We start from the raw sequence: 121,447 nt of genomic DNA on the forward strand, positions 1-121,447 counted from the left end.
CCACCACCACCGCCCCATTACACTCTTGCAAGGTTTACACAGGCTGAAAAGCCATGAAAACAGAAGCTAGTAAAATGGGGGAGGGGACGCCCACATGCACAAGACAAGGAGAGAGCGTGATGGGAAGAGGCGTCTGACCTCAAAGTTAGCCTGATTCTGTTTCCATTCGAATGGCTGCGTTTGCTCTCAAGATCAATAACAAAGCCGGTGCGCCAAGATTTCTGATGTGAAAAAACACTAGAGGTTTACAGGGAACATTTAAGACGATGACCTGATCCCAGACTGTTCATACAAGAAAGTAGAGGAACACCAGTGAGACCAATCAGGTGCAGATTAAAAAGTTGGCTCACTTCATTCTACTGCCATGTCTGTTTTTCTCTGCATCAGTGTGAGTGCAATGCATGATGGGACATATTGTTGGGTTAGTGCCCATTGGTTGCACACTACTTTTAGAGATGAATAGTGGGATAGTTGGAGTCCACTATATAGGGTAGAATATTTTTCACTAAACATTCGGCCAGCGTGCAGTACACTATATAACATGTAGGAAGTTGTTTTGGAAACTGTCCATGACCATCAAAGTTAAGCAGGAAATCTAGTCCAATCATGACACTTCTCCACAGATCAAGACAAGATGTCTAGTCACAGGGAGGCATCACACGTTGAGCAATCTGCCTGGGCCGAGCACTCAGATCAAGGCCCATCATTCATCTTACCGAGGCAACTGGCAAGTGAGAGCACCTGTGTGACTGGGCCAATCACTGGGGTGGCAGGCAGCAGCTGTCCACGCATGGAAAGACCAATTACAAATGGCTGTGAAAATTTCAAGACATTTGTTGGTTTGTTTTTTAAAGCAACGATCCACGTGCTTCTTAGGTGAAAAACGTAACTTTAAAGATTCAGTTTTTGGCATCAACTCTAATTTTTCACATGAAAGCACGATGCTGTCAAAAATTATGTTTAGGCGACGAAAGCCCAAAAAACATCTCCTACCATGACTCCAAAATGTTTTTCATGAAGATTGAAAATTTACTTTGCAAGAATATCGCCACAGCATCATTTATAAGGATTTTGGTTGGTGCACATTGGGCTTAACTTTAAGAAGGAGTAAGACGGAGAGACAAACTAGAGGGTCCTGGCAACTAAGACTGCCAGGAGACATTACCGTGACGTTGAAGACTGGAAACTATGACACACTTCCTTGCAGCGCATCTGTTTTTCTGTTTGGATTCCTACACAAGTGTTGACTATTTGTTTCTAAATTCTGATCTTTCACAATGTCGACCTTTTAAGAGTTGGACAAAAAAGGAAGAAAAAAAAATGCTGTGTGGTTAAGATGTTATGTAATAAGCTGGAAGTGAGAAGACCTGAGTTCATGGCCGCACTACATCAACAACACCCCCCACATGTCAGAAATCCAGCTTCCCAACACACAGGATGAGGGAAGGAAGCTCAACCACCCCGAATTCAGAGAATCATGCAAAAGAATCAAGTGAAGTCTTTTTAATTACACCAATCTGTCTTTTTTTGTCATTGAATGTTGCTTTCGTAACAAAGGATGCATCGCCTGATTTACTTTTCTTGTACATTAAGCGTCATGTCAAATGGAATGTAATTCCTCGCTCCACTTTTTTTTCCCCCCAATTGTAACATTACTACTGCACAGGACAGTTGAGTGGTTTCAAGTACAGGGACTTTGAGACAGCCTCCACCCAATCGGCCAAACATCCATCACAGTGAGTGTTCTGTCTTGACATATAAAATTACAGCTTTATCAATCGCAGACAAACCAAGTCAACTACTACTAGCAATCGGATCTGATGCATAGCTGAAGAGTTTCTGGAAATCAGCTAAGACTTTCCGCTCGCAGCATCCACTGTCCAAGATGTACAAATGACAAATGGTTGGCCTGCAGTCCCCTTTCCTAATCGCCGTATTCAAGCTTTTTCTACAGTCTATACAAAAGCCCCTTTGACTGTTGTCTCCACGACCATGGCAACGGTGCAAACAGCAACAGCGATCACCCACCACTTAGGCCTGAATGTAAACACATACTTGTAGGCGGGAACCAACGCCACTGTGGCCCCTAAGAATAAGGACAACGTATGTACTGCATAAATGGAAATTGTCCCAAGCACAACTTCAACGTTACATCGAAACAGATTTATTTTTAACATACGGACTGAGGCAGCTGGTCTGAGGCAAAAATGCTGACCGATGTTTACCGACAGGATCTTACGCAACTCTGTTGTTGTTCCAAAGCTGCCAGATGTGGTTGGTACCAGTGGAAAATGCAGCTATGGTGCGTCTGGGTAGGTATGCCATTAAAACTTTATACTGCAGATTTATAATTTGCAACTTTGTGCATGAGACACTGTCAAACTCTTTTCACGTATCCATATCACAGGTTACGTGCGCGGTCCGGCTTGCAAGCCAGCTGTAGCTGATGTTGGTTGCTTGGTGGCCGGCCAGCTGTAAAAGTCAGCATCGCTGGTGTGTCACATGATTTAAGCTGCAATAATTTTAACGACCCGAAGGATGACCGAACTCTGTAATGGGCTGTGGCTCCACACATTAACCTGAGCACATTCACCGCAGGGCTCGGAAAGTGCTCTTATAAGATGAGGGATAATTTTTTGCCTTGTCATTGTGACTTTTTTTTCGTACACAAGAAACACTCCAGCATATAGGAAGCAGTGGGTTAAGAAATTACTAAATACTAAACAATTTATTTGCGTTCAAAATGTATTACCGTAAGTAGGTAATGGGTAAAAGTACCATGATAGTCGTTCTTATCTTTTACTACCCTAGTTTTATAACACTCAACACTTTGGACCTTGACCTTTAATGAAGCCACTGCATGATGTGACCCACACAGCTTTTTTTCTTTTCTTTTTTTTTTTTTTAAACTATGTTTTGCTCTTGCAAAATGCTGCTTGACTGAATGAAGCAGTGACAAAAAGCAACAACAAGAAGGTCCGGGCTCTGCTTCTGTGAGGTGCTACAAGACGTCAAGAGCAAATGTCAGACTTTCAAAGAGCCACATAGAAAATGTCCCCACTTGGTGTCTTTGCTGTGTAGTGCATGTGGCTTGCAGCAACCTCCGGTGTAGCCAGCGCTGAGTCTCCACTGAGCAAACAAGGGCTGCAGTGCCATCACCATTTTGTGGACAATGTCAAGAGAAGAAGTTATTAGAAAATACTATAAGCAAGACGGTATTAATCTTGCATCCTAATATTTTGTGTCCCCATACGTTCTGATGTTGGTGACTGTTTCAGCAAGCTATATTATCTTCAACATATCTAGTCCTGCTTCATGTTCTTTCTTGACACAAGAGCCAGAAGAAGGAGGAAGACAGGCGCAGGGGATTTACACAGACGGCAGGCACACGTAAGTAAAGACAAAGCTGGTTCAGTAGAAAGCAAAACCGTCCCAAACTTAAATAAGTCGATTAGTTCCAAGTACCTCGCAAACAGGTCTTACAACAGAAGGAATGAAGTTGGCTTGAATTCGCCACCAGCACACCCAAACAGATTAAAACACAAAAGAGTGACGCTCTAAAGCTGGATCTAACTGTGAGTAAAATAAAAATAAAATGGTGTATTTTCACAAACTGGCATCCCCAGAATTGCAAAATGACCTGAGAAATCCTAATCAAATGTCGACGTCTTGTTGTGACATGGAGAGGTTACTGGTACGAGGACAAACACGGTTGATTGCCAGAAAGTTGGAAGGCGTGGGAAGAACAGCACGAAGAGGAAGCTACACACAAAAGAAAGGTAGTTGGGCAACAAGTCCGGTTAAACGTCGGTATGACACAGAACCCGCAGAGTCTTGAATATTTCCTGATTATTTGAAGCATAAGGAGAGCCGCTTTAAGACCCAGGGGGGGTTGAAAGTAGCCAGGTATCGAAGGAACAATGGAAAGACTTCCGAAAGGTAGTTATTAGAGGGTGCACATGCGAAAGAACAGTCAAAACAAAAATGAGGATAAATACTGTTCATGCACGTCCTTTGAAGACGTAGAGCTTGACGGAAAAAAACTAAACTAAACCCGTTGATGTTTGAACTTGCGTTACAATAGCCCAGTTTCTGATGTTCACTTTGGACTAGCCTCGCTTCCTGAAGCCCAACAATAAGTGCCAATAACTGTGGCTAAATAAGTCAATTAAATAAAGGAATTAATTTAATTACCAGCTGAACAGCGGCTGGTTCCAACTCCTTCATGGCAAGAATTTGCTACATTGGTTCCGGTGACCCTCAATATTTTTCGGATTGCGATTATACAATAGGTGAATGTTCGATGAGCAAGATTCTTGGCAATGTAATAATAATAAAGGTTTTGTCTTTATTTTCCTCAAAAAAAGACTCAAAAAACTCCTCAAAAAGAGATCTTTTGGTAATTTTCATAATTTGGAATTTCTCACGTTTCGATACATCTTCTCAAGGAGAGATAATGGCATCAAATCCACGTCAGGAGGAAATCCTCGGTGACCCAGTCATCATTGTCACTGTTTACCAGCCCACGCTGCCGTTGATGAGAAGCAGCTGGCGAGGGCTCTCGTTTCATGAATCACAAATGATTTGTATTCCATTTTAGGCTTATTCTCTGTCTCGCATCAACAGGATGTTGCTGCTGTGCGTGATTGGTCACCATTCACTTAACTCCATTTTGTATCAATGACATCACCGCTCCGATGCCCCGCAGATCCCCAACCACTCCCTTATATAGCTTATAAAAAGCTAAAAAATAAAATGTCATGCGCCTGTAAATGTTTGCCTAGAGCTCGGCTCTTGCGTATGGTTGTTGACTAATGCTGACCCTTCCTTTTGATCTATCTATCTATCTATCTATCTATCACATGATAAACAGGTGTGTCATGATAGTTCAAAGTCTTGGTGCAGGATACTTGCGCAATCCATTGTTCTACATCTCCGAGATCTCAAAAGCAGTGAGGAATTAGTGCACGCAGTCATAACTTTTGACGTAATCCCTTATAAATCGCTTTACTCCCCTGATACCTTACTCTTTAATGGCACACTATTTGCTAAAGTCTGTAGACAAAATGGATCTTTGTGAATCAGACTCACTGTGATGGAGTAGATGAGAGCAGCAACTCCAAGGGGCAGGCAGCAGCACAGCAAGGTGAAGATGGAGTAGCCCAGGTAGTCGTTGACTGGAGGATTCAACGGCCCTTGAGTCACATACACAGTTGGCTGGGCAATGATGGCACCAGGCTGTGGTAGGTACTGCTGCTGTCCATACGCAGGGGTTCCATATCCTGGCTACAGAAAGATTCCACTTTTAACACACTGTTTTATGTGGAAGTTGATCAATGAAAGAGGCGAGTGAAATTGGCAGATAGGGTGGAGGCACGATTGAGCATGAAAGGCGAAGCGAAGAAAGGGGAAGGTTTCAAGGGAACTGAAACCTAATAAGACCCAAGACCTGGCAAATGTCCATGTTCTGACTTATGAATCTTGATTAGAGGTGCAGTTCAGGGAAAATGAAAGAATTCTGTGTGGGTGGCAAGGACGATAACGAAAATATGAAAAATATAATTTTATATAATATGAACTTAACACATATTAACTTTTTGAACTTTCTTAATCAAAATTACACTGAAAGAGACATTCTTTTCAGGAATTCAAACGCCATATACTGTATAAAGAAAAAACATGAAAACCCCATGCTGTGTCGTCGTTAACTTCCTCATAGGTAGCAGACTATCAGGCAATAATAACATATAGGCAATCAGTGCAAACCACATATTGCCTATATGCGTTTGTGTGTGTGTGTATATACATACATACACACAAGTAAATGAGGTCCACAAAAAACGTTCAATGGAAATAATTCTACTCTAGAGATGAAGATGGGAGGGGGACTATTTGCTCTTTTTCTTCCACGGCATGCTGCTTACCTGGGGTGCGTAGCCTTGGTTGTACCCCGGACCGGCTGCAGGGTTGTACCCCGGACCAGCTCCAGGGTTGTACCCAGGACCGGCTCCAGGGTTGTCATAGTAGGGCGGAGGGGCAGTCTGTCCCATGGATGACTTCTCACCGCCGTGAAAATCAGTTGGGGGACCGGCCGCAGACTTACTGGGGTCCATAATTCAACTGTTGGATGATCGAGAAAAAAATAAAATCAAAAAATGGTAATCAAAAAATTATCACAATCACAAAAAAATATCCTGTTTAACGTCGGGCTCCTGTATGTGTTGAATGCTTCCGAATGATAACTGACCAAGACCGCCACCTGTTTTAGTACTGCATGAACTCCTGCTGCTAACCACTAGAGTATTCTAAGTAAGGGAGTTTTACTATATTTCGTCCTTGGTAAATGACGCAGAGAAAACAGCTTCCTTCACAGGTTTCAAAATAAAAGTAAATTCTGAGTACTAAAACTGGAGGGCAAAATAATCAGGACGGGTCTTACAAACATCGTGTAGCTTTATTAGGTTCCACAACCATTGGGAAATTAGCAGATGAACTCACTTTGTTTCAAAAATGAATAGAGCATGATCGCAATGATACAGCAGATATATCAAAAACTGGCTGAGGATTAATTTGTCATTTTTACACAATACATGTCCATGCACATCAACTTTAATTTGTTTATGTGATGTACACTTAATCTGTATTCTTTCACTCGTGCAATTACGATTCAATTCGTTGGTGACACTAATCAAATAAAAAAAACAATACAGTTGAACAAGTCAGGAAATACTTCTGTTTGGTATGGCAGGTCCACAGGACACCTTGCGTGAAAAAAGTGTGAAGATTAAGCAAATTAAGTTTCAATAATGTCAGATTGTCAAAATTAGTACAACAGTTTAATATAGTTGAACACAGCATAAACCTATTACAGAATGGTAGTTGATTGGTTGTTAATGAGTTTGATATAATTGATAATTGTATTACTACTACTACTACTACTACTAAAAACATTTTTCCAGTATTTCCAGCAAAGCTTTTCAAGCACTAAAAAACAAAACAAAAAAACAAACCTAAACGTGTCATATACCGAACATTTCTTTTAATCTATCACTTTTATTTTGATAGAACCTTGAATCTATTTCGGTTTCAAATCGTCCGCTAGTGGTTAACTTGACGCTCCCGTTGCAGTGAGTCTTAAGAGATGGGAGGGCACAAGAGGGGTGGAGTCGAGGGAAAGCCAAGAAGTCGCGGAATGAACGCCAACAGTTCAATAAACACCAAAGAATAAGTTTGGCTGCTGTTGGTAAAGTCGCGTATAGACGAACGTGCAGTCATGATTTCCGCATACTTTGAGTGGTGCAGCTGAAATGACGGGATCACAATTTGCATTCGGTAGCATTCTCTCTATTCTTAGCGTTTTCAGATGTTTTCGTCCATTAACACAACATCCATCTTGTGTCCGTCACGGTTCATCCTGGCTGAGGGCCGACGGGGTGCAGGAGCTTGATCGGGTAACTCAGGGTGGGGCACACCCTGGACAAGTACAGATGCCAACACGGAAACGCATTGGCACCGACACACCCCTTAGGATTCGAAAACGTGCCGATCGAACATTTATTTGGGTTGGAGAATGAAGAAAACATGCACTAATAGACTGGATCGTGCAAACGCCACACAGAAAGGCCTAAATCGCACACAAATACACAACGTTGAGCGAAGTCCCTGTAGAAGAATATGGAGGAAATAAATAGTGGCCACTAGATGGTGCCAAAAGACAAAAACCTTTTCCAACTAACTAGTTCCACTTGGTTCCAGTTTCTTACGTGTAACAATTTGCTGTATTGCGTATAATAGCAAGTTTGATGATAAACAAACTACAGCGCGCGCGCGCGCACACACACACAGAGTCTGAACTTACTTCTAGTTAAAGTGACTGTTGTACTCACTGCTGAAACATATCTTAGAAATGTATCCGTTTTGAAAACATTTATTTGAAGTACATCACTAGGCACACAGCTACATCTCCAGGTGGCATCCAGGGAATGAGGAGAGTAATAATAAAAACGACACCTGGTAATGAGGAAAACTGTTTTACCAAACAGTTCGGCAATTTTATTCAGAGGGAGTGTCTCCCCAAACCAAAATATCAAACGGCTAAACACAAAGAGAGCTCTCCCAATAGAAACCAATCCAATAACTCAAAGCACACTTTACCACAAGATAATATATATAATGAAAAAAAACTCACACCAACGCTGGTCACCAAATAAGAGAGTATTATTCCTCAAAAGAAGAAGAAAAACTAAGAGAGACCCTGAAGGAAAGCAGCTAACAAAGTTACTGCACAAAACTCAGCGAGGAGGCCTTTGGCTGCAGGGTGCTACTGCACGATTGCTGCTCTCCACTTCTCCGGCGCTGACACACACAACACTGCAGCTCCCCTGCTTATATCCAGGCCTTGATTGTCAGTAACCACACCTGTGGGCTGGGCTCTTGCAGCAGGTGTGGTGGAAGACACACACACACACACACACACGCACACACACACAAACGCGCGCACACATACTAGGCTCACAGGCCGCAACAGTAACTTTATGAACAAAAGAAAAAAAAAGATAAACAAAAACAAATGAAAAATACACAGGCATGAAAGAGTAGATAGAACCGGTATTTTCTGCTAGTGAACTACATCAATATTAATGGTTATGAGGATATGAAAGTAGCAGGTATTGTATGTGTATAACATCCAAACAGTTTTTGCTTTTTCTCTGCTTTTTTAAAAAAATGTATTTGCTCTTACATGTTTTTCTGCTGTTTTTCCTTCTATTTATTATTTGCCAGACCTAAGGGATGAATTGCTGCCGTTAACTGCAGTTGTTCTTTCTGCAGCTAATGGGGTTCCTGTAAAAACTAAAAACTAAATAAATAAATAAACTAAAAAATGAAAAATGTTTGTCGGTCAGATCCCCCAGCTTCAATATTACAGTTTTCACAATGCGGCTGGCCTGCCAAGGTCTAAAGTTATATTTACTCTCCAACTGTTTCTCCATAGCAAGGTTCATGCCACACACACACACACACACACAGGCTGACACACATTCTGACACAGTATGGAAAACCCACTGACGGACCTGGATGCCGTTGACACCAGTGGTCAACAGGTGGTGGAGCTCGACACGCACACGAGATCAGTAGCTTCTTCCACTTCATGTTATGATTCATCTTCAGCCTTAACTTTATTAGAAAAAGTTGGTCTAAAATTAAAGATTGTATCAAGTGTAAAAAAAACAAAAAACTTTATGAAGCACAGTGAAGATTAACTATATTAGTAGTATGAGCAAAAATATTGCTGCTTGGGTGTAGGTGGTTTTTCTACTTCTAAACACATCTAAAAGAGTATAGTTGATGAGCAGAAGTAGTCCAGAAGTTTGAGTTGCGGCTTACTTTAAACAAAATCCCACAACAGCTCATGACCAACAGCAGACTACAGATTGTTGGCCAATGGATGTTGTGTACCGCTACCACAGTGTGTCTTTTTTTTTCTGCACATACAGCATCTTTTCAGCCAAGATTTCACCCATATTATTGCCCATGACCACCCTTTTCATCATCAAACACTGGCAGTTTGATGAAGTTTGATTTGATCTTACAAATATCTGTGAAATTTCAGAAACCAACAGTAGGACTGCGGTTTTGTTCTGGTCAAACCTTCCATTGTGTGAATTCTGAGGATTACATTGTTTTTTTGTTTGCTGACACAATCCTCTGTTTGTTCCTACTAAAATACATCAGTACTCACCAGGTGCAACGACTACTTCATGTGCCCCAATTAAGCAGGTGAAATTCATTCATGCGTAACAGTTGTCTGGTGCCATTAAAGACAAGTGAGATAAACATTTTATTATGAGTTTAAGGGAATCAGTGATGTTTTCGAGGAAAAAAAAAGACAGAGGTGGCTTGCTTCAGAAAAACAATAATCACAAAAACAACGGGGGGGCGAATAGAATCGCCACAGAGTAGAGAAGGGCAAAAACTAAGGCAAGAATGCCAGTTCCAAAGGCCAGATTGTTCAGCATCCTGGCTGTCCTGCTGGCCTGCTCTGCCTGTGGACGGTTCCCACTAAGGTTGGCTTGACGGGCCTAAAGAGGAAATAAAACCAACATCAAGTTCAACAGGTTGCATTCTTTTCACTCAAATAATGTAACAGCATCTATAATGGTCAAACGATTAAGTGCATCACAGACAGACAGATGGACAGACAGACAGATAGATAGATATATAGATAGATAGATGTGTCATGGTCTTGGTGTTTTCATGCTGTCGTAGTTTTGTGTTTAAACTTGTTTCGAGTACTATTGTGGGTTTAGATTTTTGTGCATGTGTTTTTCCTTGTGTCACTCGCTCCTCATGCGTCTCCCCTTTGTTGGTTGCCTTCGCTGCTCTGATTGGCTTCACCTGCCTCTCGTCTGCCCGCCCTGCCCTCGCACACCTGCACCTCATGAGTCCAATCTGCCTCGTTATGCACACCTGCAAATGCTTTTGCTCATCACCAGTTCAGTTTGTATTTAAGGCCTTGTCCACATGTAGCAGGGTTTTTGTAAAACCGAATATCCTTCCCTCTCCGTCTAGAAAATAACTAGCGTCCACACCACCTCGTTTTTAGAAAGAAAAAAAAAAAACATCCACACCTAACTGCATAAGTGTGTTTTTAAGCACATTCATAAGCATGCCAGACCGTTAGGTGGCAGTAGTTCCCCAAATCCTATCCAATCAGAGTAAGCTTCCGTCTGTCGACGTCACTTCCGCCAAACATGGTAATTATTGGATTATATGGTGGAAAATAACCGTCCTTAACATCGTCCTTCGTCTCTGTTCTTGTATGTGGAGCAGAATCTGGGCTTGTAAAAACAAGCGACAAGAAATTGCGCCAAAACGCTTGCGACTGCATCCATACTGTTTCCAATGTAAATACAGGTCGCATATGTGACGCAAGAATATATTTTGTCGCAGGCAGTGACGTTTGGAAACGCAAAACCCTGGTTATCAATGTCCACATGCAACCGCATAAACGGAGAATTCGCAAATCTTCACTTTGGCCGGAGTTTTTAAAAACCATCGTTTTTAATGCCGTAAATCTGCGTTTTCGTGTGGATGACAGGCCAAATCGTACAAAAATATCTTTGTTTTGTGAGATACCTGGCTACGTGTGGACAAGGCCTAAGCCTTACCATTTTGTTTCATTCACTGTGATGTCTGCACATCTATGTGTGCAAATATGTATATATTTGCACACATGGATGTATAATATAAAATTGTACATAAATTATATATACATTTTTTTTTTTTTAGAATTTTGTATATTTCTAAATAATCCCTCTCAGCCCCGTCCGTATTACCATTGTGCGTCCATCTACACTTCCTTGCTCTTTCATCTCATTAACTGTCTCTGCTGCATCAATGTTATACTTTATTGTTCAGTAGCCAATGTGGCAAATTGCTCTGTGGGTTTTATCTACTGCAAATACAACTGCAACATACAAAGCATTGTGTGCTAAAAACTCAAGATGCTTCATGAATTGTCAAAAGTGGCCAATATTTTATAAACACTTACACAGCATAGTGGTACTGCAGTACATTGAACAATCCGTTATGGGCATTTGTACTTACTAACTAGTGAAAAAAACAAGAAACACTGAAAAATACTTGGAACAGTATGATGAATTGTGCATCTCTCTACAGATGCAATATTTACCATTATTCCTCCTATTTTACTCACTGAAGTTGAATAGATGAGGGCAATAATTCCAAGCGGCAGGCAGCAGCACATCAAGGTGAAGATGGAGTAGCCAATATAGTCGTTGACTGGAGGATTCAACGGCCCTTGACTCACATACACATTGGGCTGGGCCATGATGACACTTGGCTGCGCTTGGTACTGCTGCTGTCCATAAGCAACAGGTCCAGTCTGCAGCTGGTCTCCATAGCCCTGCTGCAGATAGTCACAATTACAATTCATGGTTTCAAGAGGATAAGGAGGCAGACCTGAAGTGAAATCAACATTCTTTGATGAATGTTATTGTTCACAGTGTGAAATGCATCCAACAAAACCCATAGTATCATTAAAATCAACGACTGCATTGTGATTTGATTCTGTCTAAGCGCTGCTTACCTGCATCTGAGGCGGGTATACCTGAGAGAACTGGTTGTACCCTTGTCCGGACCCCAGGTTGTCGTAGTAGGGTGGAGGTGCAGACTGTGCCATGGTAGACACTAAAAATCTGTTGGAAGAGCACTAAGGTCTATGATGTTGTCCCTAACAATTTGGTCTCTTTGTCTGTGCTCTGGTTTCTCGCTGGTTTATGCCCAACACCACCATATTGCTTCTCAATTAAAATCTCTCCCAGTAATAAGAATATTTCTCTAAGTGAGGGAGACATATCTCACTTTCCCATTACTGTGTGACAACTGGCAGAGCTTTAAAACTAAAAGCAATGCTTAATGCTTGGTATGAATATAGCGGACACCTCATGTCATGTATTCACTCAAATCAGTTGGAATTGAGAATAAAAAGAGAGGTAATCACTAAGTCATTTAAAAATAATTAATTTCTCCAAACAATAATGCTGTGATCATAAATTACATGTTTTGTACTTTACCTGCTCAGAGGAAAACCTGTCAAGCAACACAAGATCTGGGAAAATTGTTTGGGATTTACATATCAAAAGTAAGTAAGCTCAGTTGGTTTTAATTATTACATAATGTTGCTTTGATAATTGTATTATCAATACAATAAACGTTTGCGAAATATGTGTTCAAAGCAACGGTTCAAAGACGGTCAAAAATAAAAGCACAATTATTAAAGGCTACAAAGCCTCCAAAGGCCACCGGCTCCTTGTCCACTCAATCGGTGGGTCCAATAGAAGACATGTGTTGATGGCTGAAGACCCGATCAATGAGTTCCTATGCAAACCTTTGGCTTTTCTGGATCTGTCCACTGACAAGTTATCTGACCCAATGATCCTAGCGGAGTCACAGCTGTGCACCATACAGGAAGGTGGCAAACATAGAGGGGAAATGGAGGGCAAAAAGGTTGGAAAACTATCTGTAGTTTAGGCCAGTCAAACAGCCAATGAAAAAATAACCAAGTTTTTTTTTTTTTTTTATGTATTTATGATCAATTATTGTGAAACATGCAGGTTACAATATGCACCAAGGTTAAGAGCTCCACAAAGTTTACTCCTGCTTGTTTTCCTCGTACACAGCTTTCACCATATTCTTTCTCTTTGCTCAAATTAGTTGGTGTTTAAGAATATTATCTTAAAAACCTGACTTTTTTCTTCTAATGCTGTGAAAAGCCTTTAATTGTATGCTAGACACACAACTGGTTGACCAGCATATTGCTTTTATTTGTATTTTCCCCATGTCATTAATACAATAACTTTCTTGTATAGATGGTTTAGGGACCAAATCAATTTACAACCACACGCACACACACACACACACACACACACAAGTAAAGAAACCAATGGGTGTTTTCAACAATTTTATAGAAATATGACAGTCTTTTGCAACTTTGAAGAGGGCAATCTACAACTCTTCTGCAGAACTAACGGGGGTTAACAGATTATTGTGACTCATTAGCACCACCCAATATACAACATCAATTATGTGAATTTCCTATGTTTTCCATCAAGGCGAGAACAGCAGGTTAGGCTGGTCACAGGAAGCAACTATCTACATCAAACAGACTCAAACATGCAGTGCAGACAATATAGAGGGGGACACTGACACAACTTACACTAGTGTTGAAACTCTGAGGAAGTGTCTTTTTTTTTTGGTAAAATATTTGTGAAACTATTTAAACAAAATTACTGGTAAATTAGAAATCAATAATTATAGTTTTTTCCTATTAGATCCTTTTTAAAAATTCATAATACCAAATCCATAATTAATTCCAATTCTTAATTAAAAGAAATATTATATAGGTTGTTTTTTTTGTTTTTGTAGACAAATGAAAGTGATTTAATGGAAGGGTAGCAGGGGGATGTCACAGGTGCACATAGGTGCACACAAGCTGCAGGTGGATAGCTTCGTTATCAGGCATTGAGTAGCACACCTCAACATCTGTCTAACTATTACACAAAAGCCTCTTGTAGGAAATCCTGCGGCTGCTCCTCTGCATCTTTGCTGGTTGCAGGTTTTGGGGATTCAGTGTTTGTTCTGATGTCTAGCAGTCGCAGGAACGGCCTGAAGACAGAGACAGACGTGATGACGTTACACAATTGAAGGGGTAAACTTCTGCTTTAACATTGGGCTGGGTTAATCACAGACAGAAGCCACAGAACCCTTTAAGATGCCTCATTAGAAATGTCTACCATCAGCCACAAAGGAGACATTCCCCTTTTACTTCCATGTATTTTCAAACCTACATTTTGTGTATGCTTTGAATTCTGTTAAATGTCAATGTCAACATGGCATTTCCACAAAAGAGACAACTGAATTTCAGATGGCCATGAGCAGGAGAAAGTAAGTATGCGTGTGTATGCGTGTGTACCATCAGAAATTCAGTTCTCTCTCTACATATACATGTATATATACTGTATGTGTGTGTGTGTGTATACATATGTGTATATATATATATATATACATATGTATGTATGTATGTATGTATGTATGTATGTCATGTTGGCAGGAATCGCATTGGGACATACTGCTGATATTCACTTGCCTCAGCACACAGGCACACGTCTGTGTTCAATACCCACTGTGTGTTTGTATGGGTTACATAATGTGCCGTACACTCTCCACATGTCTTTTCATATAGCTGTACCGTTTATTATGGTTGTTACATTCAGAATTATTTTTTTTTTTATAAATGTCAGCAGGCAATATGAGGAGCTGCCTGTTAATTATTTTTTTCTTAATCTGCTGCCAAACACACCACCTGTTGACCAGCAAGGCCAACGGCATCCTTGTCCACCAGTATGTGAGTCCATACTGTGTCAGAATGTGTGCCAGTGTGTTTGTGTGGTCCTGGTCGTGGTGAAACAGATGGACAGAGTAAATATAACTCCAGACCTTTGCAGGACGTAAACTGCGTTTTGAAATCTGGAATACTGAACCTGGGAGACTGGCTGACAATAAAGAAAGTCTCCCTGTCGCACATACTGTATGTCCTTTGTGGCAAGTACTGTAAATTTTAGTCATGCATCACATATTAACTGTTTTTTATTTACTTTGAAGGGGATTTGACACTGATACTGGTGATTGATATTACCTTGGTCTGAGAGCATCTGCTGAGCATTGCTTCCTGTCCTCCTCCTGCAAAGAGACATCAGGCAGCGTGAGAGATGACTTGAAAGAGACTTTCTCCATTTTTATTCACTTTGCAGGATTGTTGAAGGCTTCAGCTTTCATGTCTAAACGTCTAAAGACTGCAATGCAAACTACGTAAGTGCTTTACGTGTTAGGATTACCTCTTGTGCTGGTTGTACTTGCACCTGCAGCGGCCGCCTGCAACACGAGAAAAGAAGCTTAATGACTGAAGTGTTGTTGGAAGCTCTGTTTTCCCCCCGTCAGTCCATAGTTTCACATTACATACAGTACATACTAATATAGAACGTATTAGTAGTTTTATATAAAACTAGTTATGTAATGTGATTAAGCTATACTTAATAATACTTAGTAATAAAGTGTGGTTGAGTAGATAATGGTGAATGTGAAACACAATCACGTTTTGGCATGACACTTCCTAACTTAAACATTAAGTTTCACCTCATGACATGATTGTGACATGATTGTGACTGTGAGTGCCAGATTGCACTCACAGATCACTTTATCGTTTTGTTTAATTCTACTAAAGTATTTACACTTACAATTACCTGAAAATACGACTTACCAACTACTACTACAAGTTTTCTTTTATTCCTGCCTGCTTTTGGCATTACGATGTTGCTATTCAGGTTGCTGTAAAGCCACCTGGACTCGAGATTATGTATCCATTCACAGGTGTGTGAGTGTATGACATTTTGGTCTTACTGAGCAGGATGGTGATGCCAATGAGACAGAGGACAGCAGCGAGAATCAGGCCTCCGACACGCAGTCTGTAGTAGTCTGCACGAAGGTTGTGGTTGGAATTAAGTTGCATGAACAACAAAAATGTCAATGGCATTCAAAAAGTGCATTTTAGACCTATAGAGCAACCTTTAAAAGTAACCAAAAAATACTGAAGATAAAAAAAACATGATGTTATAGAAAATAAAACATCTCTCACAGAGCTAATCCAAGCTTACTTAGGCAAAACAAGATTAAAGACATGTCATTACCAAAGTGAAATGGGTCCTCCTCCACTGCGGGCACACACGAGAAGTAGGACAGTCCAAGCAGGCAAACGATGATTGACAGGCACGACCGCATGTCAAACAGTGACATAATAAAGTCAAAAGAACAAAATGAGAAGATGAGCAAATATGATGGCCTAGTTTGATCCGTGCTAATGATTAACGTAGCTGACGCTCAGATCAATACAGCGCAAACAAAACACAGAACTTGAAAATGCAGACAATGAAGGAACTTTGAGAAAAAAAACGAAAAAGAATTCCCTGCACTGTCATTTGGTCTGTCACAGGTTGTTTGAAATGTACTGTCTTGTACTCACAATTCTGTTCCTCTGCGAACACCAGCGACACAACTGTAAGAGTTTAGAAAAAAATGATCTTGTTTTAACACTTGATTACAAGTATCAATCTCAAGACATGAATTATTCTAAGCAGCTTTATGTTGGTAAAATAAACAGAGCAAAGTATAGCCAATCGCTTTATTTTGCGAGCCGTACTCACGTGTCATTAGCACCAAAGCGCAGATCTTCGACATCTTTGCACTTGATAGATGTGTACCTGTAGCAAAAACACAAGACAGTGATCTTTAGCAATGGTAAGTACGAAGTACTCTTCGTACCAAGTACGAAGAGGGTTGGTCTGTTTTTACAGAAGCTTCTAAACTAGCCCTACTTGCACACATGGACGCAACATCATTGCATCCAGTCGCAGTGACACAAATAATCAATTGACAAATAGGAGTGTGCATGTTAACCGAGGTTGTGCTTTAAGCCAACTCAGAGGATGTTCTTTTGTTAAAAAGAGAAATACTGCACGTGAAGGACTTTCAATCTCGCTTCGAGCGTCGTTATCGCCACACATGAAGAAATCTGATCGCGACCGGGGATGACGTGCTCTCTGCTGCTTCCTCTCGCACATACAGACGCTCGCACAGAAACTCGATCTGATGTTGATGGGTACAAAGTGCTCTGATGGGGCTGTAAGAGAGGCCAAGTCACTCAGGGCTAAACCATCACACCAATTCCACGTAAACACGTTCACGCGCTTGGCTCTTTTCTTTCCGAGTTCAAATAATTTCAGGTTTATTCAAACGTGCTGCACACATGCTTGTACATTTAAAAAAACAAAGATGCTGTATGTGAAAGGCTTATCAAACTCTCCCCAAATCTTGCTTTTTACTGCTGAAAATTTCATTAAGCTGCACTCAGCCTTTCCAACATGTTCTCACTTGGATCATTTTTGACAGGAATAGAAATTTTTAAGAATAGAAATTTAGAATACATTCTTTACAGATCCACAACCTCTCCCAGTTCAATTTCCCTTTCCTATACTAAAAACTTTCCTGCTGTCGGAGTCATAACTTACAACGATCTAAGTTTCCACATCACCAGTGTGTCTGTACATTTCCTCAAAGCACCGTTAGTCTGCGTACCCGCTGTGTTTGCCGGCCTGATGGAGCAGCAGCAGAGGCAGCATGCGCGCTGGGAGCAGACACACCTTCAGCGCAGCGGTAATTTTCCACTAAGGGCACGTTTTCCGCCCTGACTGTTTCACGGTGAGGAACAAACAAGAAAGCACTTGTTTTAAAGGCAACCATATGTTCACAAGGTACAGTTATTGACAGTTTGGTAATATAAAGCCAGGATGAGATGATTTAGTCAAGCCAATTGTCTTTATTTTTAATCTTTAATATTTCTTATAAAGCTACAAGTCAAAGGTTAAACCGATTTCCCAGTCTATCATTTACTTTTTTTTTATATGTTATAAATAAAAAAATATTTGGAAAAACGAACTTGATTGAAGTTCATGACCATCCCATTTACAAGGGATTTGCCTCTCATTAGTTTAAATTCAATGCGTAAGTGATTAGATCAGCTCTTTGCAAACTGCGTTGCAGAAGACTGAGCTAAAAGCATCAAAAGCTTTTCGGCAATGGAGACCGTCAAACTGTCGCGCGGCAGATAAAAATGTAACCTTTGCGACTGAGAGATCAGACAATGCCTCTCCCTCCTCTGCTCGCTGGTATTTGGAGTTGGGCAGGAAGGGGAGAAGAAGAGAAGAGCAGGACAAGTGCTGCTCTCCCGGTGCCTCACCACAGCAACCCGAGGTGCGGCGGGGGAATGCCGTGGACGGGAAGCTGGCCAATGACCGCGAGAGGAGCGCTGGCCCCCAGCGTCGAGTGTGGAGAGGGAGGATGACGAGATGAAGGGCAGGGACGGAAAGAGAGACGGGGACGGACGAGGAGACACTGAGACCAGGACGTTACTGGAGAGGGAAGGAAAGAGGAGGGAAGGGTAGACGGTCCGAACGAGGCTTAAAAAAAAAAAGGTTCCTCTGTACCTGAATTCACATGAGCGGGCACCGAGGGAACGTGTGTAATCTTGGTAGCATTCCGATTGGACGTGTTGATGAATTTGCTACAATTTTCCCTCAGAACAGGAGACTAAAGTGGGTGTTGCTTCCCTTTTTCTATTTGTTGATCCCACTCATTGTAAAGCGAATGTTGGTGTAAGGCGGAGCCCAGAGGTAACATTCTAACGTCCTCAGGTCTTTTCAGGCAGCTCGACTTCGTTACGAGCTACTTGAAGATGTCTCACATTTTCATCCAAAAAGCTTCTCCAGTTCAACGAGAAACAATGTCAGGATCAACCAGAGTTAACGTTTAGAGGGGAATCTCTTGAGAATCTGCCTCTTCTTACATCTTTTGTTAGGTCTGGCTTTACTTGCTGCTTATCTGATGCTATGAAAGTGGAGGTAATACATCGGTTTGAGAAATTACAACAACTGCCTCACTAACCAGGTGATCTCTGGGATGTGAAACATCACCAGTGTATCCACAGAGACGTTTTGGAAATACATCATTCCAGTTCCCACAATAAAGACACTGATATTATAATGACACTTGACCATAACGGTCACGTCAGTGCCTGTACTCGAAGTTCAGTACATTTCAAATGTGTCCAGTAAAGTGGCAAACTCACAAACTGGCCTGGTTCAACTATGTTCTGTCTCCTCGGCTTCGCTGCGGAGACGTTCAATAAAATGTTGGTTGCTAAGCGTTGAAGTGGCTTTTTATTGTCAACACAGCCCAAAATGGATCACACGGTTGCTGAGGTGCCCTAGGGCAGACTGACATTCCCCTCTGTCATAACGTGGAGCTCTGGTTTCATTTTGCACAAACCATTCTATTTCTTTCAGCCAACTCGCTCATTTCCCCCCCGAGCCTCGCCATGTCTCCTTGATTTGTGCATTTCAACGTTAAGTGGTTCATAAGAGAGCGTCAGAGTCAAACTTACAAGGATTTCATCAAGCCATCCCTGTTACGAATAGGGCTGGGCGATTTTGGTAAAAAATAAAATCCCATTTTTTTTCTCTGAAAACTCGATTTTCGATTTTGATTTTTTTTTTTTTAGAGGGGAGGAAATTTTAATTAAATATGCTACAAAAACGGGACAAGTGCGTGTTGTATGCGACTTGGGAAAAATAATTTACCAGGTAGTGGTGAGGACAGCAAACGGAATCACTTCCTGGTTTTAACAGCTGCTGTGGCTAGTCCAGATGCGAGCAAACCTATGTTTACTCGCCAGTTAACAGCTTCTCGAGGGGGGACCTGATTTCGATTTAAAATCGATTAATCGCACAGCCCTACTTACGAGGTCCGTCGGTGTGTGAAAATGGAGGGTGACTACAAGTTAACGCAGTGAATTTGAGAACAGCCGTTTGACAAATACAGCAAAAAATATTCTTGGCTTTAGTGAAAACAGAATGAATTCAAATTGCTTGTGGAGCCGCTTTTCCTTACTCAGCTCTGCCTTGTCTCCAGATAAAGAGTTCACTGTTCCTCCTCTCGCTTGCCAAGCTGCCTGTCTCCGGCATGCTCTCGTCTCTTGTCTGTTGCCCTTGCGCTGCATCCTGTTTTCATTTTTAAGTTGTTTTTAATATAGTCATATATTACATGTCTTGTAGGAGCTGATTAAAGGAGTGCTGCCTTCTAAACTTTCATTGAGACACTTCAGTGCATCCAACTTCCTTCATCTCTCTCCTATATTCAGTTTGTTTGTTTATCAAACACATTCATCCAGTCCTTTGCTAACTCCTCAAAGATCAGGCTTTATGTGCTCCATCTATGCCACAACACTCTCAGTGTTTGGTTCCCATTCCACTTCTCTTCTGTCAAACTTTATGGATACAAATTATACATGCGGTATGTCACTGTCAGAGTACTAAAAATGTAGCCAATCGCACTGTTTTCCCCCCTACAAAAACTAAGTAAATTTTTCCAAATGACAAAAACCCTTTCAGCAATTCTGAATGAATATTTCAAATTGTGAAACTACTACTGGTTAAGAAAAACCCTTTGAGTAATGTTGAAGGGTCAGAAGACAATGAGTGACCAAAACACCTCCATGTTTGGTTCTAACAGCAATACAACTCCTCTTCAACAGTCCAGGCAGCACAAGGCAGAAGGTTGACTGGTTGCTTTTAAATCTGAGACAAGTGTTTATATTTCCCTCTGACTAGTTTGGCTGACAACACATATATAGACATAGCTGTGTGCCGAGCCACACACAGAGAAGTTCCTTCAACATCTTAAACATTGAACCGTCTGTCGTTTAAAACTGCTGTCACTTTTAATTGTTACTATTGAAGCCTGAATAGGTCACACACTTTCAAAATAAAACAACAGCATTGTTACTGAAAACACATGCAACGGATCAAGGAAATACAACAAGCACATGGCCCTCAGCAACACATGTGACGATGACCTACCAACACATACTTGCAAATTCACACGGCGCACGCAAACTGTCACAACACAACAGAGGAGGAGGCACAAAACGAAGGAAACATCACGACTACTAGACTCGCAGAACATTAACATATACATTACATTTAGTTCAAATACTTTTATTATCCTTGTTCATCAGGAAAGCCCAGAGTGTGGCTATGTTTCTTTCGGGTTGTAAAGGTTTCAGGTGTGGTCTGGCTTTGCTCCCAGTATGCGGTGGCAATTTGCATGGTGGTGCGTGCGTTGTGTTCATTTGTGAGCTATGCACCATTATATCAACTTTTCTAGTGCTTTCACATCAAGTACAATTCTAACTGTATTATTCACAGAATCGCATGTCATCAGAGTGTAATTCGTTTGGTTGTATGACTGAGCACCAAAAACCTACAAGTTGTGCTTCCTTCTATTTCGTGCAGGCGGTCAGCACTCCTAGTTGGTTCCCATCCTGGACTTGAGGACACGTGCTTTGAGGGAGGTGCGACTAAGCACGATCCTCCTTGAAATGAGGAACAGACTCATGACAGCCAATTGCAATGAAGCTCTGTGGTCGCTGCCTAGACCATTTAAGCCTAAATCGCAGTGCAGTCGAGCTGAGCCTGAGGACAGGGACGTGGTACATCCTACAAGTCAATAGCCGCTCACAACTGGATTTCACTCTATCAGCGTAACAAATGAGGTGGGACAACTCTCAGGACCACCTGGAACTCCCCAACCATTTCTAAAACTGAAGAATGGATGAACAGTGAAACATCTTCAAGCAGTCGAGACCGAAGTCTGGTTGCCCGGAAGTCAGAACTCAAACACAGACCATGATCTGGCTGATTTAAAACCAGACATCAGTGCAAATGGTTGTTTATGTCACCTTTATAAGAAATAAACACAACGCAACCCTGGTGAATTCTGAGTGCTTGTGTGCGTGCGTTCCTGTAGTGCACTTCAAAGACAGCTGCCTATTCTTTACTGCCATTTTTTTCAGTCCTAAATTAGCAACACTAGATTCCAGTGGGCAGCACCTCCCCCCCACACCCCTCACCAAAATGAGACACGCAGGCACACACAAAAGAACAAATGGAAACGTCCAAGACACAGTAACGTTTAACATTTTAAAAAAAGCGTAAACCTGGTTCCAGGTTTACAGGCCTGGTTTAACGCATTCCTCCCCGCGAGTTGTCAGTGCATGCTGTAATTTGACATTTTATGATCCTAAAATGCCAATCGTGAAGTTTCTCTGGAGTATCAACAGAGGAGTGTGGAGAAATAAATGGAGGAAGTTTCATCCTAACAACATTAGAAAAGGCAGTTGGAGTAAAATTGGCTCTAACTGCACTTGGGGGAAATAATTGCAAATTACTGTGAGAAGAATTCAAGCTTTGGAGAATGACTGAGGCAGGAAGGCGGTAGTGAGCGGAGTTTGGAAACAGAGCAAATAAGATGGGGCACAAACAGCGCGGAGGGAGTGGAACATACTCGAGCCATGACTCACATGTGGGAACCACAAGAGTAGCAACGAACTGCGAGCGGCAGACAGCTCGCTCCACACTCTTCAGGCAGGAGACTGGACGAAAACAATGGAGATTCTCCTCTCCTTCTTATGCCAATACTTTCGTACATAATGCCGTCAGCGTGCTCATATCCACTGAGAACCACTCTCACAGTCTTTGTCTTTGTCACAGACTTTGTCACGGACTTGGTAGCCCTTTTATTTACTTAACATCTGATAATATCACAGGTGTGTAATGACCAGTTGTAACATGTGTTAAAGGTCTTATATAATACAAAATTCCCTTTTACTAAAGTTTTCTGACTATAATTAATGGTTTCTTTCTTGTTAACCCCTCAAAAAATAAAACAGCCAACCCTTACGTCCTTTACCCTTTAAAAAACGTCTGCTAAAACATACTACTGTAAAAGCCGCCTGTGATGTCAAAGAAGGTATGATGTCTCGACCAGGCAAGTGAACGCACCTCCAGCCAGGTGCTTCAGAGATTCTGAGATCCCCTTTCAAACAAGCATAAGAGAATGGAAAAAATTGGAATAGTAGGTAACTAATCACATAAGGCTGCATCATCCGAATTTGAGAGGTGGGAATTTTGAAAAAAAATAAAAATAAATCTGAATATGGGTTTAATGTGGAACAGCTAAACATGTATTTGTCCATGTTATCTGTGAAGTTGATGAATGTCACAGCTGAGTAGTAGGTCAGGCAGCAGACTCTCCAAAGGTCACAGCTACCACGGCAGAGCAAAATCAATGTCTTCTTGTTGAGGTTTCTAAATTTGTGTTCGTGAGCCGCCAAAGTGATTTGAGGAAAGGTGAAGAGACAATGACCCCCCCCCCCCTCTCTCTCTGTCCTTCTCCCTTCCACCTCTCTTGCTTGCGCTCACTTTCTTTTTTTTTTCATGGAGCCAAGGTCATGTGAGCAGAGGTTAGGACAGCAAGCCAAGTCGGTTCACCAGGGGAAGGAAAGACAACTCCTCTCACCTCAGTCTCTCACCCTGTAACCTCACTACATGCCTGTCTGTTCAGTCTCTGAGAGGACTGAGGTCTGCAGAGGAGAATATGGATTCATTGATCCCTCCTTTGGTGTTTGTGCTTGGCTGTCAATCAATTATGCTGTGCAAGTAGCAGCTAATGTCATTTGGTATTGGCTAAGTTTGTGAGAAAAGTCTGTTTGTCCCCCCGCCTCATTTCTTCTCAATGCCTGCTTTGAGAAGGCTTTGAAGTTTAAATGAATGAGAAGTAGGGACCAACAGATGGATAAAATCCACAATTATCACTATTCACCTTAAAAAACACAGCGTGTTTCTCTCAGTCTAACAACCAAATAGAAAGTGGTGAATTTACTGTGTTAACACTGTTCTGTGGTTCTGAGGAGTAGAGGCTGGTGTTTGTGTATCGGGCCACACCAACACATGGATGCAAGAAAAAAGCAAAAGAAAATAGCCAAATCAATTAACCGCCATCAGTTTCCCAATCAATTTGAAAGTTAAGAGGGTTTTTTAAAATATATTGTGACCCTGAATAAAATAGAATAATAGAATTTAGGAAACGAACTTCTTTCCACCTGATGAAAACAGCTCAAATCACATCTGTGAGAGGACAGGTTGAATGCAAACCTGAACATTTATCTCAACTGATCCTTATGTCTCATTTATTTAGCAGCAATATCTGACAGTTGCTGTCAGCTGCCTGTTCTTGTCGCAATCTGTCCGAATACCACCTAGTAGCAAACTGTTATCGCCACTGTTCTTATCAGTGGGCCTTTTTGCACACACACACACACACACACACACACACACACACACACACACACACACACACACACACACACACACACACACACACACACACACACACACACACAGTATGAGCGCAACAACCGAGCACGTTCCCTCCTTTGTGCCTGTTTGAGAGGCAACAGGTCTCCACACGCAAATGTGTGTGTCTGGATAATAGAGTGCTTTTATATCTCATTTGATGCGTCTCCGTATCAGAGATAGAGACTTTAAACGACGGGCTGAAGGTGTCTAAGAGTCACATTAGAATCTGCTTAAAACTACGTGTATAAGAGATTTTTGCGCAAAGAGATCCATCAGCAAGTAACACAGCTGGCAGGAAGACGGCAGGGCGCGTGGACCTCTATCCGGGTGCAGTTACGCACGCGGGTCTCTTGGGCGCGTGCCGTTCCATTGTCCCAGTACTGATGGACTCCGGGGGGAAGCGCGAGAGCGGACAACAGTGTGGGCTTGTGACAAATTGTTCAGAAATGTCACGGCTACGACACACAACAATGAAGAAGAATTACACCAGTTAATTGTTTTGTTTTTTTGTTAAATTAGTTTTCCTCGGTTGGAAACTTGTTACATGCACTCTTTTGGATGTCCGACGACGAATAAACGGGTTCATTTGCACAAAAAAGATGCACACACAAGATAATTCTACCTCTTAAACTCCTTCTCCATTATTTCCTGCAAAGAGCGAAAACTCTTGTGACGTCTCTGAAGTGTGACTCGTCCTACCTTTTAACTCGTCTCTCCCCAAAAAAGGCGGAAATGTAGTGAGTGAGAAGCTGCGGATGTTTCCCCTTGAAGTGCGCCAACACCCTGCCTTTCTGCCTGCCTTCCTCACTCCGTCTGACGCTCAACAGGTTGGCTCGGTTTTTTTTTTCCTCGAAAAGGGGGGGGCGTCGGAGTGGAAAGGCTGGACTTCTTGCCCGGGAAACGCTGCTCCCAGGTCGGTTTCAAGAGTCAGGGGGCTCGGAGGAGCGGGGTGTGGAAGCCGATCCAGAGTCAGGACAAATAGGCGGGAGGAGGAGGAGTGGGAGGAGGAGGAGTGGGAGCGTCAACCGGGACAAGATGACGAAGGCTGATTTACTTCCTCAGTGGCGAGAATGGGGGGGGGAGGGGGGTGTCAGGCTTAGCAACAGCACACGCACAACAAACGAGGCTTTAATAAAAGCAAACAAAAAAGGAAAAATAAAACATAAAATGCTAATTACTTTATGCTAATAACTGAAGCAGCTAAGTCACATTAGCCAGTGTCGCAGCACTTGTAGCTTTGTCAGCAGTGTATGTCATCTGTAAGATGGAATTGAAAAGACAGCCTTACTTTTCTTTGAAAGTTGTTTTAGGGAAATTGACATTTATTTTGTTTTTGTTTTTTTCAGATTTGCACTCAAAATGTTTTTGGACACTTGAAACGATGAGAATAATCAATCAAGGCAGGCACACATTATTTGATGCATGGCAAGTCCCATGTTCCTAATTATGACATGATAGTAACAACATATAACCATGAGGTGAGGAATGAAGGTGAGAAAAAGCCAACGGAAAAACATTGTATTGCACATGTGTTCTGATGGGAATAATACACTTTTCTGAATAGATCTCACTGATCACATTCCTAGCAGTGTAGACTTTAATCGTGTTGCATAACATCAACAGCATTTCCTTTTAAAACAACCGATGGAATATGTTACCACCTCGATAAAGGTGTTATCACCTGAGCTTCTGCTAACCCTCCTCACGCACCCACCCTTTCCTCCCCCGTCTGTTGACTTTGCCTTCTTGAGGAAACTGGTTTGTCAGGTCTCATATCAGATTTCACTGCTGTCATCGTCCCCTTTTCTGCATGAGCGGAGGGCAGAGCAACAATTAGCACGGCCATTCGAGGGAAAGGTGAAGAGACAAATAAGACAACAATTTGGAAAAGAGTAAAATGGCCATATATTAAAATTTGGACAAATGTGTGGAAGGAAAGAGAAAACCTACCTGTTCCTCCTGTTGCACTTGGTGTCTGTAAAGAAGAATTCAAATATTTTAGTTAGGTTATTATAGCTCTGCCTCATCATAAAATCTATTAAATGGAATGAGTAAGCAAAATCTTGTGACAATTCTTTTGTACTGACTCATTTTGAGTATGTTTTTCAGCACTTACAGACTACAACTCCAATTCCACCAGCCACCAATATGCCGGAAAAGATCAGACCTCCAATTCGTAGCCTTTCATAGTCTATCAGAGAGAAAGAAGTCAGGAGGAAACAAATCAAAACTACACCACTATATCTAAAAACTAACTAAAAACATTACTTTTTTTTTTTTTTTTTAAACAAAACTAACCTTTCACATTAAAATTAATTAACAAGATAGTTTGCTTTCTGTTTTTTCCACATTCCAAATCCAATGTTTTTTTTCCACACACAAAGTAAGTTCTGGTTCTAGTAAGCAGTTAATTTGAGAAGATTTAATTTTTAGAAGTTTAGAGTTAATTTTTAGAAGTGTCTTTACTTACTGTAAACAAATGGATCTGTCAAAATTGGGGATAGGAAACAAAAATATTAGTGACAAACAAACACACTGTTCACACTGTTTTTTGGCAAAAAAGAGCTTTTAGTGAGTTAATTAAGATGGCCTTACTTGCTTCAGCCTCCGTAAAAAGGGCGAAGAGCGCTGTGAGAGCATACAGAAAAAGGGTTCAATTTGTAGTGGTTGCACTCTTGAATATGTCATCATGCTGCCAGCATAGTTTTTTTTAAGTACACGATGAGGAAGTTCATTTGTGCAGGATGTTAAGGTCATTAAAATGATGTTTGTGTTCTCATGAGTCCTTTGGGAAATGGCACACATGAAATATTTTGTTTGCTCCTGCTTGTAACTATTAAGTGCGAGAGCTGTTGTTATGAAATATCTGCAGATACTTTCACTGCAGCTCCTGTTATAAGTTACATACATGTTACTTGTTGCAGACATGTTGTAAACTCAATGGTGAGTTTTAAAGAAGTTTTATAATCCCACGTAGTACATGCATGTAGCGTGTCTGTTTTTGACTTCAGTTACCTGCCAGAAGAACCACAACAGTGAGACGTCCCATCTTGAACACAGCTAAAAGAGACCGATTTAGACAGAAAGAGAGGTGGGGGGGGGGGGGGTTGGTAGAGAGAGAATGATTGTGTGAGAGAAAAAACAACAGAAAGGGAACATAAAGTGCTGGTTCTCACACGCATACATATGCACATATGCACACAAGCAACAAAGCACACCCTTCTTGTCCTCCCCAGGAAGAGTGTCCTTGTTATGAGAGAGGTCAATGTCTCGTCAGCAGGGATGCATTGTGGGGTGTTTGGAGAGTAAACAGCGGATCATTTCTTGTCTTGGGGCAAAACTCAGCAGGTGACCGAGACTCTGCTTAAACTACTCACACGAGCTGCAGGCCAAACACTGTCATGTGCTTTAGTGTATCTCTTTTTAGAAATTCCAGTGCCTGCTTCATATGAATAAATCAATAAATGGACCCTAGGTTATGAATAATTTTTCAAAGTATACATAAAATCCCATTGTGAGAAAAGCCCATATGCTATAATTTATATAGCATCTTAACAGAATTTTAATCCTTTAACAATGTCCTTAAATTTTGAAATTTACTTGTGATCCTTAATGCTGTCACAATCAATTAAAGTATGTAGAATGTAAGAAAAAACAACAACAAAAAAACACCAAATTACATATTGACAATAATGTCAAAGAAGGATCTTGGCAATTACAATCCTTCGGCTCTTCTTTTTGGACACATACTTTTCATCTGAGAATAATTTCAGTTATCATAAACATTCTTGCTTGCATTACTTTTTCAATCATAACAGATTTGTACTGTATTTTATTCAAATATTACCAGCTAATGACAACAAAGATGAAACAGGAATTGCTCATCTAGCAGTTTTAGTTCACTTTATGGTTGTCTTTGCTTGCCCTTAGAAAATTCCGCTGCAACCTTCAGCTCACATGACCTCTGTCAAGGTCTAACCTTGTTTTTAAGGCCTCACAATGACATTTCTCAGTCATTGTGAGACTTCCCAGCACCAAAGATTATGATTACGTTGCTACACAGAATAATATGTAGTATAATATAGTGGGAACAGTAAAGTTCAGTGACAGTCACATTTCTTTTTACCAACAACACAATATTGCAGTTTCATTCTAAATCACTGCAGTACAAGGCAAAAAGTGTTGCAGTAAGTCTAGGATTATGAAATAATGCACTAAACCACAGTTTGCAGATGTGTAACACCTTTCACCTTTCCAGTTGAAAATCTCAACCTGTGGTAAAAATGCCTAATGGCCTCCAGTCACCGCTTCCATCCATTTACATAAAAAAACCTCTCCATCACGAAAAGCTTTCATAATTGTGTTTGTCCAAGAGGCCCTGTGCCACCTGAACTCCCCACCCTGCCCGTCTTCACCCTAAAGTAGCCGTTCTTACCTGCGCTGATGCTTCAGGTGCGGAGGAGCGTGTGAGAGTGTTCCGAGACGCGTCTCAAAGCGTGTATTTCTTTTTCACTAGAATCAAAGGCGCCTGCTCCTCCTCTTTGTTTTGGATGTAAACTCGAGCGTGTGCTCGTGCCCAATGTGAATTTGCTGTTGGCGTAAAGGTGACTGTTTATGAACGCAAAGGAGACCAATGGCAAGTGTTGTTTCATAAACAAAAGGGACTTGATTTCACTGCTTGATGTAATTGGCCTATGTGCACCACAGTAAACCGTGTCCTTAGTAGTGTGTGGTGCAGTGAACACTGAACCTGCACCCAGCAATCGAGGCTACAACTCCACCGCCTCTCTTGTTTTAAAGATCAAAAGTTAACATGATTCAAAGAGAATCTTGTGTTATTTCTTCCAAATTGTTAGTTTTCTTGTAAGTTATAGTTAAGTTATTAGTAGTTTTTAATATTTTTGGCACTGAAGGGTGCCTTTCACCACCTTCATTTATTATTGACTGTTGGAATCAGGAGGGGGGTTGTAGCTTCAAAGGCAGGTAGGGAGATTTGCATGCTTAAACCTGACTGCAGAGAGAAGTTGGAGAACACGTATACAGAGGTTGTGTGATGTCACTTTCTATTTTAGATGACATGACACTGCTAGTTCTCCACAAAGCAGGTTGCTCTTTTCAATCGTATCAATGAAAATTGATACGATACAAATGCAAATCCGTGATAATTACAATATTCATTTTAATTATATTTTGCAATTTCATTTTACATGGGTGCTTAAAAAGTGTGAACCCTGATAGAACGTCGTCCTGGATCTATTTATACCTGTTGTTGCAGTGGCGGAGCTGTGGCATGCATCTGACTCTTAACAAATGATAACAATGTGAGGACACGCATACCTGTGTGCGTGCGCGCAGACACACACACACGGTTGTCACCACCACTTGGCAGACAGATTGGTAGTGGCGACGAGAGGGTAGAGAGAACTTTACGTCACATCTACGTCATTTTAAAGATGTCACGGTATTTTTGGTTGAATTAATATACTTTAGTTAGAGTCTTTGGCTTTTTGTGTATCTATAGATATAATTCTACTAATTTTTATTTACGCTCTTAGCCCAAGGTCAGTGTATGAGATAAAACAACAAAATACAAAAATCAGCGTAGAAACAGAGGTCAGACAAAGGTCACTTGATAACATGCCATGTTACTGAGGGTATGAAAGAGGTCATTAGACACAGGTTTTTTTTTAAGAGTGGCATTTCCTGGTACGCATTTGCAAGAAATGAGAGAGTACAAGTGAAAGCCTAGTTTGCTCCACTTGGTTGAAAATGAGTCAAACTACACAGACCTGAATGAAATCACCAGACCAGATAGGTTTGGAATGTTTTTAAGACTGAAAGTGATGGCGCTATACTCATGTTGATGGTTTAGTATCATAAACGCAAAGTCCTTTTCTCACTAGAGTCTATTTACTGCCTTATTGGCCCGCCATAAATGTAATAACATTTTAGAGGTGAGGCTAAGGTCACTAATATGTGTAATAGTTGCAAAATCTTTTGCCGGCCTTTCTAACTGGCTCGACTGCACTTGTTAGTTTTCTGGTTAAATTGTAATGGGACTGGATTGCCTGTATTTCACCTGGTAATGATAAGAGTGGGGAAATAAACTCGTCCATTGTCTGTTAAAGGTCATCTTAAGAACCCACAGAGAACAATGTAGGTTATCAGCACGGCGCATGCACACACACGGGTCTCTGTTATGACGGTATTCACCGTGTTTGTCCATAAACATTAAACGTGAAGGACTAAGAGAGACTCCCAAAGAATGGTAGAGATCTTCTTTACAGTTTGATTTTTTTTTATTTTTAAAATAGTGTAACACCAGTAAATGATGGCAGGTCTGTGCTACTATTCATCCTTTTTTTGTACATCTAAGATATGACACTGATCATTGTGAGACCTCGGCGCAATGTGGAGATATCAGTCGGACAGAAACCTATCATGGAGTGAACCGAGGTGTAGCCGCACAGCTGAGCAAACACATTGCTCCACATTGCGTTGTGTTGTATCAACTAAAAGACGAGGCAGAATTCTCTCCCGCTGGCTACCCTGTGTGCACGAGAGTGCGTTCATCTAGGCATGTGTAAATTTGTTTGTGCATGTGTGTGGCCAGGAAAGTGGCGGCCACAGTCTAAGTCACTTCAGAGCAAAATGAAACCAAAAATGAAAAGCAAAAAAACAGTTTGTCGACTTGTGTCCGGTTTGTAAAACTGCCTTTTGTTTTACAAACCTGACACGAGTAAGGCCAACATGATTTCCACCACGTTTCCTTGTTCAGTGACGTGCAGTATTTGCATACCAATTTGTGCTCAACTTGTTTGGTAGCAGTTTGTAAGTATTAAATTGAAATGGTTTTGTGCCATCAGCCATAATTTAGTGTTTGCTCATGTTTTGCGCGTTTGCACTGTTAAAAAAACCACAACAGTGTCTGTGTCATGGAGCAGGATCGTGTGAAGCCAGCCTCCTAAGGGAATTTCCCCCCCACCCACTGAGCTTGACTTTCTCTATGCCTCCCAAAATATCCAAGATAAAAACTGATTTGAGGTTGAGGTCACTTTTCACCTCCATTTGCATTAATCTTAGATGTTTCGGGTGCATGTTTCAAGAACAGTGAGAGACTTGAAGGAGATAAACTTAGACTGTGTTAATAATAATAATAATAATAATGATAATAATAATAATAATAATAATAATAATAATAATAATAATAATAAAAAAGAATACCAAATTGTAGGTCCACATGTTTTTTGTAGAGCTAAATAAAACACAGTTAAACAAATGTTTGCATTAATAAGGAACCCTTCAAGAATCTACTCTATGATTCCAGCTGACCCGTGCACAAGCAGCCAAGAATACCACTAGTGTTTACCACTAGGGGGAAGTGTGGGATTCATCAAAGTGGAGACATGTTTCCTCCAAGTTCTCACAAACCTATAAAGCAAAAAAACAAAAAAAACAAACAAAACTGGAACAGCAGGAAACAAACAAATGAGTCGCAATAGGAAAATGCAAGAGGTGGAAGAGGCAAATAGGACTCAAAACCACTTTGGTTTAAACTTAAAGCTGACAAGTAGTGTGTTGTGATTCCATTGAATTATAAAATATAAAAAATATAAAATACATATAAAATGTATAATAAAATGCCAAAAAACGCAAATGTCAGCAAAAGAGAGCATGAGTGAGAAAGAGAAGAATATAAATGATTCCATTTCTTTTGAAACTGTAGAATGAATTACTGTGTATGATCCTGACTCTTCTTTATGAAAGTAGGAACAGCATTGTTATCATTCATTACATTTTAATACATACAAGATATAGACGGTCTATATTTTTGAATTAGGGTTAACTAAATTCAGTAATAGATCGGCAGGCTATGCTCAGTACCTCCCCTTGGTGAATTAGTGCTGAATTTGCGGCTGGGAAGTTCGCACCCTCTTCTTCTTTCCCTTCCTCATATTTACAGACACCACAGGCTGTGGGCTGTGTCGATTCTTACCCAGTGCTTTCATAACAACATGTCACAATGACGCAGCGATGTGATCAAACCATTTCAGAAATTTCAAGTAATCATTTTTATTTCATGTTACTAGAGTGGAAACAATTTTGTGGATCCAAATTGTATGGTCTTAGAGTGAACAATTTAGATTGAAAGTTCTCACAGAACATAGCCGTAACATTATTAACAGTGTTTAGAGTGACAGGCTCATGTTTCACACCACGCACACACATAGCTCACAAACTCATGTAAAAACACGTTGAACACATTTTTTTACATGCTGTCAAACAGACCAGCAGTGTCAACACATGACAAAATGTCACAGATTAAACGAATATATACAGTGCCATGAAAAAGTATTTGCCCCCTTCCTGATTTTAGATTTTTAGATTAGAAATTTCTTGTCATTGTACAAAATACAACGAAATTCAGTAATACCTGGTATAAGGTCGTTTGTACGCCTCACTCAAAAGACAGTTTAGTAAACAGTAAACTGACAATAGAATCCAGTACGAGTCGTGCTGAGCCGCTGCGTGCCGCCATTCTGCTTCCGCTTTCCCGCTTTCTGTGTTCTTTGAATATTTAACACACAAAGGTTTCAGTTCATCAAACCAATTTTTAATATCACACAGAGACAACCCAGGGAAATATAAAATGCAGTTTCTAAATAATGATTTGATTTACCAAGGGGGAAAAAAAATGTAAACCTATCTGGCTCTATGTGAAAAAGTAATTGCCCCCCCCCCCCTTGTTAAATCACAAAGTAACTGTGACTAACCACAGTTTTGAGAAAGCTGAGTTCAATTTCACAGGCCACACCCAAACCTGATTACCGCCACATCTGTTGAATCAAGAAAACACTTTAATGGAATCATCTGTCAGACAAAGTGAAGTAGGCCACAAGATCTCAAGAAACAAACTCATCATGCCACGATCCAAAGAAATTCCAGAAGAAATTAGAAAAAAGTGATTGAAATTTATCAGTCTGGAAAAGGTTACGTAGCCATTTCCATGGTTCTAGGGCTCCAGCGAACCAGTGTCAGAGCCATTATCCACAAATGAAGAAAACTGGGAACAGTGGCAAACATTCCCAGGAGTGGTCCACCAACTAAAATTACTCCAAGAGTGTGACGACTCATCCAGGAGGTCACAAAATAACCTAGAACAACATCCAAAGAACTGCCTGGCCCTGGTCAGTGTTCACGACTCTACCATAAGAAAGACACTGGCCAAAAATGGCATCCATGGGAGAGTTCCCAGGTGAAAACCACTGCTGTCAAAAAAGGACACAAAGGCTTGTCTCACATTTTCCAAAGACATCTTGATGATCCTCAAGATTTTTGGAAAAACATTCTGTGGACTGATGAGTCAAGAATTGAACTTTTTGGAAGGTGTGCGGCCCGTTACATCTGGTGTAAAAATGGCACAGCATTTGATAAAAAGAACATTATGCCAACAATGAAGCATGGTGGTGGCAGTGTGATGGTCTGGGGCTGCTTTGCTGCCTCAGGACCAGGACAAATTGCTATGATGATATGTTGATGGAACAATGAATTCTGCTGTCTACCAGAAAATCCTGAAGGACACTGATCTGAAACACACCAGCAAGTCCACCTCTGAATGGCTCAAGAAAACCCAAACAAAATTAAGGTTTTGGAGTGGCCAAGTCAAAGTCTGGATTTAAATCTACGTGAGATGTGGTGTGACCTTAAACGGGCAGTTGATGCTAGAAAACCCTCCAATATGCCGGAGTTGAAGCAATTCTGCAAAGAAGAGTGGATGATGAGAAGAGAAGCGATGTGACAGACTCATCACCAATTATCACAAACGCTTGATTTCAATTATTGCTGCCAAGGGTGGCACAACTCGTTATTAGGTTCAGGGGGCAATTACTTTTTCACATAGGGGCAGATAGGTTTGGATTTTTTTTGTGCCTTAATAAATTAAATTGGCAGTCTGTGGGGGACCACTGGTTTAAGACACTAAAGGAAAGCGATTGTGCTTTAGCTACAAATAGTAAATGGCGCCATGTGTATCATTCGGGGCAAAGGGTACATGACAAAATGACAAGCAGGGAGGAGAATTTGTTTTGCATATTTATATTCATCGTGACCCAGTTAGTCTAACTTAAAATACTTGAGTTTCTTTCCTTATTTTGCTCTTAATTTGTTGTTGACTTTATCCAACGCTTGGTCAGTTTCCCGAAACGTCAAGAGGCCTCCTTAGCCTTCTGTTCCCGAGTGGTCCTTCGTGACAATCGTGTCCAAATCGTCTTCCACGTCTTCTCCGCCTGCAGAGGCACACAAGCATCATTTTCTACCCGCCCATATTTTGCTTCCAACTCTGCCGAAATGAAGTTTTGGTGGGCTTACTGAAGCACTTCCGGAAGCTCTCGGATCTCTGTAGCGTGACAAAAAACAGAGCAGCCACCAGCAGGGTGCCAAAGAAAGCACCAATGAGGCAACCAACTAGAGTGGCGTAGCTGATGCCATTGTCTTGGGAACAGTGGCAGAGAGAAGAAAAGAAAATGACGGTGAAGATGAAGGCACAATGAATGTGTTTGAAACGTTTTTCTTTTAACTTTGTTATAAAGAGTATTGATAACATTTGATATATTGTGATATTCACTATATTAAATGTGCGTTAATGCTTATCTTGTTTAAACTAACACTTAAAAATGTTAAAATTAACTTATGCTTATTATAAGGACCTTAATATAAAGCATTACCAGAGTATTTACCATAAACGTGTAAAACTGCAGTAGGTGCATCAGTGTTGCCTGCCGTCTGGCACACGACTCTTGTTCCGTTGTCAGAGAGAGAAGTTCCCTTGAGGGTCCACACAGCCAGCGACTCTCCACCCTTCATTGCACAGCTTCCATAGAGAGCCTGAGGACGGAGGCAGGGACGGAGGAAAGAGGCAAATAATGGACACATGATGGGAGAGGAGCTGACTGTGGCTGCTGATAAAGCCAGCAGTAGCAAGTTGAGAACGTTTCAACATTCAGATAAAAATTCAGAAACTAAATACAATACATGAGTGCAAGATGAAATAAAATACAAACTCTTGTACAAGCTCAGGTTGCAGAAACATGATGCACTGGTGGGGGCAGCAAACACACAGAGTCTCAATTGACTCTTTTTGCACATGTGGTGAACCAATCGTTTGATGGCATTCTGACAGTTACCATTCGACATGATGGTGAAACGTGACTCAGAAGTCTAGAGTGAATTGCAGTGAGCAGGGCACTGCCTTACCTGGGTAATGTCTTCCATATGTCCGGATGGGCAGAGTAGGCTGTAGTTGCCGTGACTACCATAAAAGGTGAAGGTAACGTTAGGAGAGCCATCCGGAACGCCACACTTGAACACAGCAGGATCCCCCACAGCTGCTGTGACGTTTGTTGGCCGTGTGAGGTAACCGAGTGCAGGTTGCTTTGTGGCTGAAGTGGTGCTGGTGTCCTGACCTGGAGCAGTGATTGAGAGGCAAGGAGTGAATGAATTAAAACACACTTTTAGAATTTTTTTGTCATGTCATTACAAAATGTCATTAATGATTAAACGAATGTGAGCTGCATGTATGCAGCTCACATTCGTTTAATCATTAATGATATTACTTTTGACATTTTGGATGAACAGTTACCTGAAGCTAAGGCTGGCATGGTGATGTGGAGCACAGCCAACAACAGCAAGCAAATAGAAACATCCTTCTTCCTCCTCATCTCTCCTTTTCTTCCCCTCTCCATTCTTCCTCTTTCTTATTGCCGCACCTTAGTCTGCAAAACTTTAAAAGAAAATGTGCTTTACGATACCTTTGCTGCCATCATCAATGTACAGTTTCCACTCTGTGCAACATGATTCCATGTTAACCACACTGGCAGTATTAAGTAAAAAAACAAAAAACAAACGAAACGATGACTGAAACAAAAATAAACATGGAAAATCAACACTTCTGACGAAATTCATAAGAGCTTAGGACTAATTGAGTAAACATTACAACACCGTAACATTTCCTCAAAAAACATTGTTCAAACGTACATATTACATTTTTCTTAGCACTAACCGCATGTTAAGCATGAAATTCCGGAGCAGGTTCTGCAGGCAGATTCCTTATATGCAGCAACAGGTCACCCCAGGCCACACCGTTTCACGTCAAAAGAGCCCAATGTCGCTGGAACTAGACTGCCAGTTCTTCATATGCCTTTGAGCTCGTCCTCGCAATGCTAAGTCTCACTTTGTCGCTCTTTCTCTTTCCAGACTAACAAGGGAGAAAAACAGCAAGGCACTTGACGGCATGTGAAGGTATTTGCTTCCTGATTTACCAGAAAGATTTCTGGTAACTGGTTAAGCCAGCCCAGCCGGAGACTATAATAGGAGCAAATCCTACTACCACTATGCCCATACACACACACAAACACACACGTTCCTAAAACTGACCTTAACCTCTGTTCAATTCATACATGTAAATGTGAGTGTGCCTGTCAGTGTGTGAAATTTAACAATGAAGATGTAAGAACACACACACACACACACACACACACACACACACACACACCTTATCACCTTTTATTTCTTCTTATTTCTTTTACAAAATGTCATACAATGCATTGATTTCTTGCATTTCTTCCAGCATGATAAACAGAATTCCATGAGAATTCAAATGGATTTATTTGCACTATTTTTCTGCAGTAATGTCTTGCGCCAGTTGCTCATGCTGGGGCGGGCGAAATAAAAAGTGAAGACGATAAAAAGTACAAGGATGAGTTTAACTTCCCAAACAATCTGCTGTTGTCTGTTAGAGTGAAAGAGAAGATCTAACCCAGGGGTCTGCAAACTTTTGGACTGGTGGGTCACAATGGGTTGTAAAATTTGATGGAGGAGCCAGAGCAGGAGCAGATGGATGAAGGGTTTTGGTGGTGGTCGCGTATGGCCCCCGGGCCGTAGTTTGCCCACACATGATCTAACCTATCAACTTTTAAGCCTACTTTTCCTGAATTTTAAAGTTCATCTTCTTGAATTTAAGCACTTGTTTACACTTTTACCCGTCCAAATTTATTTCAGGCCTGTGATTTTCTAATTCTCAGCATGATCCCAAAGCTCATCAGTCATTGATGAACTGAATTGTTTGAATGGAATCGTCGTCTTTGTCAACTCCTTCTGGTGGTTTGTGGCAAAGCAGAACCCGCTCACCCAAAATGAAGAATGAGATGAGAACAAGCATCTGTCGTGTGAAAGTAAGAGATCTGACTCAGCTGCATGCATCATGCTGCTACCCGAACATTTCCTCTAAATCTATTTTAAAAACATTGACACAGTGATCCCCCGCACATCCCCTCTGAGTCGAGGCCACAGTTCATCAGGAGCTGTAGGAGCACCTGCGCTGATCCATCCTGGCCGCAATCAGTTGGGATCTATGTAATGAGGCTGCAGTTCTTCGCTCATTTGGTTGTGTCTTCTGGAGAGTCAACACCATCACACAGCAGTTTTATTGCGTTTGGGGTTTTTTTTGGTCGCCACAAGAGGCCATTTTGTGCTTTGTTTTGTTTTTTTCTTATGTTTTTCATGTGCAGTGTTTAGTTTCCCCAGGTGGGGATGAAAAACCTTTATATGAATTCCAGGAACATTAAGAAATACCTCATATTTCCCTTTTAATGCGGTCCACTGTTTTGTGCTGCTCAGAATGATCAAATTCATCTGTCAGTAACAAGGAACAACGTTGAGAAAATAAATGAAATTAAGTGGCAACACAAAAATGCAAACTTTCTTTTAGTCATCTTATATTAATGAAAATGTTATTCGTTGAAAAGCTAATAAAGGCGCGTCATGTTCTAAGCTAAAGCCACAAGTTCTCTGCAATTTGCACTTTGCATGTGTGAAAGACACCCCAAGAGTGTGAAAAAAAAATAAACGGAACAGAGGCTGAGAAACTAAAGTGTCAAACAAGTTCCCTATTTTCCAAGACAACACTTGCACACGCTAAAGAATAACGTCATTTCCAACCCAAAAAACCCCTTTGTCAAAAAAACTTCAGACTAAGTCTCAACCAAATGATGTAGGAGTTGTTTCAAAGGCCCCTCCCATTCTGCGGGTGAAGTGGAATGAGACAGCAGCAGTTTACGTGGAGGACTACTTTGCTTTCCTGCCGATCACTCTTCATTTCACTCTTGCAAAGTAGCTTAATTAAAAAAAAATCTTTTGGTGGTGCGTATTCTATTGATCCATATTGTTTTTGACCACCACCTACCAGTGAAAAGAAAAGAAACTTGTGTGCATTCATGTGAGGATGATGATCGCGCTGCTGATGCTTCTGGTCGTGAGGCAAGGTGAGACTTTGTTTTCAGTTTTATCAAATTTAAGCAGTCTGTCCAGGCGGTTTGAAATCAAGAGAGAAATCCGATGACTCACCCATTTTAAAATACCGCAACATAATTTTTTCTTTTATTTAAAGTGCAACACGCGGTTTGTAGCTCTAAGCAAGTGCTTTATTCTATGTTATTTCCATATTTTCAGGCATTAAGGAAACAGATGATGTGTTTATGTGGGATATACATTTAGAAAATAGGGTTAAGGTTATATTAGGATATTCATTGTACTAACAATAAGTCAATCATTTTCTCTACCCACAAGTGAAAGCATCTATCACACTGTAGTCATCCTGATGGTTGGTGTCTTTTTGCAGGAGCTGGAAGCAATGTGTGGTCAGTGACTCTTGCCGATCCAGATCTCTGTGTTGCAACGGGATCGTCTGTTGTGCTCCAGTGTTCGTACGACTACCCAGACGGACAAACTGTGCGCAAGGCCACATGGTCCAAAGGGGTACAGACAGATGGCCAGTGGACTCGGGTTGAACTCTCACTCATTCCTACATATCGAAACCGGTCTGAATATCTTGGTGACCTGCAGCACGACTGTCGGCTGGCTCTGAGTGAGCTGGAAGAGAGTGACTCTGGATACTACTACTTCAGGTTTGATACAGACACCTATGGGTGGCGCAGCAGGAAATCGCTTTATCTGATTGTTACAGGTTGATTTTTTATATTTACCATCTTTGTTGTCTTGTTCGGCATTGCGTTGACACCTTTCTCAGTCTCATTCTGCTTGTTCGCCGCCTACAGATGTGAAGGCCAGGGTGCACCCCGCCCAAGTGGAAACAGAAAGCAAAGTGACTCTGGAATGCTTGACGTCGTGCGAGCACCGCAGAGTCGTTTGGTTCAAAGATGGAGAGCCACTATCTCAACCTGAGTTCCAGGCTCGACCACAGGATTCTGGGTATTATGCATGTGCACTTGAAGGTCAGGAGTCGGCGCTGTCGCACCCAGTGGCTCTAGATGTCCAGTGTAAGTCTTTTCTGTGGCATCTTTTTGTCTTTACACCCTCACTGCCTGTTGCGTAGGTCACGCCTAGAGGAGACTCAACCTATTAGCCTATCAGGCTCTGGCTCACACTGGGTTTGCTTTTGTTGTACAAATCTAATTGCACTACAAGGGCACACCTGTCATTATTTGTGCAAGCCATTCAACAGGACAGGTTTAAGAATAATCCTAATTACCACCACCACCTAGCTCTGCATCTATCAAATCCTTTCAAGGGAAATCAGGTGTTGATGGTCATTTTACAATTGTACGGTTGGAGGTTATGATTCCAGCATTTTTGACTGGAGAACTTCTTTCAGATATGCTCCAATAAATTAAAACCCTGTTGTCAGATACAAATCAGCTTTGTTGATGTGATGTTTTATAAAACATATCATGTTTATCTCAAGAAAAACAAATTCTTGTTTGAAATGAAAGAAGAATGATTTGTGAGCCAACATAATTTAAATGGATTACTTATTAGTTGTTTGTTCTCAGACAAACATATGCGCAGTGTAATATTTAAACACAGATGATACTTTTTATGCTTTCTTACATTTCTTTTACACCTTGTAGAGATTTTGAAGGCCCTCAAGTTGTTTTTTTTTCTGCAACTGCAAAGATATTTGTGTATTATTGACATGTGAGGACAATGTGAGGACAATGAAATGTGATTTGTCTTGCAGACCGTCATGTGAATGTCTCCATTTCAACGCACCCCTCACGTGTTATGGCGGGCAGCGGTGTGAACCTGACGTGCAGCAGCGATTCCAACCCCACAGCATACACCTACACCTGGTACAGGAAGACACATCCCACGGGCTCCATGCAGCAGGTGGGCTCAGGGCAGCTGCTGTCCCTCCTCGCTGTGGAGGCGTCCCACTCTGGACTGTACCTGTGTCAGGCCAGGAACCAGCTGGGGGAGGGCAACTCAACTGAGCTGCTGCTAACAGTGGAGGAAGAAACTGACCGTGAGTGACTGAGTGGTCGGAGCCGTAGTTGTGGACAAATTTATGATTAATAATAGTGAATAAAGAAATATATAATTAAGTCAAAAAAGATGGATGGAGGGTTTTAGTGGTGGTCGCGTATGGGCCCCGGGCCATAGTTTGCCCAAGACTCTGCAAATGTTGCAGATGCATGGAACCAAAGATGTTTGTGCATTATTGACATGTGATTTCTCTTGCAGACCGTCCTCTGAATGTCTCCATTTCAATGCACCCTCCAAACGTGACTGCGGGCGGCGGTGTGAACTTGACGTGCAGCAGCGATTCCAACCCCGCAGCAGACAACTACACCTGGTACAGGAAGACACATCCCACGGGCTCCATGCAGCAGGTGGGCTCAGGGCAGCTGCTGTCCCTCCTTGCTGTGGAGGCGTCCCACTCTGGACTGTACCTGTGTCAGGCCAGGAACCAGCTGGGGGAGGGCAACTCAACTGAGCTGCTGCTAACAGTGGAGGAAGAAACTGACCGTGAGTGACTGAGTGGTCGGAGCCGTAGTTGTGGACAAATTTATGATTAATAATAGTGAATAAAGAAATACATAATTAAGTCAAAATCCTTAATGATTGTTATGACCCTCATCAACAAGTTCTAATCAAGTGCAATGCAGTTTATTTTTTATTTTTTATTTTTTTATCAGATCCACTGTTGCATTCCCCAAGATGGCAATAGGCAATAATTTTAGTATAATATCTGACCACTGTTTTGGAATGATTGCAATAATAATCTGTTACACCCACCTCTCCTCCGTTCTCTTCCACTCTCACCTCCACGAGTAGACGGCGGCTTGATCCTTCTGATCAGCTTTGGAGTCAAAATCGTGATTATATTATCACTTACGCTGGCTCTCATCTGGGCCTGGTGAGTTAATTGTAACACAATTTCAGGCTTTATTGTGTGCACGGTTGTTTGTAGAGTTTAACGGACTTTCTTCTGTCGTTCTCGGAGGAGGGGAAATTCTACTGTGGAGGTCAGTGAGGTAAGTAGGATCCAATTTTAAGCAGGCAATGCATAACAAAAAAAGTAACACAGTGAAGTTATGACCTGATTAAAATTCTTATATTATCCTGTCAATACTTCAGGAAATCGGCCCGGACAATGAATACGTGTATGACAGCATTTCCTGCGAGCAGTGACGCCTTTGGCTGGAGGATGTCTGTGTTTCACCGGTTGTCTGGAGCTCAACCAAGCTCAACCAAACAACAACCAACACTCAGTCCCACTCACTTGGTGTGACTGGTGAAAAAAAAAAAATATATATATATATTATAATTATAGCAATTTCCTTTTTTTGATACAGTGATTCACTGCTCCACAACCCCTCCATGGTGGCGATCAAAAGAGGATATGCTGCCCTCTTGAGTTCAAAATAATGTACAATAAAACACTCAGTCTACTACTTAGTCTTTCAAGATTGCCTTTCACCCAGCTGTGTATAACATGGTAACAACAGTCATGCGATAATGATTCTGGTATGTTGCTTGTTCTTGCGGCCACCTGACTGGCATGAAAGGTTCAACGGAAGCGATAATTACGGTAGTTTGACATGATTATTCCCCCAGAGAACTGGGACTGCACGTCACAGTTGATGTGTTCAGGGGGAATCCAAGACTCAAGATAAATACTGGCTGATGATATAATAATCTTGTGTAATGTATATGATTTCGTTGTTTTTGTACTATAAATAATGTAAATATATGCAATTTAACAGAAATATATACAGTAAATGTGTGAACATTTGCTTGCCATAACGTTTTATCTTAACTTTAATAGATTAAAGGGTCTAATAATAGTAACAATAATAATAAAAATGATCATGCTGTTATTATGGGCTTTCTTTTAGCAGGCTGAGTATATGAATTCACTGAGACTCGGATGGCATCAATTGAAGCAGACAGACATCTAGAATTTACTATATTTTAGTAACGCACATTTAATATGTGTGTAAAAAAAAATCTTGTTGATACATAGCAGGCAGTTTATACTGTACAGCATTGTACAAAATGGTATTTTAAATAAAGAAAGATGCATATTTCATGCAGATGTTTCCATATTAACATAACAAAGCCAGTGTGCAAAAACAGCCTAATGAGATGAGGGGTCGATATCTAAGTACATTTTGTAAATGTCCTGGTGTCACTGTCCTCCTGGTTTTCATCCTTCTCCTCGTCTCCGGAGTTTCTGGTCACTGTCGGGTGCAGGCTTATCAGGGCGGAGAGTTTACACAAAACCACACAGAAGAGACCCAGCAGCAGCTGTACACAGTGTATGGAGTGTTTAACTACATCATCATCATCAATATCACCATGTTTTCAGTGTGTTGGATGAATCTTTGATTGTGTACTCAGCCCAGTGCTGTGAGCTCCAGAAGAAGAAACTACACCTGAAACCACAGTCATCCTTTTTTTCTTTTCTTTTTTTTTTATCTTGGTGTGCACTGAACCGTGCATGATGCATTCAAATTCTTAATATCTGTTTCTGCACCTGTGCAAGTCAGGGAAAAACAGCACCGTGGAGTCATTTCAAAGAGAAGCATTCAGTTCTCTGGCAGTTAAACAAATGAGGGAAAGGCTTTCTGTGTTTTGCAGCGTTTGCGCAGACATGTCTAGATCCATAAATATCTTAAGACTGTTTGACTGTATTAGAGGCATCAGGGATGTTAAACAGACTGAAATGCATCAGAGCGATGGGTGTAAGGCCCAAGTGTGCGCTCGAATGATTTGACCTTCAAAGTTTAGTCCTGTGAAGACCATTTGTTGGGTGGTTATTGATTCTTTGTGCACAGTGAGTCCTTGTCTTGCTTGGTCCTCAGGGTTCAGTGGCAGTAGTTTCGGTGAGGACGTATGACTGGTGTCTGGACGACTTCTTTCTCCTGAAAGCATGGACGGATTAATGTGCAAAAGCACCCTCAAACAAACAAACAAAAAGTGTGGGATATGCATATTTAAAGCAACAATATGTAATAGTCTTTTTTAGGCCGATGTAGTACAAGAGGTCATACAACATTTAAAACATGAATTTGCCTGACTGCAAAAACTCACCGTGCCATTAAAAATGCTGTTATGGCTGCAATGGCCAATACAGCAGCGATGGCCACTCCAATAAGCATCAGTTTGTTACCCGAGGGGTCAGACGTAGTTGTGTCTGTGGTGGAGAGGAAAAGAGGTGTACTTTGAATAAACTTGTATTTTAAACTTGAGGTAGTTCAGCTTGCATGCTCAATTTTAGTCATTCTTGCTTTTACAATACAACACAAAAAAATTTAAATTCTCATCCTTCTATTGAAACCCAAGATCTCTAGAAAAAAACATGGTCATGCGATTACACAAGACCTCCACAAATAATACAATCCATTACTTAGAAAATATGAAAAATATAAGAATCTAAATCTGAAATAGAAATCTAAATACATGCACTTTGGGAATATTCATGGAGTAAAACTGAGACCTGACAAGGAGTTTTGGTAAAGTTTTGAGTAGTGAATTTCTACTTTAAATTTCAACATGAAATTTGGCCTCCTTGCGTTCAACCTTTCTGTAAGTTTGCTCTGATGTTGGATTTTTTTCTGCAATAAAATGCATCCCCCCCACTTTTTCAGGAGCTCTGTACCTGTCACATATTTCCCATATTGCCATACCTCTTGAACTCATGACCGTCAGGCTGTAACTCTGAGAACCGTGTCTGTTCCGCGCCACGCAGCAGTGCAGCCCGTTTTCTACTGGGGTGATGCTGGCTGCCGTGTTTGTCCCGCCTGGTCCTCTGACCGTAGCGGGAGAATGCCTCACTGGGTGAAAGCTTTTGTCTGCTGAGGGGAGACATGCTGCGCCCTCGTACCAGGAGTACGTTTGAACGGGTGGGTTAGCGTCGCTGCTGCAGGTCAGAGTTGCGGGCTCCTCTTCGGTGGCCGATAGAAGTGTGTTTCGGGGAGAGTCTGGGTAAGAGGGATGATAAATTGAATGACTTGAATACTGGATAAAAAAAAATCCTGCCAAACTGCACTATTAACATGATGTTTTAACATGAGCTGCATCAAGATTAGACTCGACCTACATTCAACATCAAGGCTGAGGGGTGCAGACTTTTGCACTCTGTCTCCGGTGTGCATCTGACAGTAAAAGGTTCCTGAGTTGTCAGATGTGACCTGGCTAATATTCCACACCTGGCCACTGTGGCTCGGGCTCGTGCTCGTGCTCTTGAACCAACTGTAATGCGCCTGACTTCCAGCTGCAGGGCTGCAGCAGGCTAAACGTAAGGCCCCGCCCTCTGTGACACCACTGGGGGGACTTGCTGACGCTACGACGGCGCTGGATGCACCTGCAGAAGGAAAAGAAAGAGATTGCACACTGTAAATAGACACTACAGAAAAATAATTAGGTTTCTTTGTGATCTGTGCACTGTGATCTGTTATTTTGTGATAGTAAAGATGGGCTCGGATAACAAATTGTTTGTTGGGTAAATAGATGAACTATTATGAGTATTGGAGCAGTGGAAAAATAATGAATAACTAGTATTAGTAACAAGAACTCCATATATACAACAGGTTTTAAGTTAAGTTTGCTTCTTGTTCTTTTATTGTAAGAATGCAACGTTTATATTTTATGTTTGCCCAATTCCCTGCTTTGCCAACAAACAAGACACAGACAACCATTCACACCCCTAACTCTAACACTGATCTAGATGCATTGCATTATTTTATCTATTTATTTTTTGATTTTTAGAAATAATATTTGCAAATATAAGTTGCTCTCTGCTTCCAACCCGTATCCACCTTGCACACAGTTTTTGGTCCGTTTCAGTTCTCCTTCTTAAAAATAGCGCAAGGTTTCAAGTGTAGGATGGCACTGCTGCTGCAGCAAAAGACAATCTCTGCAATCTGTGTGGTTGGCAGCTGCCCAGTGATGTAACATGTCTGGTTTTCGTGAGAATTTATGCAATCAAATCACTAAATAGGTGTAAAGGCAGTCATTTAACACAAGTAGATTTTTGAAACCTTTTATTAAACCTAAGCCACTATAAGCTGATATAAAACCTTTTATTAACTGATGATAAATTTTAAGTGTATCGTCAGTTGTGTAATACCTGCTACCAGCAGCTGCACTCCACTTTGCTCGGGCATTTTCTGCATCGGATGGTTGGTGATGATGTAAAACACATACGTTCCACTGTCCGACTCCCTGACATCAGAAATTTTAAGAGAGCAGTTTTTGGTTCCTGGCGTTCCCAGGTACTCCACCCTGTTGCTGTAGGCCGGGTCCTGGAGAATACCGTCACTGTGGAAGACATATCTGAGGGAAAGAGAGACATGATTAGCTTGCATGGACCATATGAGGTGTAAGCAATAAAGAATCACAGGTGCAGTCCAACAGAATTTAGCGGTACCTTGGTGTGATACAGCGGCTGTTCTCCAGACACCACATCTCAGAAGAAACATTGTACCGTTCTGCTTCTTTACCTCCTTCACCCTAAGAAAAAAGATATTTGACACAAACTATTTGAAACGGGAAGTCTGTGCTTATCGTCATCCAGTTGGAGATTTGGAATTGAAACTGGAACTAATCTGGAACTAAGCCTTCTGTACTCTGTTACCTGAGCAGACAGGCCTTCCTCCTCCTTGAGTCCACTGGGAGTTTGAGGAAAGTCATAGGAACATGGAAGCACCACTGTAGAGCCAATCACAGCGCAGATAGGGCTGGAGGGGAGATCGACTGACCAATCGACAGCTGCAATTCCTTCAGGACACAAGAGAACAAGAGTTACATTTCTTTGGCTTTGAAATAATCGTGCTTAATAAAGTCCCGGTTGTTGCAACTGAGGAAAACATTCGTTAATTGTTTTGCTAATGATCAAGCAAGTTCTTACCATTTAAACAGAGCGCAATCATCAGCCAGCAGCACCTCGTGGCCATCTTCACGTCCTCTCCTGCTCGACCTCCTCCTCCACTGACTGACCCTCCTCCTCTGCTCCTCGGCCGAATCAGAGTGTGGCTCTCTTCTCCTTTTCCACACCAAGTCTTGCCTCAAAAGGTCAGGTGGTTCAACTTCCCCTTTACATGGAACTTCTTAAGCGGGCTTTTTTGTGTCAGCAGAGTGCTGCTACAAATATGGAAAACACATGTACATGCGTGTGTTTGAAGTTGTGTGGAAGTGAAGTGTGTGTGTGTGTGTTTGCTGAGTCACTTATGATGCTGGAAAACCGTGTCGATGCTCAACTCAGCTTGAGTGCTGCTCGTTTTTTTCTTTCCCCCCCCCCCCCAGAGACTGTGACGTCAGCGAGTTCACCTGGAACAGGTGCCTTCGTCCCCCGAAATCCCCCCTCAAGAGCTCGTGACGTCACTCATGCCCCTCTCAAGAGCGCAGCTGAGCGCGCCACTGGCCAGACACGCGCACACCGACGGATTTCAAAGGGGGGGTGGGTGTACAAAAACAAAACAGCCGCAGCAAACTTTGCGCCAGCGCTCCCGGTCTCCCAGATGTTCCCAAATACTCTGTTGGAAACCGGCGCCGGTGGTTTTGGTTGACACGAGCTTCCAGAAGGCGACTTTCTCCCCCCACCACCCCTCCGCTCTTTTCTTCCGCTCCGTGGGGTCAGTAACCTGTGGAGGGAGCAGAGGAAAGGCATTTTTTTTTTTTTTTTTTTTTTTTTTATTTACAGAAAGCCGAGATTCGTCGGCGGTGGAGTTTGAAAAGCGCGTCGCCTGTCTGTTCATGGCTTTACTAAAGTGGATTAAGAAGCGGGAAAACTCATATTAATCGCCGACGGAAAAGAACAGGGCGCACACCTGCCGCGAGCAAAGACAGGTGAGTGACTGTCTGGAAGCTGACTTCAGGCTAACATGTTAGCCCTCTGCCTCTATGAGAAATGCAGTATCCCCTTCTCATAACAGTTTTATGCACCCCACAGCCATAGTTATAGTTTTTTGTTTTTTTTTGTTATTAAGAAAAAAAAAAGAGAAAAAAAAAAGCATGCATATTTGCTAAAAACGTTTATGGCTTTTTGTTGTAATGATTATCATTTTGCCTCTGTGTATGATATCAAAACATACATGTATGTGGAAAAACAAATGTTTAACCTCCTGTATTCATTCCTTTGGCCTCCTCGTTGTGCCTTTAGACTCCATGGCACCCAGTTTGTTTTAATAAGCTGCGGTGCTTAACAAGGACATAAAGTTCACTAAATAACAATAAGTGCTTGAGGCCTGTATACTGAGAATAAATACGAGAATGAAAGAATGAAATCAACATCCCTATTATAAGCTTTATTGAAAATAATTTTTTAATTGCATATCATTTTTATTGCACTACGGCTTATCAATGTAAGCACTAAGTTTAGGCCTGTGTGTGTGTGTGTGTGTGTGTGTGTGTGTGTGTGTGTGTGTGTGTGTGTATTAGTGTTTAATTACTGTTAGACAAACATGGGCAGCTGAAGCTTACCTTCAACTTACAAAAACATCTGTCACAGAAGTTATATTATTGTTTACATACAGTTATTTTTCAAGGCCTCCGATATGTTTTGACACATTTGTGGTGTCAACATTGAGGAGTAGCTGACTCTCAATCTGATGCTGCCCAGACCAAATCGACCGTCAAGGGCTCGAATCACCTTCCCGGAGGAAGAGGAGGCAAGGAGTCCAGAAGCTCGATCACCTGTGCTGCTGCCCCATCGGTCAAGATGTACGCTGAGAAAGTTGTGACGGAGGGGAAGATGGGTATGTGCACGTCAGACATGCAGCGCACACTGTTGTTCTTGTTCTCATTCTGTCCACCCCTCCCCACTTCACCACCACAAACTCAGACACACTGACACAGGCACACACATATTTTCAGATTGAAATGCTGTGCTGGTCGTGCTGCCGCTCACGTTGTCCGTTTTCTGTATTTGGAAACAGACATCAGTCCACTTGAACGTTAATAATTAACTAGTCAGACCAAAGCTGGCCCATCTCAGGTTCAGCGGAGTTATTATTAAAGCGTCACCCACCCGGATTGGCTGTAGCGTCTTTAAAAGGAGTACGAATGAGTCCAAAATGAGATGGATCAAAACTTACCTCACAACGCAGTAGACGACAAGCGTACGCAGCTCGACTTGGCTAACGGGATCGAAGTACCCACCTCTTTTCATGTGTCACTTGGCACTTTGCTCAGCTTCATATTTACAACCTCTAGTTAGTCAGGTGCTGCCTATATATAGCTGTTACATAGAAATAAAGATAAGATACATGATGTTTTTTGTATGGTTGGAAGAGAAAAACTGTGCCATGTGATAACTATGCCAATTACTATTGCTGAGTGAAAAAGTGCATCCATGCCTACCTTGCTTAAGAGGAAGCGGGTGCCTGGAAAAACAAGGATCCAGCAGTGAAGGAACTTCGAAACCAACAATATCTCCGGTTCTTCCGCTGTTCTCCCGTCAACAGGCCCGGATGGCTGCTATTTCCCAGTTGCTCCACAGTTGTTCTGCACTTTACTGTGCGCGCCTTTACAAAGTCAGCTGGAGGTTTTGTAGTTTCTGTTGCCTGACTGAAGGGAGTGTACCCAGATGCAGTGAATCATAGCGGTTCTGCGGTGCTGCTAATTACAGGGCAAATACGGCGTAGTCAAGCGCATATGGCGCACACATATGGTTTGTGCATGTTTGGGCCACGGCCGTCCTTGAATGAGGTGGGATGTTCTGAGGAATGAGTAGTAGCTGCAGTTTACTTTCAGGGGGTACACCCTGACAGTCAGAACATTTCAAATACACAGCACACACTCACTTTGAAATCAGGCCTGTTTTAGGGAGCTAACTTTGCGTCCAACACTATCCTGTTTATTTGGACTTTTGTGTCGTGACAATTACTACAAGTGTGATTCATAGTTCCTGACCCACCCTAACCTGCGAGTTCTTAATCTTTGCTTTATCCCACTCTTACCACATCAGTACCCATCAGTCTGCCTGGGAATGTTCTTCAGGGTACGAGGCCAAAACTCGAATTGGAATCAGTACATGTCGAATCAAGTTTGCCTTTGTTTTTAATGGAGCAGACAAACGACAATGAGACCTTCCTGGTTCTCAGTCTGCTTCCCAACGTCCAACGTTGGTAGTGCTTAGAAGAGGACAAAGGATAACATATTACATGCAGTCAGGTTGTTAGCCAGCTCGCAGGACTTATAGTCTGGATAGTTTTCATGGTCCAAACAGGGCCTTTATGTTAGGCTTCAACACAAGACAAAACAAGGGTTGGAAGGAGATGAGGGAAAAGGTCTGGACAGTAATATGTTTCTACGTGTCTCATATGCTTAGACTTGTGCTCATGAATTCATTAATTAATTTTACCTGTGAAACTTTAGTTGGCTGTAATGAATCATTAACATAACATCCCGACAAAAGGGGGTAATTATGCAGTGAAGCGGTTCCATTGTGTGGCTTCTTGGTGGTCAAATGACACATGCAATAAGATTAAAGTTAGCCCCAAATAAGAGGCTTGTTCCATTGAATGTATTTGTGTGAATGACTCACAGACATTAGGAGATGATTCATTCTTACCTCTCGTGTAGGCCGTATTTATCACAGGGGCTGCAAACCAAGTAACAAACATGCCGGTCAGACAGTGGGACATCCCCAAAAAGTGGGCTGTGACTACAACAAAAGCTGTGTGCTGTGCGAGTTATTAGACGTGCACATATTTCCCGCTGCTGAAATCATTTGCATTGAATTTTATATAAAAAGATCTCTGCAGTATTTATAGAATAGAAAGTTTGCAGCCACATTCTCCGGGTATTCTTTACTTCTGTTACTCTGCTCATATGCAGGTGTAGGGAGGTGGTCTCAGGTAGAGGAGGGCACAATGGAGTGCTTGTTCGGCTCTTTTTTTGGGGGGGACTGTGAAGCAGTGCCGTGTTGGGGGAGGACAGGGTGACAATCAGGAGGAAAGCAACATAGTTTGAATCCAGGTGAATTCAAGCATTATTGGAGTATTACCTGGAAACACCAACTGAAGGATCTGAGATGCCGTTCTGGTTATATTTCCAGTGGCATTCATTAGATACAAGTGGTGTTTTCGTCCTTTATCATCAGGAAAAAGGCTGAAGAAAGTATATAGTTTGATAGCATTAGAAACGTAGAAAGAAGGAGAACAAAGAGGGCAAGAAAACACAGGCGTAACCATAACAAGGGCTCAGGTGAAGCAGTGTGATTGCATGTGTAATTCTGTGTTTTATTTACTCCATGCTAGAGCGCAAAATTGTCACTGACTCGCTGTAGATGAGGAAAAATGACAGTCGGCCTCCGCAGTGAAACCATTGCGACAGGATTCAGTCACGGTTTCTCTGGTAAGGTCTGATCAAATGTGTTTCTTTGTGAGGAACCTGGCGTTGTAACACAGCAGGGAAGAAGTGAGAATGAAAGGGTGACAGGAAGGAAGCGAGGCATGAAGAATGTTCTCTCTGATGCTTAGAGTATCTACAGTTGTTTCCTGCCGCAAAGATGGGAAGTACTGGAATTACAATTAGGACGGTCTCTTACAATGTAACGAGCAGATAATCCATATGAAAACACGTCAAGTATGCAGCTTTTCTCCCACCGAGACAGCAAGTAACTTGAGAGAAACGCTTCCATTTTTACTGTCGTCTGTCTGCCTCAGATTTTTGATGCATAGGCTATTTAATTTTTGATAATAAGCCCGATAGAAATCAGTGTGATTATAGCTCTAACACCGTAGACATCACTCTGGATCGTGATCAAACAGTTTAACATCGCACCTTCTCGCGGCGCCGGAAGCAGGAAAACAGTCCCTGCTCGTCCAGCTGCCGTCGAAGAGATGAGCTCGGACGCTGCAGTGGCAACTCTCTTATCGGAGCAGGATGGCATTTTTGCAATAACGGAAGAATCAAAGACTTTTTCTCAGTGGAAAAGACTTTCTTTTGGCAAGACTTTAGTTAAACACAGAGGTGCCCCGCAGCGAGCAACAGAACGGTTTCGTACATCCCCATGAAGAAGAAGCTTTATCTTCCTGGCCCCTCTTTACTGAAATGAATGGTCTGCTTTGATATGGAAAGCTGGGCTCAATTTTTTCCTCAAATCGTTTTTAAACTATTGACTCGTTCCATATCCAAATCCTTTTCCAAATGCTTTCTGTTCGCTCTTTTCACCATAGATGAAAAACACAACAATATATATTTCAGGGCCAGATATTGTCCATAGTATTGTGTTTTATTCCGCTCGACTTGCCTTATAATTTCTTCACAGTAGCTATAAAAAACTCAATACACTGTTACTGTTTATAGACAGCATCATCTGCTATGTCCGGGGACTTTTCTATTTGTGTACTGTGTTGCCGGAAACCTGATTTTTTTAATAGTCTAGTCATAATCAAATGATATCAACAGAGAACATGGTGTCGCCCTCCTGCTCCTCCGAGGCTGTTGTCTGGTGAAGTGCTTGCTGCCAAGTTTGTATTTTTGCAATATAAATGGTGGTTCAAACAGTAAAACATGGAAGTATTTTTTAATGTTTGACGATATTTACTTTACATAGCCTGAATAAAATGTATGAAATATGAAATCAAGTGGCGAAAGCAGACAACTCAAGGCGTTAATGTTTCAAGACATAAATTAGACCTGAGAAAGGGCCAACTAAAGCTTTTCTTTCATCATACAATACATCGAGACCAGAACTCTGTCACAGCAAAATGGATTTCCCAATAACAACAACAATAACAATAATAATAATAATAATAATGATAATTTTTGTTTCGCATTGCAAAGCTCATACTTGTGAATCCTGCCATCATGCTGCAACAGCAGAGTGCAACAGAGTGCAACAGCAGAGAGGATAACAGGGGCGCACGCAGACCTGACATGACACCACATGTATCCAAGCTGAAAGAGTTTGTACTCGCTCTGCAGGGGAAAAAAAAAAAAAATCAGACTTTAGACTATTGATCAAATCAGTGTCATTTGTACTTTAGAGGCTTTGCCAGGAATTTTGCAGTGTGCCCCTCCACTTTCAGACAGAGAGCCTGAATGGGTCATTTTGTTGATGTTTGTTGTTCCAGAGCAGGTTTAACGTTCACTCAATACATATTTCCTTCAAAAAAGAAAATTAAACACAGAGACATGCATCCACTTGTTCAATTTAGATTTAAACTGAGTACAAAACAACATTTCCAAATTTTACATGGTATTTGTTGAATATTTCCAACAGTGTGCTGTTTTTTTTTTGGGATCATGCATGTAGGTCCGCACCACTGTTTGTTTACAATATAAACCTTCTAATATGTGCACGTGTGTGTGTGTGTGTGTGTGTGTGTGTGTGTGTGTGTGTGTGTGTGTGTGTGTGTGTGCGTCTCTGTAGGGAGTCGAGGAATCTCTCTGACCTGTGTGTTGACCCCCTGCCGTGTGATCGGGGTGTGTGTGGTGCTCATGACCCTGGGAGCCATCGGAGCAGCCGTCTGGGCCGTAGGTCAGACCACACACAAATATACACCTGAACATTATTTGCTCCAATACAATGCCTCGCTGAACATGCCCCCCCCCCTCTCCCCCCGTCTTCTTTGTAGTTTCTTATTGCACAATGGAGGAAGACACGGGTCTATTTGATGGTGAGTGCATCACAATTATGTATTGCTATTGTTGCTCCGTCTTTCCCTCAACAACTGTTGAACTACTGCTCGGCTGGAGCTGTGGAAATAGAGACGCAAGCTGTCTCTGGGCTCAGGAAAATAAATTAAAAGCTTTTCATTGTCAAATCACATTGTGCTGTGCTGTATTTGGCTCAGTTAAATTCTCTTATCAAGTCGATTTAATTGGGTCGAGGATATCTACCCACATATTGTCTGCACGTTGCCTCTGCAGTTCAGGTCAACTCCGCCGATCAACACCTGAGAGTCTATGACTCTGCCCAGAAGAGGTGGCGCCAGGTGTGCTCCTCCTCAGCCAATGAGCTGCTGGCTAGCATCAGCTGTGAAGAAGTGGGCTTTGTTAGGTGAGACTTAGAATGTTGAGTATTTTGTTGCATTTTAAATTATTATATTTTACTGCATACTGCATACTTGTCTTTATTTTTTATTTTCATTTTTTGTTCCCAGTGGAGTTTCACTCTGAGTGTTGTTGTTCTAAAAGTACAGTGACAATAAAGGCTTCCAATTCAATTCAATTCAATTCAATTCAATTCAATTCAATTCAATTCTTTTTGTTTGTTTTAAATGCACAGCCCCATGGCAGCAGGCTAAAGTGTGTTTGTGTGTGTGTGTGTGTGTGTGTGTGTGTGTGTGTGTGTGTGTCTTTTGCTTCAAGCGTGGTGAATTACTCAGTCACTCTGGTACCTGATGCCAGCGGAGACAGCGGCGACTTCTTCTGCGTCAAAGCGGAGGAGCTCACCTACGGCAAGAAAATCAAAGACTCCTTGTTCCCGTGGTACGACCTTCCCGTCTCACGCCGGCCCCCTGTATCTCCTCTCCTCTCGCCTCTGAGTCACAGTAACCCGCTGCCCATGCGTGTCTCCCCTTGTGAGTGTCACTGCCACTAACTGACTGTCTGTCTTTGTTCCAGCGACTGTGAGAGCAGGGAGGTTCTCACACTGCTGTGCCAAGGTAAGACGCCAAATCAGTTCTTCACTCGTTACGTTTGACACACTGCCACAGTTTCCAGCGTCGGCTCTTTATTGTCTGATGTGCAACGGGGATGCACTCGTATGAACTGCAGATAAGTGACATAAACATTGCAGCGACGGCCGACTAAATGGCAGGAGAGCGGCCATAAAAGTGACGATCAGCGCCAAGTTTTAGCCCACTTTTACAACCTGTGGCAATAAATGAGTTGTGCAATTTGGTGTTTTACAGGTCTGTGCTGCAATTATTACTAAAACAAGTTGCACTTGTTCATGCATTCTGCATATGGTTAAAATGAAAACACTGAAAGTCAGGGCCAGAAAGACGTTCACAGCAGGAAATTGTTTGTTCATCTGACCAATGACGATTTATTACAATACACAAACTCACCCTGCAGCGGGTGCTGACAGTAAAACTTCCTGTCCCCTTCTTCCTGTCCCCTCTGCAGACTGCGGCAGGCGTAGTTTTGCAGCAGACCGTCGTATAGTTGGCGGTGTGGATGCTCGACAGGGCAGCTGGCCCTGGCAGGTCAGCCTGCAGTACGACGGAGTTCATCAGTGCGGAGGGTCCATTATCTCCGACCGCTGGATCGTCTCCGCAGCACACTGCTTCCCAGAGTGAGTCAAAGTGCTTTTTTGTTGTTGTTGTTTTTTTTGCTCCAGTGGAAAATGGGGTTATTTTAATTAACATGAGTCAACATTGATTTAAAAAAAAAAAAAAAAAAAGGCTTTTTTGGCGATATCTGATGAACATTTTTCTGGTTGTTTTCTTGTGCATGTGCAAGCAAAGCTTAAAACATGACAAGCTGTTACAAAGGAAACAAGGTTTAGTCGCCTTGTCAGTGCACGTATTACAACAAAGCCGTCTTGAATTTCAGGCGGTATCGCTTCGTGAATCGCTGGCGTGTGCTGCTGGGCTCCATCTACAACAAGCCGGTCAACGCGAACGTGGCCGAGGTGAAGACCATCGTTTACCACAGCAGCTACCTGCCCTTTGTGGATCCCAACATTGACGACAACAGCAGGGACATCGCCGTGCTGGCCCTCACACATCCCCTCACCTTCAACGGTAGGACTCACGTGCATATACTTGAGCCTACATATTCCATACTCTACACTGAACTACCTTGAACCACAAACACTCAGAAAAACTACGACGCGCTGGTCAATCATCAGCTCATTTGTGTTAAATTGTAACAGGCATTATATAACCATCATGGGGGGTCAAATTATCAAACAAACTAATGTCACATCTGCCATCTGGTGGTGAGTATTGAGTATTACAGTCCATTGTAGCGAAGTGGAACAATGTATTTGTCAAAGTGGTTTCAGAGTTTCGACGTTTAATCAAATACACCCCTGAATAATGAAGCATTACATTGTTGCATTGAAGCATGTTTCATTTTAGTCTACAACCTGATTGACTCTTATTAATACTGCTTAACTAATTGCAGCAACATACAGCAATTTGTATCTCTGCTTGCTATTTTTTCACAACCCTTGTGTTATTGTGACCTCTGTTTTTATTTTGTGTATAGCAAAACAATTCTGTTTAATTATTTTTTGCATGCGTGTTTGTGTAGAATACATCCAGCCCATCTGCCTGCCAGCGCTGGGTCAGAGACTGATAGACGGCCAGATTGGAACAGTGACAGGCTGGGGAAACGTCGGCTACCACGGTGAGGCTAGTTTCCACCCTTCCGCACCCTAATGCAGTCAGTGCATCGTAATTGAGTTTGTGCGTCTCTCCCTCCAGGTCACCTTGCAAACGTTCTCCAGGAAGCAAACGTCCCCATCATCAGCGACGCCGTGTGCAACGCTCCCGACTACTACGACAGCCAGATCACCACCAGCATGTTCTGCGCTGGCTACGAGAAAGGGGGCATAGACGCCTGCCAGGTCAGCGAGGCCAGAATTGCCTGTGGATGTCCTCCGTACATCTCAGAACGTGCTGTTGTTATCGGTTAACCAGCTGCCGTGTGACTTGCGCTTGCAGGGAGACAGCGGGGGTCCGTTTGTGGCCGACGACTGCCTGTCTAAGACCAGCCGCCATCGGCTGTTGGGAGTGGTGAGCTGGGGAACGGGCTGCGCCATGGCCAAGAAGCCTGGCGTTTACACCAGGGTGTCCAGATTTCTGCCCTGGATACACACAGCCATGAGGGTGAGGGGCTGTCAATCTAACACCAAACTATGAGTCTCGTTTTTTTTTGTTTTTTTTTACGTGATGCATTAAACAATTCAATGTTTTTTTCTCTTCCCTTCCCAGAACTATCACAATTCACCAGGCGTTCACAAATTGACCCGGCAGTGAGATTACTGCTCCCGTGTTTCTACGTTTTTCTACTTCTGGATGGAAATATTTTCAGACCTTGCGGATGTCAGCAGGATCTGGGAGCTAAAAGACTGTCATACCCTTATATCCCGATTTCAGATCGTCAGATAAAAATATTCTGCTGATTTTTCCCCATGTTCTCTCTTTAAATGTCTTTCACGGGCTTAATTAAGTACGATTCTTAATGGCCGTTCACATTCAGATATACTGTATGTTAAACTGTTAATATGAATTCAAAACAGCAAAAAATAACTAATAATACATTGACACAGTTTTATTACAAAAACACGACATTGTCTTTCTTCTTTCTATGTATTTTTTCCCGTTTATTTTCATTTGCATACTACTGTTATCTGTAATTAAAGTAGATTGATTTGGTAAGGGTGACACGGTGGCACAGTGGTTAGCGCTGCCGCCTCACAGCAAGAAGGTCGTGGGTTCGATTCCGGGCCTGGGACCTTTCTGTGTGGAGTTTTTCATGTTCTCCCTGTGTCTGCGTGGGTTCTCTCCGGGTTCTCCGGATTCCTCCCACAGTCCAAAAACATGCATGTGAGGTCAATTGAACACTCTAAATTGTCCGTAGGTGTGCACGTGAGTGTGAATGGTTGTCTGTGTCAATATGGCCCTGCGATGAACTGGCGACCTGTCCAGGGTGTCACCCTAAGACAGCTGGGATAGACTCCAGCAGACCCCCGTGACCCTGAATAAGCGGGTATAGAAGATGAATGAATGAATGATTTAGTAAGGCTCAGGTCATATATTGGATGAATTTGCATCTTTTGGTTTCAGCTCAAACATCTGAACTTCTGACTGAGTCAGTTTGCATATCGCTCCGTCGATTTGATAGACGAGACAGGTATAAAAACACACAAATATATATATGTATATGTTCTAAATACTAAAATGTCAAAGAGTGCACAAGGGTATTGAAGTGAACTTAATTAAATGGAGATGCTAATGCTAACTGACTAGTTCCAGTACCTATCGGAACTAGATGAAATTTAAAACATTGTTTTGAAAGAAGAATATACATTACAGTTTGTACAAAATAAACATCTATCTTTTTTTTTTATCAATACACTGTCTTTAGCAATACATACGATATGATTATATAGTTCATGTTTTTGTAAAAAAACAACAAATGTCAGAGAAACACATTAAATTGAATAATAAAAAAAAAAAAGATCAGTATTTTCTTTTCTGTAAATATTTTCCAGTGCCTATTATTGAATGCTTGTTTGAAACGTGATGGATGTCTTGTTGAGCCACACATTGTAAAGTTTAAAGTGCAATAAAAAGCTAAATCATCTTGCATGCATTTTATGTGAAAATAACATCACAATCACCCTTATTTCTAGCTATTGTGTGTAATGCCTGTTTACTAGTGCTAGTTATGCAAATACGTTTTAACATTTTTGAATGGTAAATATTACCCATACAGTAATGACACTGTGGTGTAAAATAATCACATTCTATCAACTGTCCCTGAGAAAGATATTTATAAATACTCTACAAAGCCGCATGTTTTTTAGTAAATATCACTTACTACTACTATGAAGTTCAGGTCTTTCTCATAAATAATGCAGAGAAAAGATAATTAAAAACAGGTCACGTCAGACTTCTAGCTGTTCTACAGTCATTACAAGCGCATGCTGGAATACTTCCGATACTCCAGAGATCCTTCAACATTGTTGGCTTTTGCTGTACTGTGTGTTGGTGTTAAATCCTGGATTCCAAACACCCTTGTTAGTATGTTACCACTGTGGAGTAGATCACTGGATCATTCCATTCCTTGGACCTGGGGAGGAAATTAGTTTTCATTTTATTTTCTGCAAGAATGTCATTTAATCTTTGGTGCTTTCAGAGACATGGCTGCATTGCAGTGAAGTCAAGGAGGCGGGTTGCTTCAGCTGGGAATAGATTGTAATTCATAAAGCTATTTTAATCTTGAAGAATACAAGTCTGACTTTGTGCTGGAACCTGTTGAACTATATCATGAAATATCTTTCTTTTTAAAGAGATCAGGAAAGGTTTATATTGTGCCCTTCACACAGATTGAGGGTGTTTTATACATAATATATAATATATATATATATATATGTACTTAGCAACAGCTTAACTATTTTAAAGGGAAACGCAAAGGAATGCAAACCCTTGTTGCTTTGGCTGCGCAAGCTATGAAACGTCACAAGACTTTGTGCCACAAGGTGGCGTCAGACCACGTTTGCCTTTGTGAGCTTGCTTTTTCAAATAAAAAAATAAACAAAAAATAAATACAATGTAGTGAAATGCCTGCACTTGACTCAAGATTTTCTGAAAATTGTCTTTTGTCATTTCTTTTGTAAAAGTGATTGATGGAAAGTTAAACTGCAGCCTGAAATAGTCCAGTCTTGACTTCTAAGTGAGATGAACCAACCTGTTGTGATAAATATGCCCATTGTCTATGGTGGTCACTGTTGTGTAGACAACCTCATCTTCCAAAGCCTATAGGGAGGGAGTACAGTTGTTTTGTTTTTTTTAAAAGGAAGACATTTTATTGCTGTCAATGTGATGATAGAACGATTGCTTTGGTTTCATATTTACATCTTGTCTTGGCTCTGGTAGTGCTGTAACGTAGGCTGAGTCGTCAGTGTTTTCCTGTTAGACAGATGAAAAGGGAATTGAAAACCCCCCCCAAAAAACCAAAACCAATCTGAGCTATTTCACTTCTCTAAATAACAAGTGGTTATAATTTGGCGACCACCAATTAAAGCTTAGGTTTTCATTAAATCTGGAGTTCAGCCACATATTATGTACTCACTTTGGTGCATGCGCGGTGCCTCTGTTTTCTCCTACAACGAAATCGCAGATTAAACAAAACACATTTGTGAAATGAACCTAAAAAAGATGATTGCACAACCTTTGACTTTGAATTTTTGGGAAGTTGCATATTGCTCAAACGTCCAGTTCTGTGCTGAATGAACAGTGCATGTGCAACATGTAGATAAATGTTGGTGACTAGTCACTAAAATAAACTGCACTTGGAGATTGATGTTGGCGCAACACAGTACATCACAAATTCAAGAGGTGTCCAAAAACTTTTTTCCAACATGAGATATGAATTCTTTTTTTCAAAAAAATAAAACATAAAAAAAAGTTCAATTAAATGAAAAAAACAACAACAAACAAACAGCATTTATAATTAACATATGACGTTCTACTACAGTGTTTTTATACGAACTGGAGTTGATGGGTTATTTCTTGTTATTAGTGTCTTGACTTGACTTGGTCGCTACATGACTTTGTTGTCAAAACAAAAGTGTGACAAATTACTGACGAAAAAAAAGTGGAAAAAAAAAGATGGGAGGTTAAACGTTATGTTGACGTTGCAAGTGTGACATTATGAGTCACTGTCACTTTTTCACTCACTTACCAGAAAAGAAGAGCGATCCCAAGTGCCACAAATAGAACGACTCCAACCCCTGCCATGGCAAGTACAGAGTGGCTGCCTTAGGGGGACAGAAACAGAATTTTTTTGTAATATTGTATTACAGTTCACTAAAAATGCTGTGAAAAATAATGATCATAATTGTTAACATTACTGTTAACCTTGATTGTCGGCATTCATAAGAAATTTGCCCGCAGCTACATCTCTGACTGCTTTGTAGCAGAAACACTGCTAAAACCCTCATTTCCAGAGACACATTATCAAATGTGCAATAGGTCACACCATGTGATATTCAATCTGCATTATTTGATGACGGATGAAACATGCTAAATGATATTAAATCACTCACTGTCTGTTGCGTCCTCCACTGATAGCAGCAGCTCAGTTGAGTTGCCCTCCCCCAGCTGGTTCCTGGCCTGACACAGGTACAGTCCAGAGCGGGACGCCTCCACAGCGAGGAGGCACAGCAGCTGCCCTGAGCCCACCTGCTGCATGGAGCCCGTGGGATGTGTCTTCCTGTACCAGGTGTAGTTGTCTGCTGCGGGGTTGGAATCGCTGCTGCACGTCAGGTTCACACCGCCGCCCGCCATAACACGTGAGGGGTGCGTTGAAATGGAGATATTCACAGGACGGTCTGCAAGAGAAAGAGGAGTTGATTAGTTAGCTGGACTGTTTTATAATTTTCCATATTCACAGTTTCCACCTACAGCAGCACGTGAAAAGCAGATTGAGATAATCTCATTCTGTGTATATATGGTTTACATGCAGTTTCTTGTATGTCGCTCCTGACTCTTTTACTTATCTGTGTTTGCACACGGTAACCAAGGGCAAAATGCCCAATGTTTTTCACGATTCCTGAGCTGAAGACTAATGAACAGGGTCTTCAGTATTATGAATGTATGTCATCATACATACACTGAACATCCAGGTGGACGATGGTGGAGTTAAAGTACTGGATTCCTTTCCGGCTCACATTGTTCCAGGCCTGACAGTGGTACAGGCCACTGTGAGAGGGCTGGATGTCTGGCATGTTGAGACTGGGTCCAGTTCTGACCAGGTGTCCGTCTTTAAACAGCCGGTAGCCACTGCGCACGACTGGCGGGCTCGCGTCGCTGCTGCAGCCAAAGGTCACCAGGCCGCCTTTAACGACGGCTTCTGAAGGGGTCATGGACAGCGTCACCTTCTCTGGAGCATCTGAGGAAAGATCAGACTGTGGTGAGTCGAGTGCAGAATGAATTGTTAAGAGTAAAACAGTTGAAATGTGTGCTTGTTAATATATTGGTTATCGGCACACATTACCATAATAATTTGATGTGTAAAGTGCAGTTTGATACATGTATATATGTCCTAACTTTTTAAAGGTTTGTTACAGGAAAGTTGCTGGAACAATGTTTTATAAAAAAAAAAATGATGTGTTTTCCATCATTTTAATTGTTCACATCTTTCTATATTCCTTTTTTAAATCCATATTTTTCTATTTATTGTCTGTTTTTGCTGATTGTTCTTATTTTTGTTATCCACTTTGCTTTTGTAATGTTTGCTTTTGTTTGCTTTTGTACATATATATATATATATATATATATATATATATATATATATATATATATATATGTATATGTAGAGAGAGAGAGAGAGGGAGAGAGAGAGAGAGAGAGAGAGAGAGAGAGAGAGAGAGAGATTGCCTCTTATTTTTAAAACCGGAAGTTAATTCGCTCGCCATTGAACTAGCGCTGACTTTCTCAGTTGACTCTCGCCATAAATACGGAGAAGCGGCTAGCTTGACTGCGCGAAGACGAACGAACGGTGCTTGAGCACCATGGAAAGAGTTTGTGAGAGAACATTTGGATAAACATATGCAAACTCATACAAGGCGGTCAGAATCGATTTGTGCTTGCAAAATATGCTTTATGCGCTCAATATTTATTATGGTGTGCTCCGAAAATATAATCGCTCGCTCAAAATAGATGCACAAATATAACGCCATAGAACGGCGGCTCACTTGACCGCAGTGCAAGCCAAGGCAGTCGCTTGCCTGGTTACATATATATGTAGCTGAATACATATCTATGTATATATCTAAATATATATGTAGATATGTATATACATATAGTAATAATTGTAAATAACATATAATGACAATGACAATGAGTATGTTAAAAAAATGGTTATTGAAGAAGTTCTTTTCTTTTCAACACACTCATGTTGGGTTTTACAAAGTGTCACAAAGTAATGTTATTTGTAATTCAAATTCAAATTAATATTCATAGCTCCACACACATTTCATAAGCAAGACAGCAGTTAGTCATTCATTTCAGTTTTCAAAACTGATTAATGAAGTTGCTCTTGAGAACTACAAGGAATCTGTTCACTTGCATTGAACCTTCAGTGTCGCAGAGACTGATCTGACCGTCTCCAGCTCCTTCAGGGCACATTGGTACCTGCCAGCATCCCCCCTGCTGGCCTGGAAGACCCGGCCTGGATCTGTCACGCGCCGTCCGTCTCTGAACCAGACTGTTTCTGGCAATGTGGGACAACCTGACACACAGGTGAGCTGGACATCATCACCCTCTGTCACGCTACTGGGCTGCACAGCACTGGTCAACTCTGATTGAGGAGAAGAAAAGGGACAGTTTTAGAAGAAAAATCACAGCTTAAAAAAGGGCCCATGGGATGTTATTATTATTATTATTATTATTATTATTGTTGTTGTTATTTTTATTATGTTTTTATCACCTTCAACGAACACATTAGACCATGTTTTACTCATCCAACTGTTCAATGTTGTCACAAATCTGAAACGGTAATATCCGCTATCGATGTGTCGTATATGGTTGATCCTCAGACTGCAGTCACCGCGATAGTTGCCCACATATTCAAAGTCTGGTGGAGCTGCAAGACTTCTCAGACTGATCCAGCTCCCGGACCCCTGGTCATATTTAGACCATGTCACTGAAGTGACAAAGTGAGCAATGGGATAGTCATACTGGCACTGAATCACGACTGATGTCCCTCTCGTAGAACATGGACTTTCCATTACCACACCCCAGTTTCCACTCCACACACCTATGGGCAGATGACAGTGAACAAGGTTGAAAGACAGCTCTTTTGAAGGTGGCTAATTTGTTTTTAACAATTGTGTCGTACGCTGAGTCAAAGGCTATTTCACTCACCGCTTAAGAATGTAAGAAAAATCAAAACCAGACAATCAAGGACTGAAGTCATCTTGGAACATGACAGGAGAGCAACAGTGGTGCAACTGATGAAAACGTCCCACGAACACACTCAAAGTCTCAAAGTCTGTACTTCTCGCTCGCACGGTCAACTAATTCTACTGCAAGTCACCCTCAACTAAAAGAAAATTGAAAAGCGGAAGTAGAAGGCTTCCGCCCGCCCTGCTTCCTAGCCCCTGTATGGCCAGGGAGTTTCATCAAGGATGTGGCCAAGCACACAATGCAAATGGTTTGCATTGTTATTGTTGTCGTATAGTGAACTTTCAGACATCACAATTGATAGCCATCTTAAACAAACCAGATACACACAGGATGCTTGCAAATAAATGTGTTCCTGTCAGACAACATTAAAAGAAACGCAGCACCAGATATTTTACATTTTACAAATGTAGTACACTCTCCATATATCAGTTTCATTCTCATAATTCATATTGCACAGTGTGTGAGAAATCAAAGTGTAGAAAAACATGCCATTTAAATTTGGATTTTATATATATGTAAAAAGAAATTTGTATATTTGCCATTGATTACAATTAGAATTTCCTCTGAAACACAGTCAAGCAGATCCCTGAAGTACAATAAAACCTTTTCTGAAGTGGCGTCACTGGTGCCATAAGCTGCCTGTGTCCACATGGTGGTGTTACTGGACCAAGTGACTGATGGGGTTTGTAGTGGTGACCACAGCTGTGCCTGAAAATACACAAACGAACTCACCACCACGGACTCATCCTTGAAAAACAAAAACCCATCTCAGCCACTGCCACATTGGATGATATAATCAGCGGATAAGAATAAAGCTAAAATAATATTGCAGGATTGTATTTATTTTATTTTCAACAAAACTTCAGTTCTACATCTTCTTAAAAATGTGCAGAATTGTTGGGGTCAATTCCAAATCTTTGGTTAGTTATCAGGTGAATAAGGGCCACATTTGCTGTGCTGGTGAATGGTTGCTTGGTTTGCAGTGAACACAGTCACTCAACCTGTGTTGCTTCTAAAAATCTCCAGTGTTTCATTTCCCCACATTTTGAAAGATTGTGCAAAGATGTTGTAATGTCCTTGAAAGATGGACGAATGAACCCACCGACCATGTGGCAACTCGCTTGAATTTTTCCCTCCGTCACATAAATCACACGGAAACAACTTGGGGCATAAACAAAAATACATGTCACACCTTTAAGCCTAGCTGTTTAAGCTGAGGAGAGGTAACATTCGCTCTAGGTTCGATAGGAGTTGCACAAATGAAGCTTCAATAAGGAGCAAGTGTTGGCAGTTGAACAGATGACACTTTAATGTCTGCAAAACATCAATAAACATAACAATTTGATTTTTATTTATGCTAATAATCAAACTAAGGCACCAAAAAAATAAGAGAAAGAGAAAGGGGGAAAAAGGAAGAGAAAAAAAATAAGAATCTGGAAAAACTGAGCTCTCCTGCTTCAGTTTTAGTTCAATTTCAACTAAAAAATAACTAAAAATAAAATAAAACTAAATAAAGTCCAATGTGTGTGTGTATGTGTGTAATCAGTATGTCAAAGTCTAGTCAGTCATTGTCATCTATGTTCACACTCAGTTGCTGGAAGTGCTACTCGATAGTGTAGAAGTTTATATCTTATCTGTTTCCAGAACAAAATTCAGATGATCTCTGAAGTCATGTGACGGTAGGGTTTGCAGCTGGCCACACTGCGTCTCCTGATCACTCGCTCTCTCAGGGTCGCTGGGCTGGGCTCGCCATCTCTGTCAGCTCTCTTTCTCTCAGGGTCGCTGAGCTGGGCTCACCAACTCTGTCAGCTCTCTCTCTCCCTTAGCGCTTGGACAGGGACAGGCTTCAAAGGGTTCCATAAACAAAAAAAACAACCTACACAGAAGTGTATAGGTATGAGACACTTTATCTAATGCTGTCAAATTGTTTATAAAATGACTTTACAATATAGTTTCTAAAAGACACATAACATTGTGTATCTTTTTTAACTTCTAGCTAACTTTTAACCATATTAACCCACTTTCATATTATATTTAATATAATATGAAATGAATATAAATTCTTATAAACAGGAGTGCAAAAAGCTCTGAATAAAAATGAAATATACTTTCAAATTATGTTGTTACTCCTTACAGTGGCTGATAATACAAATCAAACAATTTAAATGGAAAAAAAAAATAAAAAATTAAACAGACTGCGTTGCTCATTGCAACCCACCAAGCATAGCTGTAGCTCGGGGGTTAGCATAGCAAGTAGCACGGATTAAACATAAGCAAAGGAAATTTAGCATTTCGGCCTAACAATTTACATATCACAGTTGCTATTAGCGATCTTTTCCCATACAATAAACTGCAGTAGAGAAATACACAAATTATAGAAAACCATTGTAATCACCGAGTGCTACATTTTCAACAACTTAGACCAACATAAAATGAGTTAATAACGCGTTAAATGCAATTTTTTTTATTAAGTAACTGTGGAGCGGCAAGCTAATGATACCAACTCACCGGAGTCTCAGGCTACCTCGCTCTCATACGGGTTACTCCCTTCAGCCCTCCCGGTATCGGACGAAACCCGAACTCGTCTATGACGACCGTAACTGCTTACGGACTTCTCCTTCGGTAGTCTGCTGTTTATCTCTGCGCTCTTTCCTTTTGTTTCTGTCTTTCGTTTGGTCTGCGCTGCTGTCTGCCTCATGTGTCAGAGGAAATTGCGTCTGCTGCAGGTGCTGACTTCAGGCGATACCTGGCTAGATCACGGGAGATTACTGACTAGAAACCTGGAACACTGCCATCTACTGGACAATACGAATACTTTTTAAATAACAAACAGAGAAAACAAGGTTTTTAGATGAAGTTGTTCAAGTGTTACTCCCCCTTTTGTGTTTCCTCCCTTGCTGGAGATTAGTATTCCTACATAACCTGAGCAGTTTCAGTGCAGTCGTCATGGGCTATATGACTGTTATATTTCCTTGGCTTTTTTTTTTTTTTTTTAAACATTAGTATGGAGTCTACATTGAAGGAAAGAAAATCTGTACATTATAACTGCAAGGAGTAAAAGTCGAATCTGCAAATGTAATGATAGGAAATGGAGAATCTATGTGTTTTTCATGGATTGGTCAAGTTCCATTCATGTAATCAAGATCAGATAAGAAGAACTTTATGAAATGTCAAACCGATGGTGAATTATGGATTTCAAAGAAAATATAACAAATGTTCACCACAATGTTTTTCAAATCACTTCTTTACTGTCATCATGTTTGTCAGTGTTACTTACAAAGTGGTCAAACAAGGATCGATGTCAAGACTTCAGCCAAAACTGAAAAAAAAGAAAAAAAGAAAAAAAACACCAGTGTGTTGGATTCTGCTGACTCTGTTATTGACATTCTATGACAGAAAATCAAAATCACATTTGAACTCCTGCTCCAGAATCATCTAAAAACTATTAGCGTGGTCATTTTTTTTGTTTTGTTTCAGCTGACATGCACCTCTTCCTCCCTGTCAACACTTGCATGAGTCACATCTGCATGCAGTGAAATGGTCTCTGAGCAGAAAAATAGCAAGACCTAGAATCTAGGTGTTATCCGCTTGCTAGTGCAAACCTCTAGGTTTGGTTTTTAATAGCTTCATGGCTCAAGCACTAGAATATAATCTTGCTGCATTTACAATAAAGTCTGTTTGAAACACTTTTGAATAGAAGTAAAATGATATTTAGGTAAAATGCTTCTTGTTCTTAACAGATGAGCTTGTCTCTTAAAGACCAAAAAAAAAAGCTTCATTCTAAAACAAGTGAACATTTTGAGTTCTTTAGAAAACACAAAATGCAAACAAACATTAATGTGACAACTACACCCACAAAATGTTGAATTTTTGTGCTGTTCGTCAGCTAAAAAAGCAGCAGTAAATGCTTTCAACGCAAGCAAAAACCATCCGCCGAAACTGTGTGAACTGTTTTATTTTTTCTCCCCTAATACTGTCATCACTCATCTGTCCCATCTGTCCCTCATCAAACAGGTCGGCAGGAAGGAAGGAAGCTTGGGAGAGAAAGTGGAAGCATTATGACTCGGACGGAGTTGAACTTGCTGTTTGGACCATGTGGCGTCCTCATGGTGTGAGGAGCTGTGGAAGAATCCATAAGAAGTTGTCCAACAGAGAGCAGCGGCGCTGGCCCTTCACAGGTCACAACTACTTGTTTCCTGCGGATCTTCTGTGGGTGAATAGATGTGAAGCCACGAGTTCACACGAGAAAAAAGCTGAGGGACCGCAGAACAGAGAAAAACCCAACATGAGTGTGTTGAAGAGAAAAGAACTTCTTCAATAACCATTTAAAAAAATATATATATATTAAAACATTATTTTTAGACATAATTTTCGACAATATTTGATCTTATTTTAGATATCAAGGTCAATAGTTTCCTGTGAAATTGTAATTGATTGGTTTCTGAGTACGATAGATTGCTGTACGCTGGTACATCAAGACACGTGAACCTGAAGAACCTGACGACTGAAAAACATCCACGATATGTCACAAGTGTAACCCGAATCTCAAGTTGTGAGAGATTCAGACTGCGAAGTGTGGAAAACATCCGCTGCCAGTGCAGGGGAGGAGCCAAAAGGTTTTTCCATTTTCCATCAGTTCACCATATATTCCCCTCTTCAATCAACCCCGACGCATTTATTCATACATCTTGGTGGTTTGTAGTGTTTGTAGCGTTGTTGTGTGTATGGGCACATTATTTTGAAAATGTACGGTAATGTAATGTTCAGTTTGACACCAGCAGGTAATAAAAAAAACCCAGATAATTACATTACTAACGTTGAATACATGAAACAATATATACATTTTAAATATATACACATTTGTACATTTAAAGGATTGTCATACCGATTTTATTTTTCTCCCGGTCAGTAGTGTGGTGGGTGAAGTAAAGTGTAAACAACTTTGGAGGAATCCTTCGGCTTCTTACTGCCTCCCAGTGGCAGGTTGTGGACCTGTACCTGTTCTGGACTGAACCAGCGCAGTAGAGCAGAGACAGAGGAGAAGACAGAGTGCAAGGTGCAGACAATGTGATGACAGGAAGATAAAGAAGGATGTAACTGTGCCAAGTCAGCTGTAAAATACATTCAGTGACAGAGGAGACATGAAGCGTTTCAGTCATCGGCTCCGCTGGAGACAGACGGCGCAGAACAGGTGGGAATACATATACATGTACATATATATATATGTATACACACATATATATATATACATATATATATATATATATATATATATATATACACACACACACACACACACACACACACACACACACATATATAAAGCTGAGAGTTGACGGTACAGTGACAGTGATACGGGGAAAGATGGTGGCAGTAACCTGGACAACTTGGAGTAGTGGACCGTGATGAAGTTTGGGGCGGGACTCTGACTTTCCACCTCTGTTATTGGTGGAGCATCCTTCAGAGGGACAATAGCCGGGTGGGAGCTGTCACTCAAATCTTCTGGCTCCTCCTGTGCACACACACACACACACACACACACACACACACACACACACACACAGATAAAGAAACACAATAGGTGTAATTTGTGGCCTTCTTATTATTTTTCTCAAAATTGAGCAATATAAAAAGAAAATAAGTACCGGAATGTCGAACATCCTGTCTTTTTGCACTGATATGGTCTGTTGCGCTGACTCATAGAACATGGTGTCTGCTGTCACTGATGGGCGCTACACACACAAATACACACACACACACACACACACAGCGGAGAGAAAAGCTACGGAAATCTTTCTCTCAACAGGAAATTCTGATGACAGAAGTTGTGATGCCGGGATGTGAAACCATTCAAATGCAGGGTTGTGAAAAAAATAATTGTGAAATTAGCATTAGAACAGTACATGCCGTACCTTATTTGCAATTTCCTCTGACTCCATGTCAACTCTGTGCATGTTCTTACTGAGACAAAACAGGAACAGTGTGATCATAGTATTAGAAAATCATGTGTGACCCCACTAACTTCACGCGGCTTCTGCAAAAGCTTTTATAGATTGCAGAAAGAAAAAAAACAAACCCAGGATTACCACACATCACTATAAAAAAAAACAACAACTAAAATTTGTTTGCTGCTGTTGTGTGACGATGCGTCACCTGATCATGATTGCCACAGTGAGGGTGATGAGGCCGGCGGACACGCCTACCGCCGATGCCAGGGCGATGACCTTGAGGCGGCCTGGAATTAAAGGAACAATGAGACACTCGATCGGCACGGGTAAACACGTGGCGAGCAGACGGAATGAGGCTTCGCTCGAGATGAGTGAAAACAGAAGTGCGGCCGGGGCGGCGAAAGGAGAACGCCGGACCAAAATAGAACAGAGAGGGAGAGAGCGAGGAAAAGAGCCGTGCATCATCCCGCGAGCGTCTAGACTTCAGACTCGCCTTTCCAAGTCTTATTTCCAAAAAGCCCAGCTCCGCTTCTTCGCCTGTCTAGACTCAAATAGTAGTTTTCCACAACACCTCATCACCCCTTCCTCTCCCCTACAAAAAAGAAAAGAAAAAGTGAGAGCGCTCTACATGAGTCACCATGAGTCACGGGCGAACACTCGGACACCGCAAGGCCCCCGGTTCGTTTGGAGCGGAGGCCCCGGGGCCCCCCTGCTGCGATAGCGGCGCGGGACGTTCAGTCGTCACTCATCGTCTCAAACGCACGGCGACCCTGTCCAAACATCACCCACCGTGCGCCGCCGAAGCGCTTTCCAAGCGGTACGGGACGATCATCAGGAACACGGCGCGGCGAGAGTGTTTCACTAAGCTCATCGGCGGCACCTCATCTCTTCCGTGACACCCCGACATGTGACAAAAGCACACAGCAGGGAGGAGAGGGGGCCATCCCGGGCGCACGCGGGGAAGTGTCGGGGAACTGTTGTCAGCCTCCGTGGGCCTTCGGGCTGCTGAGTGCGAACGCATCTCTCGCACCTTCGCAAGTCATGAAAATCACTGTGTAAAAACGGCTCCCCCCCACCCCCCCCCCCACCCCCACCCCCTTTTTTTTTTCTTTTCCTTTTTTATTCCCATTTAAAAACTCTGCAAAGCTTCCTCCTCCTTCCAAAACTCAGTGGAAGCATTCTGGGTGTTGCCTTATTTCACTGAGAGCTTAACGCAGGACACTTAAAGGCATAGTACTTTTCTAAATACCCAGAGCAGGCAAAGGTATTCACATTCTGTACTTAAGTAAAAGTACAGATACTAGTGTAAAACTCCTTTGCTCAAGTAAAAGTAAGAGAGTAAAGGTTCTGAAATACACACACTCATACTTAATAAAAGAAATCCTTAGTACCCCACCCTCAAAAATATATTATTTTTCTTTTTCATCTGTGTCACAACCAAACTGTGATCAGTAATAGCTTTCAATAACAATCAATCAACAAACAAATTATGAAGCCGATGGACCCTAAAATAATCTCTCTGTAAAATATATCCACTTGTATATTGAACAACATAACACAATTGTTCAAATAGCTCCACTTCAAGCAACAAAAACTACAACAAATGAATTATTTTAAATGGAATTTGTATATTTTAAACACAAGCATGTTTTTTTTCCCCCCCAATGTAAGATGTACAAAGTACAGATTTTAATGTAAAGGTAGGGAGTGAAAGTAAAAGTTCAGGTATTTGTACCTGACAGTTTTGACGGACAGATGGGCTGAGTTACATTTGCTTTATTTTTCAGTTCCTGATGAGTTGAGATCCAGGGGGTAGAGAGTTCTGAGCTGCTCAGCTCAAAACTCACCAAATACACAATCCAACAACTCCCAAAGACCAAGAGCAACACATATGATATGTTTGGATAAGCATGCCCCCATCGTATGGCGACCTACCTCTGACCCTCACTGTGAGGACAGGAGAGCTGTGCGTTCCAATGCGATTCCTGGCCTCGCAGTAGTACTGACCGCTTTCCCCGGGGCCGGCCTCTGAGATGGTGAAGACAGGACCGGACTTGGTGCCCCACGCTGCAGAGGATGAGCAGATCCAGTCACAAACCCAGCAGCCACCCAGAGGCACGCAGAGCAGATTATAGGGGTCCGACTTGATGATTTTCTAATTTCACCCTTGCGCTGAACCACAATCTCAAGATGCTAACATTGCACAGAGCCCCCGTCAACAGCTAAGCGGTGCCATGTGAAGTTGTCCACGGCCGGGTTGGCCTGACTGCTGCAGGTCAGGGTCAAAGGTCGCCCGGCTTCCACCACACTAGAGGGGCGCGCCAGAACCGAGGTGTTCTTTGGAGGGTCTGAAGTGACGAAAAGAAAGAAAACAGGTGGCTGTAACAAGTCAAAGTGTTAACAGCAAAGGAATCTGGGAGGGGAAAATCACATACACAACCTTTCGCCCCAGAAGGCCTTACTTACAGAGCACAGTGAGTGTGGTAACAATAGAGGATTGGGATCCTAACCGACTCCATGCTGTGCAGTAGTACTGACCAGCATGCTGAGCACGCACAGAAGGGAACGTTAAATTCTGCACGGCCCCTTTGACAAGAACCTGGTCGCCAACGATACGGTACCAAGCAAACCTGGAGGAGTCAGGATGGAGAAGGCGGTGATGGTAATGATGATATCGGTAGGTTATGACACATTGAATGCACTGGTATATCATTACTGGACGGGGTTAGCAGCCTTATTTCTAATGTTTGTGAGTGAGAAGGTCTGAATTGAAACACAAATGGTTTCAAGATGATCTGAACACATTCAATGGTTTGGGGAAGGGAACACATAAACACCAAAGCTTGTTAGAAGCACGGTAATAAAATTAGTTAAGCATCAAACAGGCTAGCTGTACCTGTTGGGTGGAGGGTTGGCTTGGCTGTCGCAGCTCAGGTTGACATATGAAAACTCTCTGATGTCACCGCGAGGACTTATCAGCACGCGGGTGTTCTTTGGAGAGTCTGCAGAGAAACGTCAATTTGACAAATGTTGGAAAATGCTGAGGTCCTGTGGAAAGTTAGCAGCTCCCTGTGGCTCTCGCCGTATCTCAATCTATAATAATGCCTGTGGGCAACGGAACATTAAGTTTCAGGCATGAGGAGCAAATTCACATATCAGCATGCGCAACAGTTTCCAGAATAGCATATTCATGTTCTGTTACTTGATGAAAAACATTTGCCATGTTCGCACCACGCGACACTAGATCGCTCATAAATTCACCAGTCCTCTCGTTCCGCAATTGCTTTTATCGCTCAGAGTTAACTCCTGTTGTCAGCCTGCTGTGTTTCTTTCGAGGCGTGCATGTGCTGGACGTTGGACAGAGTCTGAGCTAACAATAAAAACATGAAACAGACTCACATGTGACGTTGAGTAGAAGGGGGCCGGAGCGATCGGTTCCCAGTGAGTTACGAGCTACGCAGAAGTACTGTCCCCTGTCGGTGTATCTGAGACGGGACAGGTGGAGCTGCGGTCTGAAGCTGTCTGGGATGCTGCCACTGTCCATGTCTGCAGAGCACATTATGAGCAAAAAACAAATAAAAATCTACAGAGTGCGCATAAATTGCAGTTTTAAACAGTGGATGTCCGTCACGCATCTATGGGGGAGGTGAGCGCTGAATGTGCGGTGAGTCGCCGAAAAAGTTGAGCGGTACCTTTAAACCAGGCGAAGCTCTCTACGGGAGGAGCTGCATCACTGGAGCACGTTAGAGTGACGGAGCCGCCCTCTGACACCTCCCCCGCTGGGAAGAGCGTGATGGAGGTGGAGCGAGGTGCATCTGCGAGGAAGGGTGCATTGTGGGATTACTGAGTTAAGATCTGGCCATGTAGAATAAGACATCAATAAGCTGTCTATCATGACTAATATTGACTCAGCTTGTTCCCAATTTGCATGTTGATCTATAGTTAGTCAATGGTGAATAAGTGCTCCCTAACATATAGTATGTTATCGAAAACTTTCCTCAGTTTGCGGCCTTGCTCTAAAGAATATAACACTGATGATTACTTTTAATGTACATTCGTCTCTGACTGTACTCACGTCCCAGATCCAGGACGAGGGGAGGCGACTGGACGTTCTGTGGCGGGATCGGTCGACAGGTGTAGTCTCCGGTATGCTGCGTGTCGAAACGGTTGATAGTCATCCACTTCTCATAGGAGCCCAGGTTCAGTCCGTTTCTGCGGGCACAGCATCAGGTCTTACATGGCAGTTCAGTGGAAGCTTTGCAAATGTTGCTGTGTGCATTTTTAAGTAACTTCCATCAACTTTATTTCTGATTGACTCTTTCAATGTAAATGTTACAACAAATTTGCGAGAATGTTTTAATAGGGTTGACTGAACCAACAATGAATCCAGGAGTTAAACTGCACATATTGGATTGGATTGCATAGCGAACTGCAAAATGTAAACATTTTGAAAATTGAAAATTTTAAACTGCTTTTGAGCTATTCTTAGATTATGCATTTTTTCCTGCAAATCCCCTTTCTATTTTTTCTGGTAAACTAAGAAAATCAGATTATATGTGCAATTTAAAGGTATTAATGTCACATATACCATTCTGCAAGAATGGCTGTACACCCTCCGGTATTTCAACTTTCAGAACAACAGCTGCAGAATTCTCTCAGCACTGCCAATAACTCAACTGTATATCAACCACACCTGTACAGCGCGAGGCTCCTCCCTGGAGCAGCACAACCTCTGGCCTGACAGCCCACAAACACGGTCTCTCCCAAGCCAAACATGTTGGTGGGCCTGGGTGGGTGCACCTGAACCTGCAGGTCTGAGCACACTCGGACATTGACGCGCGTAAGGGAAAAATGCTGGCTGCAAGAGGCAGTGAGGCGCTTAAGGGAGATGACGCAGCAGTTTCAGCCTGTGTGGAGATACCTGTCACATCCAGCCTGACTGTGTTAGGGGACGTCCATCGACCCAGCGGCTGGTCCGTCTCGAACCTGAAGTGATAGTCCCCTGCATCGCTCAGCTTCACGACCCGGATCTGGACCGAGCAGCTTGAGTAGCTGCCCCCTATGTAGCTGGAACGCACAATTCATTTCTTAGACACATTTTTACATTCAACTTTGCCAGTTTGGGAATCAGCAATGATTAAAGAGGAGTGAAAAGGGTCGTTCTCATACCGCGTACGTCCACGGTAGGACAGGCTGACCTCGTTGGGGTCAGAGTGGTGCACAAACTCCCTCCGACCATCCGCAGAGACACGGAACCACATGACCTGCTTCACAGTGTGACCTGTGCGAACCGAGACAGCAATTATTCAGATAGCTACATACACGTACTTTGATCAATCCAGCCCAAGAACTTCGACAAGTTCATTACCCATCGATAGTTATGTGTGTATTGACTGTTAAAAGACCAAAGAGCAACAAATGTGAGAAAGATGAATTGTTGGATTCAGTACCAGATGGGTAGTCATAACGACAGGGCAGAGTCACAGTGGTTCCTGCCCACACACAGATCTCCCTCCTGGAGAATGACACACTCCACCTGCTCTGAACTCCTGCTGGACAACAGACCACATTATAAAGTGAATCTCTCTGTTACATTCTCTTCAGGTATAAGGACTTTGCATCGCTCGCTGGAGTTGGAAAACAGTTTAGGATTTCAAACACATATGTCACAGCTACGGATTCCTCACTAGCCGCAGAGCTAAAACCTCAGGGTTGAAGAGAGTATATTTTGAAGTCTCTATTCATCATTCTTTTCCTACTACAGGCTCTCAGAGTAAATCTTGTCAAACCCTGGCTGAAGCAGTGACACTCAGCCGTGATTTGCAGCCTCGGTGTCATCCTGCGCCGCACACTGGATGCCTGACTGACTACCTTGCACAAACGGCAATCAATACTTATAAATAACCAGAGCGTAAAGACAAGGACACCTGGCTGCAGAACCTCGTGTGCACAGTTGAACAAACATGGCAATGATTTATATTTGATTATCATATAAGAAGTTACACAGTATTCAGACCAATGTATAGAATGTCCCAGACAAAATTTGACAATCTGTCTTAACTCTAACTCTTAACTTACCAGCCATTTTAAGCTGTAGTAGGTTAAACTTAGTAAATAGAGAAATTTAAACTTGCTTGGCTTTAAAGCTTTTAAAGTGCAGCGGATTTTCTTCAATACCTGGTAACGCTGTCAGGATGGTGACCAGCACAAACACATCTGCCAACATCTCCGCTGACACGAGCTCTGTAATGTCACCAGAGAAGGAGACTGTAAGGTGAACTAAACGTTATTCAGGACAAACAGCATCCAGTAACATTATTGCGGCACACTCACCCCTTAAAGTATCTTCATTCAGCCCAGACAGGAGGATGAAACAAGGCTTTCAAGCGTGCCTGCGTTCCAAAAACAGCGATGGAGCCGATCTTTTTTCTAAAGTGGCGATGAATGTGTGGTGATCAGCATCGGGTGGTAGGAGGTGGGAGGGGGCAGAGGGAGGAGGGTCGGGAAGAGGAAGTGTGCATTGGCATTGACATCTGCTGCCGCTGTCCAGTCCATTTAAAGCTGTTGATGCATTGCATGAGGTCCATGTAGTGATGTGTCTGGTTTCGGACTTGGTCATCTTGAGAAAATGTGACAGCCTTGTGATTCTGTCGCTTTCACAACTGTCTCCTGTACATCTCCCAACATCTACTTCTTAGTTGAGACACAGTGCTGCAGCCCACTCTCTGCCAAGAGTTAATCAAAAATGACCTGCTTGTCCGTTTCAATCTTGATCTTTTGATCTTAGTCTTCCACGTAAAAGCACCCACAAAACATACTACGCTATTAATGAAGTAGAAGAAGAAAGAACTGCACATGCATGTCCTGATTCTCTTTGCATTACCAACCATATCTTACAATATGTTTAGCGATTAAAACAGTTGCAAGTCCTGGTATTCCTCCAACAATGTCACAGTCATGTTACAATAGTTGACCACCATTGACTGACCGGCTGTGATGGATGGTTTGTTTTTAAAATTATTACAGGCCAGTTGATGTAGCTCAGCAGTCATACAGTGAGCGAAGCAGGCCTCCACTCACGCAGCCCAGATGTCCTTTAATTGAGAACTGTTGGCACAGAAGTATACCCACAGCCAGGCAAGGGGAGGTTTGAGACCTTTTATTCAACCGTGTCCACTTAGCCTGATGAGCCTAAATGACTATAACATCCAAGCCTGCCACAACTTGGCCAATACATGTCAGTTTAGTGTCAAGGCCGGGCCAATTGGCTACTTACCCCAGCTTTGACCTGAGGAGTAATGAGGATGTACAGTTTAACATTTCAGTCAATCACCACTCAAAGGCATCCGAATCAGAGAGCAAGGGCCGAGTTAGCATTCTGGTGATGATATCTTCATCTACATCTGGAAATAAACTTTGACATTTAACTTGTTAGTCGTCAGAAATGATTAGGGGGCATATGGAATTGTGTGTAAATCTGTGTGTACGTGTATATAAATCTTGCTCCAAGATGTCAATACATGTAAGAGGAGGCATTCTTATTTAAAAAAGGGGGGGAAAATACTTGTGGTTAAAATTAATGGTTATTGGAAATGGAAATGATCTCATCCCAAGTCATCAAATACCAATGCTACATTGTCATATCCCAGTACCAAAGGGAACAATTTATGCTTGTCTGTATGGTCAAATAAACCTTGTGCAGCACTTTGTTCAGGTCAGTGCTTAAAATCACCATGTTTCTTTACTGACATGGACTAAGGCCTCAACGGGTAAAGGTTCCCTGTGGCCCACCAACCATCAACCTGTTCTCCACCTCTCTTGGGACTCAACCTCCAAGTTGATGCTCACATGGATGATTTTACAATGCCTGACTCGTTGCATATGAACAGTCAAGACTTATCTTTTATCATTACACTGTCAGGGAACCGAGAACCAGCTTGGTCCAATGGATCCATCTGATAGGAGAAACCTCCCTGATTTTTGCTTTAGTTTCGTTTTCTTTTATTAAAAGCCCAAAAATGATGAAGGAGGGAACAGAGGGTATACCATATACCACAGTGGCTTGGATAGAACTGAAAATGGGGAAGTTGTGGTTATATAGTGTGCGCTGCACTGAGGAAGGTATCAAGACGGCCTTTAAAAAAGTTAATTTTGTCCAAGAGGCCTGCGTTACATTTAGTGGGGAATCTGAACTTGACTTTAAACAGGACCCATAATGAAGAACAGAGATTTTCTGGTTGGGGAAAGTCACTTTTTCGAAATGTAATTAAAATCCCCAGGATATGAGATTTAATGAACAATATATTCCAATTCACAGATTGTTGGGTAGGAATATGGGTCGGGACCCACAATGGGTCGCAGACCCTTCTCAAGCCAGCCCCCACATGACAAAAACACTCCCATGATTTAATGACCCTGGATACAAGAAGAAAAAAACATGAGTCATTTTGGTTCCTGGCTGAAATGTTTTAAGAAGTTTTCTCCTCCGCATTATTTAAAGTGAGAAGAATGGTGGGCTCTTAGCTAACCTGTACCCACAGAATGACTTCAAAAGGATCACGGCCCACTAATAGGTCAAAGCCTGATGTAATCTTAATCGAAAGCAGAGCGGACTAAACGAATGAAGAGAAACAGATGGATGGAGCTAGATTAAGTGTGACTGACCACAAACAGAGAGAGAAAGAGGGTGACAGAAGCAGGAACGAGCACGTTTGAAAGCGAAGGTGGGAGCGGGGAGAAACATGCGACGGAAACGTGATAAGGAAAGGTTGCCGAGGTGGGTAGAAAGACAAGATGGGCAGGAGAGGAAGCAAGGGAAGTATAGGAAGCTGAGGGGGGGGGGATTAAAGAAGACAAATGTCAAGTTTTTCAGGGAAGAAGCACAGAGGACATGAAGTGGAAAAAAAAAGTGAGAGGGAGCAGACAAACGTATGACAGCGTATCCAACCCGTACGGTAGGGAAGGTATCTATCCGCTGACCGCAGCCTCCAGGCCAGATGAAGTGTGACCGTCTGGTGGTCGGACTGGACCTGAAGATTTTCCGCTGTTGCAAAACACTTCCTGCCTGCTGTTTTCATGTAATGTGACCGCTCACAGTTTGCTCCCCTGCCATACTTTAACTTGTACAATATGTTATTTCTGTGTCGCTCCCCTTGCCCACAGATTACACTCTTGGCTCTGCAAAAACCCTCCAGCCTTGGACAGACTCCACAGAAGCAAATAATGATCTGCCCGTCCAACATGTGCAAGTCTTCAGATTGAGTGGTGGTCTCAGTGGGGGGAGGAAGTTTGAGCAGAAATGACAATGATCAGCGCTACAATCATATCTGACAGCGCGATAGGATGTCCTGGCGAAGTCCTGATGAGTTGATGAGTTGATGAGTGGGACTTTTTTGCTCAGAGAATCAGCCATCCGGCCGGGAATTAGGTAATAGGAACAAAAAAGAGGAACCGTGAAAGTGACAGAAAGAGTTTCTTTGTAGAAGCGCATCGTCTCATCGATAAAAAACGCGGCACTGGCCGCAAAGACACTTGACTTTCTTTAATAAGCCAAACCAAACACTTGATGAATTGTTAAAACTCCTAAATCTTCGAGCCCTATTGGAGCTCTATTAAATCCACTCTGGTTTTGCTCATTCCTGTCCCATTCACAAACTCGGCTGCAGGCTCGGGTTTCTGCTTCTTGTGTGCCAGAGACCTGTCTGTGGCTGCTGTGGTATTCCACGCTGAATGAGTCATGTCTGGTGGTTATTATGGGCAGGCATTTGGCTCGGTCACCCTCTCTCACCCCGTCTAGTGGCAGCTGACAAAATTACATCTTCCTTTTGGAGCCTCAGTCAAACGAGACGACTAGGAAGTTCTCAGGTGACCAGAACAGACGATTTCAATGGCACGATCCGAGCAAATGATTGATAATCAACACTGTGGTAAACCATTCATTTCTCCTCCCTTTAAAAATGCTCCTCAGGTTTGAATGCTGCGCAGTGTCGAATGACAAACGCACTGAGCCTCCCGCTATAAAGCTGTTACGTGAAGTGGAAAAAGAATAAATTTATTTCTGCGCTTAAATCTGATTTTGAGTGGTGGGGCCTGCCAGCGAGATTTACAACATCGCAAACACACAATGGAAGCCAATATCCAGCATACACCAGGACGATGTGGAAACCTAAACCCTGCCGAGCACATACGATGAGAATGGACCCACCAGAAACAGCAGAGTAGCTTTCTAAAACTGTGGATTAATTAACCTATTTTCATATGAGGGGTGTTGCCTATTTTATCAATTTCAAGTGGGAAACTAAAGATACCGTATTCTACTCATCTTTACTTTTCAACCAGGACTCCAGAGGAGCAGCTATGTATAATAAGCAATCTAAAAAAAAGAAACCCACCTGGTTTTACTTTCCTGCTTAAACAAATGTTTTGTTGTACCTTCAACATGTTTGGAAGGGCTCAAAAAGGCTGTGACAGTCCCAGTAGACAGTATGAACAGCTGACTGGCTGTGTTGTCACTCACATGAGATAGCATCAGTGAGGTATCAGCGTCCGTTGTGATAGATAGATAGATAGATAGATAGATAGATAGATAGATAGATAGATAGATACTTTATTGATCAGTTGGCTGAAGGTATTGCAAAACATGGACAATATCATCGGTCCAAAAAATAGGTAAAATTTTCACAATGGAAGTTCTTAAGAATAATGCATGAACCCACAGCTGGGAGCTATTGTTGAAAGGCACTAAGATCCCTGATGTTTGCAATCTGAATTATGGATCCACTCGAAAAAGATTTCACATGTTTGAGGCCCAATCAGCAGGAGTTAAGTCTTGACAAAAATGGAAAACGTCTGCAACCATGTAGACAATGAACACCACACCATGGATTCTGTGTTGGTGACAGTTCAGATCAGAACTGGAATACATTTCTTCATTTATAGCAGAGCCAAGAAAGGCAATAAAGCCCCTCTTCCCCCATTTCTCAATTGCTTTGGCAAGAAGTGTAGATGGAGACTTACGACGATAATGCGTGGTAATAGCCTCCCGTTGGTGCACTCCACATGGAGGGCTGCCTCCCAGATGGACGTGGGAATCAAATATAATGGATTTGGGACATTTCATCTGGCACATGAGGGTAACCAAAATCTATACACACAAAACTTTTTGTGCTCATGCAGCAGTTTTTACAGGTTCGCAGCGGACCCGCTGTAAAACACGAACATCACATCTTGTTCGTCTCTCGTTTTTTTTCCTGCTTTGATTATTGATCTTCAGTGGCGCAACTTTTATGATTTTAGATATCAGTAAAAGCCATTTCCTGCCGGAGTGAGAACATGTGTGATCTCCGTGTGTATGAATGAGCGCGGCGGTGTGTGGGAGTCTGCGTGTGCGTGTGTGTCAGTGATGGCTTTACCATGTGCACGGGGTCCCTGCATGGGACTAAATGAAGTCGGATATGAAAGAAACTGTCAAGCCCGCGCTACTGTCGGAAAGCCTCCTTCTCCTACCTCCTCCTCTCCTTCCTCTCCTTCCTTCTGTTTTTACATCTGAAGATAGCAGGAAGACATCCAGGCCATATATATTAGTAAGTACGATATATATAACGTCGGGGTTACAACGTGACATCTGGCAAATGTTAAAAACAAATGTAGGACTGCAGCTATGTCAACGGATTTGAACATTTGTCATGTCTGAATTGTAAATAACTCCGGTACCCAGAAATGACAAAATAACAGACATTTAAGGGGCAGGTTTACAGAGCCTGCTAAAAGTTTGGTAATGGATGAAATGAATGATTTCCTGCTACCTCTCATTTGTAGTAAAAACGTAGACAGTGTGCCTCCTTGCATGTCATATTACCTGATGTTAGGCGTTGAAGTGACTCTTCTGTTTGGACACGCGAGAACTTGCCTCATAGGTCAGCTGGACTACAGGATTTTCAACTCTGAAATCTTGCAGATTTATCTGGAAAAGTGTGTGAGACAAAACAACAAAGCCTGCTCTACACAGAATACACGCCTGCAATCAGTTTGGTTGCGTCAGGCTGTTGAATTGCCCAGGGTCCAGGCAGGCACTACAAGAGCTCGAGTTCATTTTTTGAAAAACAGGTGGCTACTGTGAGTGGCAGAGCTTTTTTTCTTACTCCTGAATGGCTTTGGCAAAGTGTACTTGAAAATGTGTCATGTGCAATGTCCAGTGTTGCTACCAAAATGGTGCTACTGGTAGAGTTGAAACCCCTTTTTACATGTGACAGATTCAAGGTTTGTTTTGGTTTTTGGAGGAGTTTTCCTTTTCCCAGACATTTTCGACAGACAGACATGAAAAAGGAGTGCTAGATCTGTGAAACAGTCAAACGTGGCTCGCCGCCTAGTGTGTCATGCCACGCAAAAACACAATATTGTTTTAAAAAGCAAGATCATGCCATTTTTAACCAACCTGTTTTAACCTGAAATCACCCGATAGCTTCCTTGTTGACAGAGTTTTGTGTAGTGGGGAATGCAGGCTAGTGTTTTACAGGCCTCCACTCACCATTATAAATTAAAAGGTCAAAGGGGTTCTTCACAGTACGTGCTGTTTACTGTTTTATTGGTTCTTCAGTTTTGGGAATATGCAGCGCTTCCTTTGCAGGAACACTGGAAATTGGGTAATATTGTTTAATCCAACGGGGATCAGTCAGGACTACAGCCCATTAAAACCACGATTCCACCAAGCGTTGAGTTATATTTGGCAGTAAGGTTCTATTCTGAGCGTTTCCTGCCCTTCCACGTGCCAACATGAAAAGACTGAGGCAGGAAGTCCGGCAGCCAATGATGACATCAGTGACAGTCGGTGGCAGACGGCCGCTCAAGTCGAAAACTGCAATCTCTTAGTTGGGTTTTAAAAAAAGAAACATATACCTCAAACTTTAGGGTGGTACAAGGGGTGCTGGGGGGGGTGGGGGTGGGGGGTGCAGTTTGGATGGAGTCCAGTCCTACTTTTGCTGCCTTGTGGCTACGCCCCTGCCTTCACATCATCCACATGGAACACGTTTAGTCCAGAGCTTTTCCTGCAAACCCAACCCCAACGCTAACCCTATAATTAGTTTTTTTGGAAAGAAAAGGTCCGCACAAGTCATTTTCTGGTAATTGACTGAAAGTAGAGTTTAAATGGTCACCCCCCCGTGCACGCACAGACACACCAATTGCGCTCACGCACGCGCGCAGCGGCGGTGCGGCTGCGGTGTGTGTGATAATGAGACAATCCTTGGAGGGGCTCATCTGGACTGTGTTATATCATCTCCCTGGAAACAGTCCACAGCTCTAAAATGGGACTGTTTTGCTCCCAGTCAGCTGCAGCATGATGTCATCCAATATAATTCCTCAAAAATCAGCGGAGAAAAAAAACAAAACGATATTTGGTGACATTTGAAAGTGCAAAGAGCAGCGATTTCCCTTAAATATGCACATTCTTGCGGTCCAGAAGTCTGTCTGCAACTAATGTTTGTCTACACATACGAATTGCCAAAAATAGAGAAACTTGTTCCTTTCCACCTGTCTTTCATTTTCTGAGAGGAAGAATCCTTTTCTGGAAGAGAGAAAATTGACAACCAGCTGCCCGTTTTGTAGCTGTCTCATCCTCTGAGACACGGAGAGCCCGACATTTATGAAATATATATTTAATACATATTAAAAAATGAACCAGAGTCTGGTATTTCATAGGTTCTTCCAGGTGTTCCACTTTTGTAATGAGTGCCTCTGCGCTACTGACTTCATAGCACTCTGTGTCCCCCCTGCTGTGGCCTGTGTTTCTAACTCCACATCTGGATGGGGCAGTTTTACAGTACATTTACAGTTTTACATTTGAACCATATGCAGACAGAAAAACTGATAATTGCACACTTCGGTAAAAGGTGTTCACATAAAAGTCCGTTCAGTCACACCACTCACCGACCGGTCACCGTTTTCTCCGAGCGAGCGATTCCGAAAGCGCCGGTTTGCGAGTTTCTTTGCAGGTCACGGTAACGAGCTCCTCCTGTCAATTTTTTTTTCTGGCTCGGAGGATGTGAATGTGTATGAATGTGAGTGCGAGCGTGTCACTGCCGTCTCAAAAGAGCAAGAGCCTCAGATTGGCCAGGGTCTGGTCTGTTTCCTAGGCAATAGCTTTATTAAAGACTGCATCTGTGTGTATGTGCGCGAGTGTGTGTGTGTGTGTGTGTGTGTGTGTGTGTGTGTGTGTGTGTGTCAGTGAGTGTGCTTTACTAGCAGGCTGTGGTGGTTCTCAGGGGACGGCCCTCTCCAGCTGCCGCTTTTACAAGACTGTAACATCAAACACACACATACGCACGCGCACTTAACACAAAAGGTTTGACTTCACACATCTCTCGCTCCAGCCCTCAGCCCTCTCTTAACAAGTTCATCAAATGAACTCTTCCCTTGCGCCGCTCTCCTCCACATGGAGCCGTCGGCCTCACACCTCCCACGGGTTCTCGCCTTTCCTGCGGGTGGCGGCAGCGAAAAAGGCCGCGCACAGTGCGGGAATTGTCTAGTTTTAAATTGTGATTGTCGTGGAGAATGTGTTGTGTAAACACAGGCCCGTCAAGTAAATTGAGTTAAGTGCGTCCAATATCAGCTCAGCAGGTGTAACTCTGTGTGCGACCCCGACCTTTGGCCCACTGTGATGGGGAGATAAAAGGCATCTTTTCAAAATAATGGAAGCGATACCCTTCAGGACGGGGTCTCCGCGTCTTACCTTTAGAAGTCTGCTAAGTCACCACTTTAGAGCAGCCGTGAAAGCAGTGTGAGTAATTGTCTCATTGGTGGCATAGCCTTCACCCCAAACTCCTCGCTAGTTAAAATAAGAACAATTCCCAGCATGCCTCATTCTGGAGATCGTAAGTCCGTAAAGTATAAAACCAAACTATGCAAAACCAATTGTATTTTGGGCTGGTTTTGTCATTGTTTTGAAGTTTTACTGGCCACCAAAAGAGCAGCTATGTTTGAACAACAGTGTGTGGTGAGGGGTTTGAGGAGTTGAAGTGTGCTCCCTGAAAAGAAGGAAGTACATTTACTTTGACGGGAAAACAATCTTAAATCCACTATGATTACATTGTTCCAGATCTGTAATAAACACTCCATTACGTTCCATCAGCATCAGACGCTCAGTGTTATATAGATTTTATAGAGTTTACAGATTCAATTTTTTTTTATTTGTTTGTTTGCACATTTAATGGGAAAACAGAAAGTTTTGTCTCCTCCTAATGAAAATGCTTGTGGCCCCTGACCAATAATTGTTGCGCCTTAACTTCAACATTTCAGCTCATTGACTTGGAAGATAATGTTAGTGTATTTGACCTTCCTTGTGCCGTCTTTATCGCGACTTTTCTTTCATTTGTATTTGAGCAGTTTTCATGACGTTAGCTCCCGGCTTCTTCTCTCAGCTTTGCAATGTGTTCCTCCCCAACATTTACCGCTGTGCCATTTCCCTCTTTCACCTCATCTGTTGGTGCGAGCCATCAGTATATGAGGCGGCCATCATTACACCATGAGTTTTAGGGAGGCCAAACAAAGCTCTGTTGGACGGCTTAGCAATTTTATTAATTGTCACCTACCAGCTGATGTTCATTCATCACAACTGACCCGGTTAACATAATTGCCTCTAAGGGAGACCTCAGTAGTTGATGAAAGGTTTAGAACCTGAACCGCATTAATAGAGGTTTTGTTTGGCGTCTCGTATTAACTCCAATACGTTAAAACCGTCCAACTCCTGTATTTAAGTGTGGCAGGAGTAATGACCGTGGTCAGGGGTTACGCTTGGCCGTGGACCAGGCGAGAAGGGTGGCGGTGGTAGGGGGGGTAGCCCCGTGAAAGAAAAACAAGGAATAAGATGAGTGCTATGCGTGGAGATGGTGGCAGGTGGCGAGAAGAAGAAAAAGCGAGTGAGAGAGCGATGGGTGGACTTTCAAAGAGAGTTAAATACACAGAGAGGGGTGAGCTGCTGAGTGAGTCAGGTGGTCAGACTTGTTCCTGCCACCTCATTAGTGACCGTGACATCACTGCTCATTTCTCATTTCTGGTTCGCTACCAGCGCTCCGGGTTCTCATCCAGTACAGGAGGGAAGAGCAGCCATTGACTGGAGTCTCCAATAGAGGAGCAGAGGGAACAGCTTACATATTAACCCATAGGAAGTGAAAGGCTCTCTGATTGGAGAAGCCTTTTTGGGGTCTGGGTAATCACAGTTTTTTTTTTTTATATATATATATATATATATAATTTGTTCCACATCAGGAATAGATTGAGGGCCAGCTGCAGCTGTCTGTATTGAGTTACTCCCTTTGGAACAAGTCCACAAAAGGTGTCTCTGCATGATAGGGGCTCTCATTATTCTCAAAGGAGAGATTTCAAAATTGTTCTCACCACTGATTGGAATCAAAATGACCCTCGACCGACTCACCGACTCAATTCATCTTCGTAAAAGCAACGGTTTCCCCAAACTTGAGAATTTACCCTCATACTTCGAACCCCAACCCTCGTTTCAAAGCACTCAGAACTCACAACGTGCCTCCCTAAGGTTCATGTTGTGTCATCCATGTGTCTGGAAGACTCAGCAGTCAAAAATGTGTCTTTAAGTGACCATGTTAACACTATTTGTCATATCCATCCCTGACAGATCGGTTCCCCTGCAGCGTTTCCCCTGCTGTGTTTCTACCGTCTCCGTCTTTGGGGGCCTCATTCTGGAGGATCCTGGTTTCACGGTAACTCGTCCGCAGTTCGATGTAACTTTTGTGCCAACTAACGCCACGTCGATCATACGTCCAAGTGTCTAAACTGGAGGCTGCTTGTTTAAAACTGAGATTCTCTGTGTGGTACAATTAAAATGAACAGTAGTATTACTGTAATCAAATTGGGCATGTTTACTCTCACATTTCAATGTAATGGATAAACATCAGAAGTCTAATGTGTACAAATGGCATTTTTTTGTTTCTCTCTATTATGGTTCCTATTAAACCTAGTTTCTCATCTTCACATTTAATGCTAGAATCCACGAGAGCAGGAAAAAGTCTCCTGCAGTTCCACCTACAAGAACACATGAGATCCCAGTCAAGGCGTCGGGGTTGCAATCCGGACCGGAGCTGTCCGCTACATTCAAACTAAGTAGTGTTGTGACAATCCAATAACGTACTTCAGGTAGCACCGCCTGCGGCAATGCACTTCGCAGGCCGCACTTGCCACAGCCAATCACATCAGTAGTTGTTTGCGAAAAATAAATAGGTGCGAATGTGTGGAGTTAGGTCATTTGAAAGTGGAGAGTGTCTGCGAAAAAAAAAAAAACCCTCAAGGCAAAAGACGTTAATTCGGACAAGCTGCGGCGGAGAAGGTGCGGATTAAAAAACGAAGGCGGCGTGAACGGATTGGAAACAGACGAAGCCTCTCTTTTTACGGCCCCGCCGTGTTCACAAATGCGGCAGGATTCAAGCAAACTGGATGAGATGCTGTGGTGCAGCGGTCCTCCGATGCAATGACGACAGCACGCCGAGACAAAAGATAAAAGTCACACAGTCTTTAATTTTGCTGCGCTTGTTTTTAATTGGTTTTTAACCGCATTCTGGGAGATGTCAAATCAAACAATAGGTTTTCTTTTTTTCCCTTTTTTTTTTTACTATGTGTTTGAACCCAGTGCTCCGCCAGCCTGTTTGTGAGAAACTCTATCATAAAACGGGATATGAACGGAAAAAAAACTGCCTGAGAAGAAGAAGGAAAAAAAAGGGGAGAGGAGAGCGAGCGAGCGAGCGAGCGAGCACGGTTTCAACTGATGTCTTCCAGTTGTGTGACCTCTCTTTCGTTCTCCCTCTTTTTTTTCTGTCTCTCTGCCTCTCTCGGTTTAATAAGGCCAGCTGTAGAGTCTGGCTCTCTTGGGAAAAAAAAAAACGGCCGAGTGTGGCTGGAGCCGGGGCTGAATTGGGGCTAGCGGTGAGGGGCGGTGGGAGAGTGCGAGTTGGGGGGGCCGCCACTTCCGACCAACCCCTCCAACCCCCTGTGCGCTGCACCGTGCAGTCTGGGGGCTTGGCAGCCCGCCGCCTTTTCTCTGCCCTTCTTTCCTTTCACTCCTTCGCTCTCTTCCTTTCCAAGCCCGCTTTTTTCCTGCTCAGTCTCACAGCCCCTGCGTCTGTCTCCCTTTTCCCCTGCTGGTTTCCACCGTGCAGCCCGCCTCCTTCCCTGCCTCTTCCTACCGCGCTTCCTGTTGTCCGGCCACCCCCAACCATTTTTTTTCCCCCTGCCGCTCTGGCTGGAAAGCTGACAGCCTCTGTTGGTAATGACCTTCTCCAGACGTCTGCTCAGTGGCACCATAACAAGTCTAGGAGCTCTCCTCGCCTATCGCTTTGAGTGCAGGGGCTCGAGACGACTGTCCAAGGTCTACGATAAATAGCTCAGCTCCTCGCAGTCTCTCTCGCCCACTCAACCGCCCCCTCTGGACGTCTGCACTGTGGTACCGCAATCGCGTCCAGACTTGCTTCCGAGTTTTTGACAGGACCCTGACCCTCGCCAGAGTGGCTCAGCTGGGATGAAATCGTGTGTGTGTGCGTGTGTGTGTGTGTGTACATGCGTCTTTTTGTTAGTGTTGGGCCAGGCTTAGTTGCTGGGTGTTTTTCATCAGACTAATGAATAATACGTCTGAGCTGAGCAAAGAGTATCAAGCCAGGGAAGAGGAGGAGAGCGCAGGGTAAGGAGAGGAGGGGAGGGGTAATGACTATCAGATGGTGTTCTACTACTGTGCTGCTGCTGCTGCTGCTGCTGCTGCTGCTCTTGCTGCCGTTGCCGCTGTGGCGTCTGTCAAGGGCGAAGAAAAACACCAATCAATACAAAAAAAGCATCAGATAGAGCCATTATTTAAAACCATTACTGTGCAAAATTACCGTCCAGAGGAAAAGACGGGGAGTTTTTTTGTTGATTAAATTCTGGCACACAAAACGTCCAAATGATTTTTTTTTTTCACACAGACACATACACAGTCACAGACACGCACACATACACTTACATGCACAATGTTAAAGTGAAATATAGAAGTAAAGTTATAAGCAAAATCCAGTCAATCTGCCACATGGTCCAAAATGCACAAATTTTCATGTAAATTTCCCCATTTACTTTGCTGTAATGTAGCAATTTCCTTTTTCATATATCGCATTCCTCGGGTAAACGCAGCCACGTGTGATTATGAAGTCGACGTTATACCAAGTCAAATGTTTTCTGGCCGGCGGGCAATAATTCAGAGAGAAATGGATACTGCGCTGGGGCAGCCACACTGCTTCCCCAATGAGATGCAAATGAGACGGAGGGGATCATGCCAGTGCATTTAATGACGGGCCGCGGTGCGCCGAGCCCGTCTGGAAATATAATAGAGAAGTGTGGGGGCGATCGCAAATATACATTGACATTAAACAAAACCCGGACCAGTCATTAATCTGGCTTTATGTGGAGATGATGTATAATATTAAATGTATTCTTTCTTATATTTGACAAAAGATAATTCTCATATAAAAGAACATTCCTCTGAGGGCCGATTCACCAGTACAGGAGTTACCATTTACAGGCAAACAAAACACTGTCGATTCGAATGTTTCTCCTCCGGTTTCATTGTGCGGTGCTCACTCAGCCACTGTACGTATCGGATCCAAACCTCACTGTTTACCACATGCTGTCATGTTTTTCTCCTTTGCAATGAACTGTTGGTTTGCTCCTCTGCTTTTGGCTCCAGAAACGCATATTTCCTTCTTCTTTCCACCGAGCGATCGGTTTTGCCCAATTTGATTAAAGCTTTTGTTATTTTCAAAAGTAGCATAACTAAATCAACAATAATATTGGCTTTTGAACGTGAGCGCCAAGTCGAGGCTTGTGAATATTTTGTGAGGGAAGGGTCACGGTGCCGAGGACGCAGTGCTCTGCTTCCACTGCTCACTCTGAGCACCAGGGCAGTTCACTACAGTTTAGCTGTGGTGTGGTGGGACGCCACCATCATAAGAGACGAGTCACAATGAGCCTCATATTTCCTCCAGGTTGCCCATGATCGCTGATTGTAGCCGAGCTTGAACCAGAAATACAGACTTCACGACGTCTTGCCAAGCTGCAACGTTGAATGGTTGAATTCCATCCACATAGTCATTTTTCTTGGTGATAGATATGAATCTGCAGACTTACAAAGCTGATGATGGAGGTGGACCTCTGGAGGCTCAAATGGCAAGGCACATGTCATATTTCAGTTGACATTCTTTTGATTCCTATCTTGAATGTTCATATTAATTTCTGAATTCTCCCCATTCTGGCCCAACATCACAGCATTTTCAGCTTTCTTTTAAAGCTTTTTTTTTTTTCTGTTGCACATTTTTTCCTCTAATAAACTTGGTTATTTTATTATATGTGTTCCAAAATGAACTTTACTTTGACTAATATGTACCGTATATGAAGTTTTAGTGTACACAGTAAGCATTACTGTTATACATCCTTAGGCGTTGACAAACAGGAATTTACCCCTCTGGTAAGTAAGTTGTCAACATTTATAATGATGATACATAATATGTTTATGAACACTTTTTGCCCCGCGATTTCATTTTATGTCACTCTTTGAGTAAAATTAGTCTCTTAACTCTGGACTCATCGATTACTAAAATATGAATTAAAAGCACATTCACAGTATCTCTAACTTTTCTTTGCTGTTGAACCACAGATCTGTTTAATCAGACACAGCAAAGTGTGAGGACAGACCGCTGTCAATGGATGGTGTGAAACAAATGTGTGTGTCCAGGTGTGAGTGTGTGCGCGTGCGCGTGCGCGCGACCTTTCACTTCCTCTGTCTCCAAACACTTTTGGTCACCACACTGACCAACAAACACCACGGCTGTAAGTGAGAGTGAGAAAGAAATATGGACACTAAAGGGAAAAAAAAACCCAAAAAGAACAACGAAAACTGACTGTAACGTTGTGCAACTTTGACAAATTATTCATTGAGATATCACTTTTCGGCTCTCGGTTGCCAATCTACACAAAAGAAAACATTCCAGCTATGGTTGCTGCCTTTAAAGGGTTTTAAAGATGTACAACTGAGGATTATAGATTTCATAGTTAAGTATAATGTATAGGTTGTCAACTGCTGGGAATTACACGGCTGAAGCCAGAAACAAAATTTAGGGGTCAGTCAGTTTTCAGAGTTAAGTTGCATATCATGGCTAATAAAATCCCAAAGACTTAGAGCAGGAAAAATAGATGAGAGTTTGGTGTGGAAGGAAATAAATTTCAGCAAATCTGAGTTGGATCTGTGTCGGACAGGAAGCTAACACACCTGCTAATCTTGCTTAAACAAAACCCTCATTTGTGTCTGTAGCTCTTGGGATTTTCATGTGTCCTTTACATTTTGTATTTCCATTTAGCCCAATGCAGTTTTCTATTTCTTTTCTATTTTTTCTTTCTTATCTGCTTCCTCTATTTTTTTCTCTCTTTTTGATTAAATCAGAGTATTGACAATGCTGCTCTACTACTCTGCTACCTTTGTGACACACCAACATTTTGTGACCACCACACAATCCTAAACCCCATAAGGGGAAACTGCAGTCTCTTTCAGACCATCAGGCTTCCACCATGGTTGAACAAACCACAAGGCTGAGCTTTGCCATCCAGCGTCACAGCGTTCAAGGACAAACAGGCCAGACAGTCCTGAGGAAAGCAGGCAGGCCGAAGGAGGGGGAGGAGCAGAAACTGAGGTCATCACTGAAGCCTCACAGATTCTTGCTGTCAAGCGTGTGGCTGAACCAAACATCAATTTCCACGAACCAAAGCGCTAGAACCCAACGGTAGCCAGCGCTAGTATAGTGACAATAAATTGCAAAGGCAAGCCACGTGGAGGCTGACACATTGAGTGCTGTCTTCTTTAATTTGTGAAGGATTCTTGTATTTTTTTCTACAATGATTTATTTATCTTCAAGTTTGAAAAAAAAAAAAAAAAGAGAGAATCCAGATTTATTTTTCAGATTTTACGATATTCTGTCTGGGCTTGCTGGTCAAAAGTGTGAGCAAATTCAACTGGGTTCACTGCAAGAGCCAGAAATCTTTGGGTTGCAGAAGTTGCCAGTATTGTTCTTCAAAAATATGTCAATCTTGCACCAGGATTTGCATTCTGTCAAGGTTTTGTCAAGAAAACGAAAGCCTTATTCTTTGAAAATTAGAACAAAACCATTTTGTTGATCGATAACCCGTATCAAAACTGAAAAAAAAAAAAAAGATTTCAAAAGATGTTTTGTGGCCCCTAAAATAAACTCCACTTCCAATTCTGTTCTTTTCTATTCTCTTCTTTTCTATTCCAAGTCACAATCAAAGCAAACAACTACAGTTTTGACCGTGCTAGGGTTGTATGTGTGCCAGTGGCCCTTGCAGTCACAAAGGTCACCAAGCTCAGCAAGCAAATAAGGCCGATGCGGGCTGTGATTTAGGGTGGATTTCCCCTGAACCACATCAGCGCGCAGCCAAAACAAACTCCCGCTGATGGTTTGCCTCTTGCCTCCGGTCTCTCTGGCCTGCTTCTCGACAGCAGCCGAGGGACCCTCGGCGCTCAGGAGGGAGGGGCCAAGAAGTCCTCCGGCCCTCCCACCGGCTATAAGACCCGAGGCAGACGGAAACCCTCAGACAGCAGGCACACGTGGAGCCGAGCGGCGGAGAGAGAAGGTAGTAAAAAGAAAAAGAAAAGGGGGAGGGAGCGCTGGAGAAGAAGCCGAAGAGCTGCAGAGTCGAACCGCTGCCGGGCCGAAGGTCAGTTTGTGAAGTCGGGACTGAGAGAGAGACGAATGCGAGGGCGAGGACTGACGACAACAGAGAAGACAAACCTCAAAGAGTTTTTTTTCCGTTTGGTCCTGGAGGATTAACGACCGGAGACGAGAACTTTGGGGATGTGAAATGTGTTGCGTGAACCAATAGGCAGCTCTAGACGGATCCGGAACCTGCGGCCGCCTGCAGCAAACAGCATCTTTTCAAGTTTAGTCCAATTTCATCCAGATTCCCATCTTTTGTTCAGATCCCTGACAAGACCTGCAGCATCACACAGGGGCCCTCAGGTAACTCACCTGAAGAGGAGAAGCTCGTGACCTTTAACTCTGGCTGAGAGGCACCCGTCGGCAACCCTCGCCACCAGTCACCTCTGAGGACAGACCCCCCCCCCCGTGCACGTCACCCCCCCACCATGACGTTCGCCATGCTGCGCACGGCGCCCCCCGCCGCCAGCCGCTTCCTGTACGGCGACATCGCCCTCCTCTCCGAGGACGAGGACGAGAACGGCAGCGAGGGCTCCGGCTCGGACGAGCGCACCAACAGCTCGTCCAGCTCGGCCGCCTACCGCCTGTCCTCCTCGTCGCCGTCCGCCTTCCACATCAAGGTGAACAGGAAGAGGAAGCTGTGCGGCGGCATCGGTGGCGTCGTCGGGGCCGGCGGGCTGGACATGGGGGCCATGGCGGCGAGGCTGGGACCCCCGTTAACCCCTCCGCTCCCGGAGGGGCGCCAGAGGAACGCCGCCAACGCGCGGGAGAGGGACCGCACCAACTCGGTCAACACGGCGTTCACGGCGCTGCGCACGCTCATCCCCACCGAGCCGGCGGACAGGTAGGAAGCAGTGAGTCAGTGAGCCAGCGAGTCAGTGAGTCAGTGGCTCTAATGCGCAGATATGTTCCTGATGTTCCATATGGGAGCAATAACAAGCTGTAGCTCTGCAACTTTAAATGACTAAATGATTTTTTTAGAGCGGCTGCATGGGATGGGCCTGCAATCGACTGTGAGTTGATGTTTCCAAAAGAAAAAGAAAATCGACATACCATTAACAGTGATTCCTCATGTGGGGAAGCGCTGTCATATATGTCATATATGGCCTGCCCACTGGGGGGGCGTTGATCCCTCTCAGTGTGGATGGGCTCCTCATAGGTGGTTTTCCTCGTAATGGTCCCTCAGTGAGTGTTATAATGCGTTTCATTTCTGTTTTTATTTTTGCGTGAAGCACTTTGAGATGCATTGATAAAGCATTAAAAGCGCTGTATAAACAAAGTTCTGATTTGATTTGATTCCATATGCTCATTTTTACTCTCCGAGCGTCAACTCGCAGCTGTGTTATGACAACGCGCGGGTCATTTTTTACCCAGACGATTGCACACTCTCTGAGTCTTGTATTTTGGGCGAGCACGGCCGTCCCCCTCCGTTGATTCTCTGCTGTGATTTTGCTCCCATCAGGAAGTTGTCCAAGATCGAGACGCTACGCCTGGCCAGCAGCTACATCAGCCACCTGGGGAACGTGCTGCTCCTGGGTGAGGGCCTGCACGACGGCCAGCCCTGCCACGCTCCCTCGCCGCCCTTCTTCCACGTCAACTCCTCCCCCACGCGAGGCTCCGACCAATCGGGCCAGCCGAAGCACATCTGTACCTTCTGCCTCAGCAACCAGAGGAAAATGGTGAGCGCACGGACAAATACGCTGTTCAGCAGCTGCAGCAAAAGAAGGCCAAGACACCTGGAGCAAAAATAGATGGCAATATAAAGGAATTTTTCAAAATTTTTTAGAGGGACTAAATATTTTTTATTTTATTATTTTATTATTATGTTTGACTCTTTGGGGTCACTGCAAATAGTACACAAAACAAGCAAAACATTTTTTTTTAGTCAAATCGCTTTAATCCGAAACTACTTTGTCCTGAATTAGAATGTCAATTAAAGCGGAATTAATAATAGACCAAGGTTAAAGCGATGCGTTCGGGTTTTTCCCGGAAAAACGTGTGCCATGCTGCGGGGTCAGTTTGGTGTTGACTCGAGATCAGTGACCGTGCCTATAAACCAGATTGGCCCTGGGGGATATTAAAAGCAGAACCTCTTAAAAGTTCTCTTTTGGGGTGAACGAGTGTGTTATTGTTCTGCTGAGGGTTGCTTTCACCCGAGCAGGTGGCTCCACAGCTCAAGGTGGAGTTTTTTTTTTTCCGGCCTTCGTTGGGATGGACATCACAAAGTCAGAAAGTGTGCGCGCGCTTTTTTTTTTTTTAATTTGGAAAAATAAGCACATAAAGCAAGAAAATAACACCATAACAGTTTTTATTTTCAGGCACATAGGTTTAAAAAAATATTCTTTTCATTTTTGAATTATGAATTCTAACTTTATGAGGCTTTTTCACGCCAGGAAAGAGATTTATGACCGGTAACGCTTGAAATACACCCAGAACCATGTGTATAATTTTCAAAAATGACCTGACGTCAATATGAGTCTGAAAATGTTTTATCCCTCGCTGTTGCAACAACATGTTTTTATTCTGCCCATTAACGACATAAGGAGCCACATTTTGAAACGGTGAGAAATTTAAAATGACATTTTTTTTTAAATTGTGCGCGATGAGATCACAAATTTTGTCATTCTATTTTTACAATTATTTTATACATGGAGTTTAATGATTCGGACAGAGAAATATTTTCAAACTTTTTATCTTCAGTGTTTTCGGCTTCTCCAAAACACTGGGGCAGAACCAGACTACCTCCACTGCTGCAAGCCTCCTCTAAAACCTTAACAGGCACAAGGAAAAGCAGAACTTTATTCAGCTCAAAGTTCACCCCGTGCTTGATTGATTCGGCACAGGAAATAGATCTAATCAGGAACAGCCCCGGCGAAACAGAGTCCTCAGCCTGATGGGAACGTGAAGGTTATAAAAGATTCCGATCAGAATCTGAATTTATAAGCCTAGAGCCTGAACTTTTTACAAACACCACCGGCCCAGCACGGAGGATGACAGAGAGCTGGTGTCTGCTGACCCACCCTACCCCTCCACCCCCCACTCCCCTCCAATCTGCTGCCCATTTAGCAGGATTTATGGGTAGGGAGCTGACATCTGGCAGACTCCCCTGTTACCCCAGCAGCGTGTGAAAGCTAATACCCTCCTCAGTGTCCAGACCCAGAGACCCTTCAGCTGGGGATTTAACCTGAGTCTCAGCAGTGTGTGTCACTCCCACCCTCCCTCCTGTCTCCCCTCGTGAGGGAAAGCTTAGACGTCCTCGACGTCTGTGAGAGCCCAGACGCTCTCGGCTGGGAGACGGCTGCTCTCAGATCTTTTTGACTCGGATCGCCCCCTCCTCCTCCTCCTCTTCCTCCACCTCCAACTCGTCTCCCTCTTATCAACTTCTCTCCTCCACCTTCACCTGCAGACCTCCCCCTCCTCGATCCGCAGGACCCTCCTCGTTTGGCCTCCGCTTTATTTTTTCGCCCATCTACTCCACATCTTCTCTTCAGCTCCCTGCGTGTCGGTCAGCCAGGTGGAGGTCGGAGCCGCCGGTAGGAGCCGTGAAACACTATCTGCCGCTGTCAGCTCGCTGCCGCAGACGCGCGGCCGAGCTGTAAATTCACGCTGCGCAGAAAACAATTTTGGAGCTTTCTCACGTCAAAACGGTCGGCGTGTGGGCTTTGATTAAAACGTACTTGACAACAGTCTGCGCCCCATAAGCTTGGCGGCAGTTTCACCGTGCTCTCTGTTGTGCATCGATCTAGACTTCTCATATTCAGACCAGGGGGTGACAGATGAACGCAATGACTCCCTGTTTCCCTTTTAAGCAGGAATGAGATCCACTTATGCAGGCTACTGTCATTTTATTAAAATTGACAATTGTTCTGATAGAACCCAATGAAAATATTATCATCTTTATAAATAATGTCCCCTCTCTCAACAAATTTAGAGAGGGGGCATTTTGATCTTACTCTATTGCTAGACTCACTGCATTGAAACATGCTGACAGTGCTTGATCCCAATAAGGGCAACACTGCATTTATTGGCTCGGCTCTCTGCAAATGGGACCTAAGAGGTTAACCCTGATTGGCAGCACCTGACAGGATTTCATTTTCTCTGGAAAAGTGTCCGTGTAGTGCGTTGGAGTGGTCAGAGGGCAGAATCAGTGCCGGTGATTACAGAGAGGAAACCATTGTGGAGGTAAAAGGAGACTTTGTGTCCTACGTGCGCTCTCTGTATGTTTTCATGGCTTTTGAGGTTCATCACGGCTGTCAGGTCTGCTTATGGCCAGCCGCTTCAGTTACACTCATTTCCAACGAGGGTGAAAGTGAGAAAAGTATACGCTCATTTCCCCTTATTATGTGTGTATACAGTATAACCGTTTCAAAACAAACAGTCCTGCTTGTAATGACTACTGCGGCGAGAGGGCTAAATTATGTTGCACATTCACTAATGTGGGCTGTGCGGTTTGAGCGCAGGGGTATTTCAAAAGAATTTAAATAAAGGAAATATGGCTTTCAAAATAGCCTTTCCCTTGTTTGTAATTCAGTAAATCTGCTGGGCAAGAATCCTCAGTTTAGTCCTGAAGCAAAATAATATCTTTCTTTTCCCCAGTCTGGGCATTTCTAATGATTTGTAATCCTCTGCTCTGAAAGCAGAGCTCAATTTTCAGTTACGTTATCCTGAAATTCATCATTTTTATTTGTGCATTTTTATTGTGTTACATACACTCATATCCTTTAGTGTCAAGCCTAGTGGTAATATATATTTTTTTTTGTCAATTTTGCCTATTTCTGCCAGTGTGTTTGTGTGGGTGCCCTCCCTCAAAAACCATGTGAGACACTTCAGTCAGGCCAAAGTAGCAGTGTGCTCAGCTCAGCTCAGTTCAGTGCTAAACACCAATTCTGATCTGACAATTTTGCTGTACAAAGTACCTTTTACCTTTTGACTGGATGCGTTAATTTAAGGTGATGCTTCTGATGGATTCATTAGAACATGAGACCCTCCTAATGGCAACATCTGTGTATGAGATATGTATTAGAACTACACAATAGGACTCGGGTCAGCGAAGGACTGCTGAAGTCCCCATGCTGCCTGCGTGATTGATGCCAATATCCTGTGTGAGTCCTCACTGCTTCTACCAATCACTGCAGCTGCCAGCTCTGTGGATCCTACCTACTGTTTGAAGCCTGCACCACTAAGTCTTTTCGAGTCACTCTGCCGTTTTACCTCGAAAGCTGTTCAGTTAGAAGTTGCCCTCAATGACCTCAAGAGGAAAACTGAAGTGTTCGCTCCTGCATTGTGCGGCAAACAAAAATTCTGAAATTATTTTTCTAAAACTGCTGATTAGCCCACGCCGCTTCAAGGGTTTGACGTTTTGAAACTATTTTACAGCTTCCTACTCAACTGCGGCTTATTTGTTTTGGCCCCCCAACAGGCAGAAGGGGCCGCTCATTTCGACAGCAAAACCTGAACAGAAGTGCACATTCATTTGCCAATAACAGCAATAACGCCAAGGCTCTGCCTTTCAAGCCCCGAGATGACAAGTCCAAGCATTTTCCAAGGTTCAAATTTTAGAGGGACTCATTTGGCGAATTATAAGAGGATTCATATGGCAAGAAACAATATAAAAGTCTAACAAAAAATAAAGCTACAATGATAATTATGGTGTGGTTGCTGTTAACAGCCCAGATCTCCTTAGACTTGGTTGAATTAATGGCGTTTACTGGCTCTCGGGGGGTCAGCCCTGACTCATTTTCAACTTGAAGAACTCTTATTTATTTGGAATTTTTACAAGTGAAAGAAATGAGAAGGAGAAGAAGAAGAAGAAGAAGAAGAAGAAAGAAAGAAAGAAAGAAAGGGCAGAGGGGGTGGGGGGGATCGAGCCGAACAGCTGATGTGTACGGCTTCTTCTGATATTACATTTCTAATTTACATTTTGGGCAGCTGTAAAACTTTTATGAGTGATGATTTTTGCGAGCGGCTGGAAAGCAGGGCGTATGGAAAGACAGCGCTCATGTGCGCCGCAGAGCGAGACACGGACGTATCTGCGTTCAATTGTATTAAAGTTTTAGGTGACCGTTGTAACCGCGTGAGTGGATGAAAGTCTGCGTTCCGGCCTCGTGACTTTGTGAGGCGGATTTGAGTGACACACAGTGACACAATGTCTATACGTGCGCGCCGCGCGTTCGCTCACGTACACACAAACTCCGTCTGTGTCTGGAAGTCATTGGCGGCGTCGAGCGGAGCAACAAATGAGCTAATTGTTCTGTAAATGATTTATCCTCTGCAGAGGCCTGTAGAGCCAGTGTTTAATTCAGCTGCCGCTATTAGAAACACATTGACGTTGGGCTTTGAAGGCGACGGTAAAGAAGGCTGGAAACCACTCTCGGTGAAAACGCCCTCGCCGCTCAGACACACGCACACACATGCACACGAGCATAGGTCAGGCACAACTGTAAAAAAAAAAATGAGTGTGGGCACCTCACTCCAAGAGTGATAGCAAATGCCTTTATGTTTCTCTTTTTTTCTATTTTTTCACAATCTTTTTCAGACAGGCAATTCATTGTGTTCATTTTAAAGACACCCACACCCCTGAAAAAAACAAAACAAAACAAACCTAAATATATATAATTACTGACTGAAGGAGTCCTGGATCAGGACTAAGCTTTCAGCACTTTTCCAAACTAATGGTTTGCAGGAAGTTGTGGAAAGACGGATGGAGAATGAAAGGAGTGGAGTAACAGCCAAGGAGTCAGCGGGATAATCAGCCCGAGCTATTTATCCTGCGAGTGTACGGACAGTTGGCGTTTGCCCGCTGCTGAATCCGCGCTCTGCGTCTTTTGTAGACGTCAAATGAGGCATGCGCCTCGAGAGGCCCTGAGAGTGTGGATACTTGCATGTGTGAGAGCGCGCTAATGGCCGTGGTTTGCGCAGACGGTTGCCTATTAGTCTGCTTCCTTGACAAAAAAAAAAAAAAAAAAATGCCATTACGTAACATTGGTGTTGGTGGTCGTGGATGAAAACTTGAGTATTTTCGTTTAGAGATAGCTGGAGTTGATGTCCGTTTGCCTTGAAATCACCAACTTGGCCGCTCCACTTCCATCTATGCTAATGAGGCGGGCTGAGGTTCGAGAAACAGACTTTCAGGCACTCGCAAAATATATTCCTGCCCACGTTTCAGAGAGCGGCTCTGTGGGAGCCCGGTGTGCCTCCGACACGGCTGGACCCGTCTGTATATTTGCAGCCCAGATGGAAGCAGTTAAACCCTAATTTAATGCCAACAGAAAAAGCCGGGTCAGATAACTAGCAAAATCTATTAGCGGAGCTATCACTCTGTTGTCATTCGGTCTTGAGGGAGAGGGTCGCTCGAGCAGCAAATTGAGACGAAACCAGAGTAAAGCAGAGATCCAGGCGGGGAGAAAATGGAGAAGAAATCCAATGCAAAGCAGCTTGCGGCGATTTAAACACTGCAAGTTCTCCAAAAAAAAATAAAATCTGTGCTTGAAGCTCCTACGACGTTCGCCGTCGCACATCTGAGCTCCGATGATAAAGTGCCGGTTGGGTTTGTTGGCCGCGGTAACTGATCATTAATAATTACACACATTTGTGACAGACTGGTGAGTGTTACCTCAGATTAGATAGCAGGAGATAAATCAAGCCTTCTTCGGCGGATGATTCTTTTTAGCAGACCGCAGCGAGTGTGAAGAACGCGCGTGATGCGTCCAAACCACATAATGGCAGATTGTGGCTTCCTCGGTGTGTCAGTTAGCTTCATTTAAAAGTCGGATGCGTTGCTCGTTTTACGACTTGAACGTTCGCCCCGCGCTCGTCTAATCGACGCTCATTTATCTGGATAATTACGGCCTCCGCGGGACAGGGGAGGGAACTGAGTCATTCGCACATATTTTCACTGGACAAACTAAAGGGATATTACCCGTTTTCATTTCATGCTTGAATACCAATCTCCTTATTCAATTGTCAGGCCGGTGCCCAAGTGGAATTATTTTTTCCAACCAGTCAGTCGCCTGCCGCGCACAGCCAGAGACTAAATTAGATGTTTGTAATCGACAGAAAGGTTTAACACAGGGGGGAAAAAAAGGGGGGGGGCGGGGGGGGACTGCATGGAAAAATCCACATTTATAGGTAAAGGAACGGCTCCGGTTGAGTTTCGGAAAAACAATGTCCACTGTGGAATTAGTGGAGTCGATAAGAAGCCGTGAAGAGACTATTAACTGTCCTCACATCCCCCCTGAAAATGGGCCCTATTCAACTTAATCAAAGGATAATATTGTTCCAGGCTGGTAATATCATCATATTGTATCTAAAGCAAACATCGTCAGGTAATCATATTAGTGTCGGACAAATCACCCCCTTGGGAGGTCCGCGGTATGTGTTAGTGCGGTTGTAGATGTCATCCTAGCGTGGCCCTTTGAGTCTTGAGGAGATTGTTTTGACTACCAGTCCAGACCCCGAGGTCCCCGTCCTCCTGTTTTGACTGAGCCGCTCGCACTCGGGCAGAGGGGAAGACAAGAGCCGCCTTTCGGCAGCAGCAGCTGCGCTTCCTGAAAGAAAGAAAGGAAAAAAAAAAAACGCCCACAGAGCAGCACGTGGGCCGGCTCGACGGGGATTTTAACGTAATTGGTCGTAATTTGGTAAATCATCCAATTGTCATGCGGCCACTCTCTCCGAGCGGCTGCAAGTGTTTTGATTTCCACTGATAAATACCTGTAATTTTCCAGTGCTGCTTTCCAGCAGGGAGGCCGAGACGGCTGTACGTCTCTTGGTTGGCGCGGCAGAGCAGACTGTCTTCCAGGCCGCCTGCGAAAGTTCTTCCTCAAAAACATCTCGAGCAAACATGCTGTACTAAAAAAGAAAATATTCGCATACTAAAGCTACGCCGCCGTACGATTTACTTCGCAACGTCTCCTTTACAAGTTATTATTAAACTCTCCTCTTTCGTTCTGGTGGCACTGAACTGCCCGTGTAGCATTCCAGCATAGTGTTGCGCTAAGGAAGACGACCTGACAGTTTTATAGCAAGTTGTTTTTAAAAATTAGAGCTGTCGGGGTGGAAGGCTGCATGAGTAGTGAACGGCCCCGGGGCCCCAGTGGACAGAACTTAAAACTGTTTTCAAGCTTAGGAAAGGAGTACTTCATCAAAACCTCCCCTCCTTCCTCTCAACTTAAATCATGCAAAGAAACTAAAGGCCAATATCAGATGATAACTGTGTCCAAAAACCAAAAGATTTGCAAAAATGTGAAACTAAACAAGTAAACCTCGAGAATGTGGGGTTTTTATGTGAGAATTGAACCACTTGGATAAGGCAAACTATAGCGCAAGTGTTGCGAAAAAAAAGAGTTAGTACACTGTAAAGCAGCGTCTACGATTTGACAAATTATAGTTGCTTCAGTTTTTGGAAAGTCGCAGTTTTTTCAGGCAAAGCCTTCCTGTTACACAGACACATACGGTCTTGTGGCTTTTAAAAATTCTGCCGTATTTACTTGATTTTGTTCTTTTGTATTCCCGCACAAACTCGTTACGCTTGATGCTTTTGTGGAAAATGTGCGGCTGTAAGCTTGCCAGCCGCGCAGGACCACGTCATCTCCACATGTGATGTCCAAAAAAATTTCATCAATCCACAAATAACAAAATAATGTTGCGCACAGGGCCAGCAACGGGGATGTCAGTGCTTCACGTCCACGTAATTGCAATCTTACAATAATCTTCTGCTCTTGGTCCAGCTGGAGGACCTATTGACAATAATAACTCCAGCGTTTCCTCGCACTCACCTCAATCAGTGGGTGGACCAATTCCTGTCCAAATCCCGTGATCTCACTCTCTCATTACTTCCTGATACCCTTCCAAACACCTACTCGCCTTTGTCGATGTCAGTCAGACGGATTTTTCCAAACACCTACACTTTAGTGTGCACGGTCTGGGAGGAAATGTGGAACAGGTGTTCGGCTGGGGGGAGCGTTAGTCGAGATGACAAGAGGAGAGAGGAGGAAAGGAGAGTCGGCGGAGGACAGGAGAGCAGAGAACTTGAGCTACGCTGGGTTAGAAATTAAGTTAGCCTCGTCTTAACCGGCTTACTTTTTTTTCCGACAAAAAAAAAATTCTCTCTGTGAGCAGTGACCAACGAACCAGGGTTGCGGCAGCCAAATAAAATCACTCGCAAACTGTTGACTTCAACGAAAACCAGAAGGGCAGGGATGATGGATGTCACTCAGTGCTGTGTACAATTAAAAACCACCTCCGTACCACTGTATCACTGCAACTCACTCAACGGTTTGATAGCCCGAGGAGTGAGCGGAGCAGGTTGGGAGGGAAAATGTGATGTTATTTTCCTGGCCAGATAGCGAAGGCCTGCTCAGCCGCCAGGAAATCAAGAGCTCCTCTGTTCTGATACCACAGATAAATGAGAAGCATATATCGTCGCGCAGCGCCGTCGTCCATCAGCTCATGATGTCATTCCTTGGGGCCGTAATAAAGTTAGCTACCACAGGCCCAAAGTACAGTCTGAATTCTACACTTTGTTTGTGTAAGTTTACTGCAAACGGTCAAGGTTAATTTACTCTGCAAAGTCAGTCAGTCAGTCAAAAAAAAAAAATAGCACAAAACCACATACATGTGCTTGCGCCGCGATTGCATTCAAGCGAGTATCTGTTTCCACAGGGTGCACTGCATTTTCCCGGAGTCGTGTTCCACGACATAATAATTAAGGGTTGACGGTGAAGAAAAAGCGGTGGAACTCCTCCACGAAATGAATTAAAATTAACGATCGAGGTTCTGAAAACTGTCCAAAATCTTTTAGGAAAAGCAATTTGGCAACGGCTTTCAATGATAGCTTGATTTGGGTTCAGATTCATCCAATAAATTCTCTTAAAACTGAGAGTCGGGCAACTTAAACGTGTACGTTCAGAATTATTTGCCTGAAGCTCGGGATGCGCACATACCGATACCGGGGTTGAGTACTCTGCTCATACTCACACCGATACCGCAACACTGATACCAATTGTATATGCATGTATATGACAATTTTGTTAATTTGTGTTTGTACTGCAGTGAAACTTGTGACAATAAGCCCATGTTCTAGAAAGTCATGCTGAGGAACATTGTTCAAATAACAACATCTGCGGAAAAAAAATCAAAGTGATTATTGGCGTTATTAAGTACTCTGTATCAGTATCAGTGAGTACTGAAATGCAAGTAGTCATACTCCACTCATTCTGTAACACAGCCAACTTACAGTAAATGGGGCTCGATCACATTCAAAGTGAGGACTTTGAGATCTCAGATAAATGCAGAGCTGAATTTGTGATGGGTTTGCCTTTCTTTCTGCAAAGACTGGGAAAGTCAACATGTCTCTGTTGTTATTCCAGAGATTCAATCAAACTAATGTTGCACCTGAAATACACTTTTTGTCTAATTGCTTATGGGAAGTTTCTCCTTTTAGAATTGCCAGTGATGCGACCCGTTATTCCTCTCTCTCTCTTGCAGAACAAAGACAGAGACAGGAAGTCGGCCATCAGGAGTTAACGGCCCAGGAACCGAACCACCCTCGTCGTCGCTATGACGGGGCATTTGGTAATTTTTACGATTACTGCAACTCAAAGACAGACCTGTAGCGCATTATTTTTTAGATTTTTTTGAAGGACTTCCTCAGCACTTCCAGGACTTGCAGGCCTTTTCTTTTCAAGTTTTTTTTTTTATATCACTTTAAAGGGACCATTTTTAAAGGCTTTTCAAATGTGTTTGAACCAACTTTGAAAAGCTGGAATGGTCCCACGATCATCGAGACCATGGAGAAGCCTTGAAAGACAAGTCGAGAGGGACGTTGTACTGTATCGTTCAAAGACTCGGTGACTCTTTCCTCCAAATACAAGGAACTAATGGCACATGATCAACCAAAAAAAAACAAAAAACCAAAAAAAAACACACACCCTGCATTTATAAACTTATAAAGCGATGTGTTATTGATGTGTAAACTGAAATATAAATGTATATTTATGTGACATAACATTATATAATGAAACTATGTTATTTAAACAGCATTAATATTCTGGCAAATATGAAACAAACGTAAAAATGTGCATCTGTAATTGACACAATTTATGGCATTACAGAATAACATGCTGGAATTTGTCGTGTTTTTGTTTGAATATTTGTTTTTTTCCCTAAATGCATTTCTGAAATTGTCTTGATGCTGGAAAATAATCCAAGATGACCAATAAAATGTTTGTATATCTGGATCTTTCTTTTCCCCCTCTGTGCACTTAAATTCTTATTCTCATCCACATAGGAACATTGCACTTTAACGTTGACCCAAGTCCAGCTTTAATGTGCTATTAATGTGCCAAAAATGCTGATTCCGCTTGTGTTTTGTTACTTAGGAAGTTTCCTCGAACTGTCAGAGATTTACAGTAGCTGCACCTGCAGCTCAGGCTGACCTGGAACTCTTACTCAAACTTTTATCCGACTCTTTGCATGTCACCCACACACACACACACACACACACACACACGCTTCCTGTGTCCTTCACTCCTCTCTTCTGGGGCACAGGGAGATCAGAGCAGGCAGGAGACAGACGCAGTTAAAAGATGGGGCGGACGAGAGGGGCTTTGAGGAGCAGAGGAAGGAGGGGGAGGGAGAGACTTGGGGGGGCGGGGGGCAGAATCGAATCTGCAGGTACTGCTGGTTGGACGTGTGCCTGTGTCCCCTCGCTGTCCTCTTCTTTACCTTTCCACATTCTCTTCCTCTCTTCTCCTGCTCTTCCTCTCTTTTCCCCGGAGACTGCAGTCGGTGATGGCTTTCCAGTGTGTTTAGGCACACATTGTCGATCTATCTATCTCAATGTCTATCTATCTATTCGTCTTTCTATTTGTCTATCTATCTATCTATCTATCTATCTTCATACCATTTTCCATTGTAATCTCGCCCCTTCGCTCTCTTTTTCTATCCTCCGCTCCACTTTGTGTCTTCACGGAAAATGATCAGGATATTGGCAATGAGGAATGTTGACCTTATATTCTTTTCGTTTTTTATAAATACCCAATTTTTCAATGAATTACCGTCAATAGGACTGGTGTGCTTTTCCATTTGGATTCGCCGGGGCCGTTGTGGTCTGCATTTGATCTGCGCTTGTTGTGTTTTGTCTCGCATAAAAGTCCCGTTCCATTGAAATGACATGATCTAACGCTCGTCTTTCTTTCGCGGGCTCTGAGCCGACACTCTAATAGTTAATGCCAGTCTGCGGTGTGCTACGTTAGCGCCGCATAGCAGCGTATCTGAAGCCATTTTTTCCACCGTCGAGCAAAATGTAAATGAGTCGTTCTCCTAACGGACGCTAAGCCCGCCGCTGCGCCGCGGCGCTGTTTCCAAATTATTTTTTAACAATGCTAACAAGCTGTTTCTTGGACCTCGGAGGTGCCAAATGTGGGGCTTTTTCCAACAACGTGACAAGTGTCTGGTGAGGAGAAATAAGGAACAAAAAAATAAATAATTTAAAACGCCACCACATCTGACTGCCAAGGCACAGCTTTTAGTGGAAGGCACACTATAATTCAAAGCTTATTTAATGCGTGTGCAATCTCACAAACACCCCCGAAGTATAAACAGTACCCGGCACTTTCCGTCGGTGTTGAGAGTTACTGCGTCGGGCTTTTACTCGGGTTGATGTCATTTCAGAGGCAGCCGGTTTAATGAAATAACTCAGGATGCTGGTGAGGGATGAAAAGCTGTAGATTTATATTCGGGACAAGAGAAAGGCTGAAAAATATAGTTTTACACTTAATGGCGTGCATTATGAAAAGAAGCAAGAAGTGCAGCCAAATAATGAACTAAAGATAGTCGTAAAATCCCTCCTGGTGAATCACTTATACCAACGACAGAATGCGGCCCTGGCATATTATGTTTAAAATGCTCTTTGAGCTTCAGTTCCACAGCAGTTTTTTTTTTAATTTTGTCTCCTTTTATTCAGCCTTGCTGTATGCGACGCATGGAAACGCGGAGCACAGTTTCACCTTAAGTGGTCCCTGCTGCTCACCGTCCTGGGACAAAGGTTTAAAAAGCAGTTTGTGTCTTTTTTTTCTTTTAAAGATCTAAGTTCTATTATGAGCCGATGAGATCTAGATAATCTTCCTGCCAAGGGTTTTTCTTTTGAAAGGAAGTGAAAGGTATGAAAAAAGCGGCGTGTGTCTAGTGTGTCCTAATGACTTCTGGTCCAGTTAGTCTGCGAGTCTGATCTCTCTAGCAGGCCGTCTGTCTGAGCAGCAAATAGGGGACGATGGGGAGGCGGGTGGAGGGTGGAGGGTGGGGGGGTTTGTGGAGGAACTGGTTCCTCCCACACACACCAGATCGGGTTCCCCCCCAGAAAACGCCTACGCACTACACACAATTTAGCTCGCACACACACAGATGACCGTTTGCACACTCGCGCGTCGGCGAACTTGCATATGCACAAAGTGGACGGGCTGCGCGCAGACGTGCGCTCACATGTGCGGACACACTTGTGTCAAGCGGGGGCGGGTTGTGGGGGGGAGGGGCGGGGGATGGGTCTGTGATATAGCTTAGCTGTCTAATGATCTCTGTATTTTACATTGATGAAAACAGATCAGCTGAGAGGGCAGACTCTTGCGGCCAGTTTAAGTGGGCGGTTTTGGAACCAAGGTAAAGCGGAGGTTTGGACCATCCGCCGGCGCTCATTGTCAGTGAAATTGGTGTCTGACGGAGATGCCCCGATGGAAACCTGGCGTTTCGACATCCATTGCTTAAGTAATAGTAATGGGAAGGGAAAAACAGCCTTTGTCCTAATGAAGTCGGAGGTGCTACCAAGGCCAGATGTGCTGGTGGATGTCCTGAATACCAAGGAGATGTTTTTTTTATTGTGAATTCATTTGAGAACGGACAAACGTGGAGACAGCGTTGTTGGTTTTTGTGGTTGTGTGTCAATGTACTGTTGAAAAATGAGATGGTGCAGTTGAGTGGTACACTGCTGCTGGTTCCATGTAATTTAAAATGAATGAGTTTTCTTTACTAATTTGCCACATTAGGGGGCCAAGCCAGTGGACTTTCAAGACTCAGACAGCAAGTCTGCACTGGTGCAAAACAGGAAGTGCATTAGGAGTCTGAGGCAATGACATCACCAATATCAGTTCCCTACGTTACGCTGTCCAATTTTTGCACGGATGCTGTAAATTCAAGCACCTTGCCAATGATGTGTTTGTCATAATAAAGAAACGAGTGCTTTTTGTATTTATTTACATATGTTTTTGCAACAAACCTTTTCTACTTCCAGTGAACTTTTCATGCACTGACATGGTGATGGCCACTTCCGGATTCCAATAAGGGCAACTTTGGTTTGGAGTGACACGTGGCGGTATGATGAGATCACTGTTGGACTGGCCACCTGTGTTGATTTTGTCTTTTGCTGCTGTTATAACGTTTGTTCCGCTCCGGTGGAGTAGAAGGTGGAGTTTTTAAGTCACATAGTTTTTTTTTTTTTTTTTTATCATCCTTTTGTTTTGCTTTAATGGTCATGTTTTGGTCATTATAGTGATACATGTTGATGTGTTTTTGTTCACTGTGTTCTCTGGCTGACAACCCAAGGTGTTTTTCATTGGCCGGACATGACTAGTTGCAGGCTGCAGCTGTGAGCCGCCCACTCTTGACTTCCATCCAGTCCTTTTCTCTCACCGCCTCTCCTGCTCTCAGGCTCGCTGCCACACCTGAGTTCCATGATCAGGTCATTTTCAACAGTATATAAGGCAGAGCATTTCATGCCAGAGGGTTTTTTTTGTTTTTTTTGAGCAAAGCTAACCACACACCTTAAAACAAACCTTTGAAGACGGCCGACATGATGCTGTGTTTTGTCAGGAACAAAGGACCCAACACACCTGTTGTTGGTAGTAACAAGTCAACAGACAAAAGACTGGCTTGATATGTGTTGTTTCAATAGAAAAAATATGTAGGCCAATCAGCTGTCTGCTTTCACCTGTGTTGTGTTTTGCAACAAGAAAGGGGAAATGGGAATTTTGTGAAATCTTGGCTAAGACGACGGTACTGTCTGCACTCAACAGTCTGCAACATTTGGTCATAGATCTACGTTTTCTGATTAGCTATTAGGTAGAAGGAAGGTATGGATACTCGACCATCAGACAGTCTAGTATAGAAGCACATTTGATCCCATTGAGACTTCAAGCCATCAGAAAAAAGGATTAAGGAGAAGCCTTCGGACAAACAGACGTTTGCCAACAAACCGAGTCATAACATTTAATTGGTTGTTGAACCAGAATTGCTGGTGACAAATAAATGATTCGCCCCAGTTGTGTGTGTGTGTGTGTGTGTGTGTGTGTGTGTGTATGAAAAAACGCTCTTCAAACGAGCCTCTCGCACTCATTCACAGACATGTAATTGAACTTTTTTTTTTTTTTGTCAAAACAGGAGAGTCAATGAAGCAGCCAGAAGGGCTTCCTGTTTTTTTTCCTTCACCTCAGCTGTGTGTCTGCCCTCAGCTGTGTATGGCCTATTAATTAAAGATGGATAGGTAGCAGCGCTACTCCCAAAGCGTGACCTCCTGTTGACACTGGAGCAGAAGTTTCCTCTGGTGTCCTCTCCTGCTCGGTAGGCCTGTTGGCCGACTTCCTGCCTCCGCTCTGACTGTCTCAATAAAACATGAAGAACAAAGATATATATTTTAAAAAAAAGAGAACGTGGAGGAAAGAGTGAAACGCACCTTTAGGAACATTAGTCTTTCTAATCCAACTGGGACCTGAGCTGTGCAAACACACACACACACACACACACACACACACACGCACGCACACACACACACGTGCGCGGCAGGAGGCTAACTGCTCCAAGTGGGAGCTGTGCTGCTCAGGGCCGGATGAAAGGAAACACTAAAACTACAACGAGGGAAAGACAGGTGGCCAGTTTGGCTGCTCCACACACTCCGGCACACACACTCTGACATACACCCCCCACCCCCGCCACACATACACACATACACCAACGCACACGCCTATGCTCGCACGGCGTACGCGTGCACAGCCTCCTTCCTCTGCGCACCCCCTGTCGTGCACACCTGTGAAAGTGCCAAATCATGCACGGACTCAGTCAGACCTCATTCAGAGCCCCGCTTTTCTCCCCCGTCCCTTCGACGAATCTTCATCCTCCCTGCGCTCTCTTTCCGACACCTCCTCCGCGTAAACATTCTTGTGAGCTCACCTTTAAATTGGTTGTTAAAATCGCATTTCCTGCTCATGGGGATACCACCGTGAGAGCTGAAAATTTACTGCGCTTGAAACAGAAAGTTGCGCAATTCAAACCCAAGGCCTTTGCCACGCATTTTATCGACAGAGAGTTCCGGTGTTGCAGTTTTGATTCCTTTACATAATGTCTTGTCTGCTGATCACGTCCCAAAAAACCCAGAGGCCTGCTGCTTCTTCTCAGCTCCACTTGTCAGACTTCCCTTTATGCTCCAAAGCTTTGTGGTTGTGGATGAACTGGCCAGGTAATCAGAGCTGAGATGGTGTTGAGAGCCAGTGATTGTTACACCGTTTTGGTTGCCTTCCATAAAGAGTAAATATCCTAGTCGTCGCTCGCGGCTTGCCAGTTATTAATCAAAGCACGTTAAATACCTCAGGAAAAAGTAGCACTTTAGGATCTGGACAACTGGGCGCACATGACATTTATTATACATGTAAATAGAGACCAGAATTTACGGATAAAGTCTTTGTCCCTGAAGCGAGGTAACTTCACAGCACTCCATCCAAGCACCTTCCTGAGGACCTTTCGAAACCCATTAAATACCTATTTGCCTCTCAGCCAATGTCAGTGAACACTCTGGTTTCATTTTCTAAAGCAAGTGGCCATTAAAAACAAACAAAAAAAAAAAACCACATGATATATATGCTTGTGTGATAACAATAAAAAATAGGCTGGACTCAGTTGTACAGTTTGACTCCAGACAGCAATATCCGCCACGGCCTGCTAACCAGCTAACGAGAGATCTGTGAGAACACAACACAGCAAGCACTCCTCCGCTGTGTTGGAATCATCTTACATTTTCCTACTTCCCACAAACTGTATCGTTTGAATTCACTTTGCACAGGTCTCAACTGTTTACAACAAGACAGATGTTTTGGTAGACAGCGAGACGAGAGGATATGATCGGAGGATGGACCGCGCAGCGCACTGCCAGGTGTGCTGAGTTTACCTTTGTTTTACCTTCTTAAGTGATTTAACGGTAGCTAGTTATATCCGGTCCGTGCAAACAGTGTGCTCAAAGAATAGAGCCAACAAGAGCATCGATTGCGCTGTGCCCTCCTGTTTCTCCTGGTAGATGACCCACCCACATTGGCCTGATTTGCACAATGCAACCAGATCTCATGGTGAGACACAGACAACCATGAGGGACAGGAACTCTGTAGCTCTGGATGGAAGACTATCCCAAAGAGTTCTCAGTACTTTTGGTCAGAAAGTGCCAAAACATAAAGCCAAAAAATACAGATTCATTGAGATTTTGGGTGAAATATGATGAATGATCCCATTTTGATCTGAACTGATATATTATGATAAGAGAAAGTGAACCTCTTGTTTAATCACTTAAGTCTAATGTAACTGTAACCACAGCACTTTTTTAACACAATATGTTGAACAAAGATGGTTAATGTCCTTTAACTTCAGAAGAAGACATTGTATCAATGTTAAGCCATGGCCCTGAAGCAAACTCACTTAATACTATCACATCTGGACCAAGGCATATTTTTTTTTTTTTTTTTTTTATCATTCCTTGTGATGCGAAAGCGAACAGGGTAACAGTTTCAACAACTTTTCAACACACACTCTGATTTTAACAAGACATCCAACTAAAAAGGGCCATGCAGGGGTGACAATGGTAATGTGGACACTTGGGCAAGAATGCACAAAAGAAACAGGAAATGTAAGAAAAATAAGCACTAATCACATCACAGACTGATGATTAATTCATATATCCTAATTCTTAGAATGATGATGTTGACACAGGGAGTGGTGGTGCTGTTGCCGTAGTTCCATATGTAATTTGGGCAGGGGGACCATGTGTTTGGAATGAATGGAAAGACCAAAGGGCAAAAATTTTAATCCTAAACCAAACTGTAGCCAGACCTAGCACAGGTACGGCAGGGGAAATTGTGCAATTAGAAAAAAAATATCAAAATTTCCTGTGTTACACATTGAGGCCTTGTAAAAAAAAAAAAGCAGCTCAGCGTGCGTGGTGCGAAAGAGATTTACATTGAAAATAATAGTTCCGTGCTGTGGAGGATGCGGAGCGGAGCCAGGCTTTAACCATGTACAGGCTCAGTGACCACCAGCTGACAGTCAAAGGAGACATATGAAATTTTAGCAACCAAAAGAAAACAGAATATCTGGTAACTGGTGGTGACGTCGAGCTCTCCCTGCATTGAGTTGTCAAACTCGGAGAAACACGCCGGTGACCTGCAGACTTTCCGGCCTGATCTGCGCTGCTGATAGATGGATATTGAGATAGATGGAGGCTCACACACGGTCAGCGCGCACACATGCGCGCGCAGGAGTTCGAGGGCACCGCAAGTGTTTCATCCTTTTACGACTCCTGTGAATCAGGAGGCACTTTGGGTTTTACTAGACCCTGGACAGGCGTGCGCTGATCAAACAATGAACACGTGCTTTCATCCCCGAGTGTGAAAGCTTCACGCACCCTCGAGGAACTAAAAGACCCGACTGGGTAACTCAAAATGATAACGCTGAAGACCAAGTTTGTTGTCTGGGGTATTTTGTTTTATTATTGTTATGATTGAGAAAAGGAACCAGAGGGAAGAGCCGGAGACCAAGGCGACTTTCTCGGCTATAGATACACAAGAGAGGAAGAAGCGGATGGTAAGAAAAATAGAAGAAGAGGAGGAACGGAGCTCTCCGCCAGTAGCAGCCTGCCAAAGCGTTGCTTCGCCTGCGCCAGGTCCCTGTGCACTCTGCTCTGTCCTCTCCAATAAGACCCCCGGTTTAATGCTGGAAAATTCCCTCCGAGCTGTCAATCTCTCCCTTTAATAAAAACAAAGTATAACATTGCGGTCTCGCTCGCTCTCCGTCCTCCCTCCCCCTTCACCCTCCCACCGCCCCACACACACCACCACCCCACCCCCACGCTTCCCCCCCGAGAATTAGAATGCAAGGTTTTGTCTGCGGAACTGTGAAAATCTCCTCTTGCTTTTATTAGCAAAGCTCTGGTTCGACCAGAAACTCTGGAAAAATCTGGCCACTCTCCGCTTGCGCGTCTCCCATCTGGACGACATTACAGCCAACCACCTGGACGCCAACCAAACCTGAAATGAAACTGGGGGTATTACAGAAAATAAGTCCGGGATATGCCTACAGACACAGACACATACACACACACACACACACACACACACACACACACACACACACACAGGATGCATATCTTCCTCCATGCGCTCGCGCACACACGGATTCACACACCTACACACACACACACACACACACACACACTAAGGTGCGTGCGCCCACCAGGTATGGTTCACGCATCATCCCGTTTAATAAGATTTCCTCGAGGAAAACTAGTCTCAGACGTCGTGATGGGATTTAATTTGACTGACTTGCAGCTCCGCTCTTTCTTTCTTTCTTTCTTTCTTTCTTTTCCACCCCGACCTCCGCCCTTCCCCCACCCCCCTCCCGGTTGTTTGGTTAACTGACTAGGCGAAGCCCTGGTTGGGTGCTGACAAGCTGGCGCACACAGATGACAGAATGAGGGATTGCTTCGCTGACTGACGAGAGACACTCACTGACTGACTGAGTGGCAGCTGGCATCGTACAGTACGCGCAAAATTAATGAACTCTTTCTTTGACTCTAGAAGTACGAACCCTTCAATCGCTGGCACGTCGGCCTCCGCCGAGGCAAAGCCCATCTGCAGCCGTGTGTCGTCTGTCTGGACACCCAGTTCTGTGCTTCTATCACATTTTTGGAGGATGAAATAACGAGGAAATGTGATCTAACACTTTAGTCATGGCTTGTCTGCGCGTGTTTTTTTCATGTCTTGAACATGAAAAAAAGGTCCAATCAGAGAGAGTTCCCTCATGCCAAACCTTCTTATATTGAGCGTCTGTAGAGTAACGTGCGTTTGTGAGATGCTTTGACACATCCTGGCTCCAAAGATTCAGCCATCTCCAAGAAAATAAGCCTTTTTCAATCAGCCTGACTGATATCAAGCATGAAAAACTCGATCAAGCGTGAAAAATGGAGCGCTTTTTTGTCATGGTTTTCTTTTTTGTTCTCAACAACATCCATGCTGTCGACGTCCAGAAAGTTACCTTTTTTCACTAATAATATTTTGCCGTGCTATAAGACTCGTGGGCGTACTTTGTCACCTCTGCCAGTCTGAGAACTGTGTGCTAGCGTATAATTTGGTTGGAAAGCCTTCGCCAGCTCCATATTTTTCTTTTCTGCCATTACTTTTTATGTGCCTGTCCTCAAATGGCAAGAAAACTCACAGCCGCCTTGGCTAGTTGGCTCTGTTGACTCTTATAGGTTTTGTGGCAAGTATTTTCACTGTATTAAAAACAAAAAGCTGTAATATTTTTACAACAAATTCAGCAAGACATTACAAAACCAAAGAAAAACTTTTTTTGTATTCTGTATGATAATTAAGTATCAGTATCAGTTTGCTCAACTTTTCTCCACTGTAATTTGGGCCCTTGCCGTTTTGTGAAAATTGTGATCCTCGAAATTTGACAAATATGATCTATTTGTTCTTTATTCAGGGGGAAGACGAAGTCAGTGAGTTGCAGCCAAAGCCTGACAGTGTTTATTCAGTTCCATAGGGCGACACTGTTCCTCCGTGAACCATTAAAAACACATTATACAACCACACGGTAGACACCGTCCTTCACAGTGGCAAACACGGTAACTGTAATTTATTTTGAATCATTTTCGCCTCCTCACAGTTGTGTATAATCATTAGAGTGCCAGATGCCTGTTTACCCTTCTCTGAAAATAGTTTCCTCAATTCATCTTCTGTGTTTTGAGAAACACCTTTGATCAAAAGCCACAGTACCTGGCTGTTTTAGAAGCCCTTGAAAACACTCAGTCTCAGTAGACATATAATTAGGGTTGAAAGTCACTTGCGGGTACACTGACACCCGCAAGTTTGCGAATTTACACTGCGCGATGTGCGACTGACGCAAAACACAAGGGAGGAACTGCAAAATGTGAAATAATGATTCAGCATTCTGATGCTGACACTGTCGTTTAGATAAATGGACATGGTCAGAGGTGACAGCAAAACTGTCACATCCCACCTCATATCACAGAGGTGAATTCAGTAGCTTTTTCTAGGCCCTTTCAGATGTACACACACACACAGACAGACACACACACACACACACACACCGTGCACCTACTTCCAGCTGGTAGTATTCCAAAACCACACTCAGCCTTCTTAAATCAAGAAGGTAAAGGGTTAGTGGAGGCAGAACGAAATGAAATGAAAATAAACATGGCAGAGCAGCGTTTACGGCCCAGAACCCGGTATCAGTCCCCCTGGTGAAAAACACACCGTAAATTACGGCAGATCATTGTGTGGAATTTCTGAGGGAGAGAGAGAGAAAAAAAAAAAGAATTACGCGTTCCAGCAAAAAAAAAAAAAAAATGGGCAGTTGATTTATATCGGCATTAATTGTGCATGCGTGGCAGCCGGTTTTGGTGATTTGTGCGTGTGCCTGCTAAGTGTCCTTGTGTGCTTCAAATTGTCTATATGCGGGATCATCCGTGTGTGTGTGTGTGTGTGTGTTCCCTATGTGCCTGTGTGTGCGCATGTGCGTGTCTAACTTCACTGTGGTTTTCTGACCATATGATCCTGTACATTTCTTGCTCCATAGGCTGCTGGACAGCCTCCACCGCTCATAACAACGTCAAAATATGTTCCATATGAATCCCACTCTCCGCTGTCAACGTTTGGCTACTAATGCAACCCAAGCTGCACACATTTGTAAAGTATATGTCCTTTGACTGGTACCGGTCTGGAGCTAATAAAAAAAAAAAAACAAGTTAACAAAAAAAAGTGCATGTTAAAATGAACACTGTCAAGGCATTTACGGATGGAATCATCGAGGGAAGAATTCTGCAAACTGAAGAGCGTCACAATTCAACTTTGCAATCCTGAAGACCTCCAATCATAAAGATATTAAGGGGCTCGGAAATCACTGCGGGGTTGGCGATTATCTTTATTATTTTGAACTAAACCTTCGACAGATCATCTTCCATTGTTCTGCTGATTGGCAACAACAACTTTCAATGGGCTCAGTTTTAAAGCTTGAAGTCAAAAGTTCAGCAGCGAAAGCCTCAGTGGTCTCCAAAAGACTTTTGTTACGCTCGGTGTGCTTCTGAATGAAGCAGTAGCACCCACACTTCCACCAGAATATTTCTCCATATCTGATTATGACAAGAAAATTGTTTTGGCCCTTTGGTAGCAATTACAGCCCAGCGTCTGTGTTGAGCAATCTGGGCTTCGCGCATCTGGACACGGCAATTTTTGCACGATCATTTCTGACTTTTACTAAATTGTTCCAGCTCCATCGGCCTGAGTGGGGAAAATGAGTGAAGAGAAGCTGTCAAGGCCTCATCTACGTTTCAGATCAGGAGAGGTTTGAACTTGGCTTGGCCGTCTCAGTGAGGGGTCGGCGGTGTCACAGAAGATTGGTCTTCTTTGTCTGGTAAATTGGTGAAGTGTTGACTTTGTTCTGCAATTTACAATTTCCATGAAAGTAAAAATGACAAATTAAGCCACACAAATTTTCACTGGTGTTTTAGCTCATTAATTTGCAAAAGCATTGCCGTGCATCAGTGTTGATTTTTTTAAACCTGAAATTGTTAACAAGCTTTGAGTAGCTTCTTGTTTTTGTCAGAACAAGCACGCTAGCTAACGTCAGCGTCACTGAGCAACACAGTGGTGCAACTATTCATAGATGAGCATGTACGTGCAAATGGATATTTGTCTTTCTATGTGGCCCTTATCTTCTCTTCTCTTCACTTATTAGGATCAGTGACCTTCAAGAAACTCAAGTTTGACTTTTTATCAATCTATCTTAAAAAAGCTCCAGTCTAAATAATTTTCTGATTGTCTGTATTTGCAGGGTTAACTGCCACTACGTTCCCATAAGTACTGGCTCTGTGTGCGCAACTGTTCTTGTTGTGTGTCTTCTGTGTTGTTGGATCATCTCATATTGATTGCAACAAATCTAAGAGTCCATCTATTGGTCCCAGAGTATACCGTCATCAACAAGATAGTTATGGGGGGTGCGGGGGGGGTCCAAACTGATTTTCAGTTATTGGTCCCAAAATTGTTAGCTGCGCCCCTGTTTGAATGTAATTCAAAAGCTATTGAATGCTGGGGCACCGAAAAGGGGGAGAAATATGGGCACGTCTATGGGCCCAGTGATCATATGGGGCCCCGGAGGATACCGTCGTTAATAAGTGCTGCGTGGGAGGTTGAGCTGGACCCAAACCATTTCAAAGGGACTTTGCTATCTACGCCCCTGGGAGGTCGATGTCCTTCTTGAGCAACTCCAGAAGTGTGTGAGACAGTCTCGTTCTGACTACTGTGGCTCCAGCATATTTCATCACTGCATCAACGTCAACTCACAAAGGATAGATGACTTTGGCCGGAGGCTGGAGCAGCAGACTGCAAGCATTAACCATTTGACAGATGACTTTATTTATTTTACTAGACTTTATTCCTTTTCTATTTTCATCATTGCGGGACATGAAATACCTTTGTGTTTTCGCAACGCACACACACGAGGCACAGATCAAATAAGGCTGCTGCTAAGTGGGAAGGATCAGAACCTTCAGGACTCTATTTCCCAGAAGCCTTTCAATGCCAGACACCCGCTACAGACTCAGTAAGGGGAGGTCAGGTGGATTGAAATCGAACCCGGCGCAGGTTTGCAGTGAACGGAGGATGCGTCTGGCACGCTTTGAGAAGAGATCACGGAGAAAGCTGACTCTTCACTTTTAAATATTCATTTTTTGGCACGGTGCAAAGGTGTGATTACAGAATGAGTTTGTCTTCTGAAGTATGACTGCACAGTGAAAAGCGACGGGGGGAGCTTCCGTTTAAACTCTGCACCACATACCGGATTTCAAGTGAAGTGACCCCAGCAGTCAAATAGTGCAAACGCACGCAGGCGGAGCGATGGGATTTTGGTTTACAATAAGTTATGCAAAGGGCTCCTGCCACTTCTATGTATCTACATCTACACAGACCATAAAGCGAGCGTTTCCTCCGCGGACAATGAGCCCACTTGTGAGAACGGAGCGAGCCAAAAGAAATAATGAAGGAGTACGGAAGGAGAAATAGGTAGAAATATGGAAGCGTTTAAGTGAAAGAAAGAAGATCTCAGCTCCTCCGTGAGCCATCACTCACCCCGGACGAGTCTCGCTTTTTGCAAGAAGAACAAATGATAATATTGTGATCGCAGTAAATCTGGTGCAGTTTGCACAATGTTTATTACGCTAGCCACGTTCAAAACTCCGCTCACGCTATGGCACCCCGTCTTTGCTGCAAGACGGATAGATCCGCTGCAGACATTCTAATGTAAATGAAAAGTCTAGCTTTTTTCTAAACACAGTGGAAATGGATGATGGTGGACTTTAAAGATCCCTTTTGAGCTGGCACGTTGTCAACAACCGTGCATGATACGCACGGTTGTTGACAAGCTTCCTGTCTAAGTTGTGACGTTGATGTTTCCTAAAGTAAACAGTTGCCAGTGGCTGCATCAAATCAGTCTGAACAGGCTACTAATAGAGAGAAATTAACAACCATATGATGTTCTGCTCATGCTCATGGGCGATCACCTCAACTCATGTCCAAAAAAACAGTCACAGCTTGCCTAACACGTGAGTGCAGTACATTTAACTTACATTTTATTGCACATTATTTCTTCTGATACGTTAATGTTGTGTCGAAACTACCGGAGGAACATTATTCATTCACTGAAGTCTAAATTTCCGTCATTATCAACCCCGTACAATCGTATCAGTGAAGCAGATGGAAAAAAAATACAGTAGTTTTGGCTCCTGGCTCGCAGGTTCATCTGCAGCAGCACCGTCCCAGAGGTTTCACAAAAACCGGCTGCTAACAGAACAACAAGCTGTCAATGGAAAAAGCAGCGGCCTTTTTCTTTTTTTTTCTTTTTTTTTTTTTTAACTGGGACTGTTGGGAACAAATTGGCTACGTGAGGGGAGTTTCTGCTAAGTGTTTCCAAGTTAAATATACTATTCGGTGGCAGCTGCAGCTGACTGTCATTATGGAAACAAAGTGAGCAATGCCTGACGCGCTCTTTTATCAGCGCAGAATGTGGTCGCGGCGCGGTCGAATGTGGCAGCGCGCTGGGACGGCGCACGTGCGATGCTCCCAAGTAACCTCTGGGTCGGCCAACGTGTTGGCGAAAACTTGCTCGTGTTATTTAGCTTGGAAGCAATGCAATTGCATGACACAAGAACCTATGCAGCGGAGCGTACGTTAGGAAACGTGTCAGCTTTTGAATTAGGGCACCAGCATTTTCTGATGTTTACAGTGAAAAGAAGCGTTGGGAGTTCTGAAGCGTTTATGCTGCTGTTCCTTGTGGATGCCTGTTGTTCTTATTCTCATAGACACTTTGTTATATAATACCAGGAGTTATGCAAAAGAGAGGTGAGTTTGGAGCTGTGCCATTCCAACGCCGGGCTCCTGCTCTCTGTTACGCTTCTTTCTTCTCCTTTTTTTTGCCGTCTTTGAGCGATTGGCCGCGACAAGTTGTCATGCCCAATCGAACGTGTCTCCCCTGCTTGTATAAAACGTATAAAAGTAATTGGCTGCCACCTTCACAGTCCGTGCAGCCGTGTCGTGCACGGACGGGTAAAATGCTTAAGCCAGGATCGGATGACTTTTGAGTCCTTTGCATCTGTTTGAAATTAAAATGGGTGCCACATTGGGGGAAAGTATCTGCTTTTGCTGATTGAACTCGATGATTGTTTCCACTAATTGTTTTCCCCCGACGTGTGTCGCTAAAGCCCCAAGGCTTTGCGACTTCCACTTTTTCCTTTGCGTCTGTCAGGTCTCATACCTTCATTTCTTCAGTCTTCTTTTTCCATCCTGCTGCCACGTCGGGTTCTTTCTCTCTCTCTCTTTCTCTCTCGCCTTCTTTCCGTTTATCACCAATTAGCTTACGTCAATCCGCAAATCTGTCTCTTCGCTGCGACGGCCCCGGCAGCTTAAACTAACTGCTACAAACTATCCATTTTCTCCCTTTTTTGAGGTCGGTTGCAATATTGAAATATGAAGTAGGAGCATATTTAGTGATGGAAACCACCAGAAGTGCTAAAAATACCTCTTGCCAGTCTGGAAGCCACGAGGCTCCATCACACACTCATTACCACACGACCTGAGGTTGGGAGGAGAGGAGAGAGGAGGGGATGTGGTCAGGGGAGAAGAGTGTGTGTATGTGTGTGTGTGTGTGTGCGTGCGTGCGTGCGTGCGTGCGCGCTCTCGTGTGTGTGTGTGTGTGTGTGTGTGTGTGTGTGTGTGTGTGTGTTGTGTGTGTGTGTGTGTGTGTTAAAAGGGTTAGCAGCAGAAAGGAAAGGAGAGAGAAAGTGGGAGATGTGGCGAAAAGAGAAAAGGAAAAGTGGAAAGTGAAAGACAGAGGGAGAGGATTTTCGCATGCGTGCGTGCGCACGCGTAAGCCGAGGATGTTGCGGTCAGATACTTTAGTATTATATGATATTTCCTACGGTCTCCTGGCATCTCCAGATGACGGCACATTCTGAACGCTAGCGGGCCCATTATTGAAGTCTTGCATCGCATCACGTCTGAAGAATTTGCACTTCTGTCTGTTCGTCGAGACGCGTCTCTTCTTTCTACCCCTGTCCACTCGCTCCATACCCGTGTCCACGGCCGTCCGCCGCCGTCCCTCACGCTCCTGGCAATCCTCTTTTTTTTTTTTCTTCTTTTCTCCTCTCCTCCCCTGATTTATTCCCCTCCTTCTCTTCATCCGTCCATCCGTCCGTCTGTCTGGGGCTCTCTGCTCCAGCTGCAGAGTCCCTGCAGGACCATCAATCGTTCTCCTCAACCCATACCTGGCCCTGGTTCAACACGCACGCTCGCATACACACATGCACACCCACAGAGTTGAGCACACACGCACCAACACTAAATTATGTGCACACATTTAGAAATTCAGAGCCGTACACGTACACACACACAGGGAGATGCACACATAGTGCACTTATCATGTTTAAAAACAATTTTATGGCCTTAAATTTATACCTGAAGGCCATTTGACTCTGACAACAAGTCGATTAATCCTCACGCTAATATGACTAATTAGGGACAAAGACATACGCCAAGCAGCTCTCCCCAGGTGACTGGTCATAAGTTAGAAAGCAGTCCCTTAATGTAGACACACACCGCACGCACGCACGGACACACACGCGCACACACACATCTAGAGACAAAAGGAGAGGCCAGAGCGAGCAGCGATGTGATCCAGTGGTCAACCTTGGAGAGAATCACGCAGATGGAACTTCCAGGTGTGGCCAACAAAATTTGAAATCAAGACTAACAAGGTGATCAGTGGCTTGGCTCCAGTTCAGCACCTCCATTGTTTTCCCTCATAGACCAAAAATGTACATTGTGGGCAATAAGAAATTCGGTCCCAACTAAGAAAGTGACCACAATTAGTTATAAATAAATGAATGAATAAATAAATGAATGCAATTTATGTAAAGAGACTTTAAATTGAAATATTATATATAACAATATGGATTATGTTAAGAGACTTTACATTTAAATGGATAGAACAATATGCATAAAAATATTTTTTTTTTCAAATAATCAGATCAGAAGTTTATTCCAAGTGCAGGTTCTTCTTGGAAACAGATGTTGAGGGTTTTTACATTTGTTCCAACACTTCCAACCTTAATTTTGTCACAGAGGATCGATGTTGTCTATTTGCTGAAGGCACGAAGCTAAAACACACACTGACTGATAAGACACAACACAACAGCTAAAATGAAATCAGATTATTTTGTTTGCACGTTCGGCACAGGTTATCACTTTATTTTAATTACTATATACCTGTTTATTTATTTCTTATTCTCTTGTTGTTTTTCGCACATTGGCACCATGTTAAGATATTATGGCTAGTATTGTATTGAATTGTTGTGTTGTTGGATGTGCGTGGCTGCAGCATGGGCGATGGCCCAGAACAAAATACTCACCATGTGAGACAATAAAGTTGATCTTGATCTTGACCTTGTTTGAAATATTCCCACTGCTGAAAGAGTGATGGCAGTGGATCAGCAGACTTCCTCTGCTTGGGTTCAGCAGCATTGTTTGTCCAATGTTGAACTTGGGCAGAGACCTCAGGAGCCACAACCCATCACCCAC

The 121,447-nt window shown here is 43.1% G+C and overlaps 8 protein-coding genes and 2 long non-coding RNA genes across 11 annotated transcripts; 3 read left to right on the plus strand and 7 right to left on the minus strand.

Annotated features, from left to right (window-relative positions):
• Positions 1-9,814: 9,814 nt before the first annotated feature.
• LOC142879428 (proline rich transmembrane protein 1B-like) lies at positions 9,815-12,722 on the minus strand. Its single transcript, XM_076012738.1, has 4 exons — positions 12,597-12,722; positions 12,110-12,218; positions 11,717-11,926; positions 9,815-10,079 (listed from the first exon to the last, which is right to left on the minus strand). The coding sequence occupies exons 2-4, from the start codon at positions 12,200-12,202 to the stop codon at positions 9,918-9,920; spliced, it is 465 nt and encodes a 154-aa protein (XP_075868853.1). The 5' UTR covers positions 12,203-12,218; positions 12,597-12,722; the 3' UTR covers positions 9,815-9,917.
• Positions 12,723-13,470: 748 nt separating this feature from the next.
• fxyd3 (FXYD domain containing ion transport regulator 3) lies at positions 13,471-25,401 on the minus strand. Of its 2 annotated transcripts, none has more exons than XM_076012635.1 (8): positions 25,086-25,370; positions 16,779-16,835; positions 16,598-16,630; positions 16,266-16,289; positions 15,979-16,053; positions 15,417-15,453; positions 15,218-15,261; positions 13,471-14,187 (listed from the first exon to the last, which is right to left on the minus strand). In XM_076012635.1, exons 2-8 carry the CDS (start codon positions 16,810-16,812, stop codon positions 14,168-14,170), a joined length of 267 nt encoding a protein of 88 aa, XP_075868750.1. In that variant the 5' UTR covers positions 16,813-16,835; positions 25,086-25,370; the 3' UTR covers positions 13,471-14,167. The 2 variants fall into 2 exon arrangements, with proteins under 2 accessions (XP_075868750.1, XP_075868748.1); XM_076012633.1 differs by lacking the exon at positions 13,471-14,187 and adding an exon at positions 14,850-15,109 and having other exon boundaries at positions 15,144-15,261; positions 25,086-25,401.
• A 757-nt stretch (positions 25,402-26,158) lies between these two features.
• LOC142879385 (uncharacterized) lies at positions 26,159-28,844 on the minus strand. The gene is made up of 6 exons (XR_012925294.1): positions 28,822-28,844; positions 27,402-27,446; positions 26,982-27,014; positions 26,503-26,577; positions 26,337-26,361; positions 26,159-26,192 (listed from the first exon to the last, which is right to left on the minus strand). It is a non-coding gene; the product is annotated as an uncharacterized LOC142879385 (long non-coding RNA).
• A 3,796-nt stretch (positions 28,845-32,640) lies between these two features.
• On the minus strand, positions 32,641-36,647 carry LOC142879383 (uncharacterized). The gene is made up of 6 exons (XM_076012632.1): positions 36,445-36,647; positions 36,025-36,165; positions 35,640-35,848; positions 35,123-35,270; positions 34,755-34,877; positions 32,641-34,672 (listed from the first exon to the last, which is right to left on the minus strand). Exons 2-6 carry the CDS (start codon positions 36,125-36,127, stop codon positions 34,605-34,607), a joined length of 651 nt encoding a protein of 216 aa, XP_075868747.1. The 5' UTR covers positions 36,128-36,165; positions 36,445-36,647; the 3' UTR covers positions 32,641-34,604.
• A 1,777-nt stretch (positions 36,648-38,424) lies between these two features.
• Positions 38,425-42,559, plus strand: LOC142879379 (B-cell receptor CD22-like). The gene is made up of 8 exons (XM_076012629.1): positions 38,425-38,704; positions 39,061-39,405; positions 39,497-39,718; positions 40,420-40,704; positions 40,923-41,207; positions 41,517-41,598; positions 41,686-41,716; positions 41,820-42,559. Exons 1-8 carry the CDS (start codon positions 38,665-38,667, stop codon positions 41,871-41,873), a joined length of 1,344 nt encoding a protein of 447 aa, XP_075868744.1. The 5' UTR covers positions 38,425-38,664; the 3' UTR covers positions 41,874-42,559.
• Positions 42,560-43,387: 828 nt separating this feature from the next.
• LOC142879381 (pregnancy-specific beta-1-glycoprotein 11) lies at positions 43,388-46,869 on the minus strand. The gene is made up of 8 exons (XM_076012631.1): positions 46,597-46,869; positions 46,324-46,466; positions 46,117-46,199; positions 45,817-46,022; positions 44,788-45,051; positions 44,375-44,668; positions 43,779-43,881; positions 43,388-43,609 (listed from the first exon to the last, which is right to left on the minus strand). The coding sequence occupies exons 1-8, from the start codon at positions 46,640-46,642 to the stop codon at positions 43,546-43,548; spliced, it is 1,203 nt and encodes a 400-aa protein (XP_075868746.1). The 5' UTR covers positions 46,643-46,869; the 3' UTR covers positions 43,388-43,545.
• Positions 46,870-47,325: 456 nt separating this feature from the next.
• On the plus strand, positions 47,326-57,965 carry hpn (hepsin). Its single transcript, XM_076012630.1, has 13 exons — positions 47,326-47,534; positions 48,307-48,442; positions 53,068-53,175; positions 53,273-53,314; positions 53,568-53,697; positions 54,009-54,128; positions 54,264-54,304; positions 54,771-54,939; positions 55,200-55,390; positions 55,905-56,000; positions 56,078-56,220; positions 56,318-56,482; positions 56,588-57,965. Exons 2-13 carry the CDS (start codon positions 48,406-48,408, stop codon positions 56,630-56,632), a joined length of 1,287 nt encoding a protein of 428 aa, XP_075868745.1. The 5' UTR covers positions 47,326-47,534; positions 48,307-48,405; the 3' UTR covers positions 56,633-57,965.
• Positions 57,834-76,054, minus strand: LOC142879595 (sialoadhesin). The gene is made up of 26 exons (XM_076012986.1): positions 75,574-76,054; positions 75,418-75,483; positions 74,691-74,792; positions 74,410-74,521; positions 74,162-74,307; positions 73,934-74,054; positions 73,316-73,452; positions 72,933-73,055; positions 72,640-72,786; positions 72,137-72,242; positions 71,707-71,870; positions 71,439-71,588; positions 71,176-71,307; positions 69,446-69,527; positions 69,205-69,253; positions 68,938-69,024; positions 68,671-68,804; positions 68,200-68,300; positions 62,814-63,143; positions 62,454-62,684; positions 60,996-61,274; positions 60,430-60,714; positions 59,454-60,141; positions 59,237-59,290; positions 59,070-59,137; positions 57,834-58,451 (listed from the first exon to the last, which is right to left on the minus strand). The coding sequence occupies exons 2-23, from the start codon at positions 75,464-75,466 to the stop codon at positions 60,062-60,064; spliced, it is 3,147 nt and encodes a 1,048-aa protein (XP_075869101.1). The 5' UTR covers positions 75,467-75,483; positions 75,574-76,054; the 3' UTR covers positions 57,834-58,451; positions 59,070-59,137; positions 59,237-59,290; positions 59,454-60,061.
• Positions 64,579-66,104, minus strand: LOC142879386 (uncharacterized). Its single transcript, XR_012925295.1, has 2 exons — positions 65,801-66,104; positions 64,579-65,168 (listed from the first exon to the last, which is right to left on the minus strand). It is a non-coding gene; the product is annotated as an uncharacterized LOC142879386 (long non-coding RNA).
• A 15,852-nt stretch (positions 76,055-91,906) lies between the features above and the next one.
• LOC142879403 (basic helix-loop-helix transcription factor scleraxis-like) lies at positions 91,907-104,241 on the plus strand. The gene is made up of 3 exons (XM_076012681.1): positions 91,907-92,847; positions 93,466-93,682; positions 103,488-104,241. The coding sequence occupies exons 1-3, from the start codon at positions 92,432-92,434 to the stop codon at positions 103,524-103,526; spliced, it is 672 nt and encodes a 223-aa protein (XP_075868796.1). The 5' UTR covers positions 91,907-92,431; the 3' UTR covers positions 103,527-104,241.
• The last annotated feature ends 17,206 nt before the right edge of the window (positions 104,242-121,447 follow it).

The sequence above is a fragment of the Nelusetta ayraudi genome, unplaced genomic scaffold, assembly GCF_046127955.1.
Source record: "Nelusetta ayraudi isolate G7.1 ecotype Tasmania unplaced genomic scaffold, CSIRO-AGI_Nayr_v1 ptg000136l, whole genome shotgun sequence".
Lineage (NCBI taxonomy): Eukaryota > Metazoa > Chordata > Actinopteri > Tetraodontiformes > Monacanthidae > Nelusetta > Nelusetta ayraudi.

Excerpts from the sequence above, each read along its gene's own strand:
- LOC142879428 (XM_076012738.1), bottom strand. The coding sequence starts at position 12,202 with ATGGCACAGTCTGCACCTCCACCCTACTACGACAACCTGGGGTCCGGA. Across the intron at positions 11,927-12,109 it reads TATACCCGCCTCAGATGCAG|GGCTATGGAGACCAGCTGCA; the intron begins GTAAGCAGCGCT and ends TATCTGCAGCAG. Across the intron at positions 10,080-11,716 it reads CCCTCATCTATTCAACTTCA|GCCCGTCAAGCCAACCTTAG; the intron begins GTGAGTAAAATA and ends TTTCCTCTTTAG.
- fxyd3 (XM_076012633.1), bottom strand. The coding sequence starts at position 16,812 with ATGTCGAAGATCTGCGCTTTGGTGCTAATGACAC. Across the intron at positions 16,631-16,778 it reads CGCTTTGGTGCTAATGACAC|TTGTGTCGCTGGTGTTCGCA; the intron begins GTGAGTACGGCT and ends AAACTCTTACAG. Across the intron at positions 16,054-16,265 it reads GGAGGACCCATTTCACTTTG|ACTACTACAGACTGCGTGTC; the intron begins GTAATGACATGT and ends ACCTTCGTGCAG.
- LOC142879383 (XM_076012632.1), bottom strand. The coding sequence starts at position 36,127 with ATGGAGAGGGGAAGAAAAGGAGAGATGAGGAGGAAGAAGGATGTTTCT. Across the intron at positions 35,849-36,024 it reads CATGCCAGCCTTAGCTTCAG|GTCAGGACACCAGCACCACT; the intron begins GTAACTGTTCAT and ends TCACTGCTCCAG. Across the intron at positions 35,271-35,639 it reads ATATGGAAGACATTACCCAG|GCTCTCTATGGAAGCTGTGC; the intron begins GTAAGGCAGTGC and ends CTCCGTCCTCAG.
- LOC142879379 (XM_076012629.1), top strand. The coding sequence starts at position 38,665 with ATGATGATCGCGCTGCTGATGCTTCTGGTCGTGAGGCAAG. Across the intron at positions 39,406-39,496 it reads GCTTTATCTGATTGTTACAG|ATGTGAAGGCCAGGGTGCAC; the intron begins GTTGATTTTTTA and ends CGCCGCCTACAG. Across the intron at positions 41,208-41,516 it reads AGTGGAGGAAGAAACTGACC|ACGGCGGCTTGATCCTTCTG; the intron begins GTGAGTGACTGA and ends CTCCACGAGTAG.
- LOC142879381 (XM_076012631.1), bottom strand. The coding sequence starts at position 46,642 with ATGGCCACGAGGTGCTGCTGGCTGATGATTGCGCTCTGTTTAAATG. Across the intron at positions 46,200-46,323 it reads AGGAAGGCCTGTCTGCTCAG|GGTGAAGGAGGTAAAGAAGC; the intron begins GTAACAGAGTAC and ends CTTTTTTCTTAG. Across the intron at positions 45,052-45,816 it reads AGTGCAGCTGCTGGTAGCAG|GTGCATCCAGCGCCGTCGTA; the intron begins GTATTACACAAC and ends TTCCTTCTGCAG.
- hpn (XM_076012630.1), top strand. The coding sequence starts at position 48,406 with ATGTACGCTGAGAAAGTTGTGACGGAGGGGAAGATGG. Across the intron at positions 54,305-54,770 it reads TCTCACACTGCTGTGCCAAG|ACTGCGGCAGGCGTAGTTTT; the intron begins GTAAGACGCCAA and ends TCCCCTCTGCAG. Across the intron at positions 56,001-56,077 it reads GGGAAACGTCGGCTACCACG|GTCACCTTGCAAACGTTCTC; the intron begins GTGAGGCTAGTT and ends CTCTCCCTCCAG.
- LOC142879595 (XM_076012986.1), bottom strand. The coding sequence starts at position 75,466 with ATGTTGGCAGATGTGTTTGTGCTGGTCACCATCCTGACAGCGTTACCA. Across the intron at positions 71,308-71,438 it reads TGACGGGGGCTCTGTGCAAT|CGTGGGGCACCAAGTCCGGT; the intron begins GTTAGCATCTTG and ends CATCCTCTGCAG. Across the intron at positions 61,275-62,453 it reads TGCGACACTGAAGGTTCAAT|ATGCTCCAGAGAAGGTGACG; the intron begins GCAAGTGAACAG and ends ATCTTTCCTCAG.
- LOC142879403 (XM_076012681.1), top strand. The coding sequence starts at position 92,432 with ATGACGTTCGCCATGCTGCGCACGGCGCCCCCCGCCGCCAGCCGCTTC. Across the intron at positions 92,848-93,465 it reads CCCACCGAGCCGGCGGACAG|GAAGTTGTCCAAGATCGAGA; the intron begins GTAGGAAGCAGT and ends TGCTCCCATCAG. Across the intron at positions 93,683-103,487 it reads TCAGCAACCAGAGGAAAATG|AACAAAGACAGAGACAGGAA; the intron begins GTGAGCGCACGG and ends TCTCTCTTGCAG.